At 32.0% G+C, this 130,937-nt stretch overlaps 6 protein-coding genes across 9 annotated transcripts; 2 read left to right on the plus strand and 4 right to left on the minus strand.

Annotated features, from left to right (window-relative positions):
* Positions 1-19,798: 19,798 nt before the first annotated feature.
* On the minus strand, positions 19,799-50,044 carry LOC115878323 (probable cytochrome P450 49a1). The gene is made up of 12 exons (XM_030894790.1): positions 49,922-50,044; positions 48,434-48,752; positions 48,180-48,266; positions 46,818-46,977; positions 46,646-46,762; positions 38,556-38,632; positions 37,455-37,656; positions 20,689-20,857; positions 20,461-20,630; positions 20,324-20,402; positions 20,037-20,264; positions 19,799-19,969 (listed from the first exon to the last, which is right to left on the minus strand). Exons 2-12 carry the CDS (start codon positions 48,735-48,737, stop codon positions 19,856-19,858), a joined length of 1,707 nt encoding a protein of 568 aa, XP_030750650.1. The 5' UTR covers positions 48,738-48,752; positions 49,922-50,044; the 3' UTR covers positions 19,799-19,855.
* Positions 50,045-54,391: 4,347 nt separating this feature from the next.
* On the minus strand, positions 54,392-82,114 carry LOC115878327. The gene is made up of 9 exons (XM_030894797.1): positions 81,947-82,114; positions 81,778-81,892; positions 76,466-76,582; positions 76,242-76,377; positions 71,317-71,396; positions 60,928-61,140; positions 58,368-58,539; positions 58,232-58,317; positions 54,392-54,670 (listed from the first exon to the last, which is right to left on the minus strand). Exons 1-9 carry the CDS (start codon positions 82,046-82,048, stop codon positions 54,480-54,482), a joined length of 1,212 nt encoding a protein of 403 aa, XP_030750657.1. The 5' UTR covers positions 82,049-82,114; the 3' UTR covers positions 54,392-54,479.
* Positions 82,115-91,241: 9,127 nt separating this feature from the next.
* LOC115878320 (ATP-dependent RNA helicase Ddx1) lies at positions 91,242-96,562 on the plus strand. Its single transcript, XM_030894779.1, has 13 exons — positions 91,242-91,418; positions 91,468-91,519; positions 91,571-91,749; positions 91,806-92,028; positions 92,081-92,291; positions 93,686-93,830; positions 93,884-94,057; positions 94,115-94,341; positions 94,400-94,586; positions 95,520-95,764; positions 95,824-96,003; positions 96,068-96,169; positions 96,224-96,562. Exons 1-13 carry the CDS (start codon positions 91,403-91,405, stop codon positions 96,467-96,469), a joined length of 2,187 nt encoding a protein of 728 aa, XP_030750639.1. The 5' UTR covers positions 91,242-91,402; the 3' UTR covers positions 96,470-96,562.
* Positions 96,556-108,863, minus strand: LOC115878319 (origin recognition complex subunit 1). The gene is made up of 13 exons (XM_030894778.1): positions 108,148-108,863; positions 107,950-108,092; positions 107,701-107,895; positions 107,546-107,638; positions 107,413-107,484; positions 107,188-107,364; positions 106,947-107,132; positions 106,743-106,896; positions 104,945-105,058; positions 104,770-104,888; positions 104,565-104,711; positions 104,299-104,509; positions 96,556-96,911 (listed from the first exon to the last, which is right to left on the minus strand). Exons 1-13 carry the CDS (start codon positions 108,718-108,720, stop codon positions 96,678-96,680), a joined length of 2,418 nt encoding a protein of 805 aa, XP_030750638.1. The 5' UTR covers positions 108,721-108,863; the 3' UTR covers positions 96,556-96,677.
* A 57-nt stretch (positions 108,864-108,920) lies between these two features.
* On the plus strand, positions 108,921-117,106 carry LOC115878321 (gastrula zinc finger protein xFG20-1-like). Of its 3 annotated transcripts, none has more exons than XM_030894780.1 (8): positions 108,921-109,138; positions 109,189-109,432; positions 109,486-109,835; positions 109,892-110,323; positions 110,387-110,548; positions 110,658-110,904; positions 111,087-111,232; positions 116,915-117,106. In XM_030894780.1, exons 1-8 carry the CDS (start codon positions 109,064-109,066, stop codon positions 117,053-117,055), a joined length of 1,797 nt encoding a protein of 598 aa, XP_030750640.1. In that variant the 5' UTR covers positions 108,921-109,063; the 3' UTR covers positions 117,056-117,106. The 3 variants fall into 3 exon arrangements, with proteins under 3 accessions (XP_030750640.1, XP_030750641.1, XP_030750642.1); XM_030894781.1 differs by having other exon boundaries at positions 109,189-109,426; XM_030894782.1 differs by having other exon boundaries at positions 109,076-109,155; positions 109,208-109,432.
* A 111-nt stretch (positions 117,107-117,217) lies between these two features.
* Positions 117,218-121,279, minus strand: LOC115878332. Of its 2 annotated transcripts, XM_030894804.1 has the most exons (3): positions 121,029-121,279; positions 118,077-120,906; positions 117,218-117,944 (listed from the first exon to the last, which is right to left on the minus strand). In XM_030894804.1, exons 2-3 carry the CDS (start codon positions 118,312-118,314, stop codon positions 117,583-117,585), a joined length of 600 nt encoding a protein of 199 aa, XP_030750664.1. In that variant the 5' UTR covers positions 118,315-120,906; positions 121,029-121,279; the 3' UTR covers positions 117,218-117,582. The 2 variants fall into 2 exon arrangements, with proteins under 2 accessions (XP_030750664.1, XP_030750663.1); XM_030894803.1 differs by having other exon boundaries at positions 118,077-121,279.
* Between the last annotated feature and the right edge of the window lie 9,658 nt (positions 121,280-130,937).

Raw genomic sequence — 130,937 nt, forward strand, 5'->3', positions numbered from 1 at the left:
ACAACCACCAAAACGTTGACCCATAATAGTAATACATCAGTCCAGTAGAGGACGCTAAGTCAAAAAATTCCGAAATAAAAATTTGTAATTTGTAATTCCTTTAGTGTTTTCGAAATCGTTGTCGGGGTTGCGTCGGTTTTGAAGAAATGTCGAAGAAAACCCCGGACTGTCTACCATCAGCCGCCGGATATAAGTATTAGTAGTAGTTATTAAAGCAAGTTTTTTAACATTTTTTATTGTATTTATGAGTTTAGTGTTTGATTATTATCATGTGAAAAATTTTAAATAATATTTTAAAAGTGATAGGCATGTGATAGGTTTGTGATGTTCAGTTTAATAGATATTTGGTGTGTATGTGTTTGCGTATATGTGTGCTGGATAAAAACACTTTCATTAAAAGGGTAAGCTCTAACTAAACATTAAAGGTTATAATTGTTTATTGAAACGATTGAAAATATTTCCTAATATGGCAAAAAAGAAGCTATAATTGTTAAGATTTATTTTTTCAGTTTACTCCACTGTAAAAAGTATTTAAAATATTGCGCGTTTCTCTAGAATTAGTAGAGCAATCTACACTAATATGAATAAAATTAATTTTCGTATTTTTTTTCTGTAGCAACTAAAAATAATTGAATTTATAGATAAACATGCAGAATGTGGGTATGGTAGGAGGTGGCAACGTTGCATTCTCCGACACTCTATGCCCGGTAAACGAATTTCCCGGGAGTGAACAGTGGCACTCAAGAGTTGAAAACATTTCTCAGAGGCTGTTTGATATAATGAAAACTATAAAATTTGACCACCCATGTGAGAAATTTCCTCTTATTTACATCATTAAATGATTTATTAGATTGAAAATATTTGATGTATTAAAGTTTACAAATAAAGATTTATATAGTCGAAAAAAGTCCGAGAGAACCAATAGAAAGGTAACTATTTTGTCACATTTTTAATTAAATTTTGTTAAATAAATTAATTTTTTATGCTATAAATATCTTTTTTTTTCCTTATAAATAAACACATTTGCATCCCATTTTAAATAAGATATACTAATTACCAAAACTAAGAAATAACAGTTCAAAAGTTCAACAAAAATCCTACACGCGTTTTTAAAAAGAAACATATAACCACGCACTATGTCATTCCAGCAAGCGAATACGACACAGCATAGGTTTCCGAACTAAACGACTGGTGTATTTACACCACTAAATAGGTGTATCGGGTTTGCCGAGCGGTTTCCGATGCAGTCGCTTTCCTTCGCATCTGTTATAGGTAATTTGTGCTATGATATTAATATGGCTGTGTAATTATTTAACAAACTTAATTAATATTTAGTAAATTAAACATTTACTAGAATGAATATTTACTAGAAATTCTATATTTTACAGCCACATACGCTATTTTTAGCCATGTAAATTGTGCTTATACCGAGCACGGAACGATGTATAAATAATTAAATAGACAAACCTAACGGCCTACACAAATTTTAATAAATATTTGAAATGGAGAGATAATCTCTGCTAACAAACCTTTTTGTTGTCGGGATATTGCTTTTACACACGGATAAATATATCTCCTAATTTCTTTTGAATTAAGCTTCTCTTTCCAAAACGTAAAGAAGAGAAAATATTTTTAAAATTTAATTGTCAACTCAATTATATATAAATATTAAAGGTTATACCGGGTGCGTCTCAAAAGTGGCTCACCCCTATAACTTTTTTATTTTTTCAGTTAAAAAAACGAGATTCAGTATATTAGTATAGTATGACATAAATTAGGATTGATTGACGTATTCAATTGTTTTCGGTCACTTCCTGTTTCACCGGAAATGACTACAACTTTTGATTTTTAAATGGCACCCTCTGTATGTTTTTACTTTATTCGATAGAAAATAACACTCTGAATAGAACGACATATCATATGTCAACTTTTGACATGTTCGCATATGGTTTATTTGAAATTATAACTTGCGGTTCGTAACGAAAATTTGACTCGAAATACCAAGTGTGTGATATCAAATTATTCGTAAAAAAATGATTTTTCCAAATATGTTAATGAGCCACCCTCGTTCTATTTGAAAAAATTGAGATATGATTAAAAATGCGATTTGGGCATTTTTTAACCCGCCAGGACAAGACACTAAAAACATTAGACGATCAAATCTAGTTTTCCAAGGCTCCTTGATTAAGAATTAGTGTTTTGAACATAGCCATGGCACTCTAAACTGAAATTTAAAATACGATTATTTAATAAGCGAGAATGTCAAAAATTGACATATGATACGTCATTCTATTCAGAATGTCATTTTCTATCGAATAAAGTAAAAAAATACCGAAGGTGCCATTTAAAAATCAAAAGTCATTTTCGGCGAAACAGGACGTGACCAAAACCATTGAATACGTCAATGAATCCCAATTTCTGTCAAATATTAACATACCAAATCTTGTTTTTTTATCTAAAAAATTAAAAATGTTATAGGGGTGAGCCATTTTTGAGACGCACCCAGTATTTCGACCCCAGAAACACGTCTATGAGGTTTTTTTCGCGAAAAAAAATTGACATTTTGGAATTTCTTCGAGGTTTTTTTTAATTTTTATATATATACTTAAAAACATAAAATCTTCATACTATGGCAACATAGGTAGTACATTAAATTAAAGTTACAAGAAAGAAAGCCCAGAAGTGGTTCTCAAAATTTAAGCAAAAAATCATTTTTTTGAAATTTTCAAAGTAAAATATCTCGGTTATTTTGGACTTACTTGAAAAATGGTAAAGAGAAAATATGTTTCTTTTATCGAAACCTACCAGCCCTGAAAATATTTGCACTTATTTAAGACCCACCCTGTGTAAAATATAAAAGATATAATAAAATGATTACTTTAAAAAAATAAGTGAGATTAATAAGTTAACATATAACATAAATTTAAAAACTAAATAAGGCCACAGACTAACTGACTAGACTGTGATGTCTCATAAATAAAAATATTTTTGTAGACAATATGGCGAAGGCGAGCTTTCCGGGTCGAAAATGTGGCTCAAAATACCCTCTATAAATACTATAACCATAACCGATAACGTGTAGTTTAGCATATCGCTATTCTGTTTGAAGGGTCCAAATTTCAAATTTAAACGATAAAAAACATTAAACTTCGTTGTCTAAGGAACTATCTCGTTGTCACGCACAGAAAGCTCATAGAAAACTTAAGTATTTTTTTGATTTAAATAATTTTAATGACATAAGTCATTTTTCGAAAGCTAACTTAAGACTTAAATTTTAAGTCTCTTTTAAAATGATTTGTGATTTAAACCTTTATTCCGAAATAGTCTTTTTAGAAAAGACTTAAATCTTTTTTTTCTATTTCGGAATAAAGATTTAAAAAATTAAAAAAAAAAGAATTAAAAATAAAAGACTTAAATATATTAAATATTAAAAAGATTTAAGTCTTTTTATATATTTTTATGATAAATTTTTAACAGCAGCAATTCCTTTTAAACCGTTATTCTGCAGCCAAGCAGCAGAATAAAAAACAATGCTCAATAACACTAGTAAATAAAATGTTAGTTTTTCGGAACCGGTTTTAATTATTTGTTGTGTTACGCGTGCGTAGTGAGTCTGTTGTCTTTCAAGTGAATCCCCGAATCCGTTATGTAGCCCGAAGAACGAACGAAAGAAATTTATTTTGAATATATTGAAGAGTACCTTAATATCCTCCAGCCCCTTTGCCCTTAGTACCTTAAAATCCCCTCATAAGCCATCAATATATTACATAGTGATCAAAACACATCACCCATTTTTAATGAACATGTATTCGATGACATCTATCTGTACTGTATACATATAAAGTACTACCAAATCAGGTAAATATAAAAAAAACCTTTTTTTTGTGTTTGCAAGATTAACCCCTTTATTTTATGTGGTTTGGTTAGTCTCATCTGTATCTACAATAAACTAATAATACGATCGTTAGTAAGAAAATCGCTAATTGGTAATACAAGCAAATTAAGAGTCTTTTACGCTGTACTTACGGGTCGCTCTCAGGGGTCGGGTAAAGCGGATGTGGCCAAAGGAGAAATCTGCCAGGCTTAGCCCGATCCTGTCGTGTTAAGTAACACTCAAAATTCTAAACACATGTGGCTTTGATTAAGGTTTGCAGAGCTTCAGCATTTGTTATAAAATAGCGAGCAATTTGTTACAAAACCATATAAATTATATATCACAGTAATCACAAAACTTCAATCTATTTCCGTATCGTAACGGAATTTTAAATTATGTCTTTATTTTCGAGAAAATTTAGTCCAAACATAAGGAATATTTTGTTCATGTTTGACCATCAAAATCTTAAAAATAAAGAAGTTTTCTAAAAATGTCCTACAATACGGATATAGTATAATCCTTTATCTTTAATTTCCTTGCACCAAAACACTTTTACTTTTACACTGGACGCGCGTTTCGCTAACCATGTTAGCCTCATCAGCAGATGATTATAAGCTAAAGTACAATCTACAAGTTGAGCTTTTATATACACGCCCAGTAGGTACCGAGTGGGCGCGGCAAAATCTAGCCAACCGAGTCAGAGCCAACTGAGCGTAACAGTTAATTTCCGCCACTAGAGTAGTAGGAACAAAGAACTTGAAGGAATTGGACCGTTGACTCTGTTCATACTATCTTTACATTTATTAATTCTGATGCTTTCATATGCATCTAATTGCCTGTAATTTGACACTTGTTTAATTAATTTTAAATTATTAAGATCTATACGCAAGATTTATACGCAAGATTTATCCGGTCTACCATATCTTATCTGAGCTAAATGTTCTTTAAATCTAGTTAATATTGATCTTCTAGTTTGCCCAACATATTTCTGATTACAATCTTTACAAGAAATTTCATAAATACCCGACCTTTCCAGTGGAGGTGTTTTATCCTTTGGATTGCCTAATATTTGTTGTAATTTATTATTAGCACTATACACAAGTTTATAATTGACATTCTTAAAAATTACTTTTAGACCACAGGATAACTCTCTATCAAACGGTATCGAAAAATATTTAGACGTATCTTCCTCCACTTGAAAAGTCGAATTTTCAGGAAATCATTAAGCTATACCTACGTTTTCTAATTAATTTATCAACTAGTGAAGGAGAATATCCATTACACTCAGCTACATTCCTAATGTAATCTCTTTCTATTTCATTTCTTTCGTTGGAAAGTGGGAAACTAAGTAATCTATGAACTAAGAAATTTAAACTAGCCATTTTATGTTCAACACTATGATGTGATTCATTAGGAATATATCAGCGTGTGGTATTTTTCCTATAGATATCAAATTCCACGCAATTATTAGTATTTCTAATAACTAATACATCTAGAAATGGTAATCTGTCGTTGTTCTCAATTTCATGCGTAAATTTAATGGAAGGAAAACGATTATTTAACTTAGAAATAAAATTATCTATGGTGTCTCAATGTGTGTCAAAAACAACAAAAATATCATCCACATACCTAACCCATACTCTTGGAAAATACTTAAACTGATTCTTAGCTTCCACTTCAAACCTGCTCATGAATAAATTAGCCAAAAATGGAGACAATGGATTACCCATTGCTGTACCTTCCCGCTGTTCAAAAAAGTTGTTATTAAATTGAAAACAGTTTTGTTTCATACATAACGATGTAAGCTCAATATATTCAATCACAGTTTTGTTGTCGAGACCATTTGCGTTCAGTAATTCCTTCAAATAGCCTAAAGTATGTGGAATTGGAGCACTTGGGAACAACGAAGATACATCAAAGGAGACCAAAATTTCACCTTCATGCAATGTTATATCTTTAATTTTGTTAATGAATTCAATATTATTTCTAACTGAGAAAGAAGGTTCATGATCAGGTAAATTTTCAAACTCACTTGATAACCATTTTGCCAAATTATAAGTCGGAGAACCTACAGCCAAACAATTGGGCGCATAGACTTGTCCGGTTTATGAATTTTTGGCAAAGCATACAATTTTGGTAATGAGGATACTTGCAATTTCCTCTTTAAAGAAAGATCAATAAAGGTGTTACATTCTTTTAGAGTTTTTTTAACGTCTGCTACCATCTTAGACAAAGGATTCTTTTTCAAATTTATGTAGGGGCCATTATCGATTAAGTTGTTAACCTTATCGTAATAGTCTTTTTTTATCTGATATAACAACCTTATTTCCCTTATCCGCTTTTAGGTAGAAACAATCTTTGTTACGCAAACCCTTGACAATATTGTGCTCCTTGTTAGATTTTAATGATTTACTTGAAACGATATTTTTTGATAACTGATTTCTACAAGCCTCTCTTGTAAATAGGCTTCTAAAGGCCTCGGGCAAGTGCTGAATAGCAGTTTCAACACCAAGGACGATTTCCTCCAAAGCGCTACCAGAGTTGGGCAATGCAAACTTTAAACCTTTGTTTAATAAACTGAGCTCCTGTTTATCAAAAGTCTGCGAAGAAAAATTCTCTACTACGTTTATGTCTCTTTGGAAAACATGTTTGTTTTTAGAGCTTTTTAATTTTTTAAACTTATTATTCAAAAAAAGTAAAAGTGTTTTGGTGTATAAAGTAAAAGTGTTTTGGTGTATTGTGGTGATTTAGTGTAATTTTATTTTGCTGTGTAACACCAAAGGTTCCAACCCTCAACTGTAATTTTAATTTCCTTCTTCAATTGTGTAAAAATACTTAGCCCGTTTTACATAAAACATTAAATGCCGCATGCTTATTTCGCTACTTTTTCGGACTAGTGAAATGGACTCTTAATATCAACATTTAAAAATTGAATTCTGGTTGTCTTGACTTAAATGACGTTATAAACGACTTAAATGGCGTTATATTTATTTAACTTAAAGTCTAAATTAAGTCAAAGACTTAAATCATTTTAACTTTATGTTAAATTTGACTTAAGACATAAATCATTTTGATTTTAGAAATGACTTAAGACTTAATAAGTCAATCAAAACTGACTTGTTGCAGCTCTGGTTACCACGTATATAATGTTTAGTGACGTTAATATTTCAGAAATTTTTGATTGTTGCAGGAAATTTCCGAAACTATCGGAAACTTTCGGAAATTTATGAAATTTTAGGAAATTTTACATATTTTTTGTTGATACAATAAAGGAATAAATTAGATAGACATTTGATACCAACATGTAAGTGGAAAAAATAAACAATAAACATAATATTAGTTGTTATATTTTTAATAAACAATACATAACTCATAAAAGTCATAAACATAACACATAACAAAAATCATTTGGTAACATTTGTACTTTGTACATAAACCATGAACTATGACTATGAACTTAAAAAAACAAAGAAGCATGAAATATAAATTTAAAAAACGTTAAAACACAAATAACTGAATTATTCTATTCCGGAATACTTTCAGGCGCCGAGCTGGTCCCATCTTCATAGGGTATTATAGTAGTAGTAATACCATAGTATAAGGAAACTAGTAGTTTTACTCCTTGTCAAATCCTTTGTTCTTTTTCTGCCACTTTATATGACCTTGTTCTTTTAACTAGGCAAAGTATAGTCGTGGCACTCGCCATAGTTTCACAGATATGTATTTAGGAAAATATGAGTTAACAATAAAATAAAAAAATGATCGTCGAGTAAAAACTTGCTTGAAAACAGAATATTTCACATTTCTCGTAGGTAAAAATTCTTCTGTATCTGAAAATCTTCTGATTGGAAGAAATGCCAAAAAAATATATAATGACATATTTTTATATTATTATCTATTTCAGAGATTTTCTACAACTTTTTTTTGATTTAAAACAAGTTTAATTTTCTGTACATAACTGGATTCGGCATAAAATTCTGCATATAGTACACCGTCTTTATTTAAAGCACACTGCGGTGTGGCCATTCTATTTCTTATTTACTAAAACTTTGGTTAAAAACATTATATACGAAAGGTGGTAAAAAACTAGAGTGAATATAAGAATAAATAAAGTAATAAAAATAAGAATATAAGAAAGGATACCAGAATAAATTCGTGTAGAAAAATTTACTTTATCGTATAAAGGATATTTTTTAAGGCGTCACCAAAATCGTAATATTTAAACTATTGTATCTCATTTTTTTTTAAATGCAACAACTTGTATATTATTTTTCTTTCAGATGTAGAATTAAAAGGTAAACATTTTTTGTATTTAAAGTGTTCTTAAATTTTTAGTCTTTTTGCAAATATTTTCTGTATTTCATTACATATGGGATTTCCAACGATAAAATATCAGACAAAGATCATATTAGGCGGCTTTGATAAAAATTTACTGTTTAAAGAGCCATATGTAATATAATACTGCGAATATCTGCGAAACCGTTAAAAATTTAGAAACCCTTTAAATAAAAAAATGTTCACTTTTTAATTCTGCATTTGACAGAAAAATAATACCTATACAGAATGTGGCATTTAAAAAAATTGAGATATACCATTTTAAGTATTCCGATTTTGGTGACGCCATAAAAAATACCCTATACAGGGTGTCCCAGAAATGAGTGCGTAATAAATGAGGCTCCAACACAGCAGCTATGCTATCCAGTGAAATAATCCTCTTTCAACGGTAAAATGAGTGCGAAATAGAATAATGTATATAGAATGATGTAAAATAATTTAAAAAAAATAAAACTAACTTTACCATAACTTTTTTGTGACACCTTGTATATAACAAAATATTTTAGGATACGCCCCTTTATAAACCTTGAAACATATGAATAAAACTTTTTTCACATCTTCGACAACGACGACGATATTGGATTTCCTCGCACTAATGGGCCAACCTGTATATTTAAGGTGGTTTAAAGCTAGCTGTGGCACTTTTCTTCCCTCAAATATAAACTCAATATTTTGTCTATAATACTTTGAATATTGTTATATTACGACGACTTATAATAAAAAATAAATAAAAAAACATAAAAAAATACAGTCCACTAAATTTATAAGAGATTATGCTATTATAAAATTCTTTCAATTAAAAAATATGAATAATTTGCGGAGACTTTAGATGTACAAAATATTTACTCTAAAATTGTTTCAAAAATAAATCTATATAAATTATCTCGTAAATTATTATTGGAATGAAAATTTTATGGCAAATCCCCTGACCAAAAAATATTTTCATGTGCATATTTGAGACAACCTGTATATCTAAAAAACTATTTTTAAAATCTGCCCACATGCTAAAAAAAATAATAACATTTAATTAATTACATAATATCTCAGCTTCTAAAATAACCAAATATAATTAAATGTTAATTGATAATTACTATCAGCTTGCCGATTTATATCCGATGGAAATCTAAAAAACTCAAAGAACAAATTTTTGAATTGTTACTACAATTAATAGCAGCACACAGTAATGCACTCAATTTTTATCAATCCGTCTCTGTGCTGGAACGCAACGCTCGAACCTCGCAGCTCGACGGACGGAATTCAACTGAAACGCTTTGCAACCTGCCGATATTTGACAGCTTGCAAAAACTGGCAGAAAATATTTGCGAGAGTGCAACTCATAGATTTAGGAATGTCTTTGGTGCAACTACTCTTTCTTAAACTATGGTAATACTGTCTTCGTCAGTTTCTATTTCCAAATCAGATATATTTGATGTATCATTTGGTTGTGATTCTGAAGGATGGACCTCTACCTCTACGGGTTCTAGTGGTTCTGGAGGAGTTTCATGTTGTTGAATATCATGCTCCATAACCACTTTTTGTTTTTGTAGTAATAATTTATTGTTATGAGCTACGAACATTATTTTGCCGGCACTTTGTGCAGTTAAGCGATTCATTTTTTTACTATGGATAAAACTGTAAGTACTGAAACTCCTCTCAGTGGCTGCAGATGATGTTGGCAAAGACAGCAGAGCAACAGCTAAATATTTCAACTGAGTATTTTTACACATTGCTTGCCACCAACTTAGACAGTCTATATTTTTAACTGACATCCAAACGTAGTCGAGAGCCCATAAACCCGATTTGGCGCAATAGTTACATCTGTAAAAATAGTTCCTTTATTATTGACAAACTGAGGATGTTTGTTGGTGATATCGTTGATAAATTCCATTGCGGCTATATGTTCTTCATTGTTAAGGTGCTCTCCCAGGAAACAGAGGGGTCCAAGGCCCAAGAGATTCGCGGCAAAATGCATTGGTTTAAGAGCCATACGTTTTCTATTTTGTAAGGCGGAGAAGCATTCTTTTTCTTCTTATTTAAGAATAGGCATACTTGATACACTTTCGTTAAATTTTTGGTCATTTTAAATGTCTTGAATTTTGAAAAGAAATTTCTTGCAAAATTCGGATTTTTGCGAATATTCGCGATTTTGGGACCGAATATTTCGGAAATTTCTGAAATTCCCTGCAAAATTCGAATGGAAATATTCGCTACCAACATCACTAATAATGTTACGCGTTAAGCACACCCTCCAATAATTTTACAATTAAAGGTATAATGTAAATTTAACATTAAACACATATTTGTCAATTCATCATGGGGATGTCTGTAATAAATATATATTTACTAAGTCCAGTGTAAATGTAAATTGAAATTTTGATCGGTATACTGTGTTATCTGTGTCTCTATGCAAGACTAATTTCATTTCTGTTTGATACCATTACCTTAATTATTCATGCACTGTATGTGTACATACCAATAATAATTAATACTGCATATTACCCCTATTAGTAATTAACTTATTCCAACAAACGTTATTGTCGTCATTATCGATCGTACCATATTAATTTTACAAATTTTAATGTTTAAAGTTTGATTCTCACTATACCTTCCGTTTCCATTCCATATCCGTTCCGTATTTTTTATTGTATTGACGCTATACGTAAGCTTCCATTCTGTATCAGTTCCATACTTTTTATTGTACAATTTATATCATTACAAAAGTTTTATTTTAAAAATTTGTATCTTTTGAAAAAGGTAATAGATTTAATTAAGAGGTGAAAGAATAAATAAATATCAGCAAAATTTTAACAGAGCTGGTACAAATCTAAGAACTTGACAACGCTGTTTCCGATACGCTTCAGTCCGTCCGTCAAAAAATGTATGGAAGGAAAGGATATGGAACGGAAGGGAAACGGAACGGATAGTGTGCATTGTCTTATTCATTTACATAATATAATATTTTATGTAAACGGAAGGGAAACGGAAGGGAGCTGATATGGACTTCTAGTGAAAATTAACCTTAATGCGACTATCAAATCCCATCAATATAGTAAACTAGAAACTAGCTCATTTTTGAAAATCAGTTTGATTTTTTATAGTTATGTATTTTAACAATAAGTTTAAACAGACACGCACCTAAGCATACTTAAAGCCGTTGTACTTGGTTAGAATAAAGCTTCATTCGGAACCTCGCAATTAGTAGAATAAATTAGTGGTTTCCATAGGCGTGCCCACGGGTGGGGCCGGGGGGCCATGGCCCCCCTTATCAGCACAAATAATAAGTAAAAAAAGACCTCAAACGAAAACCCACAAAAAAAACCGTTGGAAAAGCTTTAATAGAAATATATGGAACATGTTACTTTGCGCACGCTCATATAAAAAAAAATTTCGCTTGCGGCGCTATTTTTTTCTCCCTTTCTTTTTTTTGGTTCGTAATCTTTAACTTTGGCCCCCCCTTATTAAAAAGCCTGGTCACGCCTATGATGGTTTCAATTATTAGCGTAGAAGTTTGTTCCTCTAATTTGAATGTAAGCATTCAGAACGTCAAAATTAGTGGTAGGAATTTTCAATTAATGGAAAAACTTAACAAACTTTTGACTTTTTTGAATTATACTTCCAAATTTGCGAGGAATGTCATTTTGGCCTTTGATTATTATCCGTCAAGAGAAAATGCGGTTAGGAACCAAAAGTTTATTGTTTTATAAGCTCTTATAAGCTAAATATTAGGCTTTCTCTATGGATACAACTGATTTACTGCAACTTGTTGCTATTAGGATATTCTATTAATTTTAATTGTGTTTTTTAGACATTGTGAATGATCGTTGTATTGATCACACTATCGTCGATATCGTTGATCAATAAGTGTTTTTATCGTTGATCAAGAAGTGCGTCGCGTCGGGAATTTTGTTTAAGTGCAAACCTAAAGAATGTATGAGGATGTACTTAAAAAAAATATTTATATTATTACTTCTATACGGTGGTTAATATTACTTCTATACGGTGGCTCAAAAAAGTGTGAGTGGATGGGGATGATTTTTTTAAATGGAACACCCTGTATATTATTGTATTTTGCCTTTGTTTCAGATCACTTTACATAATACTAAGATATGAGTAAATATATGCCGGTAGTTTAAGAGATATAAATAAATAAATAAAAAATATACAGGGTGGCGCACCTCATTCGCCTCGGTTGATTATACAAAAACGGAAAGATGTAGAAACAAAATATTTTATGGGTATATGTGGGGAGGTAATGCACAATTTAACACTATTTTGAAATGTACAGGGTGTTTCAGAACTAAGATCCATACCAAAGTAATATTTTTTCTTATGGAACACCCGGTATTTTATTTCATTTTTGGATTCTTGGGTCCAAAAAAAAGTATTTATTATAAGGGTTAAATATGTTTAAAATCATTGGTTTTTGAGATATTGAAAGGTATTTAAATTTGCATGCTAGAAGAGAATAGATTATTAACACCCTGTACATTACTTTTCAGAATTAGTTCTTATGCTGAGTTTAAAGGTAGAGAAATAAACTTTACAGAAAAATGTTATTCCTTCCTTAAATGTATACAGGGGTATCAAAAATTGCTGGTTTATTTTAAATATTTATTTTACATAAAAACTTCGTTATTTCAAATGCAACACTATGTATTTACTTTTACTACTATATTAGAGTTTCCTATACCTATCTGGTTCAGATTTTGAATAAAAAGCGATTTTTCAATAAAATTGTAATCAAGATGGCTAGTGTTGCCATGGGAAGTTTCTAGTGACAGTTTGTATAGCTATTTTCAAAATCGAAATTAGTTTATGGACTTATGGACTTAAATTTATACCAGTTTGCTTTTATTTAATTTACCTACAATAGTTTAATAAATAATATTTATTAAATATGTGTTTATTATTCTATCAAGAAAAACAAAGAAGTAGTCTTTGAATTATTTTACGATGACTTGTAGATACATGGATTTTCTATAAAAGAGCTAATTATGGCAAATTCATTTTCTTCACTTCCAACGACAGGTTTCTGCCTAATAGGTTTTTTATAAACCATACTACCAGGCGAAATAGGACAAGAACTTTTTCATAGAAACTCTTATCAGGAAGATTCCTATTTGGATATCTTTGAGGATAAGCCCTTGAGTCCAAGAAGCAATTTTCCTCACAAAATAATATCACTAGTAACATATATATTCGTTCCGCCAGCAGATACCTACTGCTTTATGATAAAGTTTTTGTTAAAAAACAAAAAAAAAATTCTTGATAAAATAATGAATACTTACTTATTAAACTATTGTAGGTAAATTTAAGTAAACTGTTATAAATTATAAATAATAATGTCCATAAACTAATGTCGACTTTGAAAATAGTGACTAACTGTCACTAGAAAATTGTCATGGCGACACCAGCCATCTTGATTACAATTTTATTTAAAAATCGCTTTTTATTCAAAATCCGAGCCAGATAGGTATAGGAAACCCTAATATAGTCTGAAAGGGCATTTGAATCTGCTTCGATTTATTTAAAAAAATGCAGGGTGTTACATTTCAAATAGCAAAGTTTTTATATAAAATATATCCTTAAAGTAGATCAGCAACTTTTGATAGCCCTGTATAAATTTAAGGAACCAATACATTTTTCAGTAAAGTTTATTTCTCTACCTTTAAACTCAGCATAAGAATTAATTCTGAAAATTAATGTACAGGGTGTTAATAGTCTATTCTATTGTAGCATGCATATTTAAATATCTTTAAATATCTCAAAAACTAAAGATTTTAAACATATTTAACCCCTATAATAAATGCCTTTTTTGGGTCCAAGAATCCAAAAATGAAATAAAATACCGGGTGTTCCATAAGAAAAAATATAACTTTGGTATGGATCTTAGTTCTGAAACACCCTGTATATTTCAAAATAATTTTAAATTGTGCACATTGTCTCTCCATATATACCCCTAAAATATTTTGTTTCTACATCTTCCCGTTTTCGTATAATCAACCGAGGCGAATGAGGTGCGCCACGCTGTACAAGGTTGTCCGAACTGTATTCCGGAAACTTCGGCAGCATATTCTGCAGATAAAAATAAGTTAAAAAGTTCGTATAAATGTATGTCCTAAAATGCTTAGTTTCGGAGATACAGGTTGTAGAAGTTTCGTTTTTATTTCGATTATTTCCAAATAATTTCAGAAGTAACGTCAATATTTGGATGAAAATTGGTGTTCAGAAGTTTTTTGACATGGGAAATTTGATTTTGATGTTCATATGACTCCTACTTGTAGAAGGCATATTTTTTTAACTGGTTTGAAGAGTAATAACTTTTCGTCCATACCTGTATAAAACTACTGAGTGAAAAAGTATACATTTCCGTTATTTTTACGTAAAAAAGGTCTCTTCGTGAAAATCGCTACGAGTAAAGATTCTCGAGATATTAGGAATCGAAATTATCAACACCTGTCACCATTAACATAAATTAAACATGTTGACTAAATAGTTATTAGACTGAAATCATAAATTTGGAATGTTTTTGTGCCAAAAGTTCAACAGAAACTGTTTCATCAGCATTTTTTCGAAAGAAAATTTATGATTAATTTAAAAAAATAAAAAGTTCCCAAATTTATTATTTCAGTCAAATAAATATCTACTTAACATGTTAATTTTTTGTAAATAATGACATGTATTGACTAATTCCATTCTAAATATTTTGAGAACGGTTGCTCGTAGCGATTTTTTTAAGAGACATTTTTACGAAAAAAATCACGAAGATGTATATTTTTTCACTTAGTAGTTTTATACAGGTACGAACGAAAAGTTATTACTTTTCAAAACAGTTAAAACACATGTAGGTGGCGCCCCCTACAAATAGGAGTCATATTGATCAAAATCAAATTTCTAATGTTAAAAAACTCCCATACACCAATTTTCACCCAAATAATGTCGCTACTTCAGAAATTATTTAGAAAAAATCGAAATAAAAATGTAACTTTTACACATTGTATCTCCGAAACTAAGCATTTTAGGACATACATACATATACGAACTTTACTTATTTTTATGTGCAGAATATGCTGCCGAAGTGTCCGGAACACAGTTCGGATCACCCTGTATATTTTTCAGCCTATTCTTAAACAAATTAAATCTAACCAACTAATAGAATCATATCAATTCTCTCTGATGTAGGATAAGTTTCCATTTTCAAATTTGCAAATTTCTGAGAATCTTTATTGTTTTAACTGACACAAAATGACAACTAGTCGTTAAAATTCGACAACTATGTTATATAGTAACGTAAGACATATCACAGCCACTTAGATTTTATCAAATAAACATCTACTGACTAAATCATAAAAATGAAAATATCTAAGAAAATAACTAACCTATAACCTTAATATTCTTAATAATATTTTGAAGAGACATGATTCCCCATTGAATATCGGAATAATATACTGGGTGTTCCATTTAAAGTAAACTTGCTTTTAAATGGTACCAATGTTCAACATTAATTTTGACTCACCCTGTATAAGTTTTAACCATATACTTCTGTATAAAACTCATATTCATTTTTCTCCCAGAATCCGAAAATCAATTAATATATAGGGTGTTCCATTATAAAAAACACAACTTTGATATGTAACTTTTTTTAGGGACACCCTGTAAAACTCTATATTTTTAAAAAATGCTCGAAATTAACCTACATATGCTCACAAAATTTCATTTCAATACAAACTGTCGTTTTCCTTGGAGCCTCCGCATCGTATGAGAGGTGCCAACCTGTACTTGTTCTTTCAGTAAAAATCAGAACCCTAATATTGTTCATTAAATTGCCGGTATAATAATTTTGTTTTAAAAATAATATAGACATAAACCCTATAAAATAACTAAATAATCCTTTTGCTGCATATTTATTTAGTTTTTACATAGGTTTTACTAAAAACAAACAACCTAATAATAAACATTGCAAAAGTGTGGTTACCTTTAGTCAAAGACTACAAAGACGGGACAGCCGGCAAAAGATGAAACGTTTTTGACTTCGGCTCTCAGTGACCTCGTCCCTTTAAACTGCGACTTCTAGGAGACTTCCATTATTGCCATACTGATTTTGATTCAACAAAATTTCATCATAAATTATGCATGCTATAGTATAATGAACATATATTCTTAATGAAATATGATGAATATTTTAAATCTTTAAAAATTATTTATATTCTTGAGAATATTTAATTGAACATTTCGAATATTTTTGTATATATTTTTGATGAATAATACCTGTATTTTAAGTTATTATGTAAAGTATGGCAACATTGAAAAAAATTGACAAGGTTGGACTAGGTCAGAAATTTTCTAACCTTATATTTTTGTTTACGCTTTTACAAGTTTGACAATTTTAATATTTATTTGAAATATTTAATACCGTAATTGTTACTTAAATAAGAAAAAAAAAGTTATTGTGTAGTGTCATCGCCAACGTTTTAATAGATACTTTCATAAAATATGAAAATAAAAACAACAGAAAATGTTAAGACATTGGCGAAGAAAAAATAAAAAAGAGTATTATTTATAATGGAAAATTTTCTCTAATATTCCCCTAAAGACTTTTCTCTACATTCCTTGTGAAAATAATCTCTATAGTTTTTTTTTGTATTTTAACACCACTAAAATTTAGATAAATCTAGATGTCCACATAGTTCATTCCACTTTCAAGACCTAAAAAATATAAACAAAAATTAAGGCCATAGTAAAAATATGTTTATGATTTAATATACTATAGTTTCAAGCCCATATAAATATCAATAAATATTGAATATTAAATATCATCTTTAAATAATTTCCTGAAAATTTTCATCATATAAAGTACATAAATAACAGCTATGATTCTTGGTTTTCTTAAATAAAATTTAATCTTCAATTAGCTATTACACTTTCGAAAATATTTAAATTCAACTGTGTTTCTATTCAACTTAAATCGATAATTTTTACTTGCCTGTTGTCGCCTACTTGATATTTTCTTAAAATAGTATTTTTGTATTCTTTGGGGGTAGATCGAAACGACTCGAAGGTATTTTTTCTATCCAAACACCAACTATTCAATATATTCTTGACAAGTTCACAAATCATACGGAAAATAATTTTTAACGAAGCAATTTTAAAGAAATAATTCGTAATCTAACCTTTCAAAACATTAGGCGAAAATAAACTTGCCAGATAGAAATACAATGTTGCCATGTATAAAAAATTTTACCTGAATTTTAGGAAACTATAATTTACTACAGTAAAATTTTTTTAGTAACACAAAAATATTACATTTATAATAGTATCTAAATGAATATAACTTAGACGTAATTATTTTAGTGCATTGATATTTATATATTTAGTATTATAATTCGTTTTATAATAAGATATACTTTATTGAATTCAGTTATCTGTTTTATACTTGGCAAGAATGTAATTGCTTGGAAATTGTTCCTTTAAAATGCGACCCCGTCTGTCTTTTTCTAAAATCGTTTCTCTGTCCCACTGTCCCGTCTTTGTAGTCTTTGGTACCATCATATTACAGTGTCACCGAACATACGTATCATACAAAGTTTAAGCCCAATCGAACGCCAGGAAATTGTATCGTAATATGGTACTACATTATGGTACCCCTTGATATGCTTCATGGTACCATAATATTGCAATGTCATAAAAAATACGCAGGTATAATCAAATATGAGTCCAATCGAACGTCAGGAAGTGGTATCATAATATGGTACTATAGAAGGTACCACTTTATATGCATCAAAGTACCATCATATTACAATGTCACCGAACACACGTAGTATACAAAGTTTAAGACCAATTGAACGCCAGGAAATGGTATCGTAATATGGTACTACTATATTATGGTACCTCTTGATGTACTTCATAGTACCAAAATATTGCAATGTCATCAAAAATACGCAAGTATAATCAAATATGAGCCCAATCGAACGTCAGAAAGTGGTATCGTGATAAGTTACTATATTAAGGTACCACTTTATATGCATCATAGTACCATCATATTACAATGTCACCGAATATAAATACTATACCAAGTATAAGTCCAATCAAACGCTGGGAAGTTCAATTACAATCAGACGTCACAAAGTGATTATAATTCAGCTCGTAAGATTTAACTCCAACTAACATGGCAAGTTAAATACCTAAACGTTTGAAAAAAGAGCTCTGATCTATTTTAATATGTTTAAATGATGTAGCAAATTTGAAGGTAGTCTTTATAAGGAAGTATTACAATATGGCAACGCTGCATAAAATTCTTTTAAATTTCGTTTGTAGAAAACTGTTTTCTTTTAAATTTATCGCCCTCTACTATGTATCAAAATATCTCATCTACCGCATCAAAATATCTCATTTGGAGACAGGCTTTAAAAGCCTCATTTGGAGACAGGCTTTAAAGCTTTAAAAGCCTATCTCCTTTTGATACCTACGATTTTATACGTGTAACGAGGCTTCTGTTGCGTAGCTAGATATTCTGTGGTATTAGGTACTCTGCCTCCTATAACCTCTACACTCCATAGACAATTGAGTTTTATAATCAGTAATTTCAGAAAATTAAAAAAACATGAACACAAATGAATACAAGCAACTTAACTAGGGTTTCCGGAACAATTGTTTTTTGAATCCAGCAATTTCAGTACCATGCCTCTAAGGAACCGGAATTTCCCGTTTTTTTTAAGTACATTTGGTACTAGCAAATTTTTGTTCAATGATTGATGCGCACTTCGTCAATCAGCAAGAAAGGGATGATTTCAAAAGTAAAATCGATAAAACATTGAGTTTTAGAGCGGACGCACACGGGTCGTCTCGAACTCGAATCGGAAGCGTCTCGAACTTGGAACGAATCTCTCTCCACTCTACTTCCTACATAAATAATAGTAGAACTGGTCTTTTGGCGGTCGACGCGGAGTCGAAGTTATTGATACTATTATGCCGGAACGCCACGCCATGCCACGTCATGAAGATCTGTGCGTATATTTTTCCATTTATTTGCATGTATTGCGTACACACTTCGTACACACTAGGCAACATGCCACCCCACGTCACGCCATTCCACGCTATTCTTGATCAGATCTCATGTGTACACTCTTTCCCACGTCGCAACACGTGGGCACACGTGGGCTCACGTGGGATCACGTGGGATAGGGTGGCGTGTGGCCTAATGGGATCCCGGCTTTATCGTTGCTATTATTTACTTATGAAGGTAGAGTGGAGGGAGATCATGACTATAACTGGGACAATTGCATTATGATTGCATTTAAGGGGTGACGATTACTGGGGCAATGTGTACTTAAAAGAAAAAAAGATTTGGTAATAATTGGGGCTACAGAAACTCAAAAACACGATGTAGAATAATGATCTGCTTACAGCTGATGTTATTATTATGGAGTGTAGAAATACCTCTACACTCCATAGTTATTATCAAAAGCAATATTATACCATTATACCATATAATTTGGGTATATCACCATGGCCATAGATACGATTTTTTCTTAATCTGGTACCTTATAAATATAAATTTACAAATACAAATTATTGTTTGTTACGATTTTATTTAAAAAAAAACAATCTTAAAGTAAATTACATGAATACCTATATAATAAACTAAAATCACGATATTCTTGGGTTTAATTTGAACTTTAAAGGCTGTTCAGGTACGTAAGTTGGCGATATTTTGTACGTCAGAGGTTCGTAGTCGTATTCGACTTGATATTTCCTAAATATCTGTAAAAGAATATAAATACGTTGATTAAGAATAAATTAAGATATGTCATTTTATATTATTTTTTACTTTGGCAAGCATAATGTTGAGTTCAGTTTCTGCGAATCTTCTACCCAAGCATGATCGACGGCCATAGCCAAATGGCAAAGAAACAAAGGGATGTATTTTTTCTTGTTTGTGAACTGGACAACTATGCTTAGAGTCTGTTTTTAACCATCTTTCAGGCATAAATTTGTGAGGCTGACAAAAATAGTCTTTACTATTGCTCACGACTAAATGGGGAAATATCACGTGTGTCTAAAATAAAGGAAATCAGTATTTCTGTAAAATATAGTGTGCAAAATGAGATTATTCACCCCTTTGGGGACATGATAGCCTGCTAGAACTGTATCAGATTGTAGGCTTCTTCCATTACCTATTATAACAGGATACATTCTGGAATAACATTTTAGGTTTTTACTATGACTTTTTTTGAGATTCTATTAAGGTTTACCTTAAAGTTTCTTTGATACAGGCTTTCAAATAAGGCATTTTCTCTAGTGATTCGACGTCTATTTTTGCATCTTTTTTTGGCAAAGCATTTTGAAGTTCCTTATAAAGGATATCTTGTTTGGTTTTGTTCTGGCTGAGTTGGTATATGGTCGACGCAAGGGCTATAGAAGTCTGTAAGAAATATACGTCTGAGTTTGAGTTTGTTACTTGATTTTTATAATATCTGTACTGTGTCTACTCCTACTAGAAGTAAATCTAGCGCTAGCACGGCTGCAAGTTTCGGGTTTTCCGTTTTCATAAGGATCCTTTCGACTATAGATATGTCCTCTTCTTTTATATTGTCGTAGTTTTTGTCCTTCATGTTTTCAACGGTCTGTGTGATATATTTTAAGCACAATCTATAAAAACAAAAAATATTTATTTTAGAAAATTACTTATTTAAGAAGTGTATACCCTGTATACCGGGTGCGTCTCAAAAGCGGCTCACCCCCTGTAACTTTTTTATTCTTTCAGATATAAAAAACAGATTTGGTATGTTGGTTTGGTTGCGATATAACATAAATAAAGATTGATTGACGTATTCAACTGTTTTTGGTCACTTTCTGTTTCACCGGAAATGACTACAACTTTTGATTTTTAAATGGCACCCTCGTTTTTTTTTTTACTTTATTCGATAGAAAAAGACACGAATAGAATGACATCATATCGTCGGTGAAATGTGATAAACTGCTAACTCCATTATTCCTAATTTTACAGGAGAGCAAAAAAACGTTACAAAAAATATGTACACATGTACAGTACGTTTGCTGGATCTGTGTCTATGAAAGGAATGCGGACAAAAAACATTTAAATAAACAGCAATATATTTTATACGTCGACTTAACGAGTACGTCACCGCAAATCGCTCCGCCCACTCATTTTATTGGCTACTTGCAAATTTGTCGAATTTTTATTGATGGGACGCGTCGTCTAATTTTTTACGAAAACATCGAGAGAATATCGTTTCCCCTCTCACGAATACCCCGTAGCTACAGAACGGACAGACGTACTGTAGGGTGGCATTCTAGGGTGGGGATCCTTGACAGTTCTGTTTGACGATTCATTTGACACATTTGAATTTCATTTGAAATTTTATGGATTTGTCAGTCTTTACGGAGCTTATTTTATGTTATTTATTATTTATTCTACTACTGATAGTTGTATAAAGGTAGTAAATCTAGATGGAAATTGTGGCAAAACTTAAATTGACAGTGACACTATCGCGATTTATCGAAAAAGACTCTAAAATAGTTGGTTGTGTAGCGTGCGGTAGATCTCGGCAAAAATCGAGTGAAATAATGGAACAACTTTTCGCTAGTAAGTGACTATATAATATACATACGTGTACTAAACCGATCATTTTTGAAATTCACTTAAATTAACTAATTATATATTTTTTCTTGCATTTTTGCTTTTACTTACTACTTGTCAAAGATTAGATGTCAAAGAATTTAGATACGTCAATTTGATTTACCAGATTTACCTGCTTCAGTAGCGTATCGGATGTTTGTGTTAATAAATAATTATTATAACTTATCTATTTTTATTAGAATTATATATTTTTGTAACAATTTTAATAACTACCAACATTTATTCACAACGTCAAATAAAACAACATATTATTGAGTCTACCCCACGTCTACCCTACATCATAGTTTTACATTTTTTAAATAAAATTAGAACGGTACTGATAAACCGGAATTTAAGTCGGCCATCTTTGAGGCCCATCGCGGTGGACCTAAGATTTTTGATATGCTCCTTCCTTAGTCTTCTTATTCAAAGGTTTCACCGGAAATCACTACAACTTTTGATTTTTAAATGGCACCCTCGGTATTTTTTTACATTATTCGATAGAAAATAACACTCTGAATAGAATGACATATCATATGCCAACTTTTGACATTTTCGCAAATGGTTTATTTGAAATTATAACTTGCTGTTCGTAACGAAACTTTGACTCGAAATACCAAGTGTGTGGTACCAAATTATTCGTAAAAAAATGCTATTTCTAAATATGCTAATGAGCCACCCTCGTTCCATTTGAAAAAATTGAAATATGATTAAAAATACGATTTGAGCATTTTCTAACTGGCCAGGACAAGACACTAAAAACATTAGACAATCAAATTTATTTTTCCAAGGCGCCTTGATTAAGAATTAGTATTTTTAACATAACCATGGCACTCTAGATTGCATTTTAAAATTTAATTTTGTTTTAAGGGAGAATGTCAAAAGTTGACATATGATATGTCATTCTATTCAGAATGTCATTTTCTATCGAATAAAATAAAATAATACCGAGGGTGCCATTTAAAAATCAAAAGTTGTAGTCATTTCCAGTGAAACAGGAAGTGACCAAAAACAATTGAATACGTCAATCAATCCTAATTTATGTCATATAGTAACATACCTAATCTCGTTTTTTTATTTGCTGGTGAACATTCGTGTTACTTCATTTTTTTCAGACACAATAGGGAGATAGCAGATATTCGTTTTGCGGAAATAAGAAATAAAAATATACTTCTGGAGATAGCAACCTTTATTGTTTGAAATTTTCAAAAATGAAATTGAATATTATCCAAAAATGTTTAGAAATAATCAATTGAATTTAAAAAAATATGATATTCATAACCATATTATAATATCGTCGGTCTGAAAGCAAAATACACAAGTCCAAAAACGAATAAATTTTTAATTAACTAAAATAGCGCCATTTTGTACATAAGGAATATGAAAATAATTTACAAATTTAACTTATAGTTCTTAGAAGATATGGTAGGATTTTCCTGGATATATAGCTCTATATTCTGGAAGAAAGCAAGTAAAATGATATTACATTGGCCACTTGCAAATTTGTCGAATTTTATTGACAGGATGCTTAGCCTAATTTTTTTACGAGAACGGTAGCAGGCCGAATTTGGAAAACAGTGAAGTCATTATCGGTAAAATAGTTGCGTGATTTTATTAAATTTGTATTATTTTTCTCCTTAATTTTTATAAAGATTATGTCTCAGTTACGTGGGAAAACGTTGAAAAAAAATTGATTAGGTACTTTGGAAATTTTTGTACAAGTAAGTAATATTATTACTAACAATATTAAAATAAACAATATTATTTAAAATATTTATAGCACGCCCATGAATTGCACATGTAGAGATAACTTTGTTTCTCTCCTTACCCTTTATGGATACTCTGTATTTACAGAAAGGATCGACGCAGGATCGGACTGGCCATATAGTCAGGTTGGCGATTGCCAGCCGGGCCCCAGCCTTCGCGGGCTCCCCTAGTAGTTCATTATTTATTCTTAAATAGAAATGAAACAGAAAAAGGTGACTGACTGATTGACTGGTGACGATAATATTCTGAGGTTATCCCGAAAACGTTTTTTTAAATTAACAATATTTGCATTGCAATTTGGGTGCATTGCATTTTGATTTACTTTGCATTACGGATAGTTTCCTGGATTTCTATATATAATAGAGAAAAATTGACCAAAACGTAAGGCGAAAAAATACGCAAAAAAATCCACCCGGGCCCCTCTTCACAATGCTACCCGGACTCCTCTGCCTAGTCCGACCCTTGATCGACGTACTGTACTAAAGAAACATACGAGTAAAGAATTCAGGTCGGTCAAGTTTGCCCCCCGTACTAGAGAAAATTCAAAAAGAGATATACCACTATTTTGCACAATTTTGCCCACCATAAATGATATTTTGCACACTTACCTAAGAGAAACTAGAGCCGTTTTTTAAACGGGGGGCAAACTTGACCGTCCCCCCCCCCCCATTTGTTACAAAATTGATTTATTTCTATGTACATGGATTCGGCTAATTTTGTACAATTTTGCACACCTATTTTTACATTTTGCACACCCTCCTGACGAAAGTTATAAGAGGTTGAAAATTTGCAATTTCCCCCCCATCTGCTACGAAATTGAATTTCGTTTATATCAAACGAATCGGCTAATTTTGCACAATTTTGCATACCTATTTTAGAATTTTGCACACCTTCCTGACGAAAGTTATGAGGGTTTAATAATTTGCAATTCCCCCCATCTGCTACGAAATTGAATTTTGTTTATATCAAACGAATCGGCTAATTTTGCACAATTTAGTACACCTATTTTAGAATTTTCGAAAAAAATTCGAAAATAGCTGTGCAAAATTGTGCAAAATTAGCCGATTCGTTTGGTATACACAAAATTCAATTTCGTGACAGATGGGGGGAAATTGCAAATTTTCAAACTTTCATAACTTTAATCAGGATGGTGTGCAAAATTCAAAAACAGGTGTGCAAAATTGTGCAAAATTAGCCGATTCGTTTGATATAAACAAAATTCAATTTAGTCACAGATCGGGGGGAAATTTCAAATTTTCAATCGCTTATAACTTTCGTCAGAAAGGTGTGCTAAATTGTGCAAAATTAGCCGAATCGATGTACATAGAAATAAATCAATTTCGTAACAAATGGGGGAGAACGGTCAAGTTTGCCTCCCGTATAAAAAACAGCCCTGGTTTCCCTTAGGTAATTGTGCAAAATATCATTTGTGGTGTGCAAAATTGTGCAAAATGTGTGCAAAATAGTGGTATATTTATTTTTGAATTTCCTCTAATACGGGGGGCAAACTTGACCGACCTAAAGAATTCGCGTATTTGCTTCAGCATGATCGTAACGGAAATTATGGAGATAGCCGATGCATTTCGGCGGCTATTTCAGATCACTGGAAGTTAACAGATATATTGAGTTAAAATAACAATTTTTTTTAATCGTAAAGAATTTAGCTGCTTTCCATATTTATAGAGTATTTTTTTCTCTTTCTAACGGTATAAAAACTTTATTCACATAAAAAATGGAGTTAGCAGGTTATCACGTTTCACTGACGATATGTCAATTTTTGACATTTTCTCATATGGTTTATTTGAACTTGTAACACAGAGTTCATAACAATTTAACTCGAAATACCAAGCGTGTGGTATCTCACGGTACCAAATTATTTGTAAAAAAATGCTTTTCCTAAATATGCTAACGAGTAATGAGCTACCATCGTTCCATTTGAAAAAATTGAGATATGATTAAAAATACGATTTAGGCATCTTTTAACCGGCCAGGACAAGACACGAAAAACATTAGACGATCAAATCTATTTTTCATCAAATCTATTTTCTAGATTGAAATTTAAAATACGACTTTTTTTTAAAGCTAAAATGTCAAAAGTTGACATATATCATTCTATTCAGAGTGTCATTTTCTATCGAATAAAGTAAAAAAATACCGTAAATAGGTGTCATTTAAAAATCGAAAGTTCTAGTCATTTCCGGTGAAACAGGAAGTGACCGAAAACAATTGAATACGTCAATCAATCAAGTTTTCTAAAGAATTTTATGAAAGAGTGTTTATCAAAATTGTGGTATTCCACATAATTTTAGTATTGAAAATACTTCTAGCCGCGTTTATATGGGACCCATCTTTGAAAAAACGACATGCTAGAGGCGAGATGAGTTCAATAACCTGCCTAATCAACTTGTCAACACGTAAGTCGATAGTTGAATAGAACAAGGCCGTCGAGGGCCGAAATGAGGTCTTATTAGTGTGTGTGGGCCAACTATTTTATGGATATGGATGTTTAGTTTGGGAAAGCCGATATTATTATAAAGAAGAATATGCGTCAAGGCATGGGTTGTTAGGTACAGTTGGGCTATTTTAATGTAACTCTTTCCGTATGAGAAGCAAGAGGCAAATTATACGTGAAAGAGCGGAATAACATAAATAATAAATTTAGACTAATGCAATATTTTTTCTTGGCGTGTAGGATAATGCGTACAATCGATGCATTAAAGGGAATAATTAATTAAATCATTAAGTTCCAAAACATATAATAACTCGGGTCTCATCGGATCTGCTGATACATTTTGATAAAATCCTTGTATATTATTATAAACAAGGATAAAATTTAGGCTATTAGGACCTATATTTTTTTATATATGATTATTATTTTTTTAATTAACAACTTAGGACAAAGAAAAAGGTTGAATGGTTTTCACCGCCAACAGGCGTAAAAACAAATGAATCCAAGGCGGTGCCAAATATTTTTTATTGGGATAAGTTTTTATCGTTTGAATATTGTTGTAAATAATTATCATTTAATTAGTGCTAACTTATCAAAGTTCACAACACGGTGAAATTTCAACAAAATCGGCCAACGGATCTTTGAGATATTAATAAAAAAGGTCTCTTAGAAAACACATTGACACCCCTATATGTAAGAAAACGCAGACGATGCAGCGCTCCGCTTACGTCAACGCCAACGTGCATGGGACCTTGTCGTAGACCCATTAAGATTATTTTGTTTATGTTAGGATTTCGGAGAGAGACTGGCTGATGAATAGGGAGGGCCAGTCGATAGACCGACATTGATTGTACCATACGAATATTTCTGTATTCTGTTACGTTCAATTATTATATTAAAATACTGTTATTTAAAAGGTATTTCAATAATAAATAACCCATTAGTCTTACATGTCAGAAGTGGGATTCATACCGTGGCCAAATAAATAGTGCATAAACGTGTGCTTTAATTTAAATATTTTTCTTGAAAATGGGAAAAGATAAAAAGTTACGTAAAACGTTTAAACGACGCGAACGAGAGTCGCGTAGTAAGACACGGGGTGAACGAGAAAAGTTAAAAAGAAGTGAACGCCGTAGTGAACGATCAAAAGTACATAAACGTAGAGCGCGATCTACAAGTGAATCATCAGACAGTGAAAGTGGTAAATCACGTAAACGTAGAGCTCAATCTACATCTTCGTCGTCGGACAATGAGAGTGTTTATTTAAAAAAACAATTAAAGTTACTCAAAAAGGAAATCGATGAACTTCGAAATAAGCCGTCTTCTTCTGTAACGAGTAGTTTAAGTGATGAACAATCGATACCGATATTCGATTCTTCAAGAGACGACATTACGGTCGAGTTGTGGGTGTCAAGGGTGGATTCCTTAGCTGAAAGATATCAGTGGAGTGACGACTACATCATACGAATTATAGCCAGCAGACTTAAAGGACACGCACGTCAATGGTATTACGAGCAAACAGGAAATGATGTCTCCTGGATGGAAATGAAAATGGGAATGCTGAATCATTTTCGAAAAACCAATACTCTATCAATGGAAATAAAAACAATCACCGATAATCCTATAGTTTACCACCCTTATCGTCTTCCTGAAGTGGAAAAAAGGATTTTGCGAGATATAATGGCTGATTTATTAGAAAATAATATAATTAGGGAATCAAATTCACCATATGCAAGTCCGGTAATTTTAATAAAAAAGAAGACAGGCGACTACCGTGCATGCGTGGACTACAGGCGTTTAAATGCTATCACCATAAAGAAACGAAGTGTGTTGCCTATAATTGAAGAACAAATAGATTGTCTTGGAGGCTATAATTTTTTTATCACTTTAGATCTTGCACATGGATTTTATCAAATACCTATGTCAGAAAATTCTATAGAAAAAACGGCATTTGTTACTTGTGACGGTCATGAATTTTTGAGGATGCCGTTTGGGTTAACAAATGGCCCTGCTGTTTTTCAACAATTAATAATTGGTATTGGGAAATTTAAAAAATACAATAGCATTCCCGTATATTGACGATATTATAATTCCGGCTGAAACAATTGAAGAAGGGTTTGATAGACTTAAACAGGTTCTGACTAAATTGCGACAGCATAAACTTGCATTAAAAATCAGTAAGTGTGATTTTTTTAAGACCGAGATTAGCTATTTAGGAAGAGAAATAAGCTCTGCAGGTGTAAAACCTGGAAAACATAAGTTAAACGCAGTTCTAAATATCCCAAGACCTACAAATGTAAGACAAATAAGACACTTTTTAGGATTATCGGGATATTTTAGAAGGTTTATTAAGGATTATGCTACTCTAGTAGAACCACTTACGCGCCTCACAAGAAAAGATGTTAAGTGGGTATGGGGTCCTAATCAAGAACAAGCTATTGCAGCCATTAAAATTATACTCACAAAGGAGCCGATACTTACGATATTCAACCCCAAATTAAAGACAGAACTACACACAGATGCATCCTCCATAGACGTAGGGGCAATTTTATTTAATTTGATGACAAAGGAAACCGATCTGTAGTATCATATTTTAGTAAACAAACAACAAACGACCAGAGACAATACCATGCTTATGAGTTAGAAACCATGGCAGTTGTATTAGCTTTACGACATTTTCGAGTGTATTTATTAGGATTAAATTTTAAAGTAGTCACGGATTGCAATGCACTCAAGACAACACTTTCAAAAAAAGATTTATTACCTAGAATTGGGCGCTGGTGGCTGGAAATTCAAGAATTCACATTTGAAATTGAATACCGACCTGGAACACAGATGTTACACGTAGATGCTTTAAGTAGAAATCCGATAAATGAACAAGAAACATTCACAATAGATATAACAGAGAGCGAATGGATAATAGGAGCACAATTACAAGACGAACAATTAAGAATCATACGAAAAATACTCGAAGCACGAACCGTAAATAACGAAACGAAACAGTACTTTAAAGAATATGAGCTCAAAAATGAAAAGGTGTACAGAAAATTGAAAAATGGTACAAAATCTTGGGTCGTACCAAAAGCAGCACGAATGCAAATATGTCGCCTATGTCATGACGATGCAGGTCATTTGAGCATTGAAAAAACACTGCAACGTATTCAGCAAAACTATTGGTTCGCTAGCATGAGATCATTTGTGACAAAATACGTTAATGCTTGTTTAAACTGTGCATATTACAAACATAGCGGGCAAAGTAAGAAACAGTGCAAATTAAATCCTATTGAAAAACATCCAATTCCTTTCTACACGCTTCATATAGATCACATGGGACCTTTTGAGACAAGTACGAAAAAACACAAATTTTTATTTGTAATAGTGGACGCATTCACGAAATTTTGTATGATAGAGCCAGTTAAGAACCAGAGAACGAAATACGTCACCAATATATTAACGAATTTGGTATATTTATTTGGTGTTCCGAGTCGAATAATTAGTGACAGGGGATCAGCATTTACGTCAAATGCATTTAAAGATTTTTGTGAATGTTACGGTATAAAACACGTTTTAAATGCAGTTGCAACACCACGAGCAAACGGACAGTGTGAGAGGTACAATAAAACAATACTTAACTCGTTAGCGACAACATGTGCTGGCAAAGAAGTCAATCAATGGGACCAATATGTCAAACAAGTGCAAAGTGCTATTAATACGACTCACAACAAATCTATTAATGCTACGCCCATGGAAGCATTAATAGGATTTAACACGAAACATGCAGCAGATTCACGTATAGTTAACGAAATTCAGCAGGACTTAGATCGATATGATCTAAAGCATTTACGCAGTAAAATTTCTGATCATATTACGAAAGATCAGAAAAAACAAAAGGAACGATACGACAAAACCAGATGAGATGCAGTCAAATATAACGAAGACGATTTGGTGATGGTCAAGATAACGAGTGAGCCAGCTACAGGGGGAAGCCATAAACTTCTTCCAAAGTTCAAAGGGCCATTTCGAGTGACAAAAGTTCTGATAAATGACCGCTATGAAGTTGAAGATTTACGAGATCATCGAAAATCTACACGTACGGTTGTAGCTGCAGACAACATTAAACGTTGGCTAATCTATCAGGATGATAGGTGAGTCTTAATAAGCATTAGTACGAGAGATCAACGGATCTTTAGTACGAAAGATCAACGGATCTTTACCACGAAAGATCAACGGATCTTTACCACGAATAGATCGACGGATCTTTACTACGAAAGATCGACGGATCTTTACCACGAAAGATCGACGGATCTTTACGACGAAAGATCAACGGATCTTTAGTACGAAAGATCAACGGATCTTTACCACGAAAGATCAACGGATCTTTACCACGAAAGATCGACGGATCTTTACGACCAGGTGTTAACATCTTGGTAAGTTTTCTTTTCTTTTCTAGGTCGCTGTAGAGCCTGAGGACAGGCTTATATACAGGATGGCCGAGTGTAAGAAAACGCAGACGATGCAGCGCTCCGCTTACGTCAACGCCAACGTGCATGGGACCTTGTCGTAGACCCATTAAGATTATTTTGTTTATGTTAGGATTTCGGAGAGAGACTGGCTGATGAATAGGGAGGGCCAGTCGATAGACCGACATTGATTGTACCATACGAATATTTCTGTATTCTGTTACGTTCAATTATTATATTAAAATACTGTTATTTAAAAGGTATTTCAATAATAAATAACCCATAAGTCTTACATATATCTTTAAAATTATACATTTCCGGACACATGAACTTTCTACCTTAAAAACACTAAAAAAATCACCTCCTGAAGTTTGGCCAGATACTTAATTAACACCTTGGCTAGCTAGTGATTTAGTAAGCTATGTTTATTTTAATAGGAAAAAAATATATTTCATAAAAAATAAACAAACCCATAATACAAATACTAAACACCAATTAATTAATTAATTTTAAATGTATCTAAATAGGCACTTTAATAATTGAAAAATGAACAGGAGCACTTCTTAAAATCACTTCATAGAGTATACAAAATATATGCTAAAAATAACAATTCCAATAAAAAAAATATAAATGGCACATTAAAATCTGCATTATCTGAAATCAAACTATAGCTAAACGGCTCATAAAATAAAAGAGACAAGACGCCGACATCTATAACGCGATGAGCAGTTTTTAATAATTATTCCGAGTTATTATTACATACTTATTGTTTTACAATTTATTGTAATGATGGTTATGGCATTAAAGTAAAGTAAAGTAAAGTAAAGTAATTCCTTCAAATAAATTTTGATTTAAGTATTGTTAATATAGTCACATTAATGATTATAGCCCGTATGATTTCTAAAATAAATAATCAAGCGTGTTTTTATCAGAATTATTAAATGATTAAGTCAGTAGCGTAACTTCAAATGTGAGGGCCCCCCGCAAGATTTTTTTGGTGCCCTTATATTAAAATAAAAAAAACACACTAAAAACATAATATAGCTTTATGTACGTATATCAAGTCATTTAAAATATAAAAACAAAAAAAAACTTATTCCACATAAGAAATAATAATAATAAGGAAACATAAAAAATAAAACATTAAAAAATAAATCAACACAAAATTTTTGGAAATTGTAGGGGACGCTGTTCACATATATATGTATTTAGTAAATAAAATTGGAGGCCCCGCTTACTTTATAAGTCTTGGAAGTCTTGGATGATAAAGATTTGAATTATTATGGGTCTGTTTTGTTTAAGAAGCTAACACATAATTTCAAAAACTCAACTATCAAAATATAATGCTTGCAATTTTTAAAATCATGCATAGGTATAATGTTCTATATTAATTGGACATACTGAAGGTAAACTAGGTATAGTTGCTGCAATCGATAATATATTTTGTTGCTTTTTCATATCACACCACATTTTCATCATAACAAAAAACCGTCAATATCGCTACTCATATTATGGGCACCTATGTATACTTAAATCTCATAATGATATTTAAAAATACATAGGTATACATACTATGAGTAGTGGTTGTGATGGTTTTTTATTAGGTATGATGAAAAGAAGTTGCAAACTAAATTATCGTGGACCTATATTTTAATTTATTTTTATCTACAGTAACTATTACTTGTTTTTTGTACGGCGAATTTAAATTTATGGGCCATCCATAAATTTACACCGTAAGTTCGAATATTGGTTAAACCTAGAAATACCTAGGTAATAGCCCGAAATATGCAAAAGAGGGAGTGAGTTTAGGTTAGATTAGAATTAGGTTTTAGTTGGTTTTGCATTAATAAAAATATAGGCCTAATCTAAACTTAACCTAAACTGACCTTTTTGCATATTTCCGGCTCCTACGTGGGTAATCCTACGTTTAACCAATATTCGGGCTTTTACGGTAACATAATACTCATTCTGATTGGTTTAATCTGGCTCCATAATGAAACTATGGGTTCCAGGTGCTATTGCAATTAATGCCATTAATTCTATGTATATACATACCTCACATTTCTATAGTGTAGTGACCGTAATCGTGACCATTCATTAATCCGCACACGTCCATCTCCATCATTAATAGTTTTCTTACTTAATTCTTCACTTTTATGAAAATCCATCACGATAAAAATCAAATATCAAAATTATTTAACGTTGCGAACGGTTCACTTGTTCACTATACGTATCTGGAATATACCCTACTGGCAAGCAAAACCTTGGGTCGGCGTTTACATGTATAGGAGTGAATCGCTAATCTACTAAGTCGGAGAGAGCCAAAATACGAAGTATTTATTATATAATCACTTTAATCTTACGCTAGATTCCATGCGCTTAGGAAAATACTTGCCTTCTGTCTTTATTCAGTACATCTTCTTTTACGTTTCGTACACACGAAAACCGGCACCCAAGACCAGTAATGCCGACCCTAGTATTTGCGGATGGCGATTAGCGATACGTTAGACTGCCAGAATGCTGACGTCGCGAATATCAAATTGCTTTCCAAACAAGGTTTAGTTCTTATATATTTCTATTGAGCTCTTCCAAATGACGTCACAAGTTAATATAAAATGTAAACACTTTTGTGTCTGGTATTTTCAATACGCCTATGATGGTTGCGCATGTTGCAAAATCTGTGAATTTTTTTAACGATTTTTTGAAGCTGAGCTACTTCTTCGACCAAGTTATGGCTATTACATAAGTTCTGATGGCTTTTTACGGGTTAAAAATCGTAAGAGTTCGGTCAATGTCAAGGTAAGCTTTCTCTTAGCCCACTGATGAAGTGTGTCAACCGTAGGAGAAACGAACCGCCTGTTCTACATTATCATCTTTCGTTTTATTCTCATCCAAAGGATGGTCTTCGTTGTAAGATGTTACCACATAGCGATGTTTAGTATTTTGATTTAACCTAGTGGTATTAAAAACAAATGGTTTTCATAACGTCTTATAGGTCCGAATTACAAAAGCAAATATTTCTTTCTTTTCGCACAGTCATTTTGCGTTTAGCGCAAGACTTGAATGATTTTGCAAATTGTTTGTTCCCTAGTTTAAATAAGTCATTTAGTATTGCCATTATATTTTATATTGATTCTAATTCAAGGTATTTATTTGTATTTGCTGTACTAATTAATTTCACAGCTTTATTTTTTTACTTAAATTTAGTTCTTTTTTTAATTCGTTTATTTATTTTTTAACCTGTTACATTTTTTGTATATCTTATTTATGTAATTTCAATATTAAAGACTTTAATAAAAAAAAAGAAAAAAACTTTATTGTTTTGGTAAAATGTTTTATTTATTTATTTAATTAATTTCGATTTCAAACAACGATTTTTACCAGGGTTGGCATGATTTAAATCAAATGATTTAAATCATGATTTAAATCAAGTGATTTTTTTAATTTTAATCATGTGATTTAAATCAAAAAATTAATTTTATTGAAACTTTATAATAAATCAAAAAATAACTGTAAAAGTTATAAAAATCTATCCTAGAAAACTATAAAAAATATTTCTATAACAGATAATAAATCGAAAAATAATTGTAAATTTTATAAAATTATATAAAAATATCTATTCATCAATTTAAATGTTAAACCGATTTTTGAAGTAATTTCGTGTGAATCCATAAGATCGCTAAACGCAGGAATTTATTTTAAAATTTATTTATTAGATAAGTGACAAAAATTCGCTTTTCGAATACATATCATTCACATTGGCGTAACTACAGGGGAGCCAGGGGGTGCCGGGCCCCCCAATGTACTGCTGGGCACCCCCCAGAGAAATCTTGAATTTCATGACTCTTGGCTACCTATTAATTTTTATTTGCTTGTGATGTAGTAAAAATGACGTTTTCTTGTTTTGTTTAGTTATTATTATTTTGTTGTGTTCAAAAAATGTGTTAATTTTATTTTTTTTAGAAAAATTGTAGGTATTTAAGTAATATACGGGAAACGGTTTGATAACCAAGTCTATGAAATTTATTGACAGAGAAATTCATGTAAACGTTTTATTCAAAAAATGTTTTTTAAAATTATTTTTCATTTTTAAAAAAACAAAAGCCCTAGGCCCACCCTGTGCTCAGTACCAAGCCTCTCTCTTAGGGCAAAATAAGGGTAGTTATGCTAATGATCATTCGCCGACTAGTGCAGAACTAGGTTCTTCTGATATAAAGACTATATCTTCATTTCTGAAAATCTATAATCGTTGTCAGAAAATATGTTGTTTTATATTTTATTTTTTGAAACGTTGGTATATTTCCAAATTCTTACCGACATTTTGATTTGCAGTAAGTATTTTACATTTTGCCATTAGATAATACTAATTTCATTCTCGACTTAAGACTATTTCCGAACAATAGTGTATTGTTTTATTAAGAGTAGAAATTATACTTTTTTTGACGATGCTGTACATTTGAAGGACCATCGTAAAGCTATTCCGACGTTACAAGGAGGCACAAAAAGTACAGTTTTACTCCGAATAAAACACTATTTTTTTAAAACATTACAAATAATTTTTTAATCAATTTCAAACATTGCAAATAATACAACCAGTAATGGAGAAACGATTTGTACACTCGTTGAATTTGACCCCTAATATCAGTTTAATAATATATTTTTGTATTTTTGTGCTTAGGCGTAACAGTGCTTTACTTTTATGCCTATAGCCGTTAAAATGACAAAAATTAATACTTTTGAGACGTTTGAAAAAAAATCCTTTTGATCTGAAGCGAGCGACTTTTTTGCGGAATATATTGGTGACCGATGTGGAAAAATGACACGCCCCGTAGAATTGTCAATGTTATCGGTATCGCTCAGAGTTATTAAGATTTAGCCATTTAGGATAGGACTTTAACTGGAAATAAGTCCTAGTCGTTTGGAAATCCGATTTAAATATTGTTTTGAATTAAAATAAAAAAAATCTGATTTAAATCAAAAAAATCCGATTTAAATCAAAAAAATCTGATTTTTTTTTAAATCATGATTTTTTCCAACCCTGATTTTTACCAAGAGACCTTTTTTACATGAAAAACGGCAGAAATGTATATTTTTTCTCGTAATAGTGTAATACAGGTACAGACGAAAACATATTGCTCTTCAAAACAGTTAAAAAAATATAGGTGGTGTTTCCTACAAGTAGACACCAAAAATTGTCCAAATATCGACGTTAGATCAGAAATTATTTGGAAAAAAACTAAATAAAAATGAATCTTCTACACCCTGTATCTCCGAAACGAAACATTTAAGACATAAATTTATAAGAACTGTCTTACTTATTTCTTATTTATATCTCTTGAATACAGGGTGGTCCGAACTGTATTCCCGGAACTTTGGCAGCATATTCTGCAGATAAAAATAAGTAAAAAAGTTCGTATAAATGTATGTATTAAAATGCTTAGTTTCGGAGATACAAGGTTTAGAAGTTTCATTTTTATTTCGTTTTTTTCCAAATAATTTCTGAACTAATATCGATATTTGCAGTGGCGGATACAGAGGGGGGCCCATGGAGCCCGGGCCCCCCCTAAAATCTGTAAATTGTGTAAAATATTAGGCTTTTGGGTTCAAAATGGTGCCCTAAAAAGCATATTCTACATTGCTTTTTATTTTGGGCCCCCCTTAAAATAAATTCCTTTATCCGCCCCTGGATATTTGGATGAAAATTGGTATCTGGGAGTTTTTTGACATGAGAAATTTGATTTTGATGTCAATATGACTCCTACTTGTAGAGAGCGCCACCTACATATTATATGTTTGAAGAGTAATAACTTTTCGTCCGTACCTGTATAAAACTGCTGAGTAAGAAAATATACATTAAGACGTTTTTTACAAAAAAAGGGCCTCTTGGTAAAAATCTCTAAGAGTAATGGTTATCGAGATATTAGAAATCTTAATTATCAATACCTGTCATCATTGACATAAATTACACATGTTGACTAAATAGTTATTAGTCTGAAATCATAAATTTAAACTGTTGTTGTTCTAAAAGTTCAACAGAAACTGTTTTATCATCATTTTTTGAAAAAAATTATGATTCAATATTCAATTTAAAAAATAATTAGTTCCCAAATTTATCATTTCAGTCAAATAACTATCTATATCAACATATGTCAATAATGACATGTATTGACTATTTTCATTCTAAATATCTTGAGAACGGTAGCTCGTAGCAATTTTTACCAAGAGACCTTTTTTGCGTTAAAAACGTTGTAAATGTATATTTTTTTACTCAGTAGTTTTAGACAGATACGGACGAAAAGTTATTACTCTTCAAACCAAAAAACTCCCAGATACCAATTTTCATCCAAATATTGATGTCAGAAATTATTTGGAAAAAAATCGAAATAAAAATGAAACTTCTACATCCTGTATGTCCGAAACTAAGCATTTTAGAAAATACATTTATATGAACTTTTTTACTTATCTGTAGAATATGCTGCCGGAGTTTCCGAAATAAAGTTCGCACCACCCTGTATACCGGGTGCGTCTCAAAAGTGGCTCACCCCTAAAACTTTTTTATTTTTTTCGATAAAAAAACGACATTTAGTATGTTAGTACATGACATAAATTAGGATTGATTGACGTATTCAATTGTGTTAGGTCACTTCCTGTTTCACCGGAAATGACTACAACTTCTGATTTTTAAATGGCACCCTCGGTATTTTTTTACATTATTCGATAGAAAATGACATTCTGAATAGAATGACATATCATATGTCAACATTTGATATGTCATTCAGGGGTGAGCCACTTTTGAGACGCACCCGGTATTGCCGAAGTTTCCCGATTACAATTTGGACCACCCTGTATATTGACGTTATCAGAAATGTATACATTTTTTTGACAGAGTACTAGTAGCTGAAAAAAATAGGTAATTCTTTATGTACTTACGTCCTAAAATCTTCTAAAGCCCCTATATATTTCCTGAAAGCCTTGTTTTTGTAAACTCTCCACACGGGCATTTTTAATTCCACTTCAGCCACGTTCCAAAAGAACGTATTTATAGCGTCGATAATCCTCTTGGACTCTGAATTGGTGTCCAATTGAGGATCCAAACAGCCCAGCCTAGTATTTAAGGATACCCTAGTCACAGCTAAAAAAAATATTGTTAAATAAACAGTATTAAGTCTACGGGTGCGTCTCAAAAGTGGCTCACCTCTATAACATTTTTATTTTTTTAGATAGAAAAGGAGATTTGGTATGTTAGTATATGACATAAATTAGGATTGATAGACGTATTCAATTTTTTTCGGCCACTTCCTGTTTCACCGGAAATGACTAAAACTTTTGATTTTTAAATGGTACCCTCGGTATTTTTTTTTACTTTATTCAATAGAAAATGACACTCTGAATAGATTGACATATCAACTTTTGACATTTTCGCTTAAAACAAAATTGTGTTTTAAATTTCAATCCTGAGTGCCATGGCTGTGTTAAAAACACTAATTTTTAATCAAGGAGCCTTGGAGAAATAGATTTGATCGTCTAATGTTTTTAGTATCTTGACCTGGCCTGTTACATGCCCAAATCGTATTTTTAATCATATCTCAATTTTTTCAAATGGAACGAGGGTCGTTCATTAGCATATTTGGAAAAAGCATTATTTTACCAATAATTTGATACCACACACTTGGTATTTCGAGTCAAATTGTAGTCATGGACTGCATGTTACGATTTCAATTAAACCATATTCGAAAATGTCAAAAGTTAACATATGATATGCCATTCTATTCAGAGTGTCATTTCCTATCGAATAACGTAACAAAATACCGAAGGTGCTATTTAAAAATCAAAAGTTGTAGTCATTTCCGGTGAAACAGGAAGTGACCAAAAACAATTGAATAGGTCAATCAATCCTAATTTACATCATATACTAATATACCAAATCTCGTTTTTTATCTGAAAAAAATAAAAAAGTTATAGGAGCGAGTCACTTTTGAGACGCACCCGGTATAGAGAAAAAAATAATTAAAGTTGTATTCTGGTACTCACATTCCAGTGCCCATTTATAGATTTCATAAAGGAAGTTATCTGGTAATTCATTGTTGTTGTCTAGTGAATGTTCCATTCTGTAATATAAAGAGTTCATTATATTTTTTGTAGTAAAAAATAAAGATATGATATTCCTGAAGGATTTTTCAGTAATTTTTCTATAATAAAAAAACATGTATTTTGCAGTATTTTAATAGTTCTATACTTTCTTATTATTTTTTCCTGAAACTATGTAATATATAAAATTATTTAATTTCTAATAATAATAATTCTATAAATAAACTTATTATTTTTCGAAACCGGGTCGTATATAATTAATATATTAATATAAATGTATATATTAATATAAACGTAAGACGGTGTATAAAAAAAATAAATGTACTTAATGAAATAAAAGGAAAATTATTTATTGACCTAAAACCAAGAGAAAACGTATATAAAAAAAATAATATTAATATTTATTTATCCTCAGTTTTTAAAGTCTCGTTTTCAAAAAATTAACAATGTATATTTCATAATAACGTTTTTATTGCTAATTCTTATAAGTTCTGATTTTTTCGTCACAGAGCGTGTAACTATGTAATAATTTTAATATTATGAGCTTTATTATGGTATTTAGAACCTATTTCTATTTATTTCCTTGTTCTCTCCACTTATAATGTTAGACACTTGTAGACTGAGTTTTTTTTGACTGACTGAATTTCAATATAAATAATAGTGATGTGTAAAGAAGTATGTTCTAATATTGTCTATAGCTTTGAATTTTACCGCTCTGACAAGCTCTGAGTTCATTAGACTTGCTGAGCCTACTTTTGTATATAGCAAGGGAATTGGGTCAACTCAGTCAACCCAGTCATAATAGAGCTAAATAAATTAAAACCTGTACATACTTTGAAAATTAATTCTTAAGGATCTATTATGCTGGACTGTTCGGGTCGCTCTCAGGGATCGGATAAAGCGGGTGTGTGGCCGAAAGAAATATATATTTTGCAAAATTACAAACACACGTGCTTTGATTTAGGCTTGATTAAGGTTTGCAGACCATCAGCATTTGGCATAAAATAGCGAGTAATTTGTTACAAAACCTATATAAGTTATACACATTTCGACCCAAGGAACATGTCTATGAGGTTTTTTTCGCGTAAAAAAGATGTTGAAAATCATACATTTTCTTTTATATTTCCCTGTATATTTTTCGAAAACTTTTTAGAACTGCCTGTTCACCGCAAATTTTCCCACGGTATAATTTCTTAATCTCTGATATTACCTTAGTTACGGCTTTACTCTATGGTTAAGGCACTAAAAAGGATGCAATTGCAGAAAAAATCCAGTGGCTCTCAAAATTTTTTCAAAAAAATTCAATTTTTTTTTTAATTTTTAAACTTAAATAACTCGGTTATTTTGGACTTATCTGAAAAATGGTAAAGATACCGTATGATCGAAAAAAAAATGGCGTCCAGTTGGCTTGGAAATGACGATCGATGACATTTCCCATATAATTTTACATATAAAATGACAGCGATCTTCATTTCATAGCCATCGCTCACGCCGTTTTTATTCGATCATACGGTATAATATGTTTCTTTTATCGAGATCTACCAGCCCTGAAAATATTTGCACATATTTAAGACTCACCCTGTATATCGCTGTAATCACAAAACTTCAATCTATTTCCGTTTTTGTATTGTACCCCAGTCAAAATAAACAAAAAAGGAGGTTAAATAACAATAATTTGCATAGAGCTGAAAATTGGTACAGGTCTTAAATACAATATTATAAATTATATCGGAAAAATCCCCACCCCTCCCACATCTGCTAAAAAAATTATTCAAGGTGAAAAGTCAAAAATATGCTTTTTTGCTTTTTTTTCTCCTAAACGGTAAGCGCTATCGCAAAAGTACCTTAAACAAATGTTGTAGACCATTAAATTTTCTACAATAATGGTTCTTATACTTTTTTCTTACGAACCACCATTCCTGAGATATGGCGATTTCAAAAGTTGAAAAACTCGTATTCTTCATAATATGCACTCATTTCCGCACCACCTGTGAGGTAGGGTACTTAGGCGCTTTTTTTTAACGTGGTTTCCGCTGTAGGCCTAGTCCACGATCTGTTTTGTATTTAAGTTTTATTACACATTATACTATTAATTTTAAAAAACGGTGCTCTTGGTAATGATTATAGTCGAACGGATTATTGTTGATTTTGGGAGAATTTTAATCTGAGTGGTAATCTTCAAATGATACTTCAACCGTAATGTTTGCGCACAGGGGCGGATACATGAATTTATTTTAGGGGTGGGCCAAAATAAAAAGTATCGTAGAATATGCTTTTTAGGGCGCCATTTTTAACCAAAAAGCCTAAGATTTAACATAATTTACAGATTTTAGGGGGGGGGGGGCGGGCCCCATGGCCCCCCCTTTGTATCCGCCCCTGTCTGCGCAGACGTATTCAAAAAGATTGACTCTTCTCCACAAGTCATCATCACAAGTGGTATTCGCTTGCTTCTTGCTATATATGGTGCCCCAAAAAAAATTGATTCTATATAGACAAGTATATAGATATTTAAGTTTTGTTAAAAATACTCGGAACAATAAAATGGTACAACTTTCTTGTCTTCCTTCAACATCTGCTTCTGCCTGTCAACAGTTATATCGTGTATACTATCAAGTTCAATTGTGACTAGGCAATCAACTGAACCCAGAAGACTGGGGTTGGAAATTTATAGATAATACTTTGGAGCTGATTAAAACTTTACTTCCACCTGCTCCAGAAAAAACTACTTAACACAATTTTTTGTAGCGCACGCTGTCGTTGTAAAAGAGTCGGGTTGTTTTGTACACCAATATGTACTAATTGTCAAGGTCAGTCTTGCTCCAATATTGACTTAAATACAGATGAGGATTTTAATGAGGAGACAACTAATGCATCTGTCATAGATGGATTTCCAGACATTTCGTAAGAAAATGAGAAAGAAAAAAGCGAAGAAAACATTACTGTTGAAGTATCATTTGAAGATTATCACTCAGATTAAAATTCTCCCAAAATCAACAATAATCCGTTCGACTACAATCATTACCAAGAGCACCGTTTTTTAAAATTAATAGTATAATGTGTAATAAAACTTAACCACAATAGATCGTGGACTAGGTCTACAGGGGAAACCACGTTAAAAAACGCGCCGAGTACACTACCTCACAGGTGGTGCGGAAATGTGTGCATATTATGAAGAATACGAGTATTTCAACTTTTAAAATCGCCATATATCAGGAATGGTAGTTCGTAAGAAAAAAAATATAACAACCATTATTGTAGAAAATTTAATGGTCTACAATATTTGTTTAAGGTACTTTTGCGATAGCGCTTACCGTTTAGGAGAAAAAAAGTAAAAAAACATATTTTTGACTTTTGACCTTGAATATTTTTTTAGCAGACGTGGTAGGGGTGGGGATTTTTCAGATATCATTTATAATAGTGTATTTAAGACCTGTACCAATTTTCAGCTCTATGCGAATTATTGTTAATTGAAATGTCTATTTTGACTGGGGTATTGTAACGAAATTTTAAATTATGTTTTTATTTTCGAGAAAATTTAGTCCAAATATAAGGAATATTTTGTTAATGTTTGACCATTAAAATCTTAAAAAATAAAGAAGTTGTCTAAAAATGTGCTACAATACGGAAATACGGATATAGTATAATCCTTTAACTTTAATTTCCTTCTTCATTTGTGATGTAAAAATACCTAGCCAGTTTTAGATAAAACGTTAAATGCCGACTAGTGAAATGGACTCTTAAGGAAACTTCACACATTACTAAAATATATGAGCAGATGCATTTTTGCCCAATCTTAAGGGACTGCCCCATGCCTACCATATTGTGTTTGTCTCCAGTCTCCCCATATCTGTGTCCGCACCAGCTTGTGCAGGGTCATGATAGGATCGGAACGTAGTTTATCCGGTTGGGGCCCTGCTTTCCCAAATAAAAAGTGTCGCTGACGAACCATAGTAACATAATAGCTTTGCTCGGATTTTTTATTTTATCGACTTTGTACCGTCCTAGAACACCACGGCGCATGCGCAGATAAAAAATTGCCACATAATTCCTTCTGAGCATGCGTTTCACAGTTCTAAGACGGTTCAGAATCGGTAATAAAAAAAACCGAAATAAGTTTATTATGCCATTATCTTATGTTTTAGGATCTCTGTCTTTTTAGAATCTCCAGCAAAGACTTCATTCATAGCAACGTTCAGTCTATAGATCTGGACAGATGCATGCTTCGAGCAAAAAAGAGTAAAAAAGGGAAGAGACAGATGACCCAGTTAACAGAATTGATCCACAGAATTAAATCTGTCTAAAACAGATTTTATATGTAGTTCTTTCGCATACCATTTGTCATACCCAACATTCCTTTTGCGTTTAAAAGAATGTACGCAGCAATATACCTATGTGTATCACTTACCGAATATCGTTCTACTTTCCCTAGGAATTTTTCCGATAAAAATATACTCGAAGTTTAATGGAAAAAATTCACACAGCCCATAGCACCCAGTATTACATGTTCGTCGCCCGCTTATTTACGTAAGAATGGTAATATATTATATGGGGCCATATATAAATAAATAAATATCACCACGGAGTATTATATTATATAATAACACCTATTCTTAGTAAAATTATTCAATGAGTTTGAGAAATGAAATGTTGAATATATGAAAATCAATATATACATTTATAAAAATTGCTAAAAAAAATTGACTGATTACTTTCCTCAGAGTAGTGCTAATTTTGTTTGTTTCAAACTTTTTCCTTTTTAACAAGTGCAAAAAATGTGAAATTAAATATGTAATAAATAAATTAACGCTTTATTCATTCAAAAAATCGATTTCTGAACTTTGGATTTCTGTAATTCTCATACAAACTGTATTACAAGATTAATTCTAGCGACCTAAAAATTAACCAGGTGCTGCTGGCTATTAAATCGAGAATTATATATTATTACATAAACAAAAAGTGAAACACTGTTTTTATTAAATGTCCATAATGAGATTCCAGCGTTATTAGTACATATTTAAATTACAAAAGGAACATAAAAAGTATTATTTACGTATTTTAGAATTTTACCGAATTCGGTTAATATTGATATATCAAGAGCAACCTCTTCAATCGGAACAGCTAATCGTAACGACCAATTCCTATTAGCTAATCGTCCCTATTAGCGAATATAAATACAGTGGTAAGCTTAAAAATGTTTACTAGCAGACCTTGCAATCGAACATTGTTCTTTTTAGAACCTGTTTTAGTATATATATATATATATATATATATATATATATATATATATATATATATATATATATATATATATATATATATATATATATATATATATATATATATATATATATATATATATATATATATATATATATATATATATATATATATATATATATATATATATATATATATATATATATATATATATATATATATATATATATATATATATATATATATATATATATATATATATATATATATATATATATATATATATATATATATATATATATATATATATATATATATATATATATATATATATATATATATATATATATATATATATATATATATATATATATATATATATATATATATATATATATATATATATATATATATATAATATATAATTCTCGATTTAATAGCCAGCAGCACCTGGTTAATTTTAGGTCGCTAGAATTAATCTTGTAATACAGTTTGTATGAGAATTACAGAAATCCAAAGTTCAGAAATCGATTTTGAATGAATAAAGCGTTAATTTATTTATTACATATTTAATTTCAGATTTTTTGCACTTGTTAAAAGGAAAAAGTTTGAAACAAACAAAATTAGCACTACTCTGAGAAAAGTAATCAGTCAATTTTTTTAGCAATTTTTATAAATGTATATATTGATTTTCATATATTCAACATTTCATTTCTCAAACTCATTGAATAATTTTACTAAGAATAGGTGTTATTATATAATATAATACTCCGTGGTGATATTTATTTATTTATATATGGCCCCATATAATATATTACCATTCTTACGTAAATAAGCGGGCGACGAACAGGGTTGTCGCAACTAACGTCGCATCCCCACGCCTAACCGCCACCTGTTACGATCAAGAACATCTTCCTCTTCCAAGTTACGGTCCTCCATTGCCCTTCTGATGGCCTCATTCCAGGATCTTCTAGGCCGTCCTCTTTTCCTTTTTCCAGGAGGTGACCAGCTGTAGATACGGTAGGGCCATCTTTGGTGTTCCATGCGTAGCAAGTGTCCAAACCACTTAAGGCCCCTCTGTTCGACTCTATCCACTATTGTCTATGTGGCATCCATTTTGGCTCTGATTTCCACGTTCCTAACTCTGTCCAGTTTAGATACTCTCGCACTGCGTCTCCTATAGTCCATTTCGAGTGCATTCAAAGCTCGCTTTTGTTCAGCTTTTAAGGTCCAAACTTCACACCCATAAGTTACTACGGATTCCTGTTTTAGTACGAAGTGTAAAAGATAGCTTAATAACTGTAAGAAACTCATCGCAACTTTATTAGAATACTAGCGTGTACCAGCGACTTCGTTCGCGTCGAAATAATCATTTGTAATGGTGATGATAAAGCAAAGCAAGAATTTCCATTAACATAAAAAACCGGATAAAATTTTCTGACATTAATGTCAGCATGAGAAAAAACAATATGGCGATATTATTATATAACTTGGTAATATTTGAGGGGTAGTTTCATCTCGTTGCAATTTGTCTTTCGAAAAATCCGTTTGCCAAAAATAAGCTTTTTACGTCAAGCAGTTTAAGCAGAATCGTGGTTAAGAAATTACCCAACTCTTTGGAACACCCTGTATGATTTTTTAAAAAAATTCAAAATATGTAAAAAAACAAATAAATTATGCTTGTCCAAGCGTTTTCCCGAAAGACTAACCGTTTTTTAAATAACAAATATTGTAATATTTGGGGGGCGTTTTCACACTCTTGGAATTTGAGATTCGAGAAACCCCTCCTTATCGAACCTCTACACCCCACAGTCAATCTGTTTGCCAAAAATCAGCTTTAAACGTCAAGCAGTTTAAGCAGAATCGTGATTACTCAATGGTCATATTTTATGAAACACCCTGTATAAATTTATAAAAAATCTTAAAATATGTAAAACAACAAAAAAAAATATCCGTGTTTAAGAGTTTTTCCCAAAAACTCAATGGTTTTTAAATAAAAAAATATTTTAATATTTGAGGGATAGTTTCACCCCCTTAGAATTCGAGTTTCGAAAAATCCCTTATCGAAATCAATCTGTCAATCTGTTTTCGAAAAATCAGCTTTTTACGTCAAGCGCTTGAAGCAGGATCGTGTTTAATCAGTATGTGTCACTTAAGGATTTTATACCCTGCTGGCATTTTTCGAAATACCCTGTATACATTTTTAAAAAATCTTAAAATATGTAAAAAAAATAAAATATACGTGTTTAAGCGTTTTTTCGGAAACTTGACGGTTATTTAAATAAAAAATATTGTAATATTTGAGGGGTGGTTTCACCCTCTTGGAACTGGAATTTCGAAAAATCCCTTCTTACGGAACGTCTACACCCTAGAATCAACCTGTATGTCAAAATTGAGCTTCTTACGTTGAGTGGTTTGAGCAGGATCGTGATTAATCAGTATGTCAATCACTTAAGGATTTTATATATTATAGTATAGATGTGGTATAGATTTTGAACGGGAAAGCGGTAGTAATTAGTAATGGCCCTTCATGTCACTTCTGTTAAGAAGGTGACAAGTAATTAATTTATTTTTGTTTCCTAAAAATTTTGATTAAAAGAAAATATGTAAAAGTGGGCAACGCTGTGCTGGTCAAACTTAATCACGTGAAAATTACGTAAAAATTTGATTTGATATGAACTACATGTTAGTATTAACATTGCTAATACAAACATCGCAATTGAGGTTTTCTGATTATTGGATGTTCCGATTGATGTGTGTTCCGATTAATGAGGTTGCACTGTAATAGCCAATTTTATTCTTTTAAAAATACTCACAAGCTTAAGAAATCCTGTGCGATATCATCCAAGGGCTCTACATATTTCTTTGCTGTAGCTGGTGGTAGAAGAACTTGTTGAACTTGTCTTCTGAATGCTTCCCATTTAGGACCGTGCCTGTTCATTACAATATTATTATTATTATTTTCATTAAATATCATATCTTACTCACACTCCAATAACTCCTTCGTTCCCTTCAAAGAAGTCTTTATGTAATTTCTGTTTATAATAATGCAAAGATGGCATAGAAGGTCTATGAGGCATTGCTTCTTCTCTTCTGAATACGTTTTTAATGTCTTCACCATTGAATACGAAGAGTAGATCAGGATGGCCTAAGGAATACCATTTTTGTCAATCTATACAGGGTGTCCCAGAAATAAGTGCAAGTATTTTAAGTGGTGGTGGATCTCGATAAAAGAAACATATTTTCTCTTTATCGTTTTTCAAATAAGTCCAAAATAACGGAGATATTTTACTTTAAAAATTTCTAAAAAAAATGATCTTTTTGCTAAAATTTTGAGAACCACTGGATCTTTTCTGGATTTTCTTTCTTTTAAATTTAATCTACTAGGTACCTATGTTGCGGTATTATCAAGAAATTATTTTTTTTTAAATAAAAACTAAAAAAATATTTCAAAAAAATTTTCAAAAAAATTCTGAATTTTCAAAAAAAAAATTTCGCGAAGAAACCTCATAGGCGTGTTTCTGGGGTTGAACTATACTACCAGTTAAAATACTTGCACTTATTTCTGAGACACCCTGTATAATAAATATACATATAAAGTCATACCAAATAAACTTTTAGTCACGTAATTAAGCTTGACCGGCACAACGTCGCCCACTTTTACATATTTTCTTTTAATCAAAATATTTTAGGAAACAAAAATAAATCAATTATAAATATAGAAACCTCCTTAACAGCACATAAGGGACATAAAGAGTGATTACTATCGCTTCCACGTTCAAAATATTCTAATAAGGTTGCGATGAGTTTTTTTGCAACGCGGCTATTAAGCTATCTTGTACACTTCGTACTAAAAGGGGTTCTTAAAAGGACAATCTTCGACTGTTGCTGCTGTATACTTTAAGCTTAAACATTTTTACTAGCAGACCTTGATCTGAATGAAAATGAAATTTCTACGGCTATTAAGCTATCTTGTACATTTCGCACTAAAATAGGTTCTAAAAAAACAATGTTCGACTGCACTGCAAGGTCTGCTAATAAACATTTTTAAGCTTAAGGTATCACAACAACAATTCATTTAAACCAAAAACTCGTAATACAAAACTAAAGTGTCAAAACGAATGACAATGTCAGGAAATAAGTAAATAAATGTGGCAACTTCGCATTTTTTACAACAGAGCTACCACCTGAATCCCCAGCGGGAAATTTAAATTAGAGTTGGTCAGCCTGGCGCCGAATATATACATGGTTGACAACAATGAATTTAAAAATCGCGCCCTCGATTACGTAACTAAAATTTTAATTGGTATTGCTTATATTTTAAAAGCATGTATAGATAAGGCTAGTTACCTATTAAACCTCCCACTTTGACAATACGACCATAGTCTTTGTACAAAGACCACATGACTTTGTCCAACTCATGAATTTTGTACTGACCTAAAAATATAAGATTTTCAACAAACAAGTTTTCTTTTAATTCATTTATATCAGAGATCTAAAGGATCTTTTAGTGAAACTGTCTAATGTTGTACGTACAGGAGGTGGCAAGTTTACAAAATGTGCAGTTTTATCATTCTTTGGATTATTGTACTTATCTTCCTTACCAATTAGAGGAGCAAATCTCCATGCATTCCCTATCAAGGGTAGCTCTTTCGGTCCAGGGATGGCGCTGTAAGGCTGCACGATCTGTTCCGACTTTTGCTGAACGTTCGGCGTGACCAAACTTGTCAATTCCTCGTATATTTCCGGCATGAACTCGATGGCTGTCGAAAAGGGCCGAGCAGTGGGCGCGGCAGTTTGTGTCTGATCGGCGGAAGTTGACGATGATCGGGCAAGGGCTTGGGCAATGAAACGCCTGGAAGGGCGTTTGAGTATACGGAGCACATTGACGTAAGTGTTGGGAGTCATTTTTGGTAAAATTCCCTATATAGAAACGCCATATATTAAGTAGGTACAGATTTATTCTAGGACAATTGACAATACGCTATACCGGGTGCGTCTCAAAAGTGGCTCACCCCTATAACTTTTTTATTTTTTCAGATAAAGATAAAAAACGAAATTTGTTATGTTAGTATATGACATAAATTAGGATTGACTAACATATTTAATTATTTTCGGTCACTTCCTGTTTCGCCGGAAATGACTACAGCCATCTACAGCTTTTGATTTTTAAATGACACCTTCGGTATTTTTACTTTATTCGAAAGAAAATGACACTCTGAATAGAATGACATATTATCATATGTCAGCTTTTGACATTTTCGCATATGTTTTATTTGAAATTGTAAGCAGCGGTTCATAACGACAATTTGATTCGAAATACCAAGTGTGTGGTATCAACCCAGTGAGCATTTTATTCTTTTAAGGGAAATGTGTGATGTTGACGTTACCTGGCCCTTCGTTTGCCTGATAAAAATGAATAAAACGCAGATACGTAACTGTTCCCTAAATGTGACAAAACTTTGCTCACTGGGAAATTATTCGTAAAAAATTGCTTTTTCCAAATATGCTAATAATGAGCCATCTTCGTTCCAATGGAAAATATTTCGTTAAGATTAAAAATACGATTTGGGCATCTTTTAACCAGGACAAGACACTAAAAACATTAGACGATGAAATATGTTTTTCCAAGCCTCCTTGATTAAAAATTATTATTTTTAACACAACCATGGCATTCTAGATTGAAATTTAAAATACGATGTTTTTTAAAGCGAATATGTCAAAAGTTGAACAGGAAGTGACCGAAAACAATTAAATACGTTAATCAATCCTAATTTACGTCATATACTAACATATACCGAATCTCGTTTTTTATCTACGCTGAGCCACTTTTGAGACGCACCCGGTATATTGAAATTCGTGAACCATTTTTGTTATCATAACTATGAATGAAAAGTCGCTCTCAAATAAATAAATAAGTTGTTCTAAAGGGTAAAAAGAGAGACATTGTAAAAATACTTAAAAATATTACTTTTGTAAAACAAAAAATAAATATCCAAATATATGGCTCCGATTTTTTAAAAAATTCAGTTTCACTTTCTCATCTTTTATAATTATTATTTATACATTTTTTAAAAAAATTGTGCACTTACATTTAACGCTTCTATCACTAAAACTCTTTTTGATTTTATCTTTTTTCTCAAAATTCTCGCTCAAAATCAAAATCCAATCATTCCACACCACCAGTAATCCCAGTATTTTCCACGGAGAGTTTTGTAAACTTAATATTTCCATCATCAGTTGCGCTAAAATTTATAAACTACCCAACAAGAAGCAAGATTGAGACCGGTGGGGATCAAATTCGAAATTTTGTAATAAAAGACCGGTACATAAGAGTGAACAATTTCAAAATTGCCTCGCAATATCGACATACTGTCTTTTCAACCCATATTCCACACTCAGTATTTGTTTCTCCGTCTAGCACGTTGTGAGACGCGTGTATTTGTCCTTATTTTCGATCTGTACCGCTCTCGATCGACCTGTCAAGGTCGCGTTTGTTGTGGCAGAGCGCGGTCTGTGGCCCGGTGATTGGATAATTTGGACCAATAAGCTCGTAGTCCAAGAGATAGCATGTTTAAATTATCTTAAGGAGTGTAGAGATGAGGAGAAATATCTCTTATAAGATTTTATTTGGAAAAGTGGTCACAAAAATGGGAAGAATAAGGATTCACCAAATAACCACAGTGGCGCTAAGGACGCATAAATCTAAAAAATTGAAAAGTAACCATAGATAATAGAATTAAAAGTAACATAACCAAACATTACCCCACAAAAGCTTTGTTTTTATTTTTTAGAATATAAAAGACTTATTTTTATATATTAAGGGCCCAGTCTATTGTTGTTGAATAAAAATCTATAACTTATTTCATGTGATATGAAAATAAAATTTGTATTTACTTGAAACCAGCCCCTTCACGTCAAATATTTATCTCTCTTGAATCTTACGTCTCAAGTGCTGTACGGTGGAGCCTCTACTCGTTTTGCAGCCAACGCATAAAACATTCATTTTCTCTTATTCGGCTAGCGAAGGTATACTGAAGACGATGTGGAACTGAAAGCGACAGTGTTGTCATATTGTTTACATCTGTAATACGTTTGACGAAAATATATTTGGATGAAAAATCCGCGTTTATGTATTGAAAATGTATTCGTGTTAAACATAGAATAAACAACAAAAATAAAAAAAAATATGGGTATTAAATATTTCTTATGATAGAACAAAGTCGTTTAGTTGGCTTGGAAATGACGACTATTGACATTTACTATAATATTTTACATATGAAATAACAACGATCTTCATTTCCAAGTCAACTCTGATGCCGTTCTTTTTTTAATCGTATGATATTATATTAACGTACTGTACCAAAAATCAGTAAATTTACGGATTAATCGGTAGTTCTGGCAACACTGTCTCCGGCAACCACTCACTCTGTTGACTGAAAGCAGAACTACCGTACAGTATTCTTTATCCGTTGCGCTGTAAAAAATGCTGTAAACATAGACTTGCTGTAAACGATTTAAACGACTATCGGCGCAGAGCTAAACCAGCTAAATCTCGGACAGGCTGACGGTAACGCCAGCTACATCTCGGATAGGTTTTGTGCCACGAAATCGCCCATAAGGTTGCGCATATTCTTATTTCTTCAATCAACGGTGAAACTATATTTCATTATAATTCTCAAAATAAAGAAAGATTCTGGTGTTCTGCTCTCTCTCTCTCTCTCTCTTCTCATTTAGCTTGAAAATACCTTAATCTTTATAATTACATACTTTACTCAATTATCTATAGTTATGGCATGGCGTTTTTCCTTAACATGGCAGATTAGGTTTGAAAAAATATGTTTTTTAATATCTCGATATGAAAAAATATCTAGTGTTTTTTATGGAGTCTCCTGTATTTGAGACAGATCACAGCTGATTATATTCAAATAAATACCGTGTGTTCTTAAATCAACGAGCCATAACGCGGACATAATGATGAAATCCTCTGGCTACGACCTTAAGAAAAAAATAATTAACCAGCAACAACAATGGAAATAAAATTAGCGCAATATAAATCACGCTAACCAATTTTCTCCATTTGTTTGTTTATATGTTGCGTAATTGTCGGCTATTTTGAATCCAATTAAACTGACCGGTAGCGCTCTCTATTGTTTCAACATTGAACTAAACGAAATACAAAACAAATACTTTGTTCGTTAGTATATACCAGAAAATACAATAAATAATAAATAAATAAACAAAAAGAACTTGGCGCTTTGAAACCTTAATAAATTAATTAAATAATTTGCATTTATTTAAGCAATAAGCTGTATAATTTCTAATCTAAGAACATAGCTAAAGGAGTAAAATCTAAGAAATAGCTCGAGTTTGCTTCATGGAAGTAAGAAATTCAAATCAAAAGTCTGAGCCATAAAGAGTAATATTTAAGTATGAATTTCAAATAGGTGATAGTGAAAAAGCCAAAGAAAATGGAAAGCTGTGCACTGGGAGAGAATGTTGCCTTTTTATCTTGTGTCGAAAATGCCCGTATATACGGTGCGCGGTATTTAAGACATTTTTAGTGGGATAGTTCTTTCTATGTTGCAAGCGCGTCTCCGGTGTACAACAATCGGCGAACGAATACCGCAACCGCCGCCCGATTGATTACATAAAATCAGCAACTTGTTTCTAATCTGAAATCGTTAACGAGTTCGTAGATTTAGAGGAGGCTATCTAAAATAAAATAATATATTTTTTTTTCAAACGTCACAAAAGTATTAATTTTTGCGACGTGATTGACAACATAAAAAAGTCGGTTTAGCGCCTAGGCATAAAAGTAAAGCACTTTTACGCCTAAGCATAAAAGTAGGAAAATATTATTGTCTGTTTAATAATATATTTAAAGTGTCAAATTCAACGAGCGTTACCATAGTTTCTCGATATACAGGGTGAGTCTTAAATAAGTGCAAACATTTTCAGGGGTGGTATATTTCGACCCCAGGAACATGTCTATGAGGTTTTTTTCGCAAAAAAAGATGTTGAAAATTGTGCATTTTCTTTTAAATTTCGCTGTATATTTTTTGAAAACTTTTTAGAACTGCCTGTTCATCGCAAATTTTCCCACGGTATAAATTCTTAATCTTTGATATTACCATAATTACTCTTTAGCTTTACTCTATGGTTACGGCAGTAAAAGGTATGCAAATACAGAAAAAATCCGGTGGCTCTCAAAATTTAAAAAAAAATCAATTATTTTAAATTCTCAAATTTAAATAACTCGGTTATATTGGACTTATTTAAAAAATGGTAAAGAGAAAATATGTTTCTTTTATCGAGATCTACCAGCCCTGAAAATATTTGCACTTATTTAAGACTCACCCTGTATAATTACATATACAAGGTATAACTCAAGTATGACTTTTAAATCTTTTATATTATTTGGAACGTTTGAAATTGTTTAAAAAATTATTTGTGGCGTTTGAAAAAAAAATTAGCATGTTCTATTCGGAGTAAAAATGCCTTTTTGTGGCGAGGCTGTATGTTCGTTTAGGTACAAACGAACATACAGCCGAAGTCATTTTTACTCCTAATAAAATAAAATACTATTTTTTCAAACGTCACAAAAGTATTAATTTTTGCGACGTGATTGACAATATAAAAAAGTCATTTTAACGCCTAGGCATTTACTTTACGCCAGGCGTAAAAGACAAAGCACTTTTACGCCTAAGGGTGTGTCAAATTCAACGAGCGTAACTATAATTTTTCGATATATAACACCAAAGATATTTTATCTTTATATAACACAAAACATCCCCCTTTAGAACTTCATCTGTCATGTTAAGAAATGAAAGTAAATAATAAAGCGCCTCTCGTGTTTGTTCGCGTACTAAAAATTTCAATTAATGCCTGTACAGTACGTCTGCTGGATCTGTGTCTATGAAAGGAATGCGGACAAAAAACATTTAAATAAACAACAATATATTTTATACGTCGACTTGACGAGTACGTCACCGCAAATCGCTCCGCCCACTCATTTTATTGGCTACTTGCAAATTTGTCGAATTTTTATTGATGAGACGCGTCGTCTAATTTTTTACGAAAAACATAGAGAGAATATCGTTTCCCCTCTCACGGATACCCCATAGCTATAGAACGGACAGACGTACTGTATATATTTTTAATATATTTTTTAAATTTACATTTTTTTAATTCTAACGTAAACATATTACATTTAAACGGAATATATAACATAACAATTATGTCAATTACAGGATTACAGGCTTGTTTAGGCATAAAAGTAAAGCACTTTTACGCCTAAGGGTGTGTCAAATTCAACGAGCACAACTATAGTTTCACGATATATAACACAAATTGTTTACAAGGTACCTATATTTTTTAAATCTTTTTATATTAATTGGACGTTCAAAAATGTTTAAAAAATTATTTGTGACGTTTGATAAAAAATAACATGTTCTATTCGGAGTAAAAATGCCTTTTTGTACCTCGCCTGTAGTGTCGTCAAACGTACAGCCTCGTCACAAAAAGTGTCATTTTTACTCCTAATAAAACAATATACCTACTATTATTTATTTTATTACACATTTTAGCTGGAATAAAACAACTATAACAACCGTAAACAAAAAAATATATATTTTTAATAAATAAGTGTTATTTGGTGCATTTCATCGTATTCTTTTTGCTTTCGTCATATTCGCACACACCGGAGACGCAATATTGGTTTCCGTCGGTGTCCACACATCTACAGAAACCTCTTCTACACTGTATAGGATTATAGTTGCCATTTTCCAAACATGCAGGCTTATCGACAGTTGATGACATAAGGTTTGACCTAATACATTCTGAAAATAATTGAATAATATGTTTGTATAAAAAAAATATGTATATTTAATACCAATTACACTTTTAGTTACGTAATGGGCGCAATTTTTAAATTCATTGTAGCCAACCATGAATAATGTTCGATACCGGGCTGACTAACTGGAATTTAAATTTCCCGCTGGGGATTCAGGTGGTAGCTCTGCTGTAAAAAAATGTCAAGTGCCACATTTATTTATTTATTTCCTGACATTGTCATTCGTTTTGACACTTTAGTTTCTATTACGAATTTTTGGTTTAAATAAATTGTGTTGTGATATTTTAAGCTTAAAAATGTTTGCTAGCAGACCTTGCAGTCGAATATTGTCCTGTTTAGAACCTCTTTTAGTGTAAAATGTACAAGATAGCTTAATAGCCGTAAAAAACTCATCGCAACTTTATTAGAATATTTTGAACGGGACAGCGGTAGTAATGGCCTTTTATGTCACTTAAGTGCTGTTAAGAAGGTGAGTTTTGTTAATGTAAATAATAACTGTTTACATATTTATAATTATTAATTTATTTTTGTTTCCTAAAATATTTTCATTAAAAGAAAATATGTAAAAGAGGGCAACGCCATGCCGGTTAAGCTTAATCACGTGACTAAAAGTTTATTTGATATTAATTTGATATGACCTATACAAACTATACAGGGTGTTCCTTAATAACATGCTAATATTCAAGGGCGCGATTCTTGGACCTATTCTAAAAGAAAAGTTCATATGAATGTATGTCCTAAACATCTTAATTTCTGACATACAGGGTGGTAAATTTTTCTATTTTTTTTTCATAATAACTCTGATTGCATTACAGATATCTTTATTAAACTTGATACACTTCAAGTCTTCTATTTTTTTTTTAGAATTTAGAATGAGTGGGAGGGGGGTTAATCACTGCGACCTTACAGATCTATTGTGTCCCCCTTTCTTGAGTTATAATTCATCATACAGTTCCAGGGCTTTGACAAAAGCCAGTATCTGGGACGGTTTTATAGAGGGTAATTCTCCATCTCCAATATCAGTCGTACCAAAGTTCATGGCACGAATGGTTGTCGTCTCGGCGCACTCAGTGATGAGGTGTACTAGTGTTTCCCCATTTTCCCCACAGAATCTGCATTCGCCGTTTCTTCTTAGTTTCAATATACTGAGGTGTTCATTGAGGAGACAGTGTCTTGTTAAAAACCCCGTGACAATCCGGAGATTCTTCTTACTTAAACCCAGGAAGATCTGTGATTTTTCTTGATCGTAAGCCCTCAGAAACTTCTTCGAGTGTCTTAGACCGTTGCAAGATTCCCATTCCAGGTTGCGGATGGAATCTTCCAAGTTCTTGAGTTCCGCCTTGTTGGTTAATTGGTTACCACTTGAAAGCAAAACGGTTCTGGTCCAGTCAGTGGAGTGTTCGCTCCTTTTCTAGCTAGATCATTTGCTTTTTCATTGCCTTCTATCTCTTGGTGAGCAGGCACCCAGAGTAGGAGGACTTTGTTTTCTTTGCCTAATTTATTCAGCTTCTCTATGCATTCTTTGACCAATTTCGAATTGATTGATACTGAATTGATCGCTTTTAACGCTGCTTGACTATCAGATAAGATGGCTATTTCTTGTTTCCGATAGTTCCTATCTAAGATAAGTTGTACGCATCTTTCGATAGTGTAGATTTCTGCGTGTAGGATGCTAGGGTAAGTGCCATTGGTTCGGAGTATTTAGTTCTCGTCCCAAACACTCCGATCCCTGTTCCCGTATTGGTTTTGGAAGCATCAGTATACCAAGTTATTGTATGGTCTTTTAACTGCAGGGCAGACGTTTCTCTCTTCCAATCCTTTTTATTGCTCAATACTACATTGAGATGTTGCTCAAAGTTGTACGTTCTTGGCATATCGTCCACTGGGAGTTGCAGGAGTGGTATTTCCTTTTCGAGGGTGTTCCAAGCCCCTGATCTGAACAATTCTCCCAGTACTGGTTCCGTTAGTGACCATTCTAATCATTGTCGCATTGGCATATCTACCAATGACAATGTGCAGTGGTGTTAGATCTAGAATGACCTCTATTGCTGCTGTTGGACAGGGCTCCTGTGATGCAAACGCATGCTAGTCTCTGGACTTTGCACATGTTTAGCCTTGCCGTCCGTTGCTCTAGTTTTGTGTACCAGGCAACTGCTCCATAAGTAATCATGGGTCTTACTATCATGGTATACATCCAGCGCAAAATGTTAGGGGAGCAGCCCCATCTATTTCCGACCAGTCTTCTGCCTATCATGAGAGCCTTTGTGGCTTTGCTGGTAGTGTTCTTAATATGCCTGTTCAACAGGAGTTTACTGTCCAGGGTCATTCCCAGATATTTAACTTCCTGTGATGGCAGTATTTCCTTTCCATCTAGTTGTATTCTTTTCAAGTTTTTCAGACTTGGCATTCTGGTGAACGGCACTATCGCGGTTTTGTCCGAGTTGATACTCAGCCCGACAGTCCTGCACCATCTCTCAGTGATACGGAGTCCTCTTTGGATAATATCACAGAGGGTGCCTTCATGTTTCCCTCGAGCGATCATGACTATGTCATCTGCATACACAATGCAGTGTATTCCCGCTAGAGTTAATTCGTCTAGTAGTTCATCCACTACCAAGCTCCACAGCAAAGGGGAGGTTACTCCACCTTGTGGAGTTCCTTGCGTTGTTTTAACAGCTACAGTTTTGGTGCCCATCTGAGCCTCTGCTGTTCGTGTTGACAGCATTTCCCAAAACCACCGAATAATAGTTCTGTTCACCCCTCTTGTTTCTAGAGATCGCCTGACCACCTTATGTGGTATATTGTCAAACGCCCCCGCAATATCCAAGAAGGCACAAATTGCTGTTTCTTTGCTATCCAGACTTGTCTGTATTAGCTCCGTTAATTGGTACAGAGCAGTTTCTCTGGATCTGTTCTATATGCATGCTGACTATCATGCAGTGGTTTAACCTTTAGATGATTTTCTCCAATATGGTTTCAAGTCTTCTATGCATCAAAATACCTTTTTTGGTGTACAAAGAATTTTATTTATTTCACCAGTGCCGTTCATACGGGTTTTACATTGAATATGTTTAGAAAAAAAACTTCCCTTGAAATAAAAATTATTTTCAAAACCTCCATTCATTTCTAAACATTTTTATCTCTTGATTTTTTCCTCCGACGCATAGTTTTTGCTTAAAAAAAAATAAAGTCAGTTTGTTTCAGGATTAAATCGCTGAAAATATGATGTGGTGACTGTTGTGTGGAAATCATTTCTGCATCAGGCTGGAAGGAAATTAAGAATTAAAACATTTTTTTTTGTATATCAAAATAAGCATTTTGATGCATGGAAGACGCGTGGTTTTACCACCCTGTATCTGAAAAATTAAGATGTTGAGGACATATAGGATTCATATGAAGTTTTTTTCTTAGAATAAGTCCAAGAATCACCTCCTTAAATATTAGCATATATCATTAAGGAACACCCTGTATATCTGTCGGCGGCTTTGTGTTTTTTATGAGATGATGTGTTTTTAGGTATATTTTTAGGTATACTTTTAGTACTCACTGCAATTCATTGAGGTTGCGAGTGTGCCAGAACTGCTCTTGCTTACGGCAGTTAAAATATTTCCTTCAATATCTACACAGTATTTACTAAAAAAATAGTTATACAAAAATGATTATTAATAAGGAGAAAATATTACTGAGTCTTGTTTTGCTGTACAGGTGCGTACGTTCCATCCAGATCGCAGTTAGGATATTCATATCCTATTACTTGATTGTATCCTTGAGCTTTATATTCCTGTACTTTCTTGTACACATCCATGTACTTTGATTCACAGGTCTTGTAATATTCACCAACTTTCTTTGATGTATCTTGAAAAAATTTTAAAATACAGCTCAGAGTAAAAAAGAAAATGGCGGTATTCCCACATAGTAGTAAAAAATATATTTATTTGAAGTGTGTTCACCATAGAATGATGAATAAAGCGAGTTATAATCTCAGAGAAATATGTAATATACAGTATGTTCTCGGATTGTCTTTATAAACTACTTTTTTATTATTGACATTTTGAGAAAAATGCATTTTTCATAAAAATTTTGATCTAAAATGGATAATCCCGTTTATACTTTTTCAAATTTCCATACCGTTTCAAAAAAAATTAAGAAAAACATGAAAATATGGTTAAATTTTTTCCTAATAAATCCTAAAAATCAAAACGCGTTTCTATGGTAATATAACTACGTTTTCATTCTTTGATAGATTGTTATTCATAGAATTTTAATTAACGTAATATTTTTTGTTATTTTAGAATGTTAAAGAAGCACAAAATTTATTTAGTTTAATAGAGTTTAATGCTACGGAAAGGGTGATAATAGTTATCGGAAAATGTGATACTTTAACAACGTCAAGAAATATGACGTTAATCAAATTAATTATAATGATCTATCAAAGAATGAAATCGAAATTATATTACCATTGAAACGCGATTTGATTTTTAGGACTTCAACCTTCAACTATAATTTCATGTTTAATTTTCTCTAAAACGGTATGGATATTTGGAAAAGTATAAACGGGATTAACCATTTTAGAACAAGCAAAATTTTTTTATGAAGAATGCATGTTTCTGAAAATACCAATAGTAAAAAAGGTTTTCCTCTTGTAAAGACCAGGTAAAAGGGTGGGTCAAATTCGACGCTTTTAAATGGAAACACCAAACCAAACCAAAACACCCTTTTCTATAGGAGATAGACAAAAGCTAATATCGGAGTCTGGAGCTCAATTTTTATCAAAAACATGATCGTGAAAACCGCATATCGATATCTGTTACCGTTTCGGAGTTACGGGGTGTTTTTCAAAAATATGCATTTTTAACAAATCGCTGTAACTTTTTCGTTATAGAAAATTTTGTATTTTTATGAAAACATTTCCAAAGCACCTTTTTACGTAGAATTTAATGGTTTAAGTATATTTTTTTTAAAATTAACAATTTAAGAATTATCAACAGAAAATTTGATTTTTTATATGGGACACCCTGTATATTTTTAATTTATTGAAAAGAATTTAAAATTACCTTTCCAAAAATGTAACACACTTGATATTTTGCTCGATTCCTCTTCGAGATATAGAGTATATAAAAATTCGCCTGCTTTAAATAAGTAGGCTTTGAACGGCACCGGCTGTAATGTAAAAAAATTCTAGCTGTGAGCATCAATTAAAACGAAAATAATACTTGCTATGAGAGATGCAGAATTTTATAACACTTTAAAATATATTTAACCAACATCAACACATTTAAACTATATCTAATAACAATAAAACTAAATAGCAAACCAAGACATGAGATTTTGCTACAGGTGTTCGACATATCGACCGTCTTCTGTTATGGCCAGACAGGGCAGTGGGGGTGAAAGATACCCTCTCATAACTGCTAAGTATTTCTAATTCTTGTCTAGATTGTACGGAAGAATAAGGAACATTTATACTTCCGCAAATATATCCATAGGATTAGATCCATGGGCACTAAGTGAGGCGGCCTCGACGGCCAACGGCTGGGATCTTGGTAAGCTATTCAATTATTCTTGAAAATGGCTGCAAAAATTTGCTGATAACTTCAGCGTTCAGAGGCGGTGCGTCGTCTTGCTGGAAAAATATGTTTTCGAGTTCCATTAAGGGCATATCTTCAATAAGGGGTCCAAAGCCTACTAGTTAAAAGTGGCGAACTTTTAAAAATTCTGTATTTCGAAGGGGATTATAACAAAATATTAAGTGTGCTATATTTTTGGAAAGGTAATTTTAAATTCTTTTCGGTTAATTAAAAATATAGAGGGTGTCCCAAATAAAAAATCACTTTTTCTGTTGATAACTCTTAAAATATTAATTTTAAAAAAATTATACTTAAACCATTTAATTCTACGTAAAAAGGTGCTTTGGAAATGTTTTCATAGAAATACAAAATTTTCAATAGCAAAAAAGTTACAGCGATTTGTTAAAAATGCACATTTTTGAAAAACACCCCGTAACTCCGAAACGGTAACAGACATTGATGTGCGGTTTTCACCATCATGTTTTTGATGAAAATTAAGCTCCAGACACCGATATTACTTTTCGTCTATCTCCTATAGAAAAGGGTGTTTCAATCTAAAAGCGTCGAATTTGACCCACCCTGTACATACTGTATACAAATATGTATTACAAATATGCTAGAAGTAAAAAAAGATATGATTTTGTATTTTGAGGTACAGAGGTACATGTATGCTTACAACATGATAATGTATCTGTGGAAATTTTCGTTATATTCACTAAACTTTTGGTTGGATATGTTGGAGCACCATCTGACGTGTCAACGCAGAGACATTTTTCGTTGATGCATTGAAGTTTGTCGTAGTCCCCGTTCGAGGAACACCGAAAGTGCTCGTGTGGTCCGAGCTCCCTACCAATCATATCAACACCAGCGTAATACTTTTTGGAACAGTCTAAAAACAGGATTTTTTATATTCAACATCTAAAAATGAATAGCCCCCCATACACCAGAAGATTCGGTCGGCGGACTTGACCTGCCGATTAGATCTTTGTCCGATCGATGCCCGTTTTAAAAAAAAAAAGCTAAAAAAAAAAGCTAGACAAAACGCTTGCCACAGACTTGGCCTGACCCACAAATGCAAAGATTTTATCCGCGGGCCAAGTCCGCAGACCAAATCTTCTGGTGTCTGGTTTCAGTAATAACATTCAGTTGGGTGTATAAAAATAATATTCCCCAAATTAATAATTATACCCGTGATTATACGCTTTGACGTCATCTGTCATCTGGCATAGCGCGCTGTCGCGTCCGTTTGAAATATACCTTTCGAACGCGCGAAACTTAAACATTTTTTAATAACAAGTAATATTTCGTCGGTGAAATGTGATAAATAGTCAGGGGGCCAATGTATAATCCGCTTGCAAAAAAGTGAGGCAAGTATGAATCATGCACCAAAATTTTTAGAAAAATAAGTAAATTTGATTCTTTTTTGGTACCAAGCCTTCATGTATGTCAGAAGGGAGAAACAACCCCTATTAGGGATTAAGGGGTGGAAAATAAGTATCAACCATTTTACATTGACGAATTGTTTTTTTTTACATACAATAATTTATATAATATTTACAAAATAGTTTTCAACTATGTTAAACTTGATTTTTAGGGTTGTTTGATGCCATATTTATTTTAAAGGGATGATTTTTAACTTTTTTATTATATATTTTTTGTAAACAATATGGGTGTCGATTTCATATATCTTTGGGATAACTAACTTAATGGTATATATTATATCGCTATAAGGTTATTTACAAAGCCCTTTAACCCTTTTGTTTATATTTATACATACATATATACATACCTCTATCAAAGTTTTTAGGTTTCAGGAAAATAACTTTTTATAATTTCAAATTTTTATTGGAATATTTTACAGTTTGCAGGAATTTATCAGTAGTTTCCGTGGAATATTTAAAAATCCAAATCAGAATCTTCAAGTTCATCGTCATTATTACTGTCATTAACAGTGACATTATCGCAGCTGGCTGTGTTTCCAGAACATTCGCACATTTCTGTGCAAAACGAACCGCTAGACGCACATTTACAACGAAGATTGCACCTTGATTTTTGACAGGAACACTTTATATTGTTTAAAACAAAATCAGGTGCTAACGATAAATCGGATTTAATGGGTTCATATTTGCCATTTTCGAATTTCCAGCTGTAATCATCCGGTGATGGAAGGTTTGGATGAGCCAATATATCACGACACCACTTCATACATTGATAATGGCATCGTCTTATAGCTGGTTTTAAGGCTCCTAAAGTAGGCGGTAAGGCATCAGAACTTTGTTTTTTTGAAAATGTCCACTACCTCAAGTCGGACAGTGATTCTTGGTTTTGGTTATAAAGGGAACATATAAATTGTTCAATTTTAGAAAAAACTGATTCTTCAATCTCTTCGGTTTCACCCAAGGATGCCAGAGTTTCCGAAGTATGTGTCGAAGCTACTAAGATTTTTTTCCAAAATGTAGTTTTTGAGTTTCCTCTAAAAGAACCCGTTACATCTGCGCCAGACAATGCATGCAAACTGGGAAGCGCTGCAGCTTTTAGAGGACCTAGTTTATTGTAGATGGCCTGCAATGGAAACTCGAGGATTTTAGAACCTGTTTGTACAAAAGTTGAATCATTTGCTAAAAGAGGAAATCGCCTTATAGCTAATACTAAGACATCCGTATCAGGAGAAAAAAATCTTATTTTACTTGCCCTTTTACCAGACGCTTGTATTACATGAAATAACATTTTTGTATCTGCCTCTTCGTGGCTGCTTTCTAAAAATGGCATGTCCTGATTTTTTTTGTTAGTAATAATCTCTAATCTATATGAACAAACTACTGTGACTTGAATGGAAGTGTTTTCCACTAGCTTTTTAGAGAGATACTCGGTAAGCTTATCTTTGGAGTTGTATGCGATAATAAGTTTTTTTTGTTAAGGTTTTTTACACTAGTTTTGTGTAAAAATGGACATTATATTTTACTGGATCTACACCCTTTTGTCTTCTAGTCCGTTCAAAAGACTTCAACGAATTTTCATTGTAGGAATCAAAAACTACATGAATTTCATTAAACATTCCATACTTGAAAAAAATTCTAGTTACAAATACGTCTGCAAAATCTGAAAGAAATTTCATATTGTTTAAGGATATCAGTTGGACTTCTGCCATCCCGTCTACGATTGCAACAGAAGATGTTAAATTTAAGACATCACATAATCCAGAAGGTGTCTAATCATCTTCTATAATTTCGGCCAAATGGGACATGAGACTACTTTTTGCAGAACACTTAGTTAATGATCCATCAGAATAAAATACACAACGAGGAAGAGCAGATAACTCATAGGTTCCGATTATACTTTTTAAATCAACATCGTCCCGACTACGACAGATAAGGACACATCTAGTAAAAATATTTTGATCTTGTCGTAATTCGATGACTCCTTGTTTGGTATTGACTTTAACTTATTTTTTCATAGAACTACATAGTTTCGATTTTACTGTCTTTACCGGATCCCAAAAACCAGCCTCGTTTGTTTTAATTCTGCTCTTAAAAAATATATCAGCCTCGATCTATCCTATCTCGGACATACCTTGAACGTCATGACGAACGTCCTCACTAGCTATGCGATTGGTAATTAAATTAACCAAATTGTTATCTTCGCACTGGAAAGGACTGACGTAGTTCTTAAAAGTTTCTTTCATTGATTTAGATGTCGACACTTGCCTTTCAGAGGTGGATTTATTCTATTGGTGGTGCCTTTCCTTTTTGTATCGGAAAGAGTGCCTATAACCGTGTCATATATTTGATTAAGATGTGGAGCACATAAAAAGTATTTCACCAATGCCTCAGGATTAAGCGTAATTCCAGTATGTCCTCCACAAACTTTTAGTTTCCGATTTTCTTGTTCTAAAGCTGCATCAGCACCTAGACAACATAATCCGTTCCCGTATTTATACCATTAAAGGCCAGAAGATAGGTATTCCCAAGTAACAGGATCTTCTTTGTTAATGACACTGATTTCTGCAAGATGGTGATATAGATGCGCTAAGGAACTGCGTCAAGTGCGAAGAAATATTTTTGAAACTCGTTTAAGGTAGCAAGTCGTAGCTCCCAATTCCTACTTCGCACAGCACTTATAAATGAGAGCATTGTGAGAGCCATATTTAAGTACTGAACTGCAAAGGTAAAAGTTGAGTTGTTCTCAGAAATATCAGCATTGCATTTAGAATATTTCTCGTAAAAACTTGATTCATCAACACGTGTCATTAGATTTTCAAAATTATCCAACAAAAATTTGTCATATGTAAAAATTTCAAAACAATTATCCAACTTAATTTGTCATATGTAATTTTTAATGTGTACATTACAAAATATTACTAGCAATGTTGAATATCATTATTTTGTATCAAAATATCAGTGATATTTTGGTTTGTGCAATAAATCGAAATACCCACTTCAAAAGACGCGCAGTGTATGTTCTCATCGGTTTTTTTTAAAAATTGATCTCATATTTAAATTTGCCGGCCTGAAGTTATACGAAAACGACACCAATATCAATATTTTACGTCTATAACAACTTTTCAAAAATTGGACACCGCCTAACTAGGGGAGGGGGGTATTTCTCCGCTCTAACATGGATGCGGGGCTGGTACCAAAAAAAAATCGTATTCTAGATGATACTCCGAAAATTTTAAGGTATCTCACAACATTGCCTCACGAAGTTGCAAGCGAGCTATGTATTTTGACAAATTGGCCCTTGACTAAAACTGCTAACTCCATTATTTCTAATTTTACAGGAGAGCAAAAAAACGGTACAAAAAAATATGTACACATGTAGGAAGTATTTTCATGCGTTAATATGATAAAGAGATGAGAATTTTATTTGCTCATGGGGAACAATAAAACTCAATATTTCGTATTACATAATTTTTTTCAGACACAATAGGGAGATAGCAGATATTCGTCTTGCAGAAATAAGAAATAAAAATATACTTCTGGAGATAGCAACCTTTATTGTTTGAAATTTTGAAAATGGAATTGAATATTACCCAAACAGATTTAGAAATAACGAATTAAATTTAAAAAATATGATATTCATAACCATATATTTAGAATGTCGGGTCAGAAGCAAAACATACAAGTCCAAAAACGAATAAATTTTTAAAGAACTGAAGTAGCAGCATTTTGAACTTAATGAATATGAAAATAATTTAAAAATTAAACTTATAATTCTTAGAAGAATCCTTCCATGCTTATTCTAATTTTTATATAACGGTAGTAGACCGAGCTTGAAAAACAGTGCGTGATTTTATTAAATTTTTATTACTTTTCTCCTTATTTTTTTAATTTTTATAAAAATTATGTATCATTTACGTGGAAAAACGTTGAAAAAAATAAAACTGATTAGGTATTATGTATATATGTATTCTTGTACAACTAAGTAATGTTATTTAAACTATTTATAACACGCCGATGAATTATTGCTCGTATATAGAGAATTTCGTTTTTCCCCTTACCCGTTACGGATACCCCGTATTTACAGAACGGATCGACGCAGGGTCGGACTGGCCATATTATATATATATATATATATATATATATATATATATATATATATATATATATATATATATATATATATATATATATATATATATATATATATATATATATATATATATATATATAACTATTAGGGGGGCCCCAGCCATAGCGGGCCCCCTTTATAGTTCATTATTTATTCTTAACAATATTTGCTTTTGCATTGCATTCTGGCATTTGCATTACATTGGTTTACCTTGCATTAGGGTAATAATAATAATAATAATCCCCACAAAACTGCTTCAATCACTAAAGGAATTAAAGCTTCAGCACAATCTCTATATTGAGTTACAAAAAGCAAGCATACTATCCTCATGCCACTTAGTAAGAAAGTTCTTACAATAGGAAGATAACTTGGAAAATGTGGCATGTTTTGTGGCTCTAGTATAATGTTGTTTATTAGTTTTAATAAGTGTTGATGTATTGCTGTAAACTTTTTATACCAGTAGTTGTGAATGTGGTCTACTCCAGGGGCCTTCCAGTTGTGGGTTTTTTGTATGGTTTTAGTTAGCTCTTCTATTGTAAATGTAGGATTTGCTTGTTGTCGTATACGTTTGTACTTATTTTGTTCTTCTTCAATCCACGGGGCACTTTCGTTATGAGTTATTGGGCTTGACCATATACTTTCCCAAAATTGTTTGATTTCTTCTGCATTTGGAGGTAATATTGGATTATGTGTTGGTTTGGTCAGGCTGGTATAAAATAGTTTTTGACTTGCATTAAATTGTGCGTTTTGTTTCCTTCTTTCGTTAGATTCGGTGTATCTTTTTAGTCTAGTAGAGTATACAGCTAACTTTTGTTTTAATGTATCTAATGCTTCTATTGGTGTTTCATTGTTGTTTTTATTGATAATGTGCTTTAATTGTTTTATGACTTGTTTTGATCGGTTTCCCCTGCAATATTGTGTCAATCTACCTAGATCTTTCCTTATATTCTCTATTCTCTTTTCTATCCTAATAAGCCAAGTAGGTTTCAGTTGCTTTCTATTACAGTTTCTTTTGTTGTCTCTAAGTTGTTTATTTTGTATTATCACCGTTGTAGCGGATGCATATACCAGAAGATGAAGGTCTTCTAATGTGACTGTGTTCTCTATTTCTTCTTTTATTAAGGTATTGACTGTATTAATAATGTTGTTCGTGTGTTTTTTAAATATAAGTTTTGGTAATGGTGGCCGATTTATTGGATCGATTCCTGTCCATTTAATTATATTTTCTTGTAATTCGTTTTATATTCCTTCAGCGCTTAGTAATGTTTTTATTTGTGGTCTTGGCACTGTGGTAGTTGATGGAGTTTCTATGATTTTTATTTGTTGAGTTGTTGTTTGGGTTGGTTGCATTTCTGTTTGGATAAGTTCTTCTGGTAAGTTATGTTCTTCTGGTTAGTATGTGTTTAACTGGGCAGCGATTTCTTCTTTAATGGTCTGAATTTCCTGATCTGTAAGTCTTTTGTTTGTTAAAATTACACGTTTTTGGTCTACAAGTCTTTGTGGTGTGACAATGTGTGTTAGTTCTGGGTATTCTTGTATAAATAGCAAGTCTGATCTGTATCCTATCTTGAATGTTTCTAGTTTTGTAGCGATGTAGTAGCAGCGCATGACAGTGGTGTTCATTTCTCGTGTCCAAGCCATACGTTGCCGGGGTTTTCCCTCCTTGGTGGTTGCCTGTTGACCAGGCAAAACACGTTCAGTGGGTCCATTTTCGGTCTCCGGTTCTGTATCCATTTGATCGAGCTGTTGATTCCCGCGCCGCCCTCGACCATGGCGTCGCTCGTCCGAGGCTATTCCTAATTTTTGAGGAACCACGTACACACCAAAGGGTGGTTAGCCCTGTATGGTGGTTGACAAGAATCCGCGTGCTTGTCAGAGCACGTAAGGTAACGTTACCTTTCCTTGCGGTCAGCTAGAGGCTGCGTGTTTGCCATACACGTAAGGTATTTAACCATCTCTTGCAGGATTTTTTTTAACGAGGTTAACTCCCCGGGGAGGAGGAAAAGAAGGTAAAAGGATGAAAAGGTAAGTATGGCGGGATATGTACGGATAGGTGGTGATGATGGAAAGAGAGGATTCAGGTAAGTGGACAGCGGATAGCCGGCGGCGCTGGTTGTATCGCCTCCGCATACGATAGCGGTGTAAATACTGCTGGCAACAGTACCTCCATCGACCAGACATTATTTATTATTATTTTTTTTTATTGTTTAGCACGATTAAATCGGTTTTAAGGAGATACGGTCTAAGACAAGTTAGCTTCCTATTGTAAGAACTTTCTTACTAAGTGGCATGAGGATAGTATGCTTGCTTTTTGTAACTCAATATAGAGATTGTGCTGAAGTTTTAATTCCTTTAGTGATTGAAGCAGTTTTGTGGGGATTATTATTATATTTCTAGTTACTCACTATTGCGGTTTTAGAGTATATGACGGGTTAACACCAAGTCGTATGTCTCTCTATTGCATAAATTTTCTTACTATAGTTGTAGTTTTTAGGATTGGCTTTGCTGCATGTTAGTGTGAATATATGGGGGTAGATCTATTGATTGTATATGTTGAGAGAATGCTTTTGTAGTTATACCTGTTACTGATATAACTATAGGTATAATTGTTACTTTATTTTGTTTCCACATTTTCTGAATTTCTATAGCAAGTGGTGTGTTTTTTTCAATTTTTTCTCTTTCTTTTGATGTTACATTGCTGTCATTGGGTACAGCGATATCGATAATAAATGTTTGTTTATCTATTTTATTGATCAGTGTTATGTCAGGCCTATTGTTTATTATTGTTTTATCTGTATGGATTGTTCTGTCCCAGTACAGTTTATGTGTTTCATTTTCCATTATGTTTTCGGGAGTGTACTTATAATATTGCAACCTTGTTGTCATTAAGCTGTATTTGAGTGCGAGTTCTTGATGGATTATCTTCGCTACCGTGTTATGTCGATCAATGTAATCTGTTCCCGCTAGTATTTTGCAACCCCCCGTTATATGCTCGATTGTTTCTTTATACTGCTGACATTTTCGACATTTGTCTGTATCCATTCTCTCTTTCAGTATATATTTCCTATAATTTTTGGTTGCTATGACTCTGTCCTGAATGGCTAACAGAAACCCTTCAGTTTCAGGGAATAGTTGCCCTACCGACAACCACTTGTATGATAATCCTACATCTATTTGTGAGTTTTGCATTATGGCATAATGCGTCCCGTGAAGTGCCTTACCTGCCCAGGTATCTTTCTTTTCTTGTTTTGGATTTGTGCATCTATTTTCCTCAGCATTATCACCGGTATTATATTTGTTTAAGTTGAGCGGAGTGTACTGCTTATCTGCTATTAGAATTACTCGATGAAGAAGTGTTATTTTATTTCTGAAATATTTCCTTAGGTTTTCTATTTGTGTATTATGTAGTACTTTTATATCTACTAAGCCTCTTCCTCCTTCCTTCCTACTTAATGTGATTCTTTCGATGCATGCCTTTGGATGTAGTTTACGATGTTCTATTAATGTGTGATTCAGGCGGTTTAATGCTTCCAAGTCTGTTTCTGACCATTTAACAATGCCAAATGAATATGTTAAAACTGGGATGGCATAACTATTTATCGCTTTTGTGATATTTTTAGCATTCAACTTTGACTTAGCTATTTGTGTAAGTCTGTATTTGTATTTAGTTTTTAATTGATTCTTAAGGTATGTGTGATCTATATTTGTATTTTGTTCGAAACCAAGGTATTTGTATGTTTCTTGTGGTTCCATATTTTTTAGTATTTGATTGTTTAGTTTTTCTGTTTCGATGTGCTCTTTATATTTTCCTTTTTCAATGTGGAGAATTCTGCATTTATTTATACCAAACTGCATGCATGTATCTTGTGTAAACTGTTCTGTTAAATTTAGTAATAATCTCATTTCCTTTTGATCTGGGGCGAATATTTTTATGTCATCCATGTATAACAAGTGGTTTATTTTATAGTAACACTTATTTTCATATTTTATTTTAACTCCGTAAGTTGTGGCGTTTAGTAGGTTTGAAAGGGGATTGAGGCAGAGGCAAAACCACAGAGCGCTCAGAGAGTCACCCTGAAATATCCCTCTGTTAATTTTAATGTCTTTTATTTCAATATGATGTTCATTTGTATTGAGCTGTATTGTTGTTCTCCAGGTCTGCATTATGGTGTAAAGGAATTTTTGAATGTGATGTTTTATTTTATATATATCTAGTGTCTTTATTAGCCAGATATGTGGGATACTGTCGAAAGCTTTTTGATAATTTATATAGCATGTGTTCATATTTCGTTGTTGCTTCTCTATTTGTTTCATAATGATAGTATCTATAATGATCTGCTCTTTACATCCTCGGCTATTTTTTCGACATCCTTTCTGTTCTTCTAGTATTATGTCGTTTTGTGTTAGGTGATTGTCAATCTTTTGTGTTATTAGAGACGTAATAATTATTTTATACAGGGTAGGTAAACATGTAATCGGTCTGTAGTTGGCAGGATTTTGTGTGTCTTCGCTTTTAGGCTTTATGTATGTTTTTCCTTGTGTTTTAATAAACTTTATTTCAAATCATGTGTATAAATCGAACATAAAATGAAATGACGTCAGGAGGGTAGTTCCCTGATTTCTATACAGGGTGAGTCTTAAATAAGTGCAAATATTTTCAGGGCTGGTAAATCTCGATAAAAGAAACATAATATTTTCTCTTTACCGTTTTTCAAATAAATCCAAAACAACCGAGTTATTACACTTTTAAAATTTTGAGAATCATTGGATTTTCTTTCTTGTAAATTTAATCTACTACCTATGTTGCCATATTACAAACAAAATATGCTTTTAAACTAAAAATGAAAAAAAATTCCAATTTTTTTTTCTTTAAAATCCAAATTAAAAAAAAACCTCATAATCGTGTTTCTTGGGTAGAAATATACTACCCCTAAAAATATTTGCACTTATTTAAGAGTCACCCTGTATATAATAGGGAAAAAATGACTAAAACGTAAGGCGAAAAAATATACAAAAAAAATCCACACGGGCCCCTCCTTACTTTGCCACCCGGATCCCTTTGGCCTACTGCGACCCTGGATCGACGTACTGTACAAAAGAAACATACGAATAAGAATCCGTGTGTTTCCTTTAGCGTGATCGTAACGAAAATTACGGAGATAGCAGCATTTCGGTGGTTATTTCCGATCATTGGGAGTTAGCAGATTTTATTGAGTTAAAGTAGCAAATTTTCTTTAATGGAAAAAAATGTATTTGCTTTCCCTATTTATAGAGGATTTTTTTCTCTTTCTAATGGTATAAAAAAAACTTATTAACGTAAAAAATGGAGTTAGCAGGTTAGCACGTTTCACTGACGATTTGAGTAATAGTATTTTTATACATAATGGAAAAGTTCATCATCAGGACGTTTCAAAATTATTATTTGATAATAAATAGTAAAAAAAGGAATTAGTTCGGGTCAGTTTTGAACACCCTGTAGAAATAAATGGTCATTTACCGCAATTCATGTAGTTGCTCATTGTACTATAGTCAGCCTGTCCAAAAATTCGACTTCCATTTGATGCGGTACAGTAGCAGCTATGTTAATAATAAGTCAAATAAAAAATGATATAAAAAATATATACAGGGTGTCCCAGAAATAAGTGCAAGTATTTTAAGGGGTCTAAGTTTAATCTCGATAAAAGAAACATATTTTCTCTTTATCGTTTTTCAAATAAGTCCAAAAGAACGGAGTTATTTTACTTTGAAAATTTCCAAAAAAAATATTTTTTGCTAAAATTTTGACAACTACTGGATCTTTTCTGGATTTTCTTGTAAATTTAATCTAATACCTATGTTGCCATATTATCAAGACATTATGTTTTTTAACTAAAAACTAAAAAAAAACTCCAAAAAATTTCGAATTTTCAATTTTTTTTTCGCGATCAAGACCTCATAGGCGTGTTTCTGGGGATGAACTATACCACCAGTTAAAATACTTGCACTTATTTCTGGGACACCCTGTATAGTCTGTCTGTTACGGCTAAAATGGATACTTGGCGAGTTTTAAAACTAGCCAGCTATTTTGCAAACTAACTAAAAGCAAAGTTTACAGAATAAAATATAAGTTCCGTCACTTGTGCCGGCGGCAGGTATCAAAAGCCACTTCACGCACGTGTTTCCCAGTGTATTACTGGTGTGTGGACTTTGGACCCAGCATACACGGCGGATCACGTTCGGCGTATTACTCTGATTTTGGCGTTATTACAGAGTGGTCTCGCATGCATATGGAATTATTTTTCAAGTGATTATTTAATTTTCATTGCAAAATGTTACTGATCACATTAGCCTTAGTTAAATAATTATTAGTTTATTAGAAAAAAGCATAATTATTTTTATTATTTCTTAAAAATAATATTGAGTTTTTCGCCACTGGAAAAAAATTATTTAAAATATCTAATTAGAATTATTCAAGAACACTTTATTTTTTTACACGAAAAATCATATACTAGGTGTGTCTCAAAAAGTGGCTTATCCCTATAACTTTTTTATTTTTCAGATAAAAAAAAATGAGATTTGGTGTGTTAGTATATGACCTAAATTAGGATTGATTAACGTTTTCATTTTTTTCGGTCACTTCCCGGTTTCACCGAAAATGACTACAACTTTTGATTTTTAAACGGCAACCTCAGCATTCTTTTACTTTATTCGATAAAAATGACACTCTGAATAGAACGACATATTATATGTCAACTTTGGCATTTTAGCTTAAAAATCTTTTAAAATTTCAATATTGAGTGTCATAGCTCTTTTAAAAACAAAACTTTAATCAAGGAGTCCTGGGAAAAATAGATTTGATCGTCTAATGTTTTCCATGTCTTGTCTTGGCCGGTTAAAAGATGCCCAAATGGTATTTTTAACCATATCTTAATTTTTTCAAATGGAAAGAGGGTGGCTCATTAGTATATTTGGAAAAAGTATTTTTTTACGAATAATTTCATGCCACACACTTGGTATTTCGAGTCAAATTGTCGTTATAAACCGCGTGTTATACTTTCAAATAAATCATATGTGAAACTGTTAAAAGCTGACATATGATATGTCTTTCTACTCAGAGTATCATTTTCTATCGAATAACGTAAAAAAATACCGAGGATACCATTTAAACATCAAAAGTTGTTGACATTTAGTAGTTTCAGCTTTGAATTATATAGTGTACGTAATTCGTGTTGGAAAACCATATTACGCACTCATGGAATACTGCACTCGTGCGTAATATTATTTTTTCCAAAACACTCGTTACGTAATATACTTTTACATTATTTACTGTTGATATTGTGTAGCTTTATTTTTTGTGTTTGTTTTTAAAATTTATTTTATTTTTGCTATAGCTTTTTTATCTTGCCATGTCTAAATATTTATATGTAATACACCAATAAACTGATAGTATATTTTTTCTTTTGTAGATTTACCATTAGGTATTTTTGAAATACCCCACGTTCCCCTGCACCTTGTCGCACCTTGCAATCGGTAAAAATACGGCTTCTATTTACCCCGGCTTCCACTCCTGTTTTCATCGAAATCCGGCGTGTCGGACGAGGCGGCTTCTGGCTTTTGATACGCGATTTTCAAAGTGCCGATGCTAAGTGACCGAACTTATATTTTATTCTGTAAACTTTGCTAAAAGCGCTGTTATTTTGAAAGAATCCGCCCATGCATTCTTGCAAAATAGCAGGCAGTCAAGGGTTAGTTTACAAACTAGCTGGTTGGCAGTGGTGGATACAGAGTGGGGGCCCATGGGGCCAAGGCACCCCCTAAAATCTCTAACTTGGGTTAAATATTAAGCTTATGGGTTTGGAATGGCGCTCTAAAAAGCATATTCTACATTACCTTTTACTTGGGCCCCCCCTAAAGTACATTCCAGGCCCCACCTAAAATAAATTTCTGTATCCGCCCCTGCTGGTTAGTTTGCAAACTATATATTCGTATTGGATAATGTCAAAATTTTACATTTTTGTTTTCACATCAAACCAGTTATTTTAGTTATAATGGCTAATATGATAACTCCATTAGTTTCAGTCACCCAAAATAGCAAGATTCCTGACTAGTTTGCAAACTGAAATCCTTGCAATTTAAGAATGAGATTATACGTATATATTGCATGTAAGAGCTTACTAGTGGGTTCAAGTAGTAAAATAAAATTAAAAAAAAAATAAAAAAAAAGAAGAAATGTTCTAATATGGGAGCATTCAAACAGCCAAATAAAACAATCAATATACAATTGTAAATATACAATACATACGTTAAAATTGGATAAAAATTTAGTTTTCAATTTAGTAGTTGTCAAAATAGCTGGCTAGTTTTTAAACTAGCCAAGTATCCATTTTAACCGTTACATGTCCAATGACAGGATCCATGACAGTTATGTCTATAATTTTAATTCACAGGCAAATTGTGTTTTCTGTAATTTTTTGGATGTCATTTGTCGAAATTTTCCATTGCCCGTTGGACAGACTATAGATGTTAAATGTATTATGTATTGTCCATAGAAGGATACTAAGTATTGTTCGATCCCTGTATACTCTCTAAACTGGCAGTTTCTCTACGCCCGTCGACATCATCTAGCTAGGGCCAGAGGGGCTAGGGCCGCTGCGTTGTTGCATTCCGCGCTAAAATTTTTAGACAGTGACAGTTATTTATTTGAAGATTCTTGTGTTTTAACGTTTCGTTATTGTTCAAAACTATTATTTTGTTATTTTTGTGGCATTTAGAGCAGTAGAGTTAATTCTGATTACCAATTTGTAATAAATTCTGAGCCCCAATTTGCAGCATAGTCTGTGTGAAAAAACTTCGATCGAATGCGATGGGGACCTAATATGGCCGACTTAAATTCAAAACATGTAAAAATATTTATATAATGAAAATGCACGATTCTGTTCCTCTGGGGTCGAAATATACCACCCCTAAAAATATTTGCACTTATTTAAGACTCGCCCTGTACAATTCTAATAAAAATAGTCAAAATGCTTGCTTTAACTCCTGTTTGCGCGACAAAGCATCCACGGCTTTAAAGTAAGTTCTTGCGTTATGTATCGAGAGATACGTATAAATTTTGTGTCGTGCTCTAGACTCTAGTGTCTATAGTTGAATATAATCTGTCCAACAACAAAATCCCTGAGTATCTGTCATTTTAATCGACACTCAAATTGTATTTCTGTAATTTTTTGGATGTCAGGTGCGTCTCAAAAGTGGCTCACTCCTATAACTTTTTTTATTTTTTCAGTTAAAAAAACGAGATTTGGTATGTTAGTATATGACATAAATGAGGATTGATTAGCGTTTCACCGGAAATGACTACAACTTTTGGTTTTTAAATGACACACCCACACCCTCGGTATTTTTTTACTTTATTCGATAGAAAATCATGGTACAAAGAAAACAAGGTATGATCGATAGCGGCTCCAATTTCGTTAAGTTTGCGCATACCACCTGTGACGTCATACGCCATACAAAAAATATCCATATTGTTCAATTGCCACTAATAAAAAAAGACCTAAAATAGGGAAGAATTAGGACATAACCCCAAAAGGTATGTTTTGACATCGAGCCTGACATTTGAAAAATTATTTTCATATTTTGACACAATCAAATTTCACAGATGACACAATCTGTTTGACAATTTGAAATCGGCGCGCAGAGCTTGCCGACCAATAGTGCCGTTTATCACCTGTGACGTAGCGACCAACCTGCGCAATATCATACCTTGTATTCTTTGTATCATGATAGAAAATGACACTCTAAATAGAATGACATGTCAACTTTTGACATTTTCGCATATGGTTTATTTGAAATTATAACATGCGGTTCGTAACGACAATCTGACTCGAAATACCAAATGTGCGGTATCAAATTATTCGTAAAAAAATACTTTTTCCAAATACGCTAATGAGCCACCCTCGTTTGATTTGAAAAAATTGAGATATGATTAAAAATACGATTTGGGCATCTCTTAACCGGTCAGGACAAGACACTAAAAACATTAGACGATCAAATCTATTTTCCCAAGGCTCCTTGCTGAAAAATTAGCGTTTTTAATACAGCCATGGCATTTTAGATTAAAATTTAAAATACAATTTGTTTTTGGGCAAATATGTCAAAAATTGACATATGATATATGTCATTCGGTTCAGAGTGTCATTTTCTATCAAATAAAGTAAAAAAATACCGAGTGTGCCATTTAAAAATTAAAAGTTGTAGTCATTTTCGGTGAAACAGGAAGTGACCGAAAACAATTGAATACGTCAATCAATCCTAATTTATGTCATATAACATACCAAATCTCGTTTTTTATCTGAAAAAATAAAAAAGTTATAAGGGTGAGCCTCTTTTGGGACGCACCCGGTAAGTCACTATAGTTCGGTCCTATTTTTTAAGAAATCTTACATTTCTCCTGGTATACACTTGTAGGCACTATACAGTCCATCTTCATCGCACGATGGTTTTGTTTCCATTTGGCCCAAGGTACCATTTTTCTTTCTCCCGTCATAGGATTTCTGTTCGTTCATACAAGTGGTTGTCACTAAATATTTTATCAAAAAAATAATTATTTCGTAATTTCAACCTTCTTTTTTTTTCTAATAAACCATTTTCTCTATTGCAAAACTTACTTTTCTGGCAAGTTCCATCTGTTTCTCCATCTACTGTAAGACACGATAAACCTGGTCCACAAATCGAAGTGTGCTTCCCATTAGAAGGGTCTCCCACACTGCAAGCCTCATTTTCGTCTGATAAAGGGGTACATTAATATATTATTATTACATTCAGATGCAAAAAAACGCAACGGAGAAATTTTTGGTCAAATTTAAAGTGTTATATTTTTGTTATTTTTAGCCCTATTTTCATGATTTTTTTATCAACCTGTACAAAATTATATCAACTTTAATTTGTAAACTCAGTTTTTTATAAACTTTAGTATTTAGCATATTATACAGGGTTAATCAAGGAGTTGTTTTTTTGCCTTAACTTTAAAACACCCTGTGCAATAATTTGGTGTGTAAATTTTCTTAAAAAATAATTTTCCGGTCAGAACCATGTCTCCTGAGCATTTTGTTATTTTGGATCATTTCAATATATGCTTGGTTAATTTTTAAGAGCGAAATGAACTTATAAAACTAACTTAAGAACTTACTAGAACTTAAAAAAAATAAACTTCGCTTGGTTCTTCAAGAAGAATGGGAAAGCATAACACAATATGATATATGCAGCCTCAATGACAGTATGAACGGACGTATACAGGCAGTTATAGCAGCCAAGGGAAGCAATGCAATGTATTAGCGTTGATTGAAAGAAATTTGTTTTGTGAACAGTTCTTTCAATCAACGGTATTAGGTTATTTTTTACATTTTTTTTCTGTTTGTATACTTAACTTGTTACAGATGCTTTCTTTAATATCGTTAGTACTGTTATTGTTATTAATGTTTATTGAAACCATGACTGTATCATTAGTCTTTAACGTTTATTTTTTTTATTTAGTATAATGTATCAAATGCAGCATGCAGCGTAATAGCGTAATATGACATTACGACAATAGTCACCAAAACCATCTCGTCATATTAAAAAATTACATCAAAAAGTAATGATAATTAAAAAAATTGCAAATTGATCGATATCAGTTCATTTCGCTCTTAAAAATTAACCAAAGGATGTACATATTTATATGAATCAAAAAACAAAATGCTCAGAGTAATTATTCTGACCGTAAAATTATATTTTAGGAAAATTTACACACGAAATTATTGCACAGCGTGTTTTAAAGTTAAGGTAAAAAAACAACCCCTCGAATAACCCTGTATAATATGCCAAATACTAAAGTTTATAAAAAACTTAGTTTACGAATTAAAGTTCATATAATTATACACAGTTTGCTAAAAAAATCATAAAAATAGGGCCAAAAATAACAAAAATAAACACTTTGAAATTTGACCAAAAATTTCTCCGTTGTGTTTTTTTGCATTTGAATGTATACAGATATACAGGATGTCCCAGGCTGAGCGTGCATTAGAAGTTTCTAGAGAATCACAATATCTAGATCGGAGATTTTTTGCACATCATTGTTTAACAACGAGATCTATCGACTAAAAATATTTCTAATATGGCGGCACTTCCGGAAATACCGCAACCGGTATTACAAAATAAGAAAGTTTACCGCAACTTTCTTATTTTAAATGGGTGCCCCCATTTTTTATTACATACTTAAATTATCTATAAAATTCTATGAATATTGATGTCAAACACTCTATACCTAACATTAATCGTTTTTGAGGAAAAAAAAATATTTAAAATTTCTGGACGAAAAAAACTACCTGTCAAAAAAATTTGTATTACCTAAAAGTCAAATTTAGTGATTACCACAGCCACTCTGACATAAAGAGAAGACATGTGGCTATCTATTTCAAAAATTAAATTGTTCAAATGTCATATAATAATGGCGGTAGTTGTCATGAAATAGAGCGATTAAAAGTTTATCATAAATCTTTTTTTTTCAACTACCCTCTTTCACTAATGAAAAAGTTTTTCCAATTCGTTACTTTTTAACTATACAGATACACTATATATGTTCCTATACCTAAAATAAATCGTTTTTAAGTTATTTAAGATTTAATTTGAATTTGTATATTTTTTCTTAATTTTATCTAGCTTCCTTTGACATTAAGTGTCAAACGGTCAGACAATTTATTTCCATCTGTCAGGAAACGAATTATTTGATTTTCCTATATTATAAATACTGCTTGCTTAAGAATTTAAAAAATGTATTTATAAAAATATATCTCGTATTTTTGCTTTCTAGTGATATCTAACAGTTAATATTATTAATAATATTCCGTATGATCGAAAAAAAAAGCAGCGCAAAGTTGGCTCGAAAATGATGCTGCTTTTTGAACAAAGCATCACAATATGACACGGCCAGATCTATTGTTTTACATCAATTGACGTTTAAAGTCATAGGCTACTGGTTAAAATCAAGAAAAATATACACTTTAAAACTAAATCTTAAATAACTTAAAAACGATTTATTTTAGGTATAGGAATATGTATAGTCAAAAAGTAACGAATTGAAAAACCTTTTCACTAGTGAAATAAAAAAAGTGGGTTTCCATTTGAAAAAAATTATTTATAATAATTTTTTAAACGCTCAATTTTATGACAGCTGCGGCCATTACTATATGACATTCGAACAATTTAATTTTTGAAATAGATAGCCACATGTTTTCTCTTTATGGCACAGTGGCTGTGGTAATCACTAAATTTGACGTTTAGGCTATACACATATTTTTGACAGGCATTTTTTATTCAAAAATTTAAAATATTTTTTTCTCAAAAACGGTCAATGTTAGATATAGAGTGTTTAATATCAAAATTCATAAAATTTTACAGAGAATTTAAGTATGCAATAAAAACTGGGGGCACCGATTTAAAATAAGAAAGTTGCTGTCAACTTCCGATATTTCCAGAAGCGCTACCATATTTAAAATATTTTTAATCGATAGATCTCATTGTGAAACTATGATGTGCAAAAAATCTCTGAACTAGATGTTGTAATTCTCTTGCAACTTCTAATGCACGCTCAATCTGGGACACCCTGTATATATGTATACAGGGTTGTTCACCACATACGACACGGAGTATTGTAGCTAAACGATTAGATTTTCACAAATTGTAGGTTTTAAGTTCATTGAAGGACTATTAGAGCTACAATTTAAAAATATTTTTACAAGTTACAGAGTGTCCCAAATAAATAAAAAATATTAAAGTTGTATTTTTTTAAATAGAACAACCTGTATATTATTCCATTTTTAGATTCTACGATTAAAATAAAGGTAAATTTGATTAAGATTTATCACACTGAAACCGTTTTTGAAATATTTTCAATTTTATGAAATTGCAGTAAAAATTTTAAGGCTTCATTTTTCCAAGGGTATCGAAGTTTTTAATACTAAATAATTACTAAAGTTTATTTATCGATCAGATATTGTGTTGCAATAATAAACAAAATACTACCTTATACAGGGTATCTAAAAATTTATATTAAATAATTACTAGCTTTAAACGGCAATAACTTGTTTAATTTAAATAGAACACCCTGTATATTTTACGCGAATCAGATGCACAATTTAATTGTCTATCAAATTGTATATTATACCAATTTTTACCTATCTCTTCAAGTTTTCGCAGGAGTGGCATTTTCTTATAATTTAGACCTCATTTATCACTATAACCATGGAATATTGACATTTTATATTATTTTTAAAAATATAACAAGTTTTCAAACAGTACCAGATACTAATATTGTCGATATAATTCTATTATTTCATTAAAAAATAAGAAAAACTGTTTAAATATTTGTTAAATAGCACCAATTAATATGATACCAGTATTTAAACTACATTAATTGACTGTTTACGTTGATTAACAGCGCTTTCAGATGGAGCGGAGCGTCCGCGCGGACCGTCCGCCAGTTCAATGAATTTCAATGAACAATTTCACATGGGTCGCGTATGCTCCGTCCGGGGGTGCAACTTTGTTCAAGTTAGCAACCGATCGTTTAGAAGCGATTTCGAAGCCAGATTGGTACTATGTTCATTGCAAAACTATTGTCGCTCAAATGCTGCGAAATATGATATCACTATCACACTCTTGCACACGTGTGCGACACGGTCTACGCCACAAAGCGAGAAATCAGAATATCGCTACGAATCGATGTTGCTACTGAACATAGTGCCTCAAGCTACAAATTACTTTACTATCGCTTTGAAACATGAACAAAGTTGCACCCCGGATGAGCTATCTTGAAAAAAAATCCGTGCGGACGGTCCGCTCCATCTGAAAGCACTGTAACAATAATTGCTCCAAATACTAAAAAACTGAATTTTTAGTACGTGTATTAGACAGTGTGGTAAAAAATAACACCTTATAAATTTTATTTCATTTTTTGACGAATGCTTATTTATAACAACAGATACGTTCATTTTTATAACTTATTATTGTATTGATTTCTGAGTCAAATCCACATTAAAATGCGGAAATAATGGCGGAATATAAATATATTAATAATTAGTAATAATTAATATACTCTTTTACAAAGATTTAAATAGTTTTATTTTTGCAAACAAATGGGAATGGGTTTACAATATTATTATTTTTACCTCCTGTATATTTTATAATTAGTTGCTTTAAAAAATCTAATATGTCAATATTCCATGGGTATAGTGATTAATAATGAGGTCTAAATAATAAGAACATGCATTTTCTACGAAAACTTGAAGAAATAAGTAAAAAATGGTATAATACAATTTGATAGACAATTAAATTGTGCATTTGATTCACGTAAAATATACAAGGTGTTCCATTTAAATTAAACAAGTTATTGCCGTTGAAAGCTAGCAATTATTTAATATAATTTTTTGAACACTCTGTATAAGGTAGTATAATTTTTATTATTGCAACATAATATTTGATCAATAAATAATCTTCAGTAAATATTTAGTATTAAAACCTTTAATACCCTTGGCGAAATGAAGCCCTTTTCTATTCACCCCATTTTACGGTATTAAAAACTTTGATACCCTTGGAGAAATGAAGCTCTAAATTTTTTACTGCAATTTCACAAAATTGAAAATATTTCAAAAACGGTAAGGTTTAAGTGCGATAAACCTTAATCAAATTTACCTTTATTTTAATCCTAGAATCTAAAAATGGAATAATATACAGGGTGTCCATTTAAAAAAATACAACTATAATATTTTTTACTTATTTGGGACACTCTGTATCTTGAAAAATAATTTTTAAATTGTAGCTCTAATAGTCTTTCAACGAACCCAAAACCTACAATTTGTAAAAATCTAATCGTTTAGCTACAATACTCCGTGTCGAATGTGGTGAACAACCCTGTATATATTTTAATGAGAATCTTAAATCTTACCTAGGTTTGCTAAACAATATTCGCAACAGTTACAAATATCCGGTGACAACATGTAAGTGCCTGGATTAGTTATATTTCTGGTACATTTCTCAGGAATGTCATCGCATGTTGCGCTCTAATATAACATAATGTTTAGTACCTAGTTGTAAATCGATTTTAGGCGTTTTACCGAACAACTGGATGTAGTACAGCGAATATCTTCATCTCCCACACTATTACTTAAATAAATTGTCCCTAAAATAAAGCACAAACAAAGAGACACCCTATCCATTCTTTCTGATTATTTTAGACTTGACTGTACTTGACATTGTTTATGGAAATTCTGATATACAAATTCAGTCTTTCTTTCAACTTATTAATCATGATAAGATATAGAAAATGACACTTTCAATTGGTTGTTAATCACATAATTCCATTTATAAGATAAGATTTGTAAAATATTTTCTTGGTAATCTGATAAAGCCGGATTTTTTAAAAGTTAAAATATTTAAAACTAAAGTTCTGTACCCGACCCTTATATGTAATATTTGATTGTACACTGGCGACGCGTAGGGTAATGGGGGTAATTGCCCCCTACGGTTTATAATTATTTTTTTTTATTATTTTCTAAAACAATAATTTGGCTTGAGTAAAATATTTTAAAAGTAATTAAATATGTACAAAGAAGAGATTACTTAATAACCAATTAACAACTTAATTTCCAAACATTACTTAATAACATAATTTTCATTATGTTATTCATTACTTAATGACAATTTTCTAAGAAATAACAGATGTCCATAACAGGCTTGAATGTCTAATTTTCTTTTCAGGTAGGGTTTTCAGTAAGAAAAATCGGTCCAATTTTGTAACGAAAACGACTAACGACCCTGAAAATTATTTATTACTCTGAGTATATCTATCCATCAGTAAGTTTTGTTTTTTATAAAGTAAATTTGTTTTATCTATACTAATATTTAAAATCCTTAAGTGACTGACATACTGATTAATCACGATCCTGCTCAAGATAAGAAGGGATTTTTCGAAATTCCAGTTCCAAGAGGCTGAAACCACCCCTCAAATATTACAATATTTTTTATTTAAAAAACGGTCAAGTTTCCGAAAAAACGCTTAAACACGTATATTTTATTTGGTTTTTATACATATCTTAAGATTTTTTAAAAATGTATACAGGGTATTTCGAAAAATCTGGTCATTGATTAATCACGATCCTGCTTAAAGCGCTTGACGTAAAAAACTGATTTTTGGAAAACAGATTGACTTTAGGGTGTAGAGGTTCGATAAGAAGGGATTTTTCGAAACTCGAAATCTAAGTAGGTGAAACTATCCCTCAAATATTAAAATATTTTTTATTTAAAAACCGGTAAGTTTTTCGGAAAAACTCTTAAACACGTATATTTTATTTTGTTGTTTGACATATTTTAAGATTTTTTATAAATTTATACAGAGTGTTTCATAAAATATTACCATTGAGTAATCACGATTCTGCTTAAACTGCTTTGCGTTTAAAGCTGATTTTGGCAAACGGATTGACTGTGGGGTGTAGAGGTTCGATAAGGAGGGGTTTCTCGAATCTCAAATTCCAAGAGGGTGAAAACGCCTCTCAAATATTACAGTATTTGTTATTTAAAAAACGGTAAGTCTTTCGGGAAAACGCTTTGACAAGCATAATTTATTTGTTTTTTTTACATATTTTGAAATTTTTTAAAAAACCATACAAGGTGTTCCAAAAAGTTGGGTAATTTCTTAACCAAGATTCTGCTTAAACTTCTTGACGTAAAAAGCTTATTTTTGGCAAACGGATTTTTCGAAAGTCAAATTCCAACGAGATGAAACTACCCCTCAAATATTACCAAGTTATATAATAAAATCGCCATATTGTTTTTTCTCATGCTGACATAAATGTGAGAAAATTTTATCCAGTTTGTATGTTAATGGAAATTCTTGCTTTGCTTTATCATCACCATTACAAATGATTAATTCGACGTGAACGAAGTCGCTGGTACACGCTAGTACATATTATATATGAACAGCGTCCACCATAATTTCCAAAAATAAAAGGGAAAAAATGTTTTTTGCGCACAAGCATGACTCAGTCTCGGGTAAATGCATTGGGAATGAATTAGCTATTGAGACTGAAGAAGCCAAAAAAAAAATAACTTTAAAGATTTGATTAACGCCTTTGTCAATTTTAAAGCAAGGAGAAAAAATTTTGTTTAAACTTTTTACCTTATTTTCAATCCTTATTTTTATTTGTTCCTTTTTTACATTTTATTTGTTCCCTTAATTTATTTTAATTTGAATCATATTTTTATTAGAAAAAGTCTTTATGTTTATTTATTTTTATTATTTAGTTTCCTTTTAATACCTAAGTTTTGTTTTATGTTGATTTATTTTGTAATGTTTTATTTTTTATCTTCCTTTAATTTGTTCTTATTTGGAATAAGTTTATTTTTTAAATGACTTATATAGCTATATTAAGATATATTATGTTTTTTAGTGTTTTTTTTTTATTTTAATATAAGGGTCCCCAAAAAAACTTGCGGGGGGCCTCACATTTGAAGTTACGCTACTGGGCAGCTGGGCCCGTATTCTGTAACTTTGACATAAAAACGTTACGCTTTCAAAGCGGTGAGCGCAAGTATTCGATCAGCGAAACGCAAGGCAGTCGATTTTGGTATTCTCGTTGCCATACGAATCGTGTTCTGGATACGCGTTGCGCACATATTGGCAACATCACAATTTCTAATGTAGGTAATAGTCAAAAGTTGATAACTGACGGATGTAACAATGAAAAATGTCAATGTTACCTGAATTTCATAACCTATTGTTGAGTTATGTCTTAGTTATGTCAAGCTATTTTTCTATGGATATGTCATTATTCTTATTATACGAGGAAAGTGTTGAAGTCGCTTCTCAGCATTTTCGATGTTTTGAACAATATTTATAGCTGCCAAGTCGTAAATTATCAATTACTTATTGAGGAATTTATAGAAGAAGTAGTAATTTTCACTAAAGAGCAAGATAACGCACAAAATCACAATTTTTTCGATTTTCACTGACAGTTCGACAAGCAAAACGATCCTTTAAGGCAACCGTTGTCAAAGCGCTCAGCGCAATCAGTAAAGACGCTAAGCGCGTCAGACGAGAATACCGAAATCGTTAATTAAGTGCGCGCTCAGCGAAAATTAACATCATATACGCTGAGCGTCTAAAAGCGCTTAGCGTTTTCAAAGTTACAGAATACGGGCCCTGGTTCTTCGGAGGTGGACTGTTTTTAGTGGGTAACAATTCCGAGTCCTATACACTGTCTAGGGGTTATTTCTATGACCTCTCTCTCTCTCGAGATGGTTATGGGAATGATATATCACTATTCGTCTATAAAAGATGTTTAAACCGCCCCATCACAAAAAACACTTAGTTACAAGCAGTTTAAGCAAAATCTTGGTTAAGGAATTACCCAACTTTTTGGAAAACCTTGTATGATTTTTTAAAAAATTTCAAAATATGTAAAAAAACAAATAAATTATGCTTGTCCAAGCGTTTTCCCGAAAGACTAACCGTTTTTTAAATAACAAATACTGTAATATTTGAGGGGCGTTTTCACCCTCTTGGAATTTGAGATTCGAGAAACCCCTCTTTATCGAACCTCTACACCCCACAGTCAATCCGTTTGCCAAAAATCAGCTTTAAACATCAAGCAGTTTAAGCAGAATTGTGATTACTCAATGGTCATATTTCATGAAACACCCTGTATAAATTTATAAAAAATCTTAAAATATGTAAAACAACAAAATAAAATATACGTGTTTAAGAGTTTTTCCGAAACACTCACCGGTTTTTAAATAAAAAATATTTTAATATTTCAGGGATAGTTTCACCCCCTTAGAATTCGAGTTTCCAAAAATTCCTTCTTATCGAACCTCTACACCCTAAAGTCAATCTGTTTTCCAAAAATCAGCTTTTTACGTCAAGCGCTTTAAGCAGAATCGTGATTAATCAATGACCAGATTTTTCGAAACACCCTGTATACATTTTTAAAAAATCTTAAAATATGTAAAAAATAGAAACAAAATAAAATATACGTGCTTAAGCGTTTTTTTCGGAAACTTGACCGTTTTTTAAATAAAAAATATTGTAATACTTGAAGGGTGGTTTCACCCTCTTGGAACTGGAATTTCGAAAAATCCCTTCTTATCGAACCTCTACACCCTAGAATCAACCTGTATGCCAACATTGAGCTTCTTACGTTGAGTGGTTTGAGCATGATCGTGATTAATCAGTATGTCAGTCACTTCAGGATTTTATATATTAGTATAGATTTAGTAAATTAAATAAAATTGGAGGCACCTGCGGAATTGACACGAGAATTTTATACAGGGTCCGGCAATAGTGCGTCGGACATCTGTAGCTCCTTGATAAGATAAAAAACTTGAGAATTTTGTTTAAGTATGTACTACGATGTATTTCAGAAAAATATTTTAACTTCTATAGGGTGGCTCAATAAAGTGTGAGTGGATCAGGATGATTTTTTTACATGTACACCCTGTATATTATTGCTTTTTGGCTTCCTTTCAGATCACTTTAATCCTAAGATATCAGTAAATCTATTTCGATAATTTCAGAGATATTAATAAAAGTAAAAAATATTTATATTTTTTAACCTTCCTTAAAATAATTATTACAAATACAAGAACTGTCCTGAAATCAAAACCATATTAGGTATTTACTTTAGATAGTCTATAGTTACTTGTAAATATCGTAATCTTAAATCATACAGGGTGTTCAAAATTCTACCCGAAACTGTCTTAAATATAAAATAATTTTTCTTTGTTTTTTTTTAATAGAACACCCTGTATATTATTTCTTTATTAGATGGAGAATTAAAAAATAAACATTTTTTGTATTTAAAGTATTTCAAAATTTTTAATGGTGTCTCTGATACACGCAGTATTATTTCATAAAGGTGCGTTCACACCGGCTGCGCCGCACAGTGATGCAGAAGTTCCTAAAAGCTGTGACGCAGTGAATGGTGAATAAAATACCGTTTTGTCCACCGTCAAAAAACGTGCTTGCAATATCCAAAGAGGTCGGGAAAGATTGAACCAGTCGTTTATAGTTTATATAGGCTTGGTGCATTTAGTTGATTTCGACAAATTCCGACCGCAGCGCACTCTACGGCAGAAATCAGAAATTATCAATATATACTTCACGCCACCGCCGTCATGTCGATCTCATTAAAATAATATTATAATATTGAAATTGGGGTTTTGTCATAATATTTAAGTATTTTAGTTTTTTGCTAGTGCAGTTTTCACTGCTTGGTTCGTTCAAATAGCGACTACGGATTTATAAAATTTGAAGGAACGAGTCGTAAAGAAGGATCGTTCTTGAGGTTCGTTCTATGTTCGTTCTTTGCATTGGTTCTTTCAAAGTCGTGAGAATTGATTAATTAGAATTATGGAATGTAGATGTTGCAGCCTACTATACAATCTTGTGTTAATTTTTGACAAGTTTTATGTCAATTTTTAGTTAAATGACGTCTAGAGATTGACCGCGCCGAAATTATCATCGATTGTCATTCTTCAATACTTAGTCGTCTTTGACGCGTTTTTTTTTTCGATCATACGGTACTATGAGCTTGGGTGCCATATCGGGTACCTAAACGGTTGTCAATATATAGGTAATACAAATGTAGATAATACAGGTATGACGCGCATACAAGCGTGCTCAACGCTCCTCGACTGTGAAGGGCACGGAGGGAGGGTCCTTTTTTCAGAACTAGTTACCAATAAGTATTACTTAAATTCAAGATATTGATATTCTTTTCCATGAGAAAAAAAAAGAAAAAAAAGAAAGTAAATACTTCTGTATATTTTATGTAGTTAGACATTAATGAAAGTAACACCCTTGATTAAGGGTAACACCAAAACATATATTTACATATTCTCGATAAAAGTTGTTGAATGAATATTGACGCATGATAGACACATTGACACGTCTTTTTAGTTTATATTAACAATAATTATTCAAAATTAATGAGATTTCTAATAATATTAAATTTAATATCATATAAGCACAAAACGAATTAAAACTTAGGCTTAACAGGGAAAAGCTAGTTAAAATTACACATTAAAAAGTATTTTTAAATTTGCATACTTTGTATATCGAAAATTAAATTGAATAAGAGAAAATATATTACAGTTTCCTTTCTAAAACTAATTAAAAATAACTAACAACAATATTTTACAGCACCTAAGAAACACCCAGTAATATACTGTCATACCTACGTAATTTATTTTGGGAAACTAAACCATGGTTTTCGGGAGAGTTTGGCAACCTAAAGGGTATTTGTGGGCTAATGTTGGTCATGAAACTTCGTATTTATGAATAAAAAAGGCTAATAATTGTAACCTACATCATATTTTTTTGGAGCAATTTGGAGCATTTTGTATTAGCTTACATAAAAAAATTTGATTTTAGATTAAGCAGTTCTTAATTACGTCAAGGTTTTTATTGATTTTTTTTATGGTACCAGTGAAATTATAGGTACTAGAATTACCATGAGAAAAAACAGTTGAAAACATTGTACTTTCTCAGAGTACCATCAGTTTTTAACTAATTTATCACCAACGTTAAACGCACTAATTTTATTTAATCAAAATTTAATCAAAATATTTTAGCTTCAGCTAATAATTTTATAAGCTCGAACATTTCTTATCAGGGATTAATAATGGGCCTGTTTTCATTCAAAAATCTTCACGATTCTGAAAATATGGTCTATTAGGAACTATACGAGTGAAATTATAATTTAAAAAAAATACTTTTGATATTTTAATTTTCTGCCGCTGCCGTACTACTAGGGAGTTTTCGTTGCTTACAAATTGCAATGCCGGTTAACGCTAATTGACAACTTTGACATTTCAATTTCGATTATCGTATATCGTAACCGCTAGCTGCCGATATTTTACGGACGTTAGCCAAAGCCGTTAACATAGCGGTACGCATGCGCACTAGCGCAGTAGAAACACAACATTGAAAAATACAGATCTAAACCTGACCTCATTCTATTTTGTTTATGTTTTGATTATTTATTTTATCTGTGTTAATCTCGTTGGGAATTCTTAGTGCTTCAACTAATCGAGGAATGTCTTTTTTTTCAAAGCGGAAGTCAAAAATAATTAACTAGAAAGAAGTGTCAACTCTGTGTTAAATCGTGGAAACACGATACGCCACCGAAAGCCTTCGTTGTCGTCTGGAGAACTATTTTTCCAATTGACAGGTTGACATGATAAGGACATGATGGCTTAATTTTCACTTCCGTTTCCGGTTATTTAATGGCGGGCCCTCTTTCAGTTCAAATGTATTTTGTATTTTTTCTTTTCATAAATAAAACCAAAAAATAATTTATTCACATATATTTATTTGAAGTATGGAACAACGTGACTAAATAAACATAAAAATATAGAGGATTGTATTGTTTCAATACCAATTAGTTAATTATATGTACTTTTAACGTAAATTAGTTAAGGTATAAGCATGACTTACAGTAATTTGTAAATAAACACACGTATTCGCAGACTTCAAGGACAGAAAACGGACACAGGGACATGAAAACGGGAGCCTTATACAAAAACCTGAAAACAGAAAAACAAATTTTTTTATACTAAAATTAACAATGTAAAAATATCAATAGGTATAAAATATAAATATACTGTTTAAAAAAGCGTCCATTATTCCCAAAGAGACCTGGCTTATAAATCAAAAAGAAGCAAAAAGAGACTTTTAGTCGGATAACATAATCAGATTATCAGTCCGATTTATTGCATTATTGACAATAAATCGCACATATTGGAGATAAATGATGTTGGCTATAGTTAAAAATGATCTTACCTTGCTGTAAATTGTTTCCATTTTCAAAAAAATCGCCGATCAAAGAGATTATAACACCATTTTCTTGCATCTAAAAAATGTAAAAACAGTGTTTATTTACTACCTATTTTTCATATACATGGGACATACCTACTACGGCAGAAACGTCATTTTCTCCAGGATTCTTCATGTAATATATATTTTATATACTTTATTACCTTTATAATTATAAATTTCAGCCGAAATATTAAATTGAACTTCCAAAACGAAACTAAACGGAATGAATTAAAATGGCGTCGAATATTTTCGACACAATTTTCGAATTTGTTCTAGAACAAATCTGAAGTTGTCTCTGAAACTGAAATCTGTCAATTCTAAACTGTGAAGTTAGACAATAGTTAGACAAAAACAATGCTATCTTTGTCTAGGCGGCCATACTTGTCGTGAGGAGAATGACAGGAATGACACTAATGACTGTTTCCAATTTTCCTATTTCACTGTCACCCCCCTGGCGGAAGTTAGCTTGCACTCTTGGTCAGATAATATTTCTAGGTTGAACTCCCCATAAAGTTCTGCTCGATATTCGATGTTGTTTTCAAACCCTTCCAACAGCATAGCATCCTCCAAATCCGATTCATCACTAGAGTCCAATAAAATTAAATTGTTCATCCTCTATAGCGATACCCAATAAAGTCATATAAAGCACTTTCAAATCAAACAACAATACAAAAACCAAAAATCAAAACACGACGCTACGGGCTGTGCTCTCAGTCAGCTGTCAGTTTTCGGTTATCGTATCGTATGTCGGCTCCGAACCAATGAACCGAAAGTCCGAAAACTGTTTTTTTATCTGTCAAAATAGCGGTTATGGTTACGTATCTGTTAACCGTACCGTTGAATTTTTTTAAAGCAACGAAAACTCCCTACTTATTGGCAAAAAGGCTGATAAATTACGGCCGCTCTTTTACGTAGGATTACGTTACGTTTTTGTAGTTACGTTAAAGGTGCGTATTCATTATCCGAACGAACGAACGAACGAACGAACGAACGAATGAAAGTGCGGTATATTTAGACGGGGACCGAACGCATGCGGCCGTTCGTTCGTTCGTTCGCTCGACCATCCGTTTCGAGTCGGTACATCAAAGGCGTTCGCCAACAAATGCCTCCGGTCTTCTCGTGCCGTTCTATCGTGCGGTCCCCGTCCATACCATACGATAGGAGAGAGGCATTTGTTGGCGAACGCCTTTTGATGTACCGACTCGAAACGGATGGTCGAGCGAACAAGGTTAAATTCTGTTTTGATGCTCTTCCGCTGTAAACTCCCCTACCACTTTCCTCTTTACCCCGCTGTCCATAAACTATGGTAGTGGGGGCACTCACCGATAAAACGATGTAGGCACCTCGATTTTGTGAATTTATGAATGACTTGCTCTATCTATTTTTATTCTTAATCTAAGGAAAGAACCACCAGTATGAACTATTTTTTGGACTTTGGAAGAAAAACCAGGCCGGAGAGTCCCAACAGTTTAAGCCTCTAAATTAATAAAAAAAAAACTTAAAAAGAAGTAAAGAAGATTCTATTGGGGACACATGCCACATAAAAAGGTAAAAGAAGAATAAGGCCTAACTAAGGTTAGGTGCTGTCCATTGTGCTGTATATTTGTTTTGAGTTTTGATTTAAGTCAAATTTCTTTATACCTATTTCTGAACGAAATACAATTAAAAAGCTTACTTTTAATATCTTAGAGACACAATGACTGCATTTGAAGGTATAATTTAAAAGAGAATCTACACTTTGCTTAATATTTTTTATTTCAGAATTTGGAGTTCTTCCTGAGATTTCTAAAGCTATAGAAGAACTGGAATGGACGTAAGTTAATCTTAATATATAAAAACGTTTTTAATAAAGCAAATTCTTTAGTTTACCAACTGATATTCAAGCTGAGAGTATACCTCTTGTATTGGGAGGTGGTGATGTTCTAATGGCAGCAGAAACAGGATCTGGTAAAACTGCAGCTTTCTGTCTACCAATCATTCAAATTGTATGGGAAACTCTTAAGGACATAGAGAGTGGCAAAGCAAAATCATCTGTTAAAGTTTGTAAGTATTAAATGGGCAAAGGACAGAACATGGTTCAATTTTTTTATTATTTCTAGCACCACCTTGGACCATGTCTACCCATGATCGCGGAGCTGCCTTAGCAGTAGCCCCCGATGGAATCCGTGTTCAGTCACGTGAACAAAAAGAATGGCATGGTACTCGGTGTACCAGAGGTGTTTCAGGTGGCAAATGGGGTTTTGAGGCTACAGTAACTGATGAGGGACTTTGTAGAGTTGGTTGGTCAACAATAAATGCTTCTTTGGACCTTGGAACTGACAAGTAAGTGGAATTGAGGCTCTTATATCTCAGTTACAAGTTTATTTTTGAACAGGTTTGGTTTTGGTTTTGGTGGAACAGGCAAAAAATCAAACAACAGACAGTTTGATAACTATGGAGAGGCATTTGGAAAGAATGACGTGATAACATGCCTCATAGACTTGGATTTAAAGGAAATAAAGTTTTTGAAGAATGGAGTAGACCTAGGAGTAGCTTTTGCCAATATTCCCACTAATCAACCTTATTTTCCTGCTGTAGTTTTAAAGGTAATAATAATAATAATATTAATTTATAACTGTTTTTACATTACATGAATATAAAATGAAATAGTGTCATAAAGAAGAGACATGTACTGTATGATCGAATAAAAACGGCGTCAGCGATGGCTATGAAATGAAGATCGCTGTCATTTTATATGCAAAATTATATGGGAAATGTCATTGATCGTCTTTTCCAAGCCAACTGGACGCCGTTTTTTTTTTCGATCATACGGTACAATAATTTGTAACATTCAACAAAAATTCATTAATGCTATAAGGATCCAAATTAATAGTAAATAATCTATAACTTTATCTAAGTAATAATAATGGGAAATTAAGTAAATATTGGAAATATCTTTCAAGTTATTTAGTAGACAATTTATGTAAAGGTGTGTCCAGACTCCAGACCTGACCAGATGAGTGGGAGACATTCCAAATTTGCTAACTGTGGACGAGTCTCGTGAGACAACCCACGGAGTCTTATTTCTATCCGTCCTTTGTGGTTTTTTCCATGGCCGATCAAAGAAATCTCGCGGCACAGTCTGGACATGTTTGTGGTTGGCTCACTTACTCACTTGACTGCGAGATGTTAGTGCATGCCACAAAATAGGAATCAAAAAAAATTGATTCCTATTTTGTGGTGCATGCTATACATAGTTTGCTTGGCTCATGGCAGGCGTCTCTCAAAAAATGGATTGAAGCTGTTTGGCACTCGTCTCGTAAGGTCTGTATGCACCTTAAGGGATAATTAAAATTTAGATTGCGAATTTTATAGATAGCTTGTGTGTCTCTCAGTTTGAAATGTATTCCTCTGTTTATAATATAAAACACATTCTTGGACAAAAATTTCTGTGACATTGAAATTATTAGTCTTGATTTTACCTGTACAAGACTCTCTTACCTTCATATCTTCTATGTATTTTTCTTTTTTGACACAAAAACAATTTATCCATATCCCAACAATTTCCATAACAAACTATTCTACTGGCTTTCAAAAATAGTATAATAATTTTTTTTTTCATCAAATTTTCAATAAATGTCCAGCCGAAGGTAATATCATAGTACTTCCGCGGCCGGCAGCTGTTGGTCTGTGTATATTAATGGAACTTGTATTTTTTTACATTACTACTCTTTTTTGCGACCGTGTTTTAATACCTTCGGTTTGGCTTTTCATTGCATGTTGAGTAGTCGGTTGGTTTTTACCTATTTTATCGAAATTCACTTTTTGTGTTTTGTACTATGGTATATCTTTACTCACCTTATTCATTTCACTTTGTTTACTGTTACTACTTACAGTCATTATAATGTTTTGATTTCACTATTAGTATTTATTGTATATTCGAAGCAACTAAAATACGTCTTTAACAAGAGCTGTTTCACTTTTATTATATATATTTCAGAATGCAGAGATGGCTTTTAATTTTGGTGACAAACCTTTTAAGCACAATTTGCCTGATAAATATCTACCTTTGGTATCTGCCCCCAAAGGTAAAGTTATTGTTAACAATAATGGAAATGTTAATAGTACAGAAGGCGTAGTTAAAGGTAATATTTTATCTCCATGTTGTGTATTGTCAGTTAAAAATTTGAATTTTCAGTTGTAAATAATGCACCACAAGCAATAATAATTGAGCCCTCAAGAGAACTGGCTGAACAGACTCATAATCAGATAAAACTATTTAAAAAGCACATCAAAAACCCTTCATTGAGGGAATTATTAGTTATAGGAGGCGTTAATGTCAAAGAACAAATATCTTTCTTGCAAAGCACAGGTTTATTACTTAATGGTGATTTAGAATTTTAGAAAATGACCTAAAAATGAATTTTAGGTGCTGATATAATTGTGGGAACTCCGGGGAGATTAGAGGATCTTATTCAAGGTGGATATTTATCACTATCAAACTGTAGGTTCTTTGTACTTGATGAAGCTGATGGATTACTCAAGCAAGGTTACACAGATTTGATAGAAAGACTGCACAAGCAAATGCCAAAAATTACTGCTGATGGTAAAAGACTTCAAATGATCGTCTGTAGTGCTACATTACATGCCTTTGAGGTAAAATATCAATATATTCATTGATTTAAAAGGTAGATTTAAATACATGCTGTTCCAGGTGAAGAAAATGGCAGAGAAATTGATGCATTTCCCTACATGGGTGGATCTAAAAGGTGAGGATGCTGTACCAGAGACTGTGCATCATGTTGTGGTCAAAGTAGACCCACAAAATGACAGAATGTGGGGGAATTTAAGAAGGCATATTATGACAGATGGTGTCCATCAACTGGACAATGTCAGACCAGGTAAAAACACTTTGGGTGTATTCCATTGCTTACCTTGGTTATGGTTTTATGTTCCGTTTCTAAGTTTCTATCGGTTTCCTGAAAGTTTAGTTATTACGGAACACGGTTCCTGAAAATTTCGGTTATAACTGTCACCAAACTAACCAGCGTGGACAGGCTGGTTTTTCTGGTTTTGTTTGTCAATAAATTTTATTTATGTGACAGAAATCAAGCAAATATTTGGAAGTTCGAGTGAAATTCTCATTTAATTTCTAAAATTTGTAATAATATTTTGTATTTACATCCAAAAGCAATGGAGGTAGGCAGTAAAGGTAAATAAATTTCATTAACTAAATAGAATGACTTTTTAGGACCATTTAAACTTATCACGCAGCCATAGTTTCTTAAAGTCAGGAACATTTAAAGAAAACATGAAAAACAAGACAAGTAATCGTCAATGTTTTGTAAGCTATAAAAATATAAATATTGATTAGATTTGTTTATTTATTATTGATCTGTTTTAATATTGGACCTGCAAATCTTCACTTGAGCTGTCTAACGAGTTGAACAGTTTATTAATAAAGTACTTTTCAATATTAAACTCCATTGAAAAGAAGAAGCAAACGTAAAAGCAGAGAATAGGTACATTAAAAATGCATAAAAGATAAATTTTATAATAGAGGTATCAAAATTTAGAAAACGTCACCATTTGATGTTTGCAGTATTTTACCAAACCGTTCCATTTCAAACCGAAGTTTTTCAGGAATCGCTCTTTACCGTAGTTTACCGGTCTGGTTCGCCTGATTTTGCAACGGAATACAGCCTTTGTTACCTCAACACGCATTTGTTCACAGAATATGCTGTGCTCTTTTATTTATTTTTTTTAAGAGTATAAGATTAATAGTCACTATACTCGAAGGAATTCGGTGATGTTAACATATAATTTATTTTAAGGTAATAACACCCCTGAAACTCTCAGCGAAGCAGTGAAGTTGCTCAAAGGCGAGTACGTCCTCAAGGCCATTGAAGAGCACAATATGGACAGGGCTATTATTTTTTGTCGTACAAAGCTGGATTGTGACAATCTGGAGAAGTATTTGAAGCAAATTGACAAGCGGAAATATTCTTGCGTGTGTCTGCATGGCGACAGAAAACCAAATGAGCGAAAAGCTAACTTGGAAATGTTCAAAAGGAATGAGGTAGTTCAAATGAATCAGCAGTTTCATATCTATTATGCATGGAATATATTTATTCTTAGGTTAAATTTTTAATATGTACTGATGTTGCTGCAAGAGGGCTGGACATTTCTGGACTACCTTTTATGATAAATGTTACATTACCCGATGAAAAGTCAAATTATGTGCATAGAATAGGTAGAGTTGGCAGAGCAGAAAGAATGGGATTGGCTATAAGTTTGGTTAGCACTGTTCCTGAAAAGGTACACTTTAAAATATGGAACTTAACTACATTTTATATTTACTGAAATTATCAATTATTTTTAGGTGTGGTATCATGGGGAGTGGTGCAAATCCAGGGGCAGAAATTGTTGGAACACCAACTTGACTGATGTCAAAGGTTGTTGCATGTGGTACAATGAACCTCAGGTACATAACAAAATTTATATCAGCTTTCCAAACCTAATAGAATGACTATTGTAGTACCTAGCTGATATAGAAGACCATCTGAATATTACCATTCAACAAATTCAGCCTGATATGAAAGTACCATCTGATGAATTTGATGGAAAAGTAGTTTATGGACAAAAGAGGCAACAAATGGGATCATCCTATAAGAATCACACTGCCCAAATGGCTCCCATAGTGAAGGATTTGTCTGAGTTGGAGAAACATGCCCAAATACTGTATTTAAAGAGGCATCTCACCAAAGCATCCAGAGTTGTTTAAGTAATATGTATATATATTTTTTTTTAAATTATACTAATTCTCATGTAATCTACTTTGACAAGGAAAAACTTAAAAAACACTTTTATTACAAAATTATTTCTTTTATTCCTTAAATAGTTAAAAAATATAAATATCTTTGTCGTCAGAAAACGTAACATTAAAATTAGTTCAAATAAGTCTTTAAGATTGAAAATACGCAATGATTTTACTACTCATTTTTAAGCGCAAAATATACATCGTGGACGCTAACATTTAACATTATCTTCTGATAAATATTACTGCATTTTTGTTCAGTTATGATTAGTCTACAGCTGCCCAATTGCATCACAGCCTTTTGAGCCATCGTGCTCGATACCATTTTGAAGCCGTCAAGCGCGCAACAGGACTCTAACATCCTATATACATCGAAAAATGTCGTTTCCTCAACTCCGGTTCGTTCGATCTAAAAAATAACACGATTTTTAATTCTACTGGCATATATTCCTCTTATAGCCCCTCTACACGTTGGCCAATGCATGTGCCAATACGCTGGCCAGCGCGTTGGGCCAACGTGTAGAGGGGACTATTGGTCGTGTTGGCTGAACTGGCCGAGTTGGTCCAAGCATTGGCGACCAATCCGTTTGCCGTGGTTTTTTCAAGACACTTTAAAAATGACCCCTCTACACGTTGGCCAATGTGTTGGCCAGTGCGTTGGTCAATACGCTGGCCAATGCGTTGGGCCAACGTGTAGAGGGGACCATTGGTCGTGTTGGCGGCACTGGCCGAGTTGGCCCAAGCATTGGCGACCGATCCATCTGTTGTCGGTTTTTTCAAGACACATCAAAGGGAGTTGGTATTGATCGGTGATTGGTCGGTAATATTTTTCTGTGTGTGTACGGGGTGTCTCAATATTCCCAGGATACTACTACTTGTCGGTAATATTTTTCTGTGTGTGTACGGGGTGTCTCAATATTCCCAGGATACTACTACTTATTTTTTGGAGTCAAGATAAGTTCATTGGACACAATTTACCTCTATACAAAAAGCGCTTTGTTTGCAGTTAGAAGGCATCAAGGAGATTATTTTAAGAACCGATATTCCGATTTGAACTAGATTTGGTGTTTCTATGTTGCTAAGTGTTTTAACATTTGACCATCACAAAAAATGTGAAAAAGTACGAGAAAGGTGAGACCTACTCCCACCTCTACTTAAATAATTTTAATAAAAATATTTTACAATTCTACCGACGGCTTTTTTTCCGTAAAATGGACCTCATAGTATTTATTACATTTTTGTCCCTTGTAAAAAGCCACATCGCCTAGATTTTGAGAAAAAAAATAGAGAATTTTTAAAGTGAGACTTCTTTACACGCGATGGGAGTAAAAACTGAAGGCCGGAACACGGCCGAGACAGGACGCGGGAGCAAAAGTGGTAACGTTGACTTTTTGATCTTGGAGCATCGTAACTCGGGCCCTATGTGAGCTAGGGGCCGAAACTCAGAATGTAGATGGGCTAGAAGACAAGACTTTTCATGGTATTTTGACGATCAAATAAAAATTTACGCCTAATAATCAGCAAACATACAAACACCAAATTTAGTTTAAATCAGAATAACGGAAATTCTTAAAATATCAGAAAAAATGTGTTTATTTGTGCCCTTTGTGCCCTTTTTTTATTGTGCCCTCTAACTGATAAACGAAGCACGTTTATAGAAGTAAATTGTGTCCAATTAACTTATTTTGATTCTAAAAATACGTAGTAGTTCGATGTCCATGGAATATTGGGATACCCGGTTAAAAATTGAGATATGGGACTAGGACCCAATGAGGCCAAGGGCCCAATCGCTGAAAGTTATGTGGAAGCCAAAATTTCTAGTTACACCACTGACACCCTGTATTTAGTGTATTTAATAATGCCTAATATTAGACATTTTATGAATAGCAAAATCACGGATAATCCCGACCAATCAAACCAGAAATTTTTGTCTTGTTGCTCACTACCGATATCGATCAATACAACAGCTGTCTGTGAGACATTTAATTTTAAAATCCAAAAATTTAAATCAATCAAATTCGAATTAAAATTGAAAAAAATAATCGCGAAAAAAAAAAGATGAAAAGCAAATTAATCAGAACTTAAAAAAGTACATCTGGTGGGAATTGAACTCGCGACCATTGGATCCAGAGCGCGTCAACCGATTCACTGACCCAACGATATCATTCTACAAAATCTTTTGATTTCGGTTTTAAACTGCATCTTTTTTTTATAACTCGGTAATGGTACACACATGGTACACACTAAGATAGTACTTATAAGCACTGACTAAATAAATTGTCGTAGTCGCTACCGTCCGGATATCCATTTTTTATCATGGCGTCGAGACAAACTAAACGTCATGTTGATAGATTTTCATTTCCTTGGCCAATACGTGTGCCAACGTATTGGCCAATGCACTAACGAACACATTGGCCAACGTGTAGAGGGGCCATTATAAGTTAGCAAAGAATATTATAGTTTTAAGAACTCTCGTGTGGAAGCTTTAGTGATTTGTCACACGGTGGCGCTTTTGAACATAATCGAAGCCTGAAAATGCTAATATTTTAAATTTTGGGGACTACGCGCGGCGATATTTCGTACGGTGTTGCCAAAACATATTTTATTTCTCGATATTTAAAGAAATATGTATTGATTATATTATATATTTTGTATTCGTTAGTACATGAGGCATCCTAAGGCTATAAAAACGTAGCTATGAAAATAAAATTTTAGATTTTAATTTTTTGTACCTTCTAATAAAAATTACTTCTATTCGAATAAAAAATTAACTAGTATGATTATGTGTTATCTGTGCTAGTATTAGGAAACTGGAGTAAATACGGAGAATATTAATTCGTTCTCTAAGATGAGTACTACTAAGTAATTTTTTAAAATTCGACCCATAAGGGGGTGTAATTAGATAAAGGGGTGTAATTATACAAAAAAAATCTGTACCTACTAGGAGTATGAACTTTTGCACAGATGTGGCACATTTGAACGTTGATAAGCGATTTTTGGAAATGTATAGCCTAAGGGTAGTGAAACTGGGGGGTGAAATTTTGTACAAAAAATGTTAGTTCTAGGAGTATGAAATTTTGTACAGAGTTTCCTTAAGTGACGAAAGTGAGTACCTAGAAGCTAATTTTTGACATTCATCCCCTAGAAATAAGGGATGAAAATTTGTACAAAAGTTTGTTACAATCGGTTTTAGAAGTATGAAATTCTGCACAGACGTTCCTTATGTAACGTAATTTAGCACTAAGTAGCACTTTTTGGAAATTCGCCCTCTAAGGGTGTGAAATGAGGGGTGAACGTTCTGAAACAATTCTGTTGAAGGAATATGAAAATTTGCACAGAGGTCCTAAGGGGGTAAAACTAAGGGTGAAAATTTGTATAATTTTTTATGTAAAATCCGTTCTAGGACTAGGAGTATGAAATTATGTTCAGAGGTCCCTTAAATGATGAAAGTGAGTACCTAGAAGCGAATTTTAGGCATGCATCCCCTAAAAAATAAGGGATGAAAATTTGTACAAAAATTTGTTAAAATCGGTTTTAGAAGTATGAATTTTGCAGACGTTCCTTATGTAACGTAATTTAGCACTAAGAAGCAATTTTTGGAAATTCGCCCTCTAAGGGTGTGAAATGAGGGGTTGAACGTTCTGGAACAATAAATTCTGTTCAAGGAATATGAGAATTTGCACAGAGGTTTATTATGTAGCGTAATTGAATAATTAGAGCGATTTTTGGAATTCATTCCTTAAGGGGATAAAACTAAGGGTAAACATTTGTATAATTTTTATGTAAAATCCGTTATAGGACTAGGAATATGCAATTTTGTACAGAGGTCCCTTAAGTGATGAAAGTGAGTACCCAGAATAAAATTTTGGACATGCACCCCTAAAAATAAGCACTCCCTATAAAACAATTAAAATAAAAAAAATTTGTCTAAAAATAAAAAAAAAGTTGGGGTGGACCACTCTTATCACTTAGGGGTATAAAAATAGATAACCTGGGAATAGGTTGTGACCAAACCAAACCAGACCTACTGAATATACATATAAAATTTTATCAAAATCGGTCTAGCCGTTTCGGAGATGGTAAAAAAAATTAAAAAACAACCCCTATTAAAAAATAGGGGATGATGATGGAACGGTGAAAATTTAGGGTTATTTGTATTTTTAATGCCAACTAAAAAACAAAACATTTTTTCTTTCAAAAAAATAAAAAATGAGGGTGGGCTACCCTCTCGGCTACCCTTACCACATAAGGGTATAAAAATAGATAACAACCTATTCTTAGACGTACTGAATATATATATAATTTTATCAAAATCGGTCAAGCCGTTTCGGGGATGGTAACAAAAAGTTTAAAAAAGCAACCCCTATTAAAAAATAGGGGATGATGGTAAAACGGTGAAAATTTAGGGTTGTTTGTATTTTTTAATGCCAAATAAAAAAAATTAAAATATTTTTTCTTCAAAAAATAAAAAAAATGGGGGTGGGCTACCCTTATCACTTAAGGGTATAAAAAATAGATAACAAACTATTTTCAGACCTACTCAATATACATAATAAAACGTCATCAAAATCGGCTAAGCCGTTTCGGAGATGGTAACAAAAAAACAACCCCTATTAGAAAATAGGGGATGATGGTAGAACGGTGAAAATTTAGAGTTGTTTGTATTTTTTAAGGCCAAATAAATTTTTTTTTTCCAAAAATAAAAAAAATGTGGGTGGGCTACCCCCTCGGCTACCCTTATCACTTAAGCGTATAAGAATAGATAACAACCTATTCTTAGACGTACTGAATATACATAAAAATTTTTATCAAAATCGGTTAAGCCGTTTCGGAGATGGTAACAAAAAACTTAAAAAAACAACCCCTATTAAAAAATAGGGGATGATGGTAGAACGGTGAAAATTTAGAGTTGTTTGTATTTTTTAATGCAAAATTAAAAAAATTTAAATATTTTTTTTTTCAAAAAATAAAAAAAATGGGGGTGAGCTACCCTTATCACTTAAGGGTATAAAAAATAGATAACAAACTATTTTCAGACCTACTCAATATACATAATAAAACGTCATCAAAATCGGCTAAGCCGTTTCGGAGATGGTAACAAGAAAACAACCCCTATTAGAAAATAGGGGATGATGGTAGAACGGTCAAAATTCAGAGTTGTTTGTATTTTTTAAGGCCAAATAAAAAAAAAATTTTTTTCCAAAAATAAAAAAATGAGGGTGGGCTACCCTCTCGGCTACCCTTATCACTTAAGGGTATAAGAATATATAACAACCTATTCTTAGACGTACTGAATATACATATAAAATTTTATCAAAATCGGTTAAGCCGTTTCGGAGATGGTAACAAAAAACTTAAAAAACAACCCCTATTAAAAAATAGGGGATCATGGTAGAACGGTGAAAATTTAGGGTTGTTTGTATTTTTTAATGCCAAATAAAAAAAATATTTTAATTTTTTTTCAAAAAATAAAAAAAAATGGGGGTGGGCTACCCTTATCATTTAAGGGTATAAAAATAGATAACAACGTATTCTCAGACCTACTGAATATACATATAAAATTTCATCAAAATCGATCAAGCCGTTTCGGAGATGGTAACAAAAAATTTAAAAAAAACATCCCTATTAAAAATAGGGGATGATGGTAGAACGGTGAAAATTTAGGGTTGTTTGTAGTTTTTAATGCCAAATAAAAAAAATTAAAAGTATTTTTTTTTCAAAAAAAAAAAAATGGGGTGGGCTACCCTTATCACTTAAGGGTATAAAAATAGATAACAACGTATTCTTAGACCTACTGAATATACATATAAAATTTCATCAAAATCGATCAAGCCGTTTCGGAGATGGTAACAAAAATTTAAAAAAATCCCCTATTAAAAAATAGGGGATGATGGTAGAACTGGTGAAAATTTAGGGTTGTTTGTATTTTTTAAAGCCAAATAAAAAATTAAAATATTTTTTTCAAAAAAATAAAAAAAATGGGGGTGGGCTACCCTTATCACTTAAGGGTATAAAAATAGATAACAACGTATTCTTAGACCTATTGAATATACATATAAAATTTCATCAAAATCGATCAAGCCGTTTCGGAGATGGTAACAAAAAATTAAAAAAAAACATCCCCTATTAAAAAATAGGGGATGATGGTAGAACGGTGAAAATTTAGGGTTGTTTGTATTTTTTAATGCCAAATAAAAAAAATTAATTTTTTTTTCAAAAAATAAAAAAATGGAGGTGGGCTACCCTTATCACTTAAGGGTATAAAAATAGATAACAACGTATTCTTAGACCTACTGAATATACATATAAAATTTCATCAAAATCGGTCAAGCCGTTTCGGATATATTAAAAAAAAATTAAAAAAACAACCCCCATTAAAAAATAGGGGATGATGGTAGAATCGTGAAAATTTAGAGTTGTTTGTATTTTGTAATGCCAAATAAAAAAATAAAAACATTTTTTTTTCAAAATATAAAAAATAGGGGTGGGTTACCCTTATCACTTAAGGGTATAAAAATAGATTACAACCTATTCTCAGACCTACTGAATATACATATAAAATTTCATCAAAATCGGTCAAAGCCGTTTCGGAGATGGTAACAAAAAAAAACAACCCCTATTAAAAATAGGGGATGATAGCAGAACGGTGAAAATTTAGGGTTGTGTGTATTTCTTAATGCCAAATAAAATAAAAACATTTTTTTCTTTTCAAAAACTAAAAAAAAATGAGGGTGGGCTACCCTCTCAGCTACCCTTATCAGTTAAGGGTATAAAAATAGATAACAACCTATTCTTAGACGTACTGAATATACATATAAAATTTTATCAAAATCGGTTAAGCCGTTTCGGAGAAGTACGGTAACCAAAACCACCCAAAACTGTAACACGAGAATTATATAGATAATATTATATGAAAACTGCGGAGTGCGGAGAGCGGAGAGCGGAAAGACTGATTATAGCAATAGATGAAATTTAAAACTATAATTTAAAACTATTCAAGAAAGTACATACAAAACAAGGCAACGGCGCGCGTCTGTTCGTTCAATTCCGAGCAAAATAGCGAGGCCCCACGAAGTTGGGGCCTCGCTCGCCAAAGCGAGGCCCCATCGACAGGTCAGATTTTGATGCGAGACGAGACTTCTAGGGTATTAAGATATTCTTTGAAGTTAGTTATTAACCATATTTCAAAAAAAGATTTTCTGACATGTCTAAAAACTCAAAAATAAGGTATTCTATACGTCGAAACACCGGTTCTCGATCGATCATCGGATTTAAGCGACTTTAGACGATGTGAGTGTATATGGACGGGTGAACGTGATGCACGCAATGTGTGGTGTTGAGTTGGCGCTGGACATCGGTCGCGGTATCAGAACTTTCATTTGAAAATTGATATCTCGAAATCTGTTAAAAATAATTAATTGTATATTTTTAAACTTTTTAATGTTTCTCTATATTTTCTTCGCAGACAATATGTGAAAATGTATTTAAACAAAAATGTTGCACAATTATTAAAAATTGGCGCGCACTAAAAGTCGGTGGATGCATTTTTTGAATATATTAATTGGAATTTTTGAATGGGCCTATTAAATTTTCTTACTTCAACATTGTTGAAGATCCAAACTTCAAAAAAAAACAAAGAAAGTTTGAATAACTAGATTCTTTCTTCAGTTATCGCGTTTTATGCGTCAATTACCGCGATTACAGAACACCCTAGCTCTAAAAAAGGAATTTTCCCGCTTTAAATAAAAAATAATAAATATGAAAAACTAAAAAATAAAGAGATTAAAGATTCAAACCTCTGCAACGATAGCTTGTAGTAAAAGTTTCTGCAACCTGGTGCATCTACGAATTGCTGTAATTTGCGGCTGCGTAATCATAGCACTCAGTGCCTTATTTATATGCATAATGTTGACTTGTTGCTCATTGGCTTCATTCTCTGCAATTTCTGCAGCTCTTCTACATATATCTAGAGCTCTTCTTGCATCTCCCGACACAGAGGCTACTTTTCTATAAATGTAGTTACATTAGCAGACAGAAAAGATTTAAACAGTGTATATTTAACCTAGCAACTAATTGTACAGCATCAGGATTGAAACTATTTGTACCAGTAAGTCTTTTTGTAACAATTTCCATTAACTGCTTGTGAGTATATGCTTGGAAAGTGAGTCTAGTTAACCCTAAACGGCTGGTAACTCTACTCATTAACAATCTATAGAAAAAATGTAAGTCTTATATGAATTAAGCAAAGTTTGTACCTCAGAACTCACCTTTCTGGCAAATCCATTGTATTGGCAATAGTTATTACTATAAGTTCATCATTAGACTTTGTAGGCCAATCTAGCAAATTATATACAACATCTTGTCGCCTTGTGCACAGTATATCTAACTGAAAATTTAACAAATCTTGATAAAAGATATTAGAAATTTAAAATTAAAATGTACTTCATCAATAAGCATTACTACTGGCATCATATTTTTCTTTTTGGTGAACCTTTGTTCCAACAAATTTTGAGCTTGTTCCCACGGAACTGTCTTTCCACTAAGTTGCTTCCAAATCTAAAAACAATCACTATGAATTTTAATCAGCATTCACTTTAATATTTGTTATTTGTTTGATATTCTAATCAACTTATTATAAATTGCCAAACAAAATATAGTAACGTTTTTTGAACTGAAAATCTATATTTTTATGAAACTAAAGATCTTAACAAATAAAACAAAAAAAAAACAAACCAAACCAAACCAAACAAAAAATATATTCCTCTGTCTAACTTCTGTATGACAATAAACATATTATAGGTAACATTTTGTGCCTTAAATTCTTGCCGAAATCGACTTTTATTTTGGACAAATGATTTTAATAATAAACGCCTTCTAAAAGAGTGGAAGTCAAATCCTGTCTTATATTTAAAAAAAAAATTCTCAATAAATATTGATTTTAAGTATAGGAAGTGCTTAATAAAACAAAAAGAATAAACAAAACTTCGTTCGATTGTGATACAAAATACAGGGTGATCAATTTAAAATAATGGAGAAAAAACATTTAGTTTTGACCCACCCTGTATATACCAAACAAGATTACAAATTTTGGTAAGCTGAATTTTAAAGTAGACACTATTATACAGACACTATTACATCCGGCTAAAATATTTTAAATTTCTTCAAATTTAGAATTCTGAGAGGGCTTTAAAAAGGCAGTAAATTTAGTTTAAAAGCGGTTATATTTCAAAAACCACTCAGTATAGTATGACATTATGGTATTTTTAGAATGGAAATTTATTGACAAAACTTGGACACATCCACTGAGCTAAAAAATATATAATATTCCATTTATTAATATACAACTTTAGTTTGATAATATGTTTCAATCACCTTGTATGTTGACAAAAATAGTTTCAATATGTGTGTTACAATAAAATAAAAATCACAAACGAAAATCCTAATATGAGTTTCTCTGAAGCCTGGGTCACCCTGTACAAACTATTAGTTTTTGCGACGTGGTTACTATATAAAAAAGTAATTTTAACGCCTAGGCATAAAAGTAAAACACTTACGCCTAAGCACAAAAGTACGAAAATATATTATTAAACTGACATAAAGTGTCAAATGCAACGAGTGTAACTATAATTTCTCGATCTCACCGCGGTCTCGATATCTAATGATATCTAATTACTTACATTACAGGGTATTACTTTTAAATGATTTTATATTATTTGCAACGTTTGAAACTGTTAAAAAAAATTATTTTAAGTAGGAGTAAAAATTACTTTTTGTGCCTTACCTGTAATGTTGACCAGGCTGTATGTCCTCCTTACAAGAAGTATCATTTTTACTCCTAATCAAACAATATACTATTGTTTATAATCGGTAACGTTATTAAGAACTTCCCGTTTAATTTAAAAGAAAGTCTAGGCCAGTCTAGGCCTTATTTTTAACTATTTTGATCTTAAAAAGGCCTTTAAAAAATTCTGAAGCCCCACTCTCTCTCCCGGTTCTTTTTCATAGCCCAATGTCCTTTTTTTAAAAAAGGTGGCAACCCTTAACGTTAACTCAACTTTAAACTTTTACAAAGATAATGATCCTCCATAGTCAAATGCGAACTTAGAAGTGTATTTTGAGTTTCTATCTGATTTCTTTTTATAATCGTCGGAGCAAATAAAATACTTTGATATATCTAATTATTTAAATATCCTCAGGCTACCATTTAACACAATTAACAGAAAACAAACATAATTCTTACCTCTACATAAGCTTGTCTGGGTTCAGTCAGTCTCATCCCATTAACATGTACATAAGAAAATTTTGGTATTTTTCTGTTATTCTGTAAATGATCAATTACAGAAGTTACAGTAGCTGTCTTCCCTGTGCCAGGTACCCCAGAAATGTACATGCACCTAAAAAAATATATTAAATACTTTGAAATACACAATAAACCACCACTTACCCTCCACACTCATCTTCAAGTTTACCTTTCAGAAAATTATAAACATCTTGATATTCCTTCTCTCGGCACGGAAGTGAGGTAGGTATACAAGAAACATGTAGCTGAGTCCTAGCTTTCATGAGGGGTGTGCTATCTTTAGGTATGAGACTAGACCGGGACTGCATTGATGGAGTTATAACCCCTTCCCTATAAAAAAAAATAAAAAAAATATGTATAAAAATAAATTAAGAGAAATTTCTACCTAAGTAATTTCAAAGTGTTTTTAGGAGTTTTTGGAGTCATTTTTACACTGTTAGGAGTTGCTAGAGCTTTCCTTGAGGTTTTAGTAGCTTTTGGAGTCTTTGGTGCTTCAGTTTCTTTCTCTTCATAGTCAGAATCACTTTCTGATACTGAAATCTTATATGTTGGTTTTGAAATTCTAAAAAGTTTAATTTCATATCAGAGACTAACAATTTGTTCATTTTACCTTTTTGAACGCCTAGTTTGAACTTCATTATCACAGCCATTTCTAAGTAATTTTGATATTGTTGATTGTTTCCTTAAAGATATGGACATATTTCTTAATTAACAAAAATAAAAAATAGTAACAGAACTTTTACCTCTTTGAAGAAGCAATATTTTCTTCATTTTCAGAATTCTGAGAGACTAATGATTTTTCTGATACAGTAGAATTACTTCTTGAACTCAATGTCCTAAGAAAAAAAATTACAAAACAAATTTAAAAAAAAAACATACAAATATTGATGATACATACCTTTTTGGTTTAATATCTTCTTCACTTCTTTTAAGAGCCTCAACTATTTCAATATCATCATCCTCTTCAGTATCATAATAAAAATGAGCAAAGGATTTTCTTGCAGATCTTGTTCCCACTAGACAATCCCCATTCATATTATGATTATTATTATTATAAGACTTTCTATATGAAGGGGTTCTCTTTATTACATCACTATAATAAAAAGTTTCTTACATAATTCAATTTATTTTGTATTTAAGCACTTACTCGATGTCAGGGCTCATTTTATTCTGATCATTTAATTGATGCCTCAGTACAGATCTACGAAAAGATTCATTCAAATTGACTTTAACTGACCTTAAGGGACTGCTATCTTCAAGGTATCTGGCTGATGTCCTCACTGATCTCCTCTATAAATGTCTGCAGGTTAAAAAATATCAAGTATACCAAAGGAAATACTTTTACCAGATTTTCGTTACTTCTTGGAGTCTCTACATCTCTTAAGCTGCAACTTCTTGGAGTCCTTACAGGCGTTTCTTCTTGTACTCCTTTCTTCTTTTGAGGCGATTGAATATCTAAACTCTGATCTAAACTTTCCTTATCAACAATTCTTCTTTTAGTTGGAGTTTTAAGATTAACTTTGTTTTTAATTGAATCACAGAGAGTATCAACAGAATATTCAAAATTAGGTTTACCCCTTTTCTTGGGACTCACTAATTCTTTATCATTAATTAAGGGCTTGGCTCTTTTTTTCGGGGATAAAGATTTCTTCTCTAACTTTCTCAAATTGGCTGCTGATAGATCTGTTTCGTAATTTTCAAAGGCCTTATTTTTTCTGGTCCTGAAGGAAGTTCTTGGAGAGAGCGAGTATTCGTCGATATTTTCCAGTTTCTTTAAAACTACAACAGGTAGTTTTTTGTTCTTTGATGATAATTTTAATTTAACAACCAAGGGATTTTCTTCTTCATCGCTGCTTACTATTGAATAACTGAGTATATCTGCTTGTGAAGACTCAATTATTGGTAAATCCATAGTCATCTTGTGTCATTAAATGAAAACAATAATATTTAAAATTAATTGAAACACCACATACAGCACAACACAGCACTTCGACAACACAACTTTAATCAACACGAGACATTATTTGGCCATTTGGCGGGAAATATTAGATTCTTCTTCATCTTTTGTCAGGCATCAGGCATTTGCTGACAACGTAACTTGGATTGTGACTTGGTGACTGTTGTTAAAGTCCAAGGACGCTAAAACAGCTGATAGGTACATTATGATTAAATTTCAAAAATAGGTCGAGATCGAGAAGTAATGTTTAATATTATCCTTATTTATAAATAAACATTTAATAAATTTTCAAAAATAAGATAATATGAAAACAGAACAATTAAGTGGAAGTAATGGCGATCCTATATGGGCTGGCAATGCTGAATTGTTACCACCGGAAGTAATTTTTTATTAAAAGTGCTGTGAATATTTGAAAAATACATTTTTTAGGAATGCTTACCTGTTATAGGTAGTTGTCAAGTAACTTCGATTTTACAAAATTTAGATAATGCAAATAATGATCATAATTTACAAAACATGGATCTTATTATTTTACAAGGAAATGATTATAAAATGCCTCTAGATGTGCCTCTGAATCTACATAGTAATAATTATATTGTTGTAAAAGATCCTGTACATAACAATGAAAATTCAAATGCTAATAATAAAATTATTAGCTTTGATGGAAGTAATAGTAAGTTATTTTATCTAATGAAAGATATAAATAGATAGTATCTTTTTTTTCAGTTTTAAAGGGATCTAATGAGAAAAAGCAATTAAAACCAACTGATTTAACATTAAACATTATAGAAACAAGTAATTCTAGTAACAATTCCAGCATTTCACCAAAACATTATGATAAAGAATCTTTCGAAGATATGTTGTACTTTGTTTGTAATTTATGTCCATTTTTGTGTACAAAAGAAACGAAAATCACTCAACATTTAGAAAGTGTACATAAAAATAAACTCTCCAGTCAATTAGTTCAGTTGAAATGCCCTGCATGCATTAATATTTTTTACCATAGAGCATCACTAAAAAGTCACCTTCTACATGATCACTGTGTGGAAACTAGTGATATAAACCTTATAGTACAAGTAAGTTATGCGTTTTAAAATTCTCTTGTTATATTTTTAAATATATTTAAGTTTAGGCAGTGGTTTTCTACTCCAACAAAGAAAACAAAATGAAAGAAATAAAAATTAATGAAGAAATTGAGAAAATAGACCTAAAAACTCATGTTGATATAAAAAAAATTGATTTTGAATCTAAACCAAAACTAAATGAAAAGAAAATCATGGATATGGATTCAAGTTCGGAGAGTTCAGGTCACTTTGAAGTACCCAACGTCAATATTAAGCCTGTACAGGTACCTCAAAAGATACCTCTGCCTCAAGTTGATATCACTCCTAACAACAGTGAAAAATTAATAACAAATTTAATGAAAAAAGATCCAGTAATAAATTATATAAATTCCCAAAAATGTGCCTACGTTCCTTGTAAAGTTGTTTTGTCAGATCCAAAGAAAATGAATTATCATATGGAGTCACATTTTAATGATGGGTTTAAATGTTTAGAGTGTCAGGTAAAGTATTTTATTAATTGAAAATTTGTAGAATTTAATTGAACAATTCAATTTTAACCATAGGAAAAATTTTTGCTATGGAAACCTCTTACTTCACATTTATGGAGAACACATAAAGTGGATTTGGACTTGTATTCTTGTGACAAGTGTGATTACAAAACAAACAGTCTCTCTAAACTAAACACTATTCACAAACTGACACATTCTAACGTCAAAGCATTTCGAGTAAGTTAACTTTATGCATTAGTGATTTTTTTATAAATTTATATTTTTTTTGTATAAGTGATATATTGAGTAAGGAGAGCAAATACCTTAAAAGATATCTTAATTTTAGTGTGAGATTTGTGCGAAACCTTTCAAAAATCAAAAACAAGTGAGAAATCACAAAAGAATACACAGAGATGTGTCAGATAAGAAGCATTTAATTTGTGAGTTATGCTCGAAAAATTTTCCAGATAAAAGAAGGCTCAGAAGCCATATGGATTCAGTTCATAAGAAAATTAAGCCTTTTCTATGTAACTATTGTGGATATAAAGGATCTAGCAGGGCTTCTCTGAAAATGCACATTCGAAGTCATACAGGTGAGTAAATAACTAGGAATGTATTAAAATGTGGAGAATTTTAATTATTGTCATCAATATTTTTTTTAATAATAATAATAATATCTTTCACAGTTATATATTTTAATATGAACATACTCTGGAAAAACCAGTTTTTCCTTGTTTTTTAAATAACTACTATATTTTTATTATTGAAAATCTAGGTGAAAAACCATTTTCTTGTGATCAGTGTTCATACTCTACATCAGATCACAATTCTCTCAGAAGACACAAACTTCGACATACAGGTCATAAACCATATAAATGTTCATATTGTTCATATGCCTGTATACAAAGTAGTACATATAAGGTAAGTTTTTAGTAGTACAACAAATACAACAATAAAACTTCTTTAGATCATATCGCCGCTCTAGAAGAAAAACAACGCAACTGTTTGTAATATCCTTTGGTAATATCCTAATAATATTCTCTGTATATATATTTGAGTGTTTCCATAGAAATAAGCTTTGATATAACAGTTGTAACAATATTAAATAAAACAGTCAGATTTGTGAATTTAAAATAAGCTTTTAATTTATTAATTCTTAACATTACATTTGGCGACGAGGATTTAGACAAGCATGGAATTTGTTAATCAAATAAAGCCCTTCGATATGACCAATGATCCAGAAAATATGTGAGGAAGATGGACAAAATGGCTAAAACGGTTTGAGAATTTTCTCTTAGCAACAAATATAACAGACGATAAGAGACAAAAGGCACTTTTGTTACATTGTGCTGGAGAAGAAGTATTTGATATTTTTTCAACACTCCTAATATTAATCAATTAGCATTAAATATTATAAAAACTATTGATTTGAAATATGTTGAACAAATGTATCCAAAAATTGTTAATGGTGTTGGAAAACTTAAAAACATGGAAGTAGATCTTCATATTGATAAATCTGTTCAACCAATAGCCAACAAGCATAGAAGAATTCCGTTTCATTTAAGAGAGAAAGTGGAAGAAGTATTAAAAAGACTTGAAACAGAAGGAATCATTGAAAAGGTAGAAAATGAAGCAACTCCATGGGTTTCACCAATTGTTATAGTACCAAAACCCAAAAGTGCTGATAAAATAAGAATATGTGTAGATATGAGAAGTCCTAACAAGGCAATTTTGAGAGAAGGTCATATAACTCCAACAGTAGATGACATTATAACACAACTGAATGGTTCTGTGTTATTTAGTAAAATAGATTTAAAAGATGGTTATCATCAGTTATCATTGAGTAAAAAGTGTAGATACATAACAACATTCACAACACATAATGGATTATACAGATACAAACGTTTAAGTATTGGAATAAATGCAGCTGCTGAAATATTTCAAAATACTATTAAAAATATTTTAGCTGATATACCAGGTGTAATAAATTTAAGTGACGACATCCTTATTTTTGGCCAGTCTCAAGAGACACATAACAATACTTTGGATTGCTTTGGATAAAGTGTTATTAAGGTTAGAGGAGAATGGTTTAACAATAAACAAGTCAAAATGCATTTTTAGTACAGACAAAATAAAATTTTTTGGATACGTATTTTCAAGTAATGGTATACATCCAGATCCTGCAAAAGTTGAAACGTTAATTAATTTAGAGTCACCAAAATCTGTAGCAGAGGTGAGAAGTTTCTTGGGAATGTTGAATTATATTTCCAAATTTTTACCAAATCTTTCTCAAAACACGGAGGTTTTAAGACAGCTCACATTAAAAACAAAAAAAAGAATTCAACTGGACTGGAATACATGAAGAAACATTTAAACAGTTAAAAAAAACAATTAGTAAATGCCACTAAGTTATCTTATTTCGATGTTAAGAAGTCTACTCATTTGTGTGTTGATGCTAGTCCAACAGGGATAGGTGCAATTTTAGCTCAAGAATCAAGTCATGGGTCTCATGTAGTAGCATATGCAAGTCGTACTTTATCATCTACTGAAAGAAGATATAGTCAAATTGAAAGAGAAACACTTGCAGCCACATGGTCAATTCAACATTTTCATTTATATTTATATGAGTCTGTATTTACTTTACACACTGATCATTTACCATTATTACAGATTTTACAGAATAGAAAATCAATGAGTGCTCGTAAAGAGAGATTGTGTTTACGTATACAACCATATGAATTTAAAGTTGTACATCAAAAAGGTATTACCAATCCATCAGATTATTTATCAAGACATCCAAATATAATAGATAATTTTGACAAGAAAATTGATTTGTATGTACAATTTTTAGTTAGTAACAGTATGCCAAAAGCAATAAATGTAGAAGAAGTTATGAATGAATCAAAGAATGATACAGTAATTTCATTGTTGATTGAAGCTTTAAACTCTAACAATAATAAATTATGGAACTTACCAGAATTAGTTCATTTTAAAAATATTAAGAGTGAAATGACAACTGCAAATGGTATTGTATTAAGAGGCTCAAGAATTCTTATACCAAAATCACTGCAAAATCGCGTTATTCAATTAGCTCACAAGGGTTATTTAGGAATTATAAAAACTAAGCAATTATTGAGAACAAAAGTTTGGTTTCCTAATATTGACAAAATCACAGAACAATATATTAATAAATGTGTTGCTTTTCAAGCAGTTACGTCTCAAAACACTAGAGATACTGTGAAATCATCAGATATTCCAAAAACACCATTTGAAAGAGTTGATATAGATTATGCTGAACCTTATAATGGAAAGTATATATTTATATTAGTTGATGAATGTTCTAGGTTTCCAATAACTAAAATTGTTAATTCTACTTCATTTCAAAGTTTGAAACCTATTTTGGAGAAAGTTTTTACCACATTTGGTATCCCACGTATGGTAAAATCTGATAATGGACCACCAGACCACCATTTAATGGACATACATTTACTAAGTTTTTGGATATGTACAGTATAACACACCATAAGGTTACACCATATTGGTCAGAAGCAAATGGAATGGCTGAACGTTTTGTAAAAACGTTTAAAAAGACTTTGAAATGTTCACTAATTGAAAATGGAGAACCTTATGGTGACATGAATCAGTTTCTTTTTAACTACAGAAGTAAACTTCATTCATCCACTGGAATTTCACCATTTGAAATTGTATTTAACAGAAAAATTAATAATTATTTACCTATGTTAAGTGAAGATTTTAAAATAGGAGATTTGGTTTCAGTCAAGCAAAATAAAAAACACACTATCCCCAGTTTATGAAATTTATCCTTATGAAATTATCAAAATATCAGGAACCAAAATTAAAGCGATAAGAAATAATAAAATCATAGAAAGAAATTTATCATTTTTTAAGAAATATATTGGAGAAAATCAACAGGAAAAGTCACATTCAGATGATGATTTCATCTTGACTCAAGAAAGGGTATCTATTTTAGATCATGACATGTATGAAAATAATGAAGAGAATATGGAAAATTATGAAGAGGAAGATCATATTGAACCAAATGAACTTAGACCTAAAAGAAAAATTAAGATTCCAAATTATTTAAATGATTATGCATTATAGGAATTTTTTAATAAAGAAGAAGGGAAAAATGTAATATCCTAATAATATTCTCTGTATATATATTTGAGTGTTTCCATAGAAATAAGCTTTGATATAACAGTTGTAACAATGTTAAATAAAACAGTCAGATTTGTGAATTTAAAATAAGCTTTTAATTTATTAATTCTTAACATTACACTGTTTACGATGCAATTTTACAGGAGTGGCGAAAAACTAAATTTTATCCTAAACTAAAATGCAAAAAGCTTGTTAATGACACAGGACAATTTCCGTAATAAATGCTCTTTATTTTACGGTATTATGGCCATTTATAATTTTAAAATTTAATTTTTTGCTTGTCCTGTAAAATTGCATCATTGGACTTATGGAGCGGCGATATATTCTACCGTATGATCGAAAAAAACGGGGTCCAGTTGGCTGGGAAATCTATCGGGACGATCGATGACATTTCCCATATAAATTTACATATAAAATGACAGCGATCTTCATTTCATAGCCATCGCTGGCGCCGTTTTTTTTTCGATCATAAGGTACTTCTGTCTGCACTCTGTTCCTGGGGTTGCTAGATTGTTATAGCTAAATTCCGGCACGGCAAAAAAACTAGTAAAAAAACTAAGCAATAAACATCACCACCCTCAAATTAAAGTCAAAACATGTTTTATTGAGACAAGCACAAACAACATAAACGAAAGTAGTTTGTGAACTTTATAACATTTGATTTTATAATTTGATTAACGCTTTCCGGGAAAGTATAATGATTTTCCAAAATCCGGGACAGCTCACCTAAATCCGGGATTTTCCTGGAAATCCTGGACGTCAGGCAACCCTATCTGTTCCTTAAAAGAGTTGTTCTTTTTTGTCAAGATAGTTTTTTCTCTTGCTGGTCAGACTTTAATATCTAGAACATATTAAAAGCATAATAGAAGGAAACTATTCTAGTAGCTTTACTCTTTGTCAAAGTACACATGTGCCATCTCTCGTGGGGAGATTCTTCGCATAAAAATAAGATTTATTTTTTATATCAACATAGGTCTGATTCTGCTTTGTTTCGTAGCAACAGGGTGTTAATTGTCACAACCAAATCACTGTTTAGCCTTTAAACAAAGTTTACACAAACGGTGCAAGTGGGCATTAATAATCTTTTAATTTATTATAGTTTTCTTCCAAATACTTTTAGTGATGCGAATGAAATGTTGAGGGTAAGAGTTACTATAAGTGGTAATTTGTGTAAGTAATAAGTGTAGTATATTTTAATGCTAAAAAAGTGTCGATAAATTCATCAGGGACGTGCATATGTGTTATCACTGGAGTATTTTTCAAAAAAAAATGTGCGCCACTGATTTTTTTTTCTTTGGTATCAAAACTGTGTAGGCCGTTTCTTCTTCTTTTTCTGTGTTTTCTTCAAAGAACAGTTGGGATAATGAAGACCAGATTTTCATACCATCTTATAATGTGGTCGTCCAAAGAAGTGTATTAGGTCGTTTCTCGTTAGCAATTATCGCTAACCAATCGTTTGGCATTCTCTCGTGATTCTCTCCACATGGTCATCTGTGTAGGCGGTTTAATGCGAATTAAACGTTATCTCTTGATATTTTGTCGAATTCAGAAATGATGAGATAAACGCAATTTTATTAATCAAAATAATTATAAAATTAATAAATTATATATTTTACCTAATTTATTATTAAATATTATTACTATTAATCCAACCTACAGCAACTTCAAATAGAAAAATAATGGGATTTAAGATAATTACAAAAAATAAGCCAATTTTAAAAAGCTTTAACATCCTGTAACTCTAAAACTATCCATACTTTCCATACTCATGTTTATAGAAACTTTTTTTTCTGATTTTTTGATGAGGAGTACTTATTTAAAACTTTCGCAAGTTAATGATATTATTTTTTTTAAAGGTTGCTATTAGACTTGCATCAAGGCAAATTAATAACATTGCGTTTATCTTATCAAGGAGGCCGAAATAAACAAAATAACAAAAGACAACTTTTAATCGGCATTAAACTGCTTACACTATTTCGCTAACAAGAGAAAAAGCGGTTAGTGGCGTACATGTTTTTTTTTAGAAAAATATTCCAGTAATAACCCATATGCACGTCCCTGGTGAATATGTGTACATTTTTTAGCTTTAAAATAGTAATCACATTTACAATAACTTTTACCCTCAAAATTTCATTCGAAACGATAAAAGTACTTGGAAGAAAATTATAATAAATCGAAAAAATATTAAGACTTTAACACCCTGTAGCTACGAACCAAAGCAGAATCGGACTTTGTTGATATGAAAATAAATCTTATTTTTACGTGAGGAATCTCCCCACGAGAGATGGCACATGTGTTTTGAAACACCCTGTATAGTACTTTGGCCGAATATTGTCTGCTGGCAGAAAATATTTTGGAGAGTGAAACTACCCTTTTCCTTCTACTATGTCAAAACCTAATATTTTACATTTCCAAAAATTTCAGGTTCATTTAAAAACCAAACATCCAGGCATGGAGAAAGACCTAATGTTTACATGTTTTTTGTGCCAATACAGAACTGTAAATAAAGGAATGTACTCGACGCATATGATCACAATTCACAAGCAAAATATGCCGTGTAGTTAACACAAAGTTATAATTAAAATAGAAGACGTTTGGAACAGTTCAGTGAGGTCATTTGTTGGATCTTTTTTAGCTCACCTTACCTATATAGATCAAGACAAAATAATAATTGTGAATTATGAATTGATGAGGATATAATGTGTGTATGCAGCGGCGAAGCGTGGCGTCAATACAAGGGGATGTTATAAGTAACTGCAATTAACATTTTACCAACACAATAAGGTCTTTCGTTTTTTTTTTTATTAAAGTCTTTAATAAGTTAACAGGCTAAAGAAATAGTCAAACTATGGCGTTTAAAACACGAATCAAATTTAGGTAAAAAAAACAAAGCTGTGAACATATCTGTTCGATTTTAATTTTTAAAAGCCTAAAGTCTAAGTATATATTTTGATTCCGTATACAGTGATCCATACATTTATTAACTGATATTTATTTTTACTTGAGAAAGGGGATGTAATAAAGTAGAAAAATAATATGGCATTTATAAAAATACTATTTATATATAAACGAATATACATTTCTACAATTTTTTATTCTAATTGTGATATATTGAATCTGAGATAAATTGCTATAAAGTCTTTAGTGTCTTTGAGTTGCTGGAAATGTCGCAAATGCCAACATGAGTGTCCAAAGTTGGGATTGAAAGGCTGAGGGTCTGTGTGTCTTCCAGAACCATAGCTAGGTCCAATTATAATCACCATTTCACCATTGTATCGATTAATGTACTCCCGAAACGCTTCGCCATTATTAAAATAGCAAAACATTAGGGCGAATTTGTTATTTAAATATAAACTAGAGATGTTTTCTACAAAATTCAAAGGTATGAAACATGGGTTGGAGTATTTACTTTCCCACCATTCTTTATTAACTTCGTACCCTGATACTCGAACTCCTATAAATAAGGACAAAAAAAATAAAAATGATTAGATACGTCTTTTAATATCGATATTAAAAAATATCGATGTTTTTTTTTAAATGATAATCTAATAAAAACATGAAAGTTTCATCACTGTTAGTAACATACCGCTACATTTCTCTATAATCCACTCTAATAATCCACAACCACATCCAATAGACATAATTCCTTCGATATTATACCTTTCCAAACAGTATTTCAAAAAAAATAAATTAGATTCTTCAGGCCAGGCCCACAATATTTTTAAAGCTTTGGGATTATCTGATTTTTCGTTAAGTTTTAAAATGCTTTTCCAATCATTTTCTCTGTAATGCTCTAAAACTATTTCTAAAAAATTACTTTCCATGGTAGAAGTTTTTTGGAGAGACTATAAGAAAGTATATCTCAGTACTGGTTATTTTTAAATTGTTATCGAACATTTCACGCGCATTCACTCAAATGATATTATAAATATTATTGATCTATTTTTAAGTAGGGAAAAAAATTACGTAAAGTGTTCTAATATTGAAACATTGAAATTGAAGTCTATATAATGCTCTAAAAATAATTATTCCCCATTTTCCTAACAATAAAATAGGTATTAAACACAATTCGATAGTTGAATACACACGTAACAACTTATTGGGAGAAATAAATTTTACCAAATATTTGTTAGATAAATCGTTAAGACAGATCTATCAGGTAAATCTTATGAAGACGCTTAGTTTTATTGAAGCGAATTATCAAAGTACCGTATGATCGAATAAAAACTGCGTCAGCGATGGCTGTGAAATGACGATCGATGACATTTCCCATATAATTTTACATATAAAATGACAGCGATCTTTATTTCATAGCCATCGCTGACGCCGTTTTTATTCGATCATACAGTATATCCTGAGTGTTTATTCGTTCCGTCTGCCTGTGTCGTTCATAAAGATTTATCCGTAAATTTGTTATAATTTATCTGTGATCGTTGATTTTTCGGAAGTCCAAAAAATCTGAGCGATTTAATTACTTGTTATTTGTAGATGTGTTAAGACATGTCTATTGGGAAAATAATTATACCATATGTGGCTTATAAAGCGGTGGCAAGAGGATGATCCTGATGATTTTAAAAACTACCTACGCATAGATGAAGATACGTTGTGAGGTTGTTCGCCATTCCTTAACTTTCTACAAAATATCCTCCGATAATTCGCGACAGATTTGTCTGCCATTTTAATCGCTGTGTTAGTGAACTAGGCGAAATTATCGTCCCAAATTATTTGTCATCGGAGAGTCGATCGATGTCAAATCGTTTAGTCAACAGCAGTTGACTAAACAAATGCAGTTGACTAAACAAATCAAATTCGTAATAAAATTTAAAGAAAATAGTCACGAAAAAACGTTGGAACCAAAGGGGGGGGGGCACTTACGTACCCGTTTTGAAAGCGGGCAACAGTAGTTTCGACCTCGTTCATATTAGCTTTAACAAGCTTTAACAGCACAGTTTAACCAGAGAAGAACACGGTCGTTCTTCTCTGGTTTAACAGCAAAAACGAGACGTTAAAACACCATTTGATAGTTGAAGTGAAACTTATTTACGCGCGCTGGGATTTAAAATTCAAGGTCGTGACGCACGAGCTAGCGATATGACACGTGAGACGAAAAGGGGTAAGATCGAAAAAGTGGTAAGCCATGAGGATTTTGAGATAGGTCTTTGGAGCGTCGTAACTCCGGCCTTATGTGAATATGTTTTTACCAGGTTTTTACCCTTGTTGTTGATTAGGTATATCAATTATGATATGTTTGATGTTATACCCAAGACTTGTTGTTGATTAGGTATATATCAATTATATATATTGAAGTACTATACCGCATGACCAGTTTTATAGCACAAGTCGATAAGATTGAGGCATGGTACAAAGAAAATGAGATAGAGGTAACATTTTACCTAGTTTGATTGTAGTGTGTTTGTATCATAATTTCTTAAAAATATCAAGTTAGTGGGTTAATAATAGCAATTGCTTAGGCACATATTTTATCGAAGAATGCTGATTATGTCGTAGAATACATTAGAGTATTTAATATCCTGTACTTTGATATTCTTTTCTTAATTTACTTAATTTCTTGTTTCCTGTAATGCCAAAATTAAAATGATTATTTATTATCTTGATAATATGGTGAAGGTTTATTTTTGATCTCATTAAATTTATACACATACCAACTTAAGACAAGCAAAACTTAAGTTAGTTTGTGATTTATATTAAGATATTTCTAATAATTTTTTTATGTCTTAATACAACGCACATTATGCTTTATGGTGTGGAGAATAGATGTTAAGATACCTTGAAGTGGGGTGACTTTGCCCAATTCTGAATTTTAAATCGTGTTTATTTCAAAAATTGTTGTATTTTCTCAAATGCGCATGGTCTATGCTATAAGTGGTAATAAGGACAACACAACAATAATACGCTTTTTTGTTTATTAAACAAATATATATATAAAAAAAGTAAAAAACTGAATGGGCAAAGTTAGTTGCTTATATGGGGTGTCTTTGCCCTCTTCCTTATTCTTATTGATAGACCAAAGCCACCCCATTTAAAAGTATAATTACGTAAAATATGCTTCATCACCCTCAATATTATAACGAACTTCTGCATAATACTTACCTCAATATAGCGTGGTTAACTATTGCAGCCACGTCGAAATTTGAAACGCACAAAATAGGCTTTAAAAACAGATTTGGCTTCACAGCACTGTAAATGCTACATCGCAACTGACGGCAAGCGTTTAGCGACGTTCCGAGACGTGGGGCGCTTCCACCCATAATTTACCAATAACACATAACGCGTTCTTTTCAAGTAGTGGCTACGGCTACGTCTAACATATTTTCGGACGGAATTTGGCAAAGCCACCCCAAGAGGCAAAGTCACCCCATTTCACGGTATCTTAATACTTGCATATCCTTCCATTACTAAAAATATTATTTATAAATTATATATGTTAAGAAAATCACATAAAGTGTAAGAATAGAAAAATCTTAAGGTAGCAGAAAAATTAATGCAATATATGTATAAGCAGAATTAAACAAGGTACCTCTATTTAATGTTGCTGATTCTACAGTTATAGTTACGGAAGCTAAAAGGCCCTTTTAAGGCCTACGTATAATGGAATGTAATAAAACCTATTATGAACATGATATGGAGTTACAGCATTTAAAAATTCAAAAAAAGAAGAAACTTTTACACACCCCTTTTAATTTAACGAATTTTTAACAAAGCAATTTTTAAACGTAGCATAATAATCTAGAATAATTAGATTAATTATAGCAATCTAGAGTTTTATTTCTATTTAATTTTATTGGCTATAAAAATACATAATAATCATTCACGTGTTGTGCAAAATATTAAAATAATAATATAAATAATAGATACAATTGACAGCACTGGAAAAAACAATTTGTTTTCTACTGAAAATAATTCCAAAATAACTTGTAATCAGCTGGCAATTGCCCAGTAGCTATGGAGTGTAGAGCATAAAGTAACTAAAATAAAAGAGTGTTTGAAAGGTTGTCTAACTTGGCCATAATGTTGCATAGTTCAGTTAGGCCTCCAAAGCGTCGCCACCTGCTACCTGTCACGTGTCATTACAAGAATGACAAGTGACATGACAGCAAATTATTTGTATTTTGCAATTGTTTACAATTTTGTTTTGAATTTTGGAATTTTGTTATTATTTTGTGTAGCATAAACTTTGTTTGTTTTGTGTTTGTGCGTACAGAAATTATGGACGAAGTTTTATTTCCCGAGGAACCGAGACCTTATATTTCTCTATGATTTGAACTTTATATTTTGTGCTGTGTTTTGCCATCATCATGTAATATTTTGTTCAGCCGATGATGTGATTTGAACACGATCCAGGAAAGGGTATCATGCAAAGCAAGTTCGATATGTAAAGACATTGCCCATCTCTGAACTCTGTGAACGTAAAACGAACTGACTATAAATTTGCGCCTTCATTTAATAGTGTTGAACATTTGCTACCTCAACTGAACTTCAACTGCTGACTGCTGAGTTTATAAATTCAACTTAAAGGTGAATTAATTTTTGATGTCTTATTTAAATCTTTATCTGTTATAATAGCATAGATTGCAAACCCTGCGATCTTATATGCTTTGTTAGTGGCGTTGTTAAATACGTTTTATAATACTATAGGTAAATCGAAGGGTAAACCGCTGGTGTATTTTGGTGGTGTACAAGATTTGCATTATTGGTATTAGTACTAAATTATTTGGCATTACTTTGGCATTAGTGTACAGAAATTCATCAGGAGTTTACCCCTCGAAGTTAATTCAGCATATATGTTTTATATTATCAAATTTAATTTAGCATTTAACTGTAAGCATTTGAAAAGTGTACAATAGTTTATACTTTTCAAATATTCCGTTTTTAAAAATAAACTTTCATTATATTTTTTGCAGTTTTAATTTCGTAATATTTTTAAAAATACATCATAGATAAAAGACTTATACCACAGATAACACATAATATGTTATCTGTGCTTATACTATTAAATAGATAGGCAACTTATAATACATTTCAATTTTATTATACAAGAGCGCCTCTGGTAGTCGGAGGAAGAAATACTAATGGAAGAGAGGGGCGCGGGGAAGGGGGGTTGTTTTAGTTAATTTAAAATAAATTTAAACATACATGTAAGAACACTTTGTCTGCTTTTAATTAGGTCGAACATATTATAAACGATAAATCAACTTAATTAAAAGCATACAAAGTGTTCTCATATGTCGGATATTAATTAAAAAATATATTAAAAAGACTAGAAATAGTATATATTAAGTTGTTACAGTTATAATTTAATCTTTGGCGGTTTTCAGCAAATAGCAGGCAGTTTTACATAATTTTCCTCCCTTTGAAGTGAATTGGAAACGGCTATATAATTTGATTCCCAGTTTGTTTCCGTTTGAGACCTGAAATAATAAAAACAAATTAAATTAGATTTAATCATCTGCTGATCATGCTAATATAACGCAACGCGCATCCTTAATTCCTTACATGCACCGTAAAAAAATTAAATAACTGCTCAGCAATTAGCATTTATTAGCAGTACTAATTTAAAAAATCTATAACTGTAAGTAGATATATTTAATTTACTTACCATTGTATCCTTCGGAAACCAGGTGTACAACAATTAAACTCCATGATAAAAAATAATTAAAGAGTCTATACAAAACACAAATTGTCCCACCATTTTTAAAAAACATTGTCTAAAACAGAATACTGGCAAAACCTCTGAAGGAATTTAATTTTACAATAATTCGACAAATCAAAACGAAATCAAACCGTAAAATCACAACAAAAGCGTCTCTGAGTGACAGTTAAAAATCAAATTTTATTATTGTCAGATATTGACATTTGCATTGTTAATATTGACAGTTTTGATATTTTGCGCCTCTGCATCTTGGAGGAAAAACTATTTTTAATGAACCGTCATTTCCATTTAAGTTTCCCAGCCATGAAATACATAAAATTTTATATTCACATTTAAACAGCCCGCCTTTTTTGTGGTAGGCAATGCAGATACCTATTTTACCGATAACGTCTGTCATATTTCAATTAGTTCAGTTAGGGCTCAAGGGTACGCTACAATCGATCCTCGTTAAACGTGTTGCCTACTTTTGACTATGGAAATGACAACTCTTTTATTTTATATTTCTCTATGGTGTAGAGGTACCAGTAGCACAGAATATCTAGCTACGCAACAGAAGCCTCGTTACATGTATAAAATCGTAGGTCTCAAAAGGAGACAGGCTTTTAAAGCCTGTCTCCAAATCAGATATTTTGATGCGGTAGTTTCGCTACTACATAATAGAGGGCGATCAATTTAAAAGATAACAGTTTTCTACAAACAAAATTTAAAAGAATTTTATGCAGTGTTGCCATTTACTTCCTGATAAAGCCTACCTTCAAATTTGCTACATCATTTAAACATATTAAAATAAATATAAGTATTTAACTTGCCATGTTAGTTGGAGTTAAATCTTACGAGTTGAATTAAAATCACTTCCTGATGTTTGATTCTAAATGAATCCTGAATTTTGATTGTAATTCGACTATTATGACACCACTTCCTGACGTTCGATTGTGTTCATACCGTATGATCGGGAAAACACGGCGTTAGCGATGGCTATGAAATGAAAATCGCTGTCATTTTATGTGTAAATTTATATGGAATCGTCTTTTCCCAGCCAACTGGACGCCGTTTTTTTCGGTATCGGACGGTATTTGATATAAACTTGCGTATTTTTCATGACATTGCAATATTATGGTACCATGAAGCATATCAAGCGATACCGTAATATAGTACCATATTACGATACATGCGTTCGATTGGGCTTAAACTTGGTATATTACGTATCTTCAGTGACATTGTAATATTATGGTACCATGGAGCATATAAAGAGGTACCTTCTATAGTACCATATTATGATACCAATTCCTGACGTTCATTTGGGCTCATATTTGATATATACTTGCATATTTTTAATGACATTGCAATATTATGGCATCATGAAGCATATCAAGAGGTAGCATAATAGTACAATATACGATACCATTTCCTGGCGTGCGATTGGACTTATACTTGATATAGTAAGTATCTTCGGTAACATTGTAATATGATGGGACTATGGTGCATATAATTTGGTACCTTAATATAGTACCATATTACGGTACCACTTCCTGACGTTCGATTGGGCTCATATTTGATTATACTTGCGTATTTTTGATGACATTGCAATATTATGCAATACCATGAAGCATATGAAGGGGTACCATAATGTAGTACCATATTACGATACCATTTCCTGGCGTTCGATTGGGCCCAAATTTGATATACTTGCGTTTCTTTATAAAGATTTGTTTAACGAATGTTAATGTTTACGAATTTTAATTTATTGTACGATGTCGTGACAGCAATTTTTATGCCGAACTAATATATTATTAATTGTACCTGTGTCACTTTTTAAAATCTACCTAGGTCTATATAAATAACGTGGCAAACAGAAAAAATTTGTTATTATAGTATTTTTTTAGTCAAACGAAGAATAGAAAGAAATTATTATACACCAGAAAAAGAATGGGATGCCAATTAAAGTCTTTTTGAATCTGGCAACTGTGCATATTTAACCGAGCTTCAAGGCCGTCGACGTGTCGTCGATCTACGTCGATCCAAAACCGAAAATTGAAAATTTCTATGGAGTCTTTTAAGCCCTCCATAAAAATTTCCAATTATATTCTGATCTTAGACAAGGAAAGAGAGGGGACAGGTAACACGGCAGCTGAAAGTGAGGCAAGTTGTCACCACGCGAAATTCTCCAATGGCGTATCATCAGAAATTAGCTTGTACCTAGACGGTACAAAATATTTATTAAAACGTAACCAATATATCGTTCATTTTGAGTAATGTATACAATTTTGCATTTTATAGTCTCAATCTTTATAATATTAAATATCGCCGATAATGCAAAATTTTTTTAACAGTCACAGTGAACTGATTATCAAGACAATTATTTATTTATTAATGTGTATAATGTAGCAATTAAATAAAAAATAATGTAATAACATATGTTTTAAAACGTGTATATACATATATACTGTATGATCGAAAAACGGCGTCTTGTTTGTTTGGAAATGACAGTTTCACAAAATGAATATTAAAAAATTAGCATTATTCATTGAACTGCCAAGTGTGAAGGGAATTGACTAGATTCATTATTATACCGTATAATCGAAAAAAACGACGTCCAGTTGGCTTGTAAATTACGATCGATGATATTCCCTATATAATTCTACATATAAAATGACTATACAAAACGACACCGAAAAAAAAAAAGACGGCGTCAGCGGAGAAGCATGAAAAATGAAGATCGCTATCATTTATATGTAAAATTATATGGGAATGTCGATCGCCATAACTTTACGCTTCGTTCCCATCGTCGTTTTTTCTGGACTTATACGGTATAATAAATAATCTAGCCATTCCTCTTCACACTTGCATACGGATTCAATGAATAATGTAATTTTTAATGTTTGTTACCTTCAATCATAAGAATATCCTATTCTTCTCCACAAAAAATAAACAATTCTAGAAGCTTTCTAGGTTATTTTATTTATTTTAAAAATTTTTATTAATTACCCACTGAAACTATTATTATACACTCAAATTAGGCAAATTTTGGAAAGAAATATTTAAAAAAATATATGTAGTAACAAGTAGCCCATCACAAGTTTGTCCACCCCCAGCAAATCTTTTGGCAGGTAAATTTAAGTTTTATATAACAACTATACATATAGATTTTTTTATCACTAGAATTTTTAATTTTTTTATAGTTTACAATTATTTTTTTTTTTTTTTTTTTTTATTTATACATTTTTACATGTAAAATATATAAAAATGCCGGCCAGAAATTGTATTTCTCTGATTATAATTCCTACGCCACTGGAGAAATCCATGTGTGTAGCATTTATAGTTTCAAAACATTAATTATAATAGCACATTAAAAAATACTACTTGGAATTATTAAAATAGTTTGGCTTTGGATGTGGTACAAAACATAATAAAAGCATTTTACATATTTTTACTGCTATAATGAAAAAATATACATTTTATGACCACATAACAAAAGTTGTGTATCGATTTTTACCTGTGAAATGTAATTCCAGCCACTTTTTTCTCGCTTCCGCCTTTGCAGCTATACGCTGAACATCTCACCATACTAGTGTGCGAACACAGTGCAAGCAGGTTTGCCGCTTACTGGTAGTCAGCGCCAATCTGGGCACCTATTCTTGACATCGTTCGCAACTTTGCGTATACGCATCACGTGTATTGTTATAAACAGGGTATCCCAGAAATAAGTGCATTTTAAAAGGATGGTAGATCTCGATAAAGAAACATATTTTCTTTATTGTTTCTTTTCTAAAATAAGTCCAAAATAATGGAGTTATTTATTTTACTTTGGAAAATTTCCAAAAAATTATTTTGCCAACATTTTGGTGAACCTTCGTGTGCCTTCTCGTCATCGGAGGTTGGCGACCATCAATTGGAATTCCTCTCTGTCTTGAGCCAAACGGATAATTGCACTGGCCTCCCCTATATTAAACCACTGGCGCAAATTCCGCAACCAGGAAAACCGTTTACGCCTGATGCCTCGTCGTCCTTCAATCTTTCCTCAACGATCAGCTGTAGGAAACTACATTTGTTATTTGAAAATATGACCGTACATAAGCTTCCGTCGTTTTATTGAAGTCAATAGAGAACAACGGCATACGGTCGAGTCGGCCGCTGCTGGCACGTATACGTAGACGTAAAGAATCTTTTACGTGTATAAAAAATAAAAATATAAGAAATGCGCATACGTACGTAAACGTTTACGTGTTTGTAGGCCGACTCGACCGTATGCCGTTGTTCTCTAATAGTTCTTGGTCCTTACACATTCTTTCTAATACTTCGAGATTTGTTTGAGAACCACTGGATCTTTTCTGGATTTTCTTTCTTGTAAATTTAATCTACTACCTATGTTGCCATATTATCAAGAAATTATTTTTTAAAATAAATAAAATCCAAAAAAATCTAAAAATATTTTCAAAATTCCGAATTTTCAAAAAAAATTATTTAGGAAAACCCCAGGCGTGTTTCTGGGGTGGAACTATACTACCAGTTAAGTTAAAATATTTGCACTTACTTCCGGGACACCCTGCATATGGTTACATAGTAGCGCCACGCCGCCTCGCGCTTATAACCTTGGAAAATTAAAGCGTGTTATCAAATCGGCTAGTTCACAGTGAAAGCAGGCAGGCACCGTCAACCAGCATTCATCGGCGTTCTCGCTTTTACCGAAACGAAAATTTATTTATTTCTTATAAGCGGTAGGAGCCGACGGCGCACAGAGGGTACTAAGAACTAAAAGTTGGCCAAAATTATGTTTTATGATTTTTTGCTTTTTGCTATAATAGTAATTATTAGAGGAGAGGGTGCTAATATGGAACCTCATTTTGTTTTTCCTACACAATATTTTTTCCTCTACTCTGAAACCTTTTCCACCGATCAAATAGGCCATTCTGTGCAAAACCAAGCAATTGGATGAGGATGCTAGAACAAGAAAGCAATTTGTATATTATAGACGATATTTGAGCGAGGATGGTTATTATAGGGTAAAGACTATTTTAAGAATCTATTTAAATCAATGTTTTTTTTATATGGCAAATATTGACAAGATTTTTGTGCATATTCCAATGCTGGAGACTTTAAGCACTGAACGGATACTAATTTCCATGCGGAATATTGCCGAATAGTCTACACCTTATAAAAATGCCACTGATTTTTAAATATAAAACATTATAAAAAATAGAATAGAAGGAAACGTTTTAAAATAAAAATATGGCATAAAACAGAACAGAGCAAACAAACAAAGCTGGCTCTGTATCCACCATGACAGTTATTATGAACAATTTGCAAAAAAAAGCACTACAAACAATTCCACTATTTTTATAATCTTAGAAATATCCAGAATACACTCAAGATATTTATACTTTTAACTGAAATATATTATTTAATTGATAGTCAACTAACGACTTAAAAAAGCTAATAACTACTAAACGTGCTTACATTTAGTATTTATAGATTTGTATTCAGTTAAGATAAAATGAAAATAAAAAAATATCACTTTTGGCCAGATTTATAAACCAAATACCCCTATGTGAGGCGCCGGCGCGGCGGGCGCGGCGTTTGAATATAGTTTGGTTAGGCGAAGACCAGGGTAAATTCTCTCTCAAATTATCTACTTCCCGAATCCTTCTCGCATCTCTGAAATAGCCATATACAATATATGTGATGCATATACGCAAAGTTACGCATCTGTGTATTGTTATATGGCTTTTAGGAGATGCGAGATACGAGCGATATTTGAAGATGAGAGTGGTCAAAAATAGGTACTCAGGAGACGGCGCTATTGCCGGAAAGCAGAAACCCGCCTCCACCTGTTCGTACCCAAGGAAGGAGCATATCAAAATCTTAGGTACACCGATGGGCCTCAAATGGCCGACAGAATAACTAACGGAAAGAAATGAAAACTCCTAAGTTAAAGCCTGAAACACGCGCTCGACGCGATCCAAGTGGGCTACTGGCAGAACTAAAAGTTCGCGTCATATTTTTAAATGGACCTTTACTGCCAGTTCATAAGTTTTTACTTATATTTGTATTTCAATCTAGATTATGAACTTATTTGTAACAAAACATTTTACAAAATAAAAATAATGTATTTTGATACAAATAAATTAATAATCTAGGTTGAAATTATCCCTGAAATTAGAATAAAACACGAAAAATTTCTAACTTGATTATTTTATTATAACATTGTTAATAAAATTACATATAACACATTTAACACTATACAAGTATATATAAAAGTTAATGAATTTATACCCATCAGTTATAAGTACTATAAAAAGGTTATAAATTATAAATAAATAATTCATTATATAAAAGACATATAGTTACCGAATATAATTTGCATAACTTTTAATCTCTAAACTTTAATGACCTATTCAAATAGAAACATCTTACAATTCACATTATATAATACACAAAGCCAAGGGACAAAATTGTTATTAAATCTATTCTTGATGACTGAAGCATTTTTTTTTTTCAAATAAAACAGGACATAGGGCTTATAACAATACATGCTAGAAAATATATAAATAAGTAAGTACAAATATATTTTCAACCCTAATGATTAATGATTATACTGTTTAAATAAATAAATGATCTTTTTAAAATTACTTGTTTGTCTCTTTTAAAAATTTGTGGTATTTATTTATCTAAAACCGCATTAATTTTATAAATTACTGCATAACCTTTAAAATTAAGCTTTTAATATGTTATACAAATTTTATTCGATATAAATACACTTAAATAAAACTTTTAATGATCTTCCAAATTTATGAGACAGCCATTTTGTTGAAAGAATTGGTTTTGATTATGAGAAATTTCATAAAAATTATCACAGGGATTAATTAATCTTATATATTAAACTACTTGGCTTTTAAATTTCACAATCCTATCGTCCAAAATACTCTAAATTCGCAAAAATCCGTAAAATATTCCCATAAAAACAAATCACAATTCACTTCCACTTCACAGAAACTGACAGACATTGCCATAGATAAAAGACTTATACTATTAAATAGATAGGCAACTTATAATACATTTCAATTTTATTATACAAGGGCGCCTCTGGTAGACGGAGGAAGAAATACTAATGGAAGAGAGGGGTGCGGGGAAGGGGGGTTGTTTTAGTTAATTTAAAATAAATTTAGATATAAAAGAACACACTTTGTGTGCTTTTAATAGGTCGAACATATTATAAACGATAAATCAACTGAATTAAAAGCATACAAAGTGTTCTATATGTCGGATATTAATTAAAAATATATTAAAAAATACTAGAAATAGTATATATTGCTGTTAAGCAGTTATAATTTCACCTTTAAGGTTTTCAAAATATAAGGCAGTTTTTACATAATTTTCTTCCTTTTGAAGTGAATTGGAAATGGCTAGGTATATAATTTGGTGTAGGCCGGCAAGATTCCCAGTTTGTTTCCATATGGGACCTGAAATAATAAAATGAAATTAAACTGTGATGTAACCATCCGCTGATCATGCTAATATAAAACGCGCGTCCTTAATTCCTTACATGCACTGTAAAAAATTAAATAACTGCTCTGCAAGTAGCATTTATTAGCAGTAATAATTTTAAAAAATCTATAACTGTAAGCAGATATGTTTAATTTACTTACTATTGTATCCTTCGGAAACCAGGTGTACAACAATTAAACTCCATGATAAAAAATAATTAAGAGTTATTACAAAACAATAAATTATTCCACCATTTTAAAAAAACATTATTCAAAACAGAATACTGGCAAAAAT

This window comes from Sitophilus oryzae, unplaced genomic scaffold, assembly GCF_002938485.1.
Source record: "Sitophilus oryzae breed Bouriz unplaced genomic scaffold, Soryzae_2.0 scaffold_1508_pilon_pilon, whole genome shotgun sequence".
In the NCBI taxonomy this organism is placed as follows: domain Eukaryota; kingdom Metazoa; phylum Arthropoda; class Insecta; order Coleoptera; family Curculionidae; genus Sitophilus; species Sitophilus oryzae.

Bases quoted from the DNA above. Each gene is read 5' to 3' on its own strand.
- LOC115878323 (XM_030894790.1), bottom strand. From the start codon at position 48,737: ATGACTCCCAACACTTACGTCAATGTGCTCCGTATACTCAAACGCCCT. The intron at 48,267-48,433 runs GTAAGGAAGATA...TTATATTTTTAG, and splicing joins GAGATTTGCTCCTCTAATTG to GTCAGTACAAAATTCATGAG. The intron at 37,657-38,555 runs GTGAGTACCAGA...TATTTTTTTTAG, and splicing joins CTATAAATGGGCACTGGAAT to CTGTGACTAGGGTATCCTTA.
- LOC115878327 (XM_030894797.1), bottom strand. From the start codon at position 82,048: ATGGATAGGGTGTCTCTTTGTTTGTGCTTTATTTTAGGGACAATTTAT. The intron at 61,141-71,316 runs GTAAATGACCAT...TCCTGTTTTTAG, and splicing joins GAGCAACTACATGAATTGCG to ACTGTTCCAAAAAGTATTAC. The intron at 58,540-60,927 runs GTAAGCATACAT...AATTTTTTCAAG, and splicing joins CACAGATACATTATCATGTT to ATACATCAAAGAAAGTTGGT.
- LOC115878320 (XM_030894779.1), top strand. The intron at 91,520-91,570 runs GTAAGTTAATCT...CAAATTCTTTAG, and splicing joins ATAGAAGAACTGGAATGGAC to TTTACCAACTGATATTCAAG. The intron at 91,750-91,805 runs GTAAGTATTAAA...TATTATTTCTAG, and splicing joins AAAATCATCTGTTAAAGTTT to CACCACCTTGGACCATGTCT.
- LOC115878319 (XM_030894778.1), bottom strand. From the start codon at position 108,720: ATGACTATGGATTTACCAATAATTGAGTCTTCACAAGCAGATATACTC. The intron at 106,897-106,946 runs GTAAGTGGTGGT...ATATTTTTTTAG, and splicing joins CTTGAAGATGAGTGTGGAGG to GTGCATGTACATTTCTGGGG. The intron at 104,510-104,564 runs GTTAAATATACA...CTACATTTATAG, and splicing joins GCTGTACAATTAGTTGCTAG to AAAAGTAGCCTCTGTGTCGG.
- LOC115878321 (XM_030894780.1), top strand. From the start codon at position 109,064: ATGAAAACAGAACAATTAAGTGGAAGTAATGGCGATCCTATATGGGCT. The intron at 109,433-109,485 runs GTAAGTTATTTT...CTTTTTTTTCAG, and splicing joins TAGCTTTGATGGAAGTAATA to TTTTAAAGGGATCTAATGAG. The intron at 109,836-109,891 runs GTAAGTTATGCG...ATTTAAGTTTAG, and splicing joins ATATAAACCTTATAGTACAA to GCAGTGGTTTTCTACTCCAA.
- LOC115878332 (XM_030894804.1), bottom strand. From the start codon at position 118,314: ATGGAAAGTAATTTTTTAGAAATAGTTTTAGAGCATTACAGAGAAAAT. The intron at 117,945-118,076 runs GTATGTTACTAA...CCTTATTTATAG, and splicing joins GATTATAGAGAAATGTAGCG to GAGTTCGAGTATCAGGGTAC.